General features: G+C 35.4%; 5 protein-coding genes across 18 annotated transcripts; 3 read left to right on the top strand and 2 right to left on the bottom strand.

Moving 5' to 3' along the window:
* Positions 1-7,156: 7,156 nt before the first annotated feature.
* LOC147410888 (L10-interacting MYB domain-containing protein-like) lies at positions 7,157-13,652 on the bottom strand. The gene is made up of 5 exons (XM_086441244.1): positions 13,355-13,652; positions 13,115-13,257; positions 8,047-8,405; positions 7,814-7,961; positions 7,157-7,726 (listed from the first exon to the last, which is right to left on the bottom strand). Exons 3-5 carry the CDS (start codon positions 8,248-8,250, stop codon positions 7,698-7,700), a joined length of 381 nt encoding a protein of 126 aa, XP_086297370.1. The 5' UTR covers positions 8,251-8,405; positions 13,115-13,257; positions 13,355-13,652; the 3' UTR covers positions 7,157-7,697.
* A 7,258-nt stretch (positions 13,653-20,910) lies between these two features.
* Positions 20,911-45,440, top strand: LOC147410889 (exocyst complex component EXO84C-like). The gene is given in 8 exon segments (XM_086441270.1): positions 20,911-21,072; positions 23,259-23,353; positions 28,350-29,062; positions 29,065-29,399; positions 32,094-32,612; positions 42,790-42,978; positions 44,272-44,408; positions 44,944-45,440. Coding segments are annotated over 8 exon segments (2,331 nt in total). The 5' UTR covers positions 20,911-20,976; the 3' UTR covers positions 45,191-45,440.
* A 3,736-nt stretch (positions 45,441-49,176) lies between these two features.
* Positions 49,177-58,257, top strand: HEMC (hydroxymethylbilane synthase). 2 transcript variants are annotated; one of them, XM_086441284.1, is made up of 5 exons: positions 49,177-49,451; positions 52,381-52,786; positions 56,376-56,579; positions 57,199-57,376; positions 57,907-58,257. In XM_086441284.1, the coding sequence occupies exons 1-5, from the start codon at positions 49,249-49,251 to the stop codon at positions 58,032-58,034; spliced, it is 1,119 nt and encodes a 372-aa protein (XP_086297410.1). In that variant the 5' UTR covers positions 49,177-49,248; the 3' UTR covers positions 58,035-58,257. The 2 variants fall into 2 exon arrangements, with proteins under 2 accessions (XP_086297410.1, XP_086297419.1); XM_086441293.1 differs by having other exon boundaries at positions 49,311-49,451; positions 52,376-52,786.
* Positions 58,258-64,388: 6,131 nt separating this feature from the next.
* Positions 64,389-75,920, top strand: LOC147410891 (ribonuclease H2 subunit C-like protein). Of its 2 annotated transcripts, none has more exons than XM_086441316.1 (4): positions 64,389-64,714; positions 64,808-64,900; positions 74,031-74,129; positions 75,676-75,920. In XM_086441316.1, the coding sequence occupies exons 1-4, from the start codon at positions 64,537-64,539 to the stop codon at positions 75,681-75,683; spliced, it is 378 nt and encodes a 125-aa protein (XP_086297442.1). In that variant the 5' UTR covers positions 64,389-64,536; the 3' UTR covers positions 75,684-75,920. The 2 variants fall into 2 exon arrangements, with proteins under 2 accessions (XP_086297442.1, XP_086297431.1); XM_086441305.1 differs by having other exon boundaries at positions 64,392-64,714; positions 74,031-74,215.
* Positions 75,921-81,854: 5,934 nt separating this feature from the next.
* On the bottom strand, positions 81,855-106,354 carry LOC147410892 (putative disease resistance protein At4g27220). 12 transcript variants are annotated; one of them, XM_086441402.1, is made up of 16 exons: positions 106,145-106,353; positions 104,397-104,579; positions 97,303-100,613; positions 97,127-97,221; positions 94,765-95,173; positions 94,464-94,540; positions 93,686-94,237; positions 93,390-93,570; positions 93,205-93,302; positions 92,905-93,101; positions 83,484-83,585; positions 83,136-83,372; positions 82,858-83,055; positions 82,687-82,780; positions 82,474-82,575; positions 81,855-82,351 (listed from the first exon to the last, which is right to left on the bottom strand). In XM_086441402.1, exons 3-4 carry the CDS (start codon positions 100,494-100,496, stop codon positions 97,188-97,190), a joined length of 3,228 nt encoding a protein of 1,075 aa, XP_086297528.1. In that variant the 5' UTR covers positions 100,497-100,613; positions 104,397-104,579; positions 106,145-106,353; the 3' UTR covers positions 81,855-82,351; positions 82,474-82,575; positions 82,687-82,780; positions 82,858-83,055; positions 83,136-83,372; positions 83,484-83,585; positions 92,905-93,101; positions 93,205-93,302; positions 93,390-93,570; positions 93,686-94,237; positions 94,464-94,540; positions 94,765-95,173; positions 97,127-97,187. The 12 variants fall into 12 exon arrangements, with proteins under 12 accessions (XP_086297528.1, XP_086297520.1, XP_086297503.1 ...); XM_086441394.1 differs by having other exon boundaries at positions 81,855-82,386; XM_086441377.1 differs by having other exon boundaries at positions 81,855-82,575.
* Positions 106,355-113,272: the final 6,918 nt, after the last annotated feature.

Below are 113,272 nucleotides of genomic sequence, written 5' to 3' on the forward strand. Positions count from 1 at the left end.
TTGCCCAATTTAGCTATCTGATTGTAAGACACTTATTTGCCAATATCTTATTTCTTTTCTTAAGATAGGTATGTAGCTTCTCTTCTCTATTAGGACTTTAGTTTATAAAAAGGACAGAAAAGATGTAATGGAGGTAGTTTTTGAATTGAATAAAAATGGAGAGCCTAACTCCTTGGTTTTGAAAAAAAAAAAAAAGGTAGGGATTCTATATACGTGGTTGTTGATAGGTTTTCTAAAATGGCACATTTCATTCCTTGTCATAAAACTGATGATGCATCACATATTGCTGATTTATTTTTTAAAGAGATTGTTAGATTGCATGGCATGCCTAAAACCATTGTTTCGGATAGAGATGCTAAGTTCTTAAGCTACTTTTGGAAGACTTTGTGGAGTAAATTAGGAACTAAACTTTTGTTTTCTACTATTTGTAATCCACAAACTGATGGTCAAACCGAAGTAGTTAATAGGACTTTATCTGCCTTGTTGCATACTATAATACAAAAGAACTTGAAATCATGGGAAGATTTTTTGCCGTGTGTAGAGTTTGCTTATAATAGGAATGTGCAATCTGCAACTCATTTCTCACCTTTTGAAATTGTATATGGTTTTAATCCGTTAACTTCTTTGGATTTTATTCCGTTACCTGTGAATGAGCATGTTAACATGGACGGGAAGAAAAAGGCAGATTTTGTTAAGCAAATCTATGAAAAGACTCGGCAAAACATCGAGAGGCGAACTGAACAATATGCCAACCAAGCTAATAAAGGGCACAAGAAAGTTGTGTTTGAACTCGGTGATTGGGTGTGGTTGCATATAAGGAAGGAACGGTTTCCAGTCCAGCGACGTTCTAAATTACTTCCTAGGGGAGATGGCCCATTTAAGTACTTGAAAGGATCAATGACAACGTCTACGAGTTAGATCTTCCAGGTGAGTATAATGTTAGTACAAGCTTCAACATTTTTGATTTATCTCCTTTTGATCTAGGTGACGATTTGAGAACAAATCCTTTTCAAGAGGGAGGGAATAATAAAAATAAGAAAGCTGTACCAAGGGATCCATTGCATGTTCTAGTTTGGCCAATAACAAGGGCAAGAACAAAAACATTCAAAAAAGCATTAAATGGACTGATTCAAGACACTTACGCTGATTCTGAAATGTTGAAGTTCAAAATGAGCCCACATGAAAACCGATGCTTAATTAATATCATTAAAGCAATTGAGTGGGCCGATTAAAAAAAGACTTGGGCGTATAACACAAGTTTGATTGTATGGAGGATATCCAATTTGAGTTTTTTCCTTTTTAGTTTTCAAAGAATAATTTTTAATTTGTTTCTCAATTATAAGGATGATTTACTTCCAAATGTTAGCCTTTCAAATAAGAAACAAATCAATTAGTTGCTTATTTTAGTTGTATTATTTTTTTTCCTTTTTTTAGTTTTCAAAGAATAATTGTTGATTTATTTCTCAATTATGAGACTGATTTACTTCCAAATGTTAGCCGTTCAAATAGGAAACAAATTAATTAGTTGCTTATTTTAGTTTTATTTTCTGTCCGTTGTAAGGCACATATTGCCCAATTTAGCTATCTGATTGTAAAGCACTTATTTGCTAATATCTTATTTCCTTTCTTGAGATAGGCATGTAGTTTCTCTTTTCTATTAAGACTTTAATTTATAAAAAGGACAGAAAAGATGTGTAACACCCCGGATTTTCAACTCATATCTCGAGAAAATTAAATGGTGAGATTTGGAGAAAAATATCGAATGAGAGACTTAGAGTAAAATACTCTAATATTGTTATGATTAATTTCGAGAAAAACCAACTTCGCCATTAGATTCAAAAGGATCGGAATATATACATTAGCCTGTAAGCAAGTTCGAATTCGAGTTCGGAGGAAAAAGTTAACAAATCCTCGAATTTCGCGTTAAATGGGATCCAAAATAGTAAAGTTTTGTTAGAGAGAGAATCAGAAAGATTTGATGACACCGTTAGGTCCGTAACGAAAAATTATTCGAAATGGTATACTCACTTGTCAATTTTCGAGTCCGAGTAGTTAAGTTACGATCGAAACTATAAATGATGGGAAAATTACAAGTATGCCATCAGCTTTGTTATAAAAGAAATCTGATTTTCTTTTATTTCATTTATTTCTCTTCTTCTCTAAAGAACCAAACGGCAGCCACTTCCCAATCAAAGGGTTTCAACCCATTTCCATCAAGTTTTAGCGTGAACGAAACCGAGTTGAACCTTGATGAAGAAGGTAATATTGTTGGCGTGGTCGAGCTCTACGTCCTCACCCCATCAAACCTCCATTTCCTTTTCTTTTCTCTTAGTCTCCCACAAAAACCAGCAAGTGGGTTTGTTTATAACCACTTGGAGCCTTATCCAAATCGTAGGAGAGTCGTTGTTTGTCATTAAAAAGGGGAAGAACACCTTCCAAGAAGGTTTCACGACCAACCACTCCGTTGGCACTCGAAGTCAACCACTTTCGGAACTTCGAGCCGTCAAACATTGATCCTTAATGTTGATTATTCACCATGGACAACCACAAACAAAGGTAGGGGACTTTCAATTCCTATTGGTAACTTTAGATTTCGAAATGTGTATTTAGGTTATTTTAACAAAACTTATTGTTTGTATTTAAATCGTAGAAATTGATGTTTGCTTTCAAATTCATGGTAGAAGTAGATGTTTTGATAATGTTTTATCAAGTTTTAACTACAAACTCGTGGGTGGGTTGAATGGTTCGAAGAATGGAAAAAAGAAATCGAAAAGGGGATCGAAAACTCGAAGGTTCGAGTGAGGTTTAGGCTGTAGGGGGAAAGGTCTGTGCCACCGACACCTGCCAAAGGCATTCTGTCGGTCCCACCGATAGAATGAGACTTCTGCCACCGACAAAATCAAGAATCGTGAGAAAATTGTTCTGTAGGCAAATGCCGTTGATCCCACCGACACCTGTTGATGAGTATTCTGTCGGTTTCACCGACATCATCCTGATTCTGCCACCGACAGAAACAATTCTCTTCATAACTGAGTTCTGACTTTTGCCTTGACCTCCCCACTTCCTATACTTGATTTTCAATCCTTTATTTCATTAAAGACATTTAAGTAAATTTTTATTTTTCATTTACTTGAAGTTCTGTAATGAAATTAAGGTTTTACCCCCCATTTCGGAACAATGGGAATGGTTTTGAGATCCGAATCTCAAAGGATCAAAATCCAAATTTTGGTTTAAAAAACAAAACGTAGTTTTCGACGTTTTCGGCACATTTTCAAAATGTAATAACTTTCGCATTACTTTGAATTAGATTTCAAAAACTATATAATGTCGAATCTCATAATCGAGACTTTCATTTTGAAAAATCTGTTTTCAATTTCGAGAATTTTGAAAAATTAAGTTTTCGACACTTAGCCAAATCTTCACCAACTTTCCTTATTTTTAACAGCTTTGGTCCCGTGCATCGCCGGGACCTTATTTTGAATAAACTTTGATGGTTTTTGGATGGAAAGACCAAATATGACTTTGAAAGATTAGAAATTGATGGTTTGATTTGAAAAGATGAAAAATGAGAATATCGAGTAAATGGGAAAATTGATTAATCGGTAAAATGTCAGAGTCACACCCAAGGGGTGACGTCTGCATTTTACATTGTATGTTGTATGTAGGTTGGTGAAAGGATATCCATGTTATTAATAAAAGGGTTGCATATTTATTTTCGATTATGTTAGCATGTGCGCTGAGTACTGTTATTTATTTTTAAGCCGGGTAGCCACAGTTGCATGGTAAGAACTGGATATCCACTCTCAAGCCTGTTCTGTTAATTTTCCTTTTGTTTTAAATGAAAATTCATATATATACGTAGCTATTTTGTGAGCTGTTAAAGGTTTGTGAATGCCTGAAGGGACAGTGCGTCACATCATCCGGAGAAATGCGCTATCCTAGGATATACGGTAGGGATCACCAAGCTCATACGTGGTATGGGACGCGTATGAGAATGAAGTCATAATTGGAATCCGAGTCCATTCCTTTCTTATCTTTACCAGTGAACCTGTATTGTAAAGGTGGTCGTATACGAGTGGAGTGTTATTTTGGGAATCACATTCACACCTGATAGGCATAGACGAAGATGATTGGTCAGTGATCACTAACACTCCAGTAGTAGTCGAACGTTCTAACACATCGAAAAGAGACCCATTGCTTACGGTCATGTCAAACGGCCAGCCTGAGCCGGATAAATGGTCTCACAAGCATGGTAGACATGACCAGCCACAAAATCAGGAACTAAAAGATAAATTTATGTAGTAACATCATGTCCCGACTGGGACTGATCCAGTCGTGAATCCCAACGCTCAAATTCCATTACTCCACCACTTGTATCATGTAACTGTTGTTATATTTCGAATTATAAATTGCAAAGCATGTCTATTATTTTAATGTTGTCAATTGTATTTGCATAAAAGGAGAAATGTATAATGAGTATGAATGATTGATGTTATGTGTAACTTTTAAACTATTTAGTTGCTTATCCCTGACCGTATTTACCAGTTAATCGTAATTTCAATTGTAAAACTTGTATGGTTTGAAACGATGCAGTATGATTATTCGATCACGTTAGGTGAGGTTATTAGTAGGAATTGTTTGTGGACCTACTGGGTAACCATTGTTACTCACCCTTTCCTTTTTATTTTATTTAGTTTCAGCACTTGCAGTTAAGGAGGCAAGCGCAGAGTCGGTAAGTAAGGAGTACCTGGTCGGTCAGATCAACGATCATAATTTGTTGTACGATGAGCACTAGGGCCACACCCCTTTTGTGTAGTCAGTTCGTCCAGGTGTATACATATTTTGAAGTTGAGTGTTAGGGTTGTGTTAGGGTGAGGTTAAATTTTTGTAATCATATATATCACTAAACTTCCGCACTCTGATCTATTTACATGTTAGATGTAATTAGTTTTCCGCTGTTATTTCCTGTATCTACATCTTTATATACAGATTTTATTATAACTTGGATTATCAGGTTTTGTGTTCTGTTGAATGCTAACATAAACAAATGAGACTATGATGAAATTTCGAGGTGCCACCTAGTGCCTCGAGGTGGCCTTGGGATTTGTGTTAGCGTTTGGCGGGACGCCACAAAATGTAACGAAGGTAGTTTTTGAATTGAATAAAAATGGAGAGCCTAACTCCTTGATTTTGAATTCTGACTTATCACTCACTTTCTTTTTTTCTTGAGTGTGGCATCTTCCAATTTTCTTGATACCGTTGGTTCTTATCTCATTATAGATGATGGGTCACGGTCCTACATCATTCTTGCTTACAAGCTTGAATTTAGAAAAACAATCTTTCATTACCATATATTGATTCTGAGTCTCATTACTCTTGGTGAGGTTCATATCAAATATCTTATATCGTGATAACGTTGTTAGGTTTACTAGTATCCCATGCTCTATTTTGTGTCTCTTCACCACATTCATCATCATCATTACCATCATTCAGAGATGGAGATTTACTAGTATTTCTCTTGGATTAGGTATCAATTTTCATATCCAACCAAGACAAGTCATTATTATCCATCAAATGATCTTCTATCTCTTTCAACTACTGGTCTAATACGTCATCATACTCAAATATGAAATTTAGATCAATAAGATTGTAATAACCATCTTCTAATCTATGGTCCATGATATTATGCGATCGTAATCTCATGTTATAATGTGCAAACACCAAGGGCCTGTGTAGATACACCTCTCTACGCAAGAGCAAAAAACCTCTCCGCGGAAGAACAGGTCCTTGGAATTTCTCAACAAAGAGCAAAAAACCTCTTCCCGCAATAACAAAAACCTCTTCGCGCAAAAGTAAAAATCTATCCAAACGTTTGCTAGTTCCCCGTAGGAGCAAAAGTATTTAAAAAGCTCTATCCAAACACAATGCAAGTTTTCTAATTTTTCCATTTTGAACTTTTACGAGGATGAGTATGTATTAGAGGAAAGGTACTCTAATTTCTTACACAACCTAAAGACGAGCAAGTCTGACTCATGACTTTAATTGTTATTTTTCTGATGTCGGATGCATCATGACCATAATTACACCACTAATAAACTGATAAGAAGAAAAAAAAATGTTAAATACTTTAGTATTTGTTATTGTATAAATTATTATTATTATTTATATATTACATAGTAAAAAAAATTTACTCATGTTTTTAGTTAGAGCATCACCGAACTCTCCCGTTGCGTCAATAAATAATTTAACCTATTTAAAATGTAAAAAATGATTCAAAAACGATAAAAAAAAAAAAGTTTATATACTATAATTAAATTATAAATATAAATTTTTTAAAATAATTCTAAATCATTTGTTCCTTAAAATGTCTAATACCCTCACTCATTATTTTATTACAATAATTATATTTTACTTTCCTTTTATTCCCCTCAAATGAAGTACCATGTAATCAATCAATGTCCTCTTTCCTATGCATCTTATAATTTATAATCAAATATATAAATCAAATATGTTGTAAAAATAATCAATATAAGTAAAGTGCAACAACATGATGCCATGTGCAATTAAAAATTAGAATTTCCAATATATTATTTACTATAATGATACCTTATTTAGAAAAATCATTTTTTAAATAAGAATTATCCATTATTATTGAAAAATCTTATTTCCTTTCAAAACAATTTCTCAAATAAAATATTCTTTTTAATTATCAAATTAAAATATAACTCAATTACACACTTCAAAGTATAATTTTTTTTAAAATTACAAAACTCAACAAATACCCTAAATCCTAAACCCTAACCCTAACCCATCTCACAAATCCATCTACTTCACCCATTATTTTCAAAGTTGAAATTCATTAAGGGTATGTTTGATTGCACATGGAAATTCATTTTCCATGGAATTTGAAATCCATGGAAAAATGGTATGGAATTTGAATTTCCATAGAGAAAATTTCTCTCTGTTTGATTGCACATGGGAAAATGCATTCATTTTCCAAATCTATTGTTTGATTGCAAGTTGGAAAATTTAAATATTTTCCAATTTCACTGTTTATTGTCATTTTAGTTATTAAATAAAATGGATCCTATACAATAAAAGTCTATCTAAAAAAACATATTTTTACTACAAAAATTACAATATATAACATTGATGTGGTATAAAATTTACAAGCATGATGAATTAGTCATACATCATGATTAATACAAAATAAGTATACCCAAAAAATATATGTAAGACATATCCCCCAAAAAATGCAACATATAACCATTGCAAATCAGTATGATTTTTTGTATTATAGTAAATACATCTCCCAAAAAAAATATGACATCTAACAGATCCTAAGTGTCATCTGACTTTCCTAAACGCCTAAATAACCAATCCCTCTTCATGTCACTTGCCAAGCCAAGGAATATGTGTGCTGCTTCTTGACGCTCACCCAAGTAATCAATCGCTTCTAACATGATTTCTCGAGAGATATCAGGAACTTCATTGAGTTCCTTTTGCAATTTGGCTATGTTAGGTCTCTCCATTGTCATTGCCATACGCATGGCTGCAGAGGCAAGTATGGAAATCGTTGCATCATTAGATTCTTCAGAATTACGCTTTCGCTTTCTCTTAGACGAAGAATTTTCACGAGAAAGCACCAATGAAGATCCTGTTTGTTGTGTAGGTACGTCACCTTATCCAATTGCTTCTTATACCTCATCGTCTATTTCATCAAGATCTAGTACAAAAAAAAATTAAAAAATACATTGAAAGATGAAGTATGCTATTTTCAAAATAATTGCATAAACCAAGGAAGAATTCTTACCTATTTCTTCAATTGGAAACATTTCAAGTTCAGTTTCTATTCCAGTTGTACATCGTTCTCCACTTGCTTGATCATTACCGACAATAATGGCAAGATTATCATAAAATGGGATGCACTTGTGATGATATTCTGCATTTTTTGGATGTTTCTAATAAGAAATACAAAAAAATAATCAGAATGATAAATGTATGAAGAAAAAAAATGTCTTTAAATTTAATATTTTGAAAACATACCTCTATATACTCTTTCCACGCCTCATCGTCTGCTGTCACTAATTGAGTATCCTTGTCCCATCCAAAACCACTTTGTGAAATCACCTCCTTTGCATTAAGATATCTCTTTCTAAGTGTCTTGAGCCTGTATCGTACATTTTGGGCATTTACTTCTTTTTGCAACTTGTTACGGAGGACAAAACAAACATTGTTTATGGCTTTCATATTCCATCCATTGTCAATTTTTTATCCTAAAGCATATTCCTCCAACAATACTTCAATTAAAATTTTATTCATAGGTAAGTCCCATGTCAAATATGGTTTATCTTTTAGTTGCTTCTCCTTTTGTTGCCTGCCTTTTTTAGAAGAAGATTCCATTCCTATGATAAGTAAATTCATACACATTCAATCACAAATAAATGTATTAAAATTTTAAAAATGAATAGAAGATTAGCTAAACCTGAAAGGCAAAGTAGATATGATAGAAAAACTATCAGTTATAAATATTAGTCATTTTTAAGCAATATTCAATTTTCAAAAAAGAGAACATTATTATAATTCTAATATTGTAAGAGACAAAATCCTACATATTATAAAAGGCAAGCTTAAAACCTCAAATCAGATTCATTACATGCAAATTTTCATCTTTATAATAAACATTCAAAAGAAAGACATTGAATTTGAAGGATTTACAACAACAAAAAAAATAAAACAAAAAATAAAATAAAAAAAAGAATAATAACTATGGATGACGTTGATCATATTCTGCCCACATGACTTTGGCTAATGCTTCTCTTTTTGCTGTCCATGCCGGAGTAGTAACAATAACTATTTGTTCTTCTTGTTCGGGCATGTCATCATGTTCTTCCTCCTCTAGTTCTATCTGATCACCCTCGCATATGTCCTCCGGGTCAAAATCTCTAATGTAATTATGGATAACACATGCAAAGATAACCCTAGTTTGTGTTTTGATGTCAAAAAATGGTGCAGATCTCAAGTATGCAAATCGTTTCTTTAAAAGACCAATTGTTCTCTCGATTACATTCCGTAATGAAGAATGACGATAATTATATAGTTCTTTTGCCTTCGACGGAAGGTGCCCACGATGATCATTTAAATGATATCGAGTACAACGAAAAGGCGTAAGAAAACCAGGAACATTTGCAAACCCAGCATCTGCAAGATAATATTTACTTATATTGCAAATTTATAAAATAAAGTTACACACTAATCATATTTACATATCATTATATTATGAAATAATATAATATAATAATTCAAATATTATACTCACCAAGTGGCACAATGAGTCTATCAATCCTAGGTCTAATTGCATCTCTTAATAAGCGACCATCATGTGCTGATCCTTCCCAACCAGCGAGCACATATGTGAATTTCATATCAAAAGTACATGCGACCAAAACATTCTGACGAATATCTCTTTTTCTATTACAGTACTTAGGTTGTTCATCCACAGGAATTGTTGCATGAATGTATGTACCGTCTATAGTTCCTATAGCATCCTATATTAAATCAAAATCTCATAATTATATCATATCATCGATACAAATTTATTTGTAAGCATGGTCAACTTTACAATTACCTCAAAGTAATGGTACCAATTTCTAACGTTGTTGTTGTCTCTAGGAGAATTTGTTTGTTTTGCTGCCTTGATGACCTCCTTGTACATACTAATCAATGCTTTCAAGACAACATGAAAATAACGACTAACTGTTTGAGAAGATCGTATAAAAGAAAAGTTTGTTCGTCGATTCCTCAAATCATGCCCAATTATTAATAGGAACATTGAGACTTGTTCTTCGACTTTTACTGATCGACGATCAACCAATCCATGCATCCTTAAACGGTTACACAATCTATGAAATGCAGCTCTATTCATTCAAAGTTGCTCATGACAATGCTTGTCACTTTCATTGTATAACCTATTCAAAATCTGTTTTCTCTCATGATCTCTATTTATTATAGGTGCTCTAGGTAGAGATTGCCTACGTCTAAGATGAATTAAGATCACATATGTACTGAATATCAATGTCATGACCGCAATCCTATTCTTTTCTTGTGCAGTCAACATCCTATCAATCAAGCATTTAAACAATAGACATAAGAAAGGCATAATCATATATGAATAAGAAATGACCAAGCTTTTATTGTCACCTCAACTTTTCTTATTACACCCCATTCACTTATTTTCTTTATTTTTAGTTGGGGTGTAATAAGTAAAAGTTGGAGTGCCAATAGTAGCTCTTTTATATATAACAACAAAAAGCATTATTCCATAGAGTGTGAACTTTGGTAGTGATAGCCATGTGTTTTTGAATTCCATTTTTTATAGCCATGTGTTCTTGAATTCCATTTTTGATTGCCATTTAGTTGCAAGAAAAATAAAAGAAAATAATCTTGCAGTGAAGAAAAGTATCATGATTATGTGGGAATAGTTTCCCCCTAGCTTTTTATCTCGATATGTAATCTAGTTCAAGTGAAAAAAAAATCCAAACTTGATTAGGTACAAATCACAAGATTGATGGCACCAAAACATTAAACTAAAGTAAGATTAATAAAAGAAGATCATCATGAATAATGAAGCTGCAATCACCATACTGGGTATGTGAGAGTAGGCGTGTCTTCACACTTCATATTCGTGTCAGAAATTGACACATGATCATGTCTCTAAAATGTAAGCACCTAAACTAGAATAGAAAATGACCACATATAAACATTTGTATCAGTCAACTATGCGAGTCACCAAAAAATCAAATCAACCACAATAAATAAAACATGCTTCTATTCCAACAAAATTTTAAAAATTCAGAGCAATAGCAATAATTCCGACAACCGATTTTCGTAAAGATCGTGTGTGAATTTCCTGTAAGAAACCAAGAAACTTTCACCTAATCACCTTCTAAATCCCAACTTTGGCATCAATTATAAATCCCACCCATGGCATGTCACCTGCAGAACTCATTTTGAACAGTTAAGGAATCTCGCTATAATCCTTGCCTACTCCATTCCAATTTTCAAGTACAACCCATCTATCTAATAGGGCAAAAATTAAAGATTGGTCCACATCTACCAGATTTAGAAGCCCACCATGCCAACTCAACACATTAACACCCTTACATATGTCTGACACCAATACATATGGTTTGGGACTTAGGATTATTAAGACACAAACATGGGCCGACTTCAAAACTTGATTAGTTGACTATATGGTCCATGCATGAGCCTTGGATCAGATCTGACCCTTATATTGGTAAGTAGCCCCTTTTGTAAAGTCATGTGAAGCTGACTCATATATGTGTTCATAGATCAGTTTGGTTCATGCCATATGGATCACAGGTTTGTTTGGGTTGAATAAGATCCAAAACCAGGTCTACCCATATCCAACTTATTCAAGTTTTAGAGAACAGTCATGACAAACAAATTGAATATTCATCTAAGGGTGGCGTTCAATGGCAAACTTTTTGGCAAAACATTTTTCAAAACATGAGTTAGAGGTTTTGGAATGAGCTGATTTTTGGTGAGGATGATCTCTACGGTGAGGAGATCATCCTCGCCAAAAATCAGCCCATTCCAAACTTCTAACCCATGTTTACAAGCTGAAAAATTGTGGACCGTCCATTTTTTGTAAATTGTTTTTGATGGGGTTAGAAGTTTTGGAATGGGCTGATTTTTGGTGATGATGATCTCTTCACCGTAGAGATCATCCTCACCAAAAATCAGCCCATTCCAAAACCTCTAACTCATGTTTTGAAAAATGTTTTGCCAAAAAGTTAGCCATTGAACGCCCCCCTTCATCTAATATTTCTTTGATGCATTAAATTGAATATCCAACTTATTTAAAAAGATTCTATATAGCAAAGAAAAAAAAACTATATATAACAACCATTAACATTGTAATTGGTATGCTAAAATAACGTTTGGAAAAAAATACCCATTATGATTCGTTGTTCTCACCTATTTTATTAATGTTAATTTCTCAAAAAAAAAATCATGAAAATATTTTCCCAACAAACCAACCGACACTAATAGATAAAAGAAAACAACATAAGTCATGAAGGCACACATATTTTACATGATTTATACACATTTGCTAGGATTAAAACCCATCAATCCCACGGTTAGGATTAAAAAAATAAAATAAAATTCTCTAAACAAAAGTCTTTTTTTTTTAGATAAGATGTTCAAACCATCAAATTTGGACTAACTTAGGTTCCAATAGAGTTTACAATCCACAAATTCCTTTATAGAAATCACTTTGGATGCTTCACTAAAATTGGTGCAATAAAATCACTATGAACAAAAGGGTGAAATACAACCAATTCCATAATAGAAATCAACAAGGATGCTTCACTAAAATTGGTGCAATAAAATTGCTATTAATAAATCTTACAACAAACACACACAATTCCAAACAAAAATTCAACCAAAAATATTCTACATAAATAAATCCTTCAAAGTTTCCCATAACTAACACTCTTCCAAATGTCAACTTCAACTAGGCATTTTCTCAAACATCTAACCTACATAAATGCTTCAAATTTTTTCACAAATGAACAAAGTAAACATTAATAAATCCTACAACAAACACATACAATTCCAAAAAAAAATTCAACAAAAAAATATCCTACATATTAAATCCTTCAAAGTTTCCCATAACACTCTTTCAAATGTCAACTTCAACTAGGCAATTTCTCAAACATCTAACCTACATAAATGCTTCAAATTTTTTCACAAATGAACAAAGTAAACATTAATAAATCCTACAACAAACACATACAATTCCAAACAAAAATTCAAAAAAAAAATATCCTACATATTAAATCCTTCAAAGTTTCCCATAACACTCTTCCAAATGTCAACTTCAACTAGGCAATTTCTCAAACATCTAACATACATAAATACTTCAAATTTTTTCACAAATGAACAAAGTAAACCTTTTCAAATTCGAATCCTAACCTTCCACAACTCAAATCAGATTTTGATATAATACCAAATAAATTTCTTTCATTCTAAAAATGGATTTGAGGTTCCATCAAAGAATCCAAAATATACATTAGAGAGAGCTTACCTTGTGATATGGAAGAGATTCTCTAGAGTTAGGGTTCTCTTCTAGATCCACTGAGAAGAACGATTAGAGGTTTCTCTTATGGTTGGATTGAAGAACCATGAACCGGGGCGAGAACACGAGAGTCACAAAACAGATCTAGAGAGCTTTTTAATTTTAAAAAAAAAAGAAACAAAGATTAGGTTACTTGGAGAGAGAGAGAGAGAGAGAGAGAGAAGAAGAAGAAGAAGAAGAAGAACAAACCTGTGACGAACTTATGGAAGTTGCATACGTTGGCGAAGAGGGTTTCGTTGGTGAAGAAGGTTTCGTTGGTGAAGAGGGTTGGGTAATCTAATTAAACAAAAAGTCCATCTTGGATGGAAACTCATTTTCCTTGGGGTGAAGGTGGGATTTTAAAATCCAGCAAATGGTGGATTTTTAATGGGGTTGGAAAATAGATTTCCATGGAAAATGTTACAATCAAACACTTGACATTCTAATTTTCCATGGAAATTCAAATCCATGCCATTTTCCAAGCCTAATCAAACAGACCCTAAGGGTATGTTTGATTGCATATGGAAAATAGGTGAAAAATTAATTTTAATGAAAAATGACGTTTTTTATGTGTTTGATTACATTTTTTCATGGAATTTGATTTTCCACCCCAATCAAAAAATCCACAAAAACATGGATTTTACTTTCCTATGTTTTTCATTCTCAAGAGATCATCTTCTTCTTCCGTACTCATATCTTCTTCCCTACCACCACCACCATCACACTAACTTCGTCGTTGTCATGAATGTCGTCATCATCACCATTTTTGACCACATTTTTTTTTTCTCTCTCTCTCCATTTTATTTTTCTTCTTCTCTTTTTCTTTCCCTCACCTCCATCGCCACTACCACGACGTTATCCCCTTTTCTTCCTTACTTACCTTCATCATCACTACCACTACATCATCCCCCTCCCTCTTGTCATTTCCCAAGCCTATTCTTCTCTGTCCCAAGTCGCTCCCTCTCTTTTTATCTTCTTTCTCCTCATCCTCTTCTCTTTTTCTTCTTCTTCATCTTCTTTAGATGGATTAAAAAATATTGAAAAATAACTTGAGAAGATTTGTGCTATCGATAGATTTATCACTCATCCCAAAGTCAAAGTAAATTTGAAGATGTGTGCTCAAGTCAAGATCACCTCCCTAAAAGTTTGTTATAGATTTAACGATAATATCAAATTTTACATATATAATACTTGATGTAACATTAAAAATAGAAGATATATTATTTTGTTATGCAAAAGTTGATTATGATTTCAAATGTGATCAAATTGAAATGGAATAGAATAATATGAGTCATATTATTAAATATTTTAAAAAAATTATAATGTTACACAAACATTTTTTGGAACTAGTCACTACTTTGATTTAGTTTGTAGTATTTATTTGTAGTTTATGGAATGGTGCAAAAGTGATCATTATTTCATTGAGTAGATGATAATAATAACAAAATAAAATTTTACTAGATATTGGAACATCACTAATTTAATTTTTATCATAGCTTCTATAATGGATCTTTGATAAAAAATGAAGTTACTTGTGTTATATTTTTGAAAAAAATGTATGAAAACGAATATAATAATAGGATAATAAAAATTTATTAAATTTTGAGAAATCTTTAAAATGAATATATAGCCCACTTGTCTATGACAAGTTAATTGTGTCTATGCAATGCTAACATTAATAAAAATGGAGTAGAAACTTATCAACGAGTGATGCTACTAAAATTATTAATATATCTTTTTGTCAAAGTTAAAGAGTTTTGAAATATATCTTGAAGAAAGTTAAAAAATTTCTTATTTTAAAGAAACTTTACCTGACAAAAAAATGAGAGATTTGGATAATGAGACGTTTGACATCTTAAGTTTATGGAAGTATAATGCACATAAACTTCCTATTATAGAAAAAATAACATACCATATTTTAACGATTCCTACATTAAGTATGCTTCAGAATCAACTTTTAATACAAGTGATAAAATAATTGATCGATATATGTCCCAGTATTGCTGGAGTATTGATATGTGCGAAAAATTGATAATGATTTTTTCAAAAATGTATTTTTAAAATTAAATTAGACTGTAAAAACTTGTGTGTTTGGTCCAATCCGGTTCAATCCAATTTTTAAAATATTACTAAATAGTGAGTAAAATTTTAATTAATTAATTTTAAACTTATATAAATAATATTTTTTTATTTTAAAATAAACTATAAAACATGACGCAATGACAATTCTAGTAGAATTGACAAATGAATATTTTTTTTGTATGATCAACATATTGTTCATGAAATGTATACAACCCCATCCATAAATTGTTACGACATGTACTATCAATTAACAAAATCAAATCCATATATTAATTCATTTTTCAAATCTAGTAATGTAAGACTCCCTTCCATATATCTACTAACAAATAGGTAATTGTCGCAATTGTAGCATTATCGTAACGATTGCAATGACATTTATATTATCATTTTCTTGTGGATTGTTTATCTATACTTTTGAAATTATATATTATGTAAGATACAACCTTTATAAATAAGAAAATTAAGATATAATCTCAGATAGAGTTAAATAGAAAAATGGTCTTCATGTTTCTAATCCAAGTATTTTGTATATCTATTTTCCAGGATATTGATTTTTATAATTTCTATATGGTTAGATTATGGATAATGTTTTTGAAATTCAACATGTACTTAACGACATATGCTCAATGATAGAACATGTACATTTCAATTGAATAATTTAAAAGAATATTCATATCATTAATCAAACTAAATAATTTTACAGAACATGGTATGACTTTGCTTAGCCAAGATTGTAACAATTCTAAATAAATAAATTGATTATAGATATAACATTCACATAAACTATATCTAATATTATTAGAATTGTAGTTGAATTAACGTGCAATAATTTTATCTTCAATATATATGTTATATATATAGTTTTTTTTCCTAATCATTAAGCTTATCTTTTATGAGTTTAGTAAAACGGTTTTAGTGGGATTTAAAAAAAAATTAAAATATAGTCCCAGATAAAGTTAAGTAGAAAAATGGTCTTCATGTTTCTAATACAAGTATTTTATATATCTATTTTCTAGTTTATTGATATTTATAATTTATATATGATTAGATTATAAATTATGTTTTTGAAATTCAACGTATACTTAGTGAAATATGCTAATATATGCTCAATGATGGAACACATACATTTCAATTGAATCATTTAAAAGAATATCCATAGCATTATCAAACTAGACAATTTTACATAACATGGTATAACTCTGCTTAGCAAAGATTGTAAAAATTCTAAATAAATAAACTGATTATAGATATAACATTCACATATGCTATATCTAACATTAGAATTGTTATTGAATTAATATGCAATAATTTTATCTTCAATATATATGCTATATATATATATTTTTTTTCCTGACCAATAAAATTATTTTTAATGAGTTTAATAACAAGGTACTAGTGGGATTTTAATTAATGTTCTCACCTAAAGACTTTGCCAATCAAACTAACTAAAATTGGCTTATATAGATATAAAAAAGTATTCACATAAATATTGACTAAGTCCGTGTTTGTCTATCTAGTTAGATTGTCCAATGTCTAGTGTAAAATATACTATCCTAGAAAATCTTGTTTGTTCCACAAACAAAAAATATTAAAAGTAGTTAGCAGAACTCAAACAAGTTTAACAGGAGTTAAAAACCAAGAAAGAGGAATCCCACTAAAAGACTGAGATTCATTTTCCTACTTCTAATAAACTTATATTTAAAGACCAAGAAAATCTATGCTCACTTGCTCTTTCTCTTAAGGTACAAATTCTCAATTCCCATGTTTTTGATTCACTTGTCCTTCATATACAAATAAATTCAGTAAAACTCCACAATCTTTGTTACTTTTTACTCCACCACTACATATCAACTTCAATTAGTTTTCGATTCTCTCATATATCTCAAATCACACATTCTCTCTCTTTCTCAATAATTGAAAGAAAATAGATATGAGAAAGAAAAACACTTTTCTTACAAACTTAGTAAAATCTTAAGTCTTACTAAGAGCTGTTTTGTTGAAATAAATTATCACATTGGCAATCCAACACTACACAACTCTATAGATTTCAAGGAAAAACTTAGATAAAAATAAATAAAATTAGGCTTGATCCAATGTTTGAAAATGGAAGGCTACTGAACTTCTACGGAATTCCCAAATTTAAAATTAAAATTAAACGGTAAAAACTAATTTTCATTTTGTTTTTGAAACTTCATAAAATTTTGTTCTTTACAAGCCTGTGGGATTGGATCATGTTTTTGTATGCCACAAGCTGAGGTCGGCAACCCTTAGTAAGAGTTGAAATCTTACTAAGTTAGTAAGGCTAGTCAGACTCAAAAGAGACATTGGTATAAGAGTCCGACTAACTTTACTAAGTAAGGATTTCACTCTTAATGAGGGCCCTTGGGCTCAACTTGTGGCATCCAAAAATATGATCTAATGTTTTAAGGTTGTAAAGGACAAAATTCTATGAACTTTGAAAAAAAAATCCCAAAAAAGAATTATTTTTCACTGTTTTCAATTTTAAGTTTGGGAGTTACATGGAAGTTCGGTAGCCATTCATTTTCAAAACCTTGGATCAAGTTCAAAATAAATCATTTTCTGATTTTTTTTTTTATCAAAGCAACTTAGAGAGCTGCAGTGTTGGATTGTTGAGGTGGTAATCCATTTGAACAAAATGACTCTTAGTAAATCTCAAATTCTTACTAAATTAGTTAGGAAAGTATTTCTCTTGCTATATTCATTTTTTTTGTTTGAGTAAGGCTAGTCTTACTAATTTAGTAAGATTTAAAATCTAAGGGTTGTTGAGCTCACTGATATAGAGGGCAACATTCTATGAATTAAAAAAAAAAAATAGTAGTTAAATTTTAATTAATTTGGGAGTTTGGTTGCGGTTTAAATTTTAATATTAATTATTTTTCACATGGATGTGAACTGATTTTAAAAAATTGTGATGATAAAATATTTCTTATTTTTAATTAGAATATTAGTTTTTGTTTTAAGATTTTATTTTGTGAAATTTATTTCAAGATTGATATTTAATATCAAACTTTGAATTTGAAATATTTACTACATCAAAACAGACTTACACAGGTGTCAGACAAACAATATGCAAACTTAACCCATATCAAGATCAAGGTTAGACAAACAACATGAAAGTTAATCTAGCGTTGGATTTACCACCATAGGGTGAAGAAAAATCCAATTCAGGATATATAAAAAAAATTTTGTCGCATCCAAACAGACCCTAAATGACTGTAAAATTATGAATGATCTAGACATCTGCCTCCACGTTTTGGTGAATATTTGAGATACCCTTGTATTTGCCATTTGACCCCAGTCTATTGTGATAGACCAATAAAAATGATTTAAATCCCTTTCAACTTGTAGCAAAAAAAAAATAAAAATTCATTGATTTTGAATTTCAAAATTAGTCATTTTAAACCTCTTCGGTGTGATTTTTAACTTCATCTTCGACCTCAAGTTCCTATCTACTTTATTAAATCTCAATACCAACTGTAGACACCCAAATTTGATCGGGCCCTCGACGCAAAATGCCCCAAAAATCGTAAAAATCGAAATGGGCTCCGAAGCCTAAACCTACAAAAATCCAATGACTTTTATCATTTATTTTTCAATAAATGGCCCAAGGCCTCTCATGTGGCCCACGGACTAAATCCCTTACTATCTTTCTAAACCCAACTCAACCCAAGTCCAAGCCTATTCAACTCAATCCAAACTAAACCCATCACCTAAGCCCATCTAAATTAACCCTACCCATCAAAATACCAAACCCCAACCTACAACCTAAAATCCAACAATTCTTTAATCCAACACATTACCCAAGCCCAACATCACAACCAAGCACCCAATATGACACATGTCATTACCCCCTTCCACCTCCCTCATCCAATCAACCAACCAATTTCATTACTTCCTTCCAAAAATTAATTCAACCCATAACCCTACCCTAACCTATCCTATCCATTCTCTCAAATCAAACATTTATAACCTATCACCCCCCCTAATCTACCCCCATCATTCCCTACAAAATCCATCTCTACAATCTACACCTACACCCATTCTCTCAAATCAAACACTCATCCTTTCCCATCAACTCATCTCCACCCTTCATTTCCACCTACTTTGACACATGTCATCATCTCTCTCACCCTCCCAAAATATCATCAACTACCCCATTAAATCCTCCATTCTCTTAAACCAAATACCATTTAATCATAACCACCATCTTAAACTCACATCACCAAACACTCAACCCAAATGGGTTGGGTTGGATCCAAACCATTTGGGTCAAAACTCACCCATTTAACTCCCCTTCCCTAAATACCCTCCAACCTCCTCTAAATTACACCCACTTCTTTCTCAAACTCATAACCATTCTATCATTTTTCTTCACTTCACCCCATTATACCCTTAAAATAACCCCACAATCTCTATAAAAATCCCATTACTCTCAACTCTCAATCGCTAATGAAAAATCCCACATCCAACCCTCCAAAAGATAAAAAAGAAATCACTCCTTCAACCTTTCTCTCTTAACCCATTCTACTACCTCTACTCTCAACTCACCTAAACTCAACCCTCAACTCTCTACTCTTACTCTACTCCATAACCACCATCAATTCTCAACTCTCAACCTTCTCTCAAATAAGTCAAGCAAAGAAAAAGAAAACTTATCAAAGAAAGTCAAAGGAAGTCAAGGAAGGAACAAGGTGGGTTTGGACAAAAGGAACACCCCCTTCAACTCCCCTCTTCTACTCTCCCTTTCTCTACACATTTGCACACACCACTATGGTCTAAATCACAAAAGGGCCCCTTCTTCATAAGGGTGCCCTCAATGATTTGAACCGATATCGAAAGCCCCTCACACTTGAGGGCACATATTTTTCGATTTTATTTTCTTTTTATTTAAAAAAATCGAATCCGAGGTTACCACATTACGTGGATGGAGTAGGGTGCCTAACACCTTCCCTACTCCATAAATGGACTCCCTTACCTGGAATCAAGGTTGGACCATGTACCTTATCCTACGAAAAGTCAACAAAAAATGTCGAAATGACATATTTTTCAAAAATACAACTTCGGGTGACCATTCACACCCATTTTCGAAAATGAATGGTGGCGACTCCAAAACACCCCAAAGTGGAGGGATGTTTCAAAAGGATGAAATTCCCATGTCCACACCAACATATGATTTTTGGATAGAATTTTGAGTAGAAAAATTAAGGATTTTCTATAAAGGGTTAAGTTGAGTTTGTAGACACCTCATTTTGCATTCACCTAAGTCGACAATTCGTAATTCAATTGCTATGGATTTCTAATGATGAGTTAAAAAGACAATACGAGAATTGAAAGTATAGATAAGGGTTGTGATATGGGTTGCAATTTTCTTTATTTTTGATCAAATTAAGCGTGATTATATTAAGTTTAAATTTTACTATATGAGAATTTGAGACCTCTCAACTTTTGGTGTCGAATCACATTTACTCCCCCGTTCTCTAATAGTAAATATGAGAAGACCGAGGTCAAGTGGATGCTAAAAGTTTGAAAACATAGGGGTACCATAAATATTCACAAAACGCGGAGGGGTACTTTAAAATCTCTCTAAAGTTATAATGAAACAGAAAAAAGAACCCCTTTCTCGTTCCCAAAGGAGGTTCACTTCCGATCTTCTCTCTCACTCTGTGTGACTTTGCTTATCAGTGAGAGAGAGAGAGAGAGAGAGAGAGAAGAGAGAGAGAGAGAGAGAGATGGAGAGCAGTGAAGAGGACGATGACTTCCCAACTCACGAATGGATCACCCCACAGTCCAAAATTAACTCCATTTATCAATCCAACACTGAAAAGGTTCTCTTACTTACTGCTCTCTTTGTTTCCCTGATTTTTTTTTTTTTCCCTTTTTAATTGTACCCATTTTCAAGCTTAATCCATGAAGAATTATTATTATTATTTTTAAATTTAAATTTAATAATTTTTCTGTAAACACCATGGTGTCATGTATATTTGATTTTTTGGGTTTCTATATTGACAACAAGTGAATATGAAATAAAAAAAAGAACCCCAAAATCTTATAGAATCTTAAATGAGGTTTTTCTCATGATTGGATCGAAAATAAAGGTTTTATGATCACGAATTATTATTTTAGTCTGTCTGACACTTAATTGTAGTTTATAATTGTCACTGTAGTGGTTTAAATAAACTATCTCACATTTCATAGGTCTACCTTTACACTTTTGGACCATTGTGAGTGGTGGCGATGGCAGTGCCGCCTTGTGCTCCTTTCATCTTAGAAGGCATCAATCCCTCTTCTGGATTGTCGGATGATAGATGCACAATTGTATTAGTTTATCACACACTTAGTTGATGAATAATGACTCTCAGAGTTCAAACAGATAATGTGACATGGACTTAGGCACTATAAATAATCATCAAATGTGAAAAGTAAGTACCCAAAAGTCCCAACTTGAAATGATTTCAGATATAATTTTGAAGCCCTGCGCCTTCGGGTTGGTTGACTGATCATCATCTATATCATTCATTTTAGGTCTAAGGTTTATGATGGACCCAAAATTCCTTCACCTGAGGTTTAAAACAGGCCTCTATTTCCCTATTAGGATCATCTTTAGCCTACCTGAACTGGCCAAGATTGGTGAAACCTTCCTTTTTTTAATTCATGCCATATGCACAATAAGTCCTTTTACTCAACTTTCTCGTTTTACCATCCAAAACCACCACTCCATCACAGGGGAGCTCTTCAATGTGCAAAGGAACAAATTTGGTCTAGCTAAGTTGGATGCTTGGTGTACCTCATTTTCTTTATATCTTGCTTCAAGTCATTCCTATTGTAGATCCCAACTCTTTTTTTTATTTTTCTTTTTTTCCCACTTGGCAAGCAAGTTTAGTGGTCAATAATTAGTAGATGAAGACGGTTTTTGAACCTAGATCGTGGTATCAACACTCGCAGTAGTTGTTAACCTAGCTTCTTTACAAATACCTATATATGGGGTGCACTCAACCTTTTTGCACAAATGTATCCTGGCCAAGCTGCTATAATTTCAGATAAATTGCCACATGTTTGAAGGAGTGCCCCAAAAAACTTGTGGTTTGTTCTATTCCATGCTAGGCCTATTCCCTCCATAAGGTCTCAACTCGTAGATGATAAGAGGGCCACATAACAGTGCAATGAACCTTAATTTAGAGATGTTTTGTCATCACCACACAATAATTGGCCACATCAGATCTGGTTACTCAAATCATCGAGCATCAATGAACTATGATTCTAGCTCTACCTATTCATCAACAGCTTATTCTAGTGAGACCAAACAAAATCATCGCCACACAATCAGTTTCTACAGATGTGACACCCAAAAAAGATGTGGAGGGGAGAGATGAGTTGGAGCATTGCTCAAGAGAGATCGAAGGGAGGGGAGAAGAGTTGTGAGGAGAACAAGATTCTTTTTTATTTTATTATCTCCTTCAGATTTACAGGAACCAGCTAGCTAGCTGATCACGTGTTTCCCCTAATTATTTTATTTCTGTTCTTAGACGATGGTCTTTATAACTGACGCTGAAATTTGTGGTTTCACTATCTCACCATGGCCTTTTTCATGTCATCCAAACAACAACAGATGTTCTCTTGGAGATGACTACGACTTGACTTTATTGTGTAATAGCATAATCTGCTCCAAAATAGCACACAAAAGTATGGTTCAAGACTTCAAGTCTCCATATAGGAATAAATACACTTCTTTAAGGGTCTATTCACGACTTGACTGTGCATTTGTTTGTGTGTTTGATACCATTATTGGGATGGATAACTGTTACAATTAGTATGGGAAGAATACATTGATGCTTTGTTTTCATGTTATTTTATTTCAAGAGTTTGTTTAGTGGTATGTAATTTATAGATCTTGTTTACAAGCTTAATCTTTTTCTTTGAAGTTTTGTTATTTTTTTTTTTTTTCTCTATTCTAGTTGCAGTGTTGTAATAATAAGTTGAGTATCTTTTTTTTTTTTCAAAATTTTTTATGAAGGGAATCAGAAAACTCTGTTGTGAGCTTTTGGACCTAAAGGATGCAGTGGAAAACTTATGTGGCAATATGCATTCGAAGTATCTTGCATTCCTAAGGTAATGAATTGTCATGCTTCTATTAATAAGAATAGGAGACATTGTTGGATAGGATTGTTATTTCTCTTAAGAATTTGGAATATATTAGCATGTACTGTGCATTGTTATCTTTTTAAATTTGTGTGTTAACTGGCACTTAATGATGTGACTTACACATTTCTTTGTTTTTCTCTTTTTCATGTGGAATTTTCTGAATACACCCCCCTCCCCCTTTTTCTTTTCCATAAATGTTAGATATAATTCATTATCATCTTACTACTCATCCCAAATATTGGGAGTCATCAACACGAATTATCTTTTGCCACTCATCTCTATCTTGAGACATATCCTCAGTGAAGGCACGTGTCCTCGTGTTCCATGTTACTGCAATTCCCATAATTTTCGACCTTCTCTTGGCCTTTTAGAGACTTCAACTTGCACCATAGCACCCATTCTCACTAGTGTTATTATTTATCTTTTTCATGCAGGCCTGAACTATCTCATTTTAACTATCCTTTATTTTTATCTCCTATTGGAGATATTCCTAAATTCCCTCAAGTATGCTCACTTCTGATTTTATTTTTTTTAATTTGAACAGTTATCCATTTCAACATCTTAATCTTTCCTAAATTCCCTCAAGTAGGCAATCTTTTTTTAATTGGTAAAAGATGAACTTATATAACACACTACAAAATAAAATCACGATGGAGATCGTGGAGTCCTGCCTAAGAATCAATGCAAAACTTCAAATAATGGCCATTTCAGATACAAAGTAAACTAATCATCCCCCCTTCCACAATGATATCCCATTTGTAGACAAAATCTTCCTTTAAAGGCTTATCTAACGAAAGATAAATGACTTGATGTCTAGTATGATTCTTGTATGTCTTCCTCTTAACCTTTGAACACCCATATATAATACTCTTTCCAAAGATTCCAACATGCTATGAACATGATAATCTTCCAATACACTACAAACATGATAATCTTCCAACACACTACAACACGATACAATCTCCATATGATTCAACATTTGAATGAGAAAGTGGTGTAGGAAGAAAAGACAGGGTATAAATAAGTCCATGATTCGACATTTGAATTGAAAGGGTATTGTACAACATGCTCCATATGAATAAAAATCAAAATTATCTTGAGCAAGAGCACAATGTAATAAAAGATGACTGTTGGATTCACCACTTGATTTGCACAAGTGGCATGTCTCCATTATTATTATTATTATTCTGCAGTTAACAAGATGATCAATTCTATTAGGGGTGGCAATCTTAACACGACACGAAATTAGTGGGTTTGGGTCAAGCCTAATTGGGTTTGGGTCATAATAGTATCAACCTGTCTAACATGAGTATTAAATGGGTTGAGTTCAGGTTAGGGGCGTCAACCCGCTTAACCTGTTTTGATACCTTTAGTTATTCTGTCATTAACGCGTAATATATCAATAATTGTTCAAGAATTTTTTAAAGGGAAGGGTTTGGAGGCCCTAAAGAGAGTCCAACATTGTGTTAAACATTTTTCAAAATAGGGTTAGAAGTTTCGGAATGGGCTGGTTTTTTGTGATGATGATCTCTATGGTGAAGAGATCATCCTTACGAAAAATCAGCTCATTCCAAAACTTCTAACCCTAGTTTAGAAGTTGAAGAATCGTGGACTGTTCGATTTTTGTAAACCACTTTTGATGGGATTAGAAGTTTCGGAATGGGCTGATTTTTGGTGAGGATGATCTCCTCATCACAAAGATCATCCTTTCAAAAATTCGGCCCATTCCGAAACTTCTAATCCATACATTGAAAAAATGTTTGGTTCTCTTTAGGGCCTCCAAACGCCACCCTTTTTTAAATTACCCATTTTTTGCTAGAATTTTCTAGAACTTTTGCATAATACATTTTTTTATCTTTCAAATTCTATAATAATATAGAGGGTGTTTGAAGGCATTTTTCAAATAATTATGGTTAAGCTTTTAGTTTGGGAAAGAGAAAACTATTACCTTACTAAGTTATTTATTTATTTATATTTCTAATTTTTAAATATGTTTTTTTTTATTATTGAAATCTAGAGGCATGTAGTATTTGATTCCTAATATGTGACCCATGTGGGCAAAATGACCCTTAGTAAGATTTAGTAAGGCTAGTATGTCTATGTGATAATAATAATAATAATGGAAAACACCTTCCTTGCTAAGTTAGTAAGGAACATTTTCTAACCAGACCACCATATGACATTCAAAAACATGATCTGATGCCTCATGGTTGTAAATGACAAAATTATATGAACTTTGAAAAAAATAAATCAAAAGAAAGTTACTTTTCACCATTGAACTTAGTTTATGGTTGTGTGACTTTAGTTTTTGTAATCGTCTTATATTTGGTGGTACAAATGCAACATATTTTTTCCAATAAAGATTAGTCTTTTATTAAACAGGATATATGGGTTGCGTCAGGTATACTTATTTATAAATGGGTTGGGTTTGGGTTTGGGTTTGGGTTTGGTAAATTTTCATAATACCCTTACCTCAACACGATATTCACATGGCACCCAAATCACGTTGCTAACACTAACAACACCACCTTTATTACGTGTTGCTCCACTCTTCTATTAAAACACACTGAATTTGCACCAACACTTTTTTTTTTCCATGCTTCACGACACACCAATGATATGACAACAAGGGAGGTCTAATCAGACTTAGGGTTGGAGCCCACAAGGAGAGACCCTACTAGGTGTCTTGCGTACCTTAGCATTCATCTAGTGGATGCTTAAGGGGAAAACAGATACATAGAACCTACCCACTTGCAACAAGTTACCTACCAAGGAACAATGACGACCGTCCTTAATTAACCACATGAACATGACTCAATACAATGGCATGTCCCCAATAGGGTATGCCATTGAGACTACCTACCCTGTTTAGATGGTTGGCCTTAACTAGTCAAGTTGTCTTGCCATCTCCCAAGTGCAGGGGCGCAAAAGATGTATAAAATATATAACCCTTCTTTGAGGTAATGAAATTTCAAAGGCCTAAGGCCAAAAGGGTAAAAAACTTCTAGAAGAATGTTACTTTTGAGGAGGGACTTCCCTATGATTTCAATAATCTATACTAGCCTCCTTACGCTATCCATGCCAAACCTCGACACAAGACGTGACTTGTTTCCAACTAACACCACTTGTTTCCACACTTTTTTGCTTGTTCTCCAAATCTTTTTCGTACTCCTTGGCAATAAGGACCAAAGAACCATTATCTTGGTCTAGGTGGTCCAACAGGTTCACCTCTCTTGCTCAAGAACTCTCATACTCCACTTAGTGTCTCATGCTAGCAAAGACCTTAATCAATTTTGTTTGCACAAATGAACTCTTTAGGGACTATCACATGATTTTGGTACATCAATAAGAATTTTTAAATTCATCATATATTCTCAAAGCTCTGACGACCACCATATTAACATACTAGGCTTTAATCAATAAAAAAATGATTTAGAGAAGAAAAGAAGTACATTGAAGAGATGAGCGAGAGGGGAAGATGATGGAAATGGAGGTGAACTATCTCCTATCACATTCTATTTATATTAAATGGATTGAAATCATAGGTTACAATCTATGTAGGCCCAAAGGACCAATAAACAATAAAATAAAAATAAAAATAAAAATACAATATAGAAAACACGTTCGATCGATAGGACCTCATAGCTGATCGATTGGTTATGAAATCCTGGTCGATCGATATGAAATATCCGATTGATCGGAACTCCTTACCCAATTGATCAAAACTCTATGATCAATCTGACTTAACTCCACCACTGGTGCAACATTCAATCAATGCCAAGTTCTTGCATACATGGTTTAAAATTCCGTCTTGTTTCGTACGAAACATTTCAAGATTTCAACTTGGTGAGATAAAACAACTTCCTAATCGAAAAAATCAAGGTTTCGACCATTTTCTTCTGAGTTTTGTTGATCTACAGATTTACAAGAGATCTAGAGAGAGAGAGAGAGAGAGAGATGTGGTTGCCGGATTCATGCTGTCGTCGGAGGTTTCTTCCCCCATCCTCGTTGTCCTTGTCCTCCTCTTCTTCTTCGTCTGGGTTTTCTAGTTTTTTTTTAATCTAAAAACTTAGGCTTGGTTTTGTTTTCTTCGAATGATATGACCTTTGTCTTCTTTGAAAGACTAAGATATTTAGATAACCACCTCATTTTTGAGATACCCGTGTTTGAAACAGATGATATACCCTTTGACCACAGTCTCATTTGAAAGATTTTTTTAAAACATTAGTTGAATGTATTGAATGTTTTGGGAAGGTTTCTGGATTGTTTCGGTATCGTTTCAAAAATCGAAACATTGGATTGAAACGAGATTTTAAACCAAGCTTGCATATACAGTTTTCCCTGTGTTAAGTTGGTGCAGTTCCCAACCCCACTTGTCTTATTAATCCACCTCTCGTTTTCTCCATTTATACTTTTATTTTCTCTTCATATGTATCTTTTTTGGATTGATCATGGGCATATTCTTATGTGTATACCATATTTGGGTATGATTTTTTTTATTTAAAACAGATCCCATACTGATGCTAATATCGCTCCCAAATATGCTGGGGGAGTTTAAAGGGAAGCAAGGTTTAAAATGTCGTATTGATTGAATGTTTTGGTTAATGGAAAAACTGGTAAGGTATCGGTGATACATTCGATACAAACCATATATTCTGATACATACCCGATACATTCCCGAAACATTCAATGTTTCGCATCAGTCTTGGCCGATACCGATACATATCAGCCAATACATTCTCATATTTTAAACCATGAGTCCGAGAAATATATTCAAAACCCTAATCTGAGCATATTGACTTTCCTATCCATAATATGCTTCCAAAACAATATTCATGTCATGAACTGTGAAAGTTTCTTGCGTAATTATTTTCCAATGATGGGTTATTCCATTTATATATTAACCTAAATGATTCAAAGTCATCTAATTTGATCAAATCACTAATGTACAAACTTCATGCAGGATATCGGAAGAGGTGGTTGAGATGGAACACGAATTGATTGAAATGCAAAAGCATGTGTCCGCTCAAGGTATTCTTGTGCAGGATTTGATGAGTGGTGTTTGTCGTGAATTGGAAGAATGGAACCAAGCTAACAGTATCACTACTGAAGCTGATGACAACCCTCAAAATTGTGAACTCGAGGATCCCTTGCCCAATGAAATAGATATTCATAAGATGACGTTTTTGGAGAATATTGATGTTCTCCTTGCCGAGCATAAAGTAGATGAAGCAATAGAGGCTCTAGACGCAGAAGAGAGAAGCTCTCCTGAGCTGAATGGCTCTGAAGATACTTCATCTAATGAAACCTCCTCATTTAAGTCCGCCTTTTTGAAAAGAAAGTTAATGCTGGAGGATCAACTTGTTGAGATCACCGAACAACCATCGGTGGGCATTAATGAACTTAAGAAAGCTTTATCTGGTTTACTAAAACTTGGGAAAGGTCCTTCAGCACATCAATTACTGCTGAATGCGTATGGGTCTCGTCTTCAGAAGAGCATTGAAGTATTTCTTCCTTCATGTTCAATATATCCGGAAACATACTCTGCTACTCTATCCAAGCTCGTCTTTTCTACAATCTTACTGACAGTAAAAGAATCCAGTTTGATATTTGGTGACACAGCTGTATATACCAACAGAATAGTACAATGGGCAGAATGGGAATTGGAATCCTTTATACGATTGTGAAGGAAAATGCACCCTCAGCTGACACGGTTTCTGCTCTACGTGCAGCTAGCATTTGTGTTCAAGCTAGTGTTAGTCACTGTTCAATGTTGGAATCACAAGGCTTGAAACTTTCTAAGTTACTTATGGTGCTTTTGCGTCCTTACATTGAAGATGTTGTTGAGATGAATTTCAAACGAGCTAGAAGAGTGATTCTTGATTTGGCAGGAAATGACGAGTCTGTGCCATTATCTCCTCAGTTCATGTCTCCAATATCTGCGGTTATATCATCGACATCGTCAGATGGTGTGCTTCCTGATTGTGGAACGAAATTCATGTTCATTGTTAAAGTAAGTTGATCTCTTTCTTATAATATGGGCATCGTAAAAGTTCATATTTGTAGCCATTCATACATTTGAGCTTGGTATTTTATTGTGCTATACGTATTCACAAATACTGCTGAGATTTGAAAAATCCCGTGAAAAGATTTTACTTTCTGAAAATTAGAATAAACTATGTATAGGGACTATTTGGTAACCATTTATAATTGATTCTGAAAGGTAAGAGTGTTGTTTTGTAATGTATTGTGTAGTAAATTATCTCAGAAAGTAAAATAGAAAAATGGGTTGTTTTAAAAAACAAATAAAAGTTGTTCACTGAATTAAAAACAATTTCGTGTTTTTTCATTTTTGTGGGAATTGAACGAAAGATTTGAGAGTTTTTCTTAACCTTTTTGTCTCCCTCTTTCCGCAAACAACCGTCTCCTTTGTTTTCGCTTTCTCATGTTCCTTCCATCTGATTTGAAAACTGGAACTCTGTCTCTGACTCACCATTGCCACCACAACCCTTCCCTTAGAAGCCCACCAACCTCGCCAAACATCATGTCATTGGATTCAAAAGGCTTTGTTTTGCAACTCTGTTGTCCTGTGTGGGGAAGTTGTTGTAATGAATCTGTGTAAAGAGAACCAAAAAACCAGAAGAAAACAGTGCCAGACAAAAACTCATGAGAAGAAGAAAACAATTTTTTTTTGCTGGTCCTCCCTATCAATGATTACTGTTAATGAGATGCAGATCTGAGTCATGCCAAGATTCCTCCTTGGCTCATTGCTTCTGAGGTCTTCTAATTGAAGAAACAAAGAAAAATAGAAAAAAGAAGAAAAATGGCCCCCAAATCATTGAAACCTAAGACTAAGAGAACCCCACATTGTGAAAAGAGCCTAATTGCATAGAATCATCAGCAAAATTGGGAACAGTCCTGAAATTGAGTTAACTTTGGAATCTTGTTGAAGAGTCTGAGAACTAAGCAGTGAAAAAAAGGGATTTACTTTTCTTCTCTATTTTCAATATCAAACCCAACAACCGAATTCTGAAATCTATATTCTTTTCTTATTTCTTTGTTTTCCAATGTCAAACCCTCTTTTATAGAACATCCGAAATCTTAGCATTATAATTGCAGAAGAAAGGGTTCTATACAACGTGTGATTGCAGTTGAAGTTTGCAAAAGGATTTCCTGGCAGCATTTTGTCTGGTTTCCTGTGCTTGAACAGGAAAATTAGATGGAAATCCGTGAAACCCTGATTTTGTGCCACAGTGGGATTTTTCTGTTTTCTGGTAGCCTTTTCCAATAGAGTTGATTTTGTTAGAATGATTTTTGGCAGAATCAGTTCTGTAACAGAATCCATTCTACTAAAATGGTCATCAAACAGAGCCAATATGTATCTGCCCTTGGTATAAATTTTTAGAACTTTCTTCTGGTGAAATGCAAAGCAAGAGCTGTTATAATCTCATATGATAGTATTAAATTTTGACATATTTGACGACTGTAGTTGGCAACCATCATTCTACATGGGTTAGAGGATACGGAATAGGATGATTTTTTGTGAGGATGATCTCTACTGGGTATAGATCATCCTCACCAAAAATCAGCCCATTCTAGAACTTCTAACCCCATCAAAAGTGATTCACAAGTTGAAGAATTATAGACCGCTAATTTTTAGCTTTGACTTGTAAATCACTTTTGATGGGGTTAGAAGTCTTACAATGGGCTGATTTTTTGTGAGGATAATCTATACCCAGTGGAGATCATCCTCACAAAAAAATCAGCCTATTCCATATCCTCTAACCCATGTAGAATGATGATTGTCAACTACAATTGTCACCTGATCCTGAACCACATAAATATATTTGACTAGTGCTGGAGTAACATTGAAATTGACATTGTTTGGGGCATTGGTGTGCACAAAACCATAGATGCTTCTCACTCGTATCTTGATGAAGAGCATCTATGGTTCTATAGACACATCCACGTCAGCAATGTCTGAAGTGATGTCAAATTCAATGTTACTTCAGCATTTTCCTATATATTTTGTAGGAAAACACGATGATTAGTGAATTTTGACTAGAATAATCAAATCTTAGGTATAAAATGCAGGATTTGGGTGAATATTTCTTTTTGAAAAAAAAAAAATATTTTTATACTTTGCTTGTTGAGAGGACTTGTAAATTAAACATAATAATATTCACTAAAAAAATTGCACATAGTATTATTCATTATTATAAATGAGTTACGATTCGTTAGGTATCTATATCATCATATTTTGATGTATTCTAAGCATATCAACACGTTCATATAAGCAATTGCACAATCATCCATGTTTTAATTAGTGGGATACATTTGTAATTTATTCATACATATTTAAAAAAAAAAAAAGATATAATAACACTTGAATGCAATAATTAGTAGTTTCTTCATTTGAGCAAGTGTTATACATATTATATAGTTTATATAACATTATTATTCTCATTTTCATAGAGTACTGTTTACATAATATTTTGATGACTTAATTGTTTTTTTAATGCCTATTTTTATCATTCCCACATTTTCTAAGAAAATTTCATCAATATTTTTGCATTTCCATGATCTCCAAAAATTATATTAATTTCAAATTGATAGAAAAATTTCGATTTCCAGGTTGATCAAAAGCGGAATTTAATACCTTGTTCATATCAACTTAGATTATTTACACGAGACAATTTTTTTCCAGGACATTGTGGCACAGCTAACGCCAGTGATCATTATTCATTTTGGAGGATCCATTTTAACCAGGATATCTCAACTGTTTGATAAGTACATCGATGATTTGATTAAAGCACTACCGGCACCCTCTGAAGACGATAACCTCACAGAGCATAAAGAGATACACTTTAGGGCTGAAACAGATGCCCAGCAGCTTGGACTTTTGGGAATTGCATTTACTGTTGCTGATGAACTATTACCGATGGCTGTAGCAAGGATTTGGAGTGGGCTGAGTGAAAGTAAGGAACCACGAAGTGGGCTTACTGAAAACATTGGGCCAACCTCGAGTACTGTCGAATTTAAAGATTGGAGACGCCATCTTCAACATTCTCTGGATAAGATTAGAGATCATTTCTGTCGGCAATATGTTTTGAATTTCATATATTCAAGAGAAGGCAAAACTCGGTTAGATGCACGGATTTATTTAAATGTGGAAGGAGAAGATATATTTTGGGATTCCCACCCACTGCCTTCATTGCCATTCCAGGTGTTGCATTTTCTCTAATTGTTTCTGTTCCTTCAAGATAAATTTAACTTGGATGGAGTGTATTAGGAAAAAAATATTATTAAGTACTTACTCCTTTTTTATTTCATATATACTGGGGGGGGGGGGGGGGGGGGGGGCGCTCAAGCCAAACATTTTGCCAACGTGTTTTGTTCTATATGGGTTAGAAGTTTCGGGAAAGGGCTTATTTTTTGTGAGGATGATCTCTATGGTGAGGAGATCATCCTCACAAAATACCAGCCCATTTTGAAACTTCTAACCCCAGTTTACAAGTTAAAAAATGTTTGGCACTTGAACGGTCCCCTATACAAATATATACCATGTATTTAATCTACCAATGATATTATATAATTTTAGTTGAAGGATTCTTGATTCATAATCTTTTAGTAAATGCTTATTATTTACTTGAAATTTGTTTCACTTTCTAATAAATTAGCATGTCTATATCTACATACACTGTAGTGTCTCTCCATGAAGGTTTTAGAGGGTGTAGAATGGTGCTGGTAAAGTCAGTTGTGTTGGAATCCAAAGTTTCACCATTGTTGAGCTTACTGGATCTTTCAAGTCTCTTCTTTCAAATCATAGAAAGTAGAATAAGATGGCAGGAGGATATCATTCTATAGTTGATTGAGTTTAGATTGTTGGTCGACTTTCTAGGAAAAAAAAGTTGGTAAGCGAGACCCTTACAAAGCTTTATGCAACAAGTTTTTCAAATGGCTAAATCAAGATTGCACAAATCCATAACAAAAGCTTCATACGATTCGTGGTGGGTCTAGCGAAAGGAAGAAATACGATCTTCATTTTTCAGGTTGGGAATAGAGAATCGGGATGGCCATTAATGAGTGTATCTCCATCTGAGTCACGAATGCTATGGTGAAAAAGTCCTAAAGGAGATCAGGGTCAAAACCAAGAGAACTGCAAGTACAATAACTTAGAAAAAAGTTATGTGGAGGTCATCAATCCATATTCAAAGATGAACTTTGAAGTGTGGAGAAAAGTGTATGTATTGTAGACAATTTGTCTCTAAATTGGGAAGATGTCATGTTAACCAACCAACTACTCCAAAAGACCTATTTGTTGGAGGGGGGACTATGAATATAAGAGGGTCACGGGGCTTAAATGGGGTGACACCCAAGAGTGGAGGAAAATATACACTCAACACTCCCCCTCAACCGTAAGGAGGAAAGAATCGAACTCATGACCTATATGAACCTAGCACTTTGATACCATGTTAACCAACCACTCCAAAAGACCGATCTGTTGGGGAGGGGAGGGGAGGGGTGGGGGACTATGAATATAAAAGGGTCAAAAGGTTTAAATGGGGTATGACACCTGAGAGTGGAGGAAAACATACACTCAACATATCCAAATGTCCTTGAAGCCATCATAGAGTCTTCATATGGTTTCCACTCCACGCCTTATGGTCCAAATGTTAAGTTGTTTTCCACTAAAAGTTTGAGAGTAGATAATTTACTTACCTCAACCCAGTTGATTGTTCAAAGCAAAGTATGGATTAAATGGTGGTGGTGTAGTTGGGATCATGGGAAAATGCATCTTATGTGAGTCATCTTGGATCAAGATGCGAGGAATCCCCTTCTCGTCTCAACACCTTTTCTAGTGAATTGGTAAAACCATAAGTGTTTTTAGAGGAGATTGAAGAAGATATTAAGATTTAGAAGAAACTTGATTAAGAAAAATTTGAGAAGAATGATTGTCAAGTTTTTTTGTTAGAGCTTGGCAAGAATTGATATTAATTAAAAGAGTCAAATTACAGAAAAGCCCTTACAAGTAAAAAATAAATAAAAGACCATCACTACTAAGTAATTATGACTAAAATAACAACTAACTAGATTATTCCAATACCCCCCTTAAGCTGGGGCGAATATATCAACTAAACCTAGTTTGACAAGGTGCGAATTAGTGATAGATAGACCAACAAACTTCGTAAGCATATCGGCAAGCTGATCTGAAGAAGAAACAAAAACTGTCTGAAGGTCACCAGATTGAACTTTCTCCTGAGAAAGTGAATATCAACCTCAATATGCTTAGTTTTTTCACGAAGAACGGAGTTAGAAGCAAGCATAATAACAGACTTGTTATCACGTAACAAAGTAGAAAAACTAGAAACTAGAAAACCCAACTCTGTCAGTAAAGATCGAAGCCAAATTAGTTTACATGTACCAAGGGCCATAGCACAATACTCAGCTTCAGTAGAAGAACGAGATACCATATTTTGTTTTTTATATTTTCACGAGATAAGATAATTATCATAAAATGTACAAAATCCAGAAGTAATCTCCTATCTGTAAGAGAGCCAGTATAATCAGCATTTGTAAGACAGGATAAATGCGGCTAAACAGTGGCAGAATGGAAAAGCCCAAGACTAGTACATGACTTCAAGTAGAAAAGAATGCGATAAATTGCATCAAGATGAGAAGTACGCGGAGTATGCATGAACTGACTGACTACAAAAGACAAGTCTGGTCTAGTGTTAGTTAGCTAAATCAGACGACTTACAAGTCTCTGATAAGACGAGGGGTCCGATGAAAGATCGTCAGAATCAACTTGAAGACGATGATTCTGATTCATAAGAAAGGAAGCAGGATGACAACCAAACATCCTAGTCTCCTGAAGATCCAATGTGTATGTACGCTTAGATAGCAATATATCACGGTGAGAGCGGGCTACTTCTATCCCCAAGAAGTACTTCAATGGACCCAAGTCCTTAACCTCAAAAATACGACCCAATAACGTCTTAACCCTGTCAATCCACTATGCATCATCTCCAGTCACAATGATGTCATCCACATAGACTAAAATAATGGTATAATAACCATCCATTCTTCGACGAACAAAACAAGTATGATTTGAGTGACATCTAGAAAACTTCATAGAAAGAATAACATCAGAAAATCGTTAAAACTAGGCTCGTGGGGACTGTTTCAGGTCATACAAAAATTTAAAAAGACGACATACCTTCCCAGAATACTCCCCGTGAAGATGAAACTCTAGAGGGTCCATATAAATAATCTCAATTAAATCACCATTCAGAAAGACATTCTTCACATTAAGTTGGTGAAATGGCTAGGAGTTACACGTAGGTAGGGAGATAAGAAGTCGAATAGTGGAGAGTTTGACGATAGGTGCAAATGTGGCACCAAAATCTTTCCCTAGGCGTGCCTTATACCGATCAACAATACTATCTATGAGATATTTCACAATGAAGACCCATTTACAACCAACGGTCCGCTCCCTAGATGGAAGAGTAACTATTTTTCAGGTATTATTGTTTTGCAAAGCATCCTTTTCAGTAGTCATAGCTTTAGTCCATTAAGAGTCTCACAAAGACTTTTATATAGACCGATGAACGTGAATAGAATCAGTGGCTGTAAGGTAGGTCTGATAATAACATGTATATGTGTGGAGGTAAAAGAAGGTATACTTGAATCCAAGAAGGGGGTTGGTAAGAGTGTAGAGGGGTGAGGGCGATGAGTGTAGACCTTAAGCGGCGGCGAAGATGAAGGAAAAATTGGAGAAGACAACACGATAGAAGACGGGTTCTGCAAAGTAGATGTAGCTTGAAAGTATGGAACATTTTCAAAGAAAGTAACATCAAGAGAGTGGATGACACAGTGAGAAATTTGATCATAACATCGATAACCCTTGAACATAGAGGAGTAACTCAAGAAAACGCATTGAATGAATTTGTCATCCAATTTTGTACGATTAGGTGTCTTGTCTTGAACAAAGCACATGTACCTAAAGACTCGAGGTGTAATAGGGAAGATAATGCTATCAAGTTGAAGGATATAAAGAGGCACCTGTCCTTCTAAGGTGCGACTCGGAACACGGTTAAGCAGAAAAGCTGTAGTGAGGACTATCATATTCCAATATGCCTTTGGAACATACATTCCGTGAAAAAGGCAGCGGACAATGTTCATGAGGTGGCGGTTCTTATGTTCCGTTACCCCGTTCTACTTAGAAGTATAAGAACAAGTCAACTGGTGAAGCATACCATTCTCATGAAGATGGGAGCGAATCTCATCAGATATATATTCCTCCCCCCTCTCATTGTCAGACCTAAGGGATTTAACAATGATATTGTACTGAGTCTGAATCATTTTAAAAAAATTAACAAAAATTGAGAGCACTTCAGAACGTGAACACATCAGATAAACACAAGTGTAATGAGAATAGTCATCAAGTCATCAATAAATGTAACATAATATCAATAACTATTAAAGGTAGTAATAGGGAAAAGTCCTTACATATCAGAATGAACTAGATCAAAAATTGCATTAAATCGATGCATAGGAGGAATATAAGAAGTACGTGTGTTTAGAAAGTTCACTCATAGAGCACTTAATTTATGCCCTCTACAGGTAGTTTTTAAAATAGGAAATAAAGAACATAAGTGTTGAAAATTGGCATATCCTAAGTGAGTATGCCATAAATCTAGAGTTTGTGATGAAAAAATGTGACTGCCAGATGATAAAAGCACAGAAATCAGAGCAGCAGTAGGCTGAGATCCAAACAAGTACAACCCATCCCTTTCATATCCCTTGCCAAAAATTATTCTCGAGGTCAGGTTTTGAAAAATATAGTGAGTAGGAAAAAAAAGGTAACTACACAATTATGAGATTTAGTAATATTATTGACATACAAAAGATTAAGAGATAGGTGAGGGATATGAAGCACAAAATCTAAAGAAATCCCAGAGGATAAAGGGATGATACCCTTACTGTGGATAGGTGTAACAGATCTGTCAGCAAGACGAACCTCCTTATGGGTGAAAAAATAGAAGAAGTAAAGTAGCTAGATTCACCAGTCATATGATCAGGGGCACTAGAATCAATAACCCATGTCAGAAGAGTAGAACCAGACCGAGTGACATTGAATGCAGATGATGTACTTGGAGGCGTAATACATGAGACCACAATCGAAGAGGTTTGAGTGAGCTTGAATTTGATCCTAGACAATATTGGCAATTTGAGTATGTAGCTGTTACAAGTCAATCGTGCCAAGTGAAGGAGGATCAGCGAGAGGACTAGATGAGGACTCCACTATAGCAACACGAGGAACAATCTGTCCCAAAGATGAAGTGGAGGAAGATTGTGGTATCAGATGAGGATAGAGCTGAAAGCAACGAGCCTTTTCATGACTAGTCTTAACACAATGACTTCAAGTAAGTTCACTCCCTTTACCACAATCGAGATTCCCTGATCCAGGGGTAGAAGAGTCGGAACAACTCAAGTTGGCAGGTAAGGCCATCTGATTTGTAGCTGGAATAGAAAAAATGCCAGGGACCTGAGTTTGAGGAAGAGAAATACGATGACGACACTCATCACTGTCAATGGTTGCAGATATCTCAAATAAATAAGGTAAATGGGTGGTGTTGAGGATTTGTGTTCAAAGTGCCTCAAACTCTGGACGTAGACCCATAAATAACTGGTAAGTCTGATGTCGAGCAATCCTCTTAACCACATAACCGGTTGCCTTTGAAGTCAACTCAGTCGTAGACTCATAATGAGAAAATTCCTCCCAACGTGACTGAAGGAATTCGAAGTAATTGGTTACACTATGAGAGTAGCCTGGGTAATATCTCAATAAAGCTCATAAATCTTCGAGTCATTCCTAGCATGTGCATATGTCTGAGTAAGTGCTGACCATAAAAATGAAACTGTCTCATGATATATGAACATGGTATAGATGCACTACTCCATGGAGTTAAATAACCACCTAAGGATAGTGCAGTTGTCGATCTCCCATGATTCAACTTTAGGATCAATAAGTGCTGGTTTGGTAATAGTCCTAGAGAGCCATCCAGATTTCCCTTTACTACCTAGATAAAGTCGCACAAATTGGGACCATGACTGAAAGTTCTGGCCATCAAGAAGGACAATGGTGATACGTTGGGCTGAAAAATTTGCCCCAAGAGCCGGATTAGAATCCTTAGACTCTGAATTTGTTGTCATTATTTGCTAGAAAAGAAGTAACTTTGGTTGAGGGGAGATCTCCCGTAGTATTGGCCCAAAGTGGAATAAATCACAGTCCACAGTCCACAAAGTAGTTTTTTTGTTGTCACAGGTCCCAAACACCAATCCTGTTGCTATCGCAAGTCTCCAAAGCAGCCCAAAGCAGCCAAACAACAAACCTGCTGCTATTGCAGGTCTCCACAACAACCCAAAACAGCCAAACCACAAACCGCAGGTCCAGGTGTCCACATCAGCCTAAACAACAGTTCTGTTGTTGTCACAACACCTAGAGGGTCCAACACATCTGTTGCAACATCCAGACAGCAGTCTTGTTGTTGTCGACAACCCACACAACAGTTATAAGTAGCTCAAAGAGTCATGCTGCTATCGCAGGTCTCCACAGGAAGATTAGAACCTAAATCGCAAACCCTCAAACATTCCAGAGACTGTTCTTACTACTGTCGCACATCTTAAATAGTCAAAAAACTGTTATCGTAGTGAATTTTTGCAAAAATCCTAACATAGGGTAGAAACACAGTGCACTACTGCAGCATGTGATAGAAAAATAAAGGTAAAAGACCCCTGAAGGGGAGAAGATTGAATGAGGTTGACTCTAAGTTAGGGTTTAGTGAATATAGAGAAGAAGGAGAGGAACCAAGGAGGAGAGAGGGGGGGGGGAATTCCTTGGCTCTGATACCAATAAGAATTTGAGAAGAATGATTGTCAAGTGTCTTTGTGAGAGCTTGCCAATAATTTATATTAATTAAGAGTCAAATTATAAAAAAAGCCCTTACAAGTAAGAAATAAATAAAAGACCATCACTACTAAGTAATTATGACTAAAATAACAACTAACTAGATTAGAGGAAATTTGATTACACCTTCATTCTTGTTATAGGGGGTTCAAAGACTTTCCAAGGTTGTGAAGATCATGGCATGGAAGGAGTCTTTCATGGAAACCGATGAGATGATAAATATGTTGTCGGAGGGTGAGAGGAATTAGCGTTAGCAAGAAATCTATACCCAGAGCAACATGGAGTTGGAACATTTTTGTATAATCTCCATTTTGATTGGATGATCAAAGTACTTGACCTGAAAAACATTTTAAGAAAGTAGAGGTTTGGGAAACCATTAGAGCGATGGATGGAGACAATAGCCCATGCCCATACAAGTTACGAATATCATTCTTTAAAATTTCTTGGGAGGTTGTCGAAGAGGATCTCATGCTAGTGGCAAAAAACTTCCACTCAAAGACATACATACCTAACTATTTTTATAATATCACCATTTTGGTATTTTGAAAGAGCATGGACTAGAGGACATATTAGATTTGTGAAGTAGGACAACCTAGATTTCATTGATTCTATGTTTGTTCTAACTTTAGGAAGAATGGGGAAAAGGCTAACTAGGTGGTGAAGAAGAAGAAGAAGAATGAAAAATTATATAAAGGGGTTATTGGCAACTTCAACTTAAATTGTTACCTCTTGACGTTGCTGCCTTTAGGAAAAGGTATATTCAAGATGGCCTATTGGACCTAGAAAACATCCATTAGTGAAACAATTCTTGTTCATTGATTCATCCACCACGTCTGATAAGATTTGAATGACCTTTCGAAAAACAATGTCAATCGTATCTTTACTACTATAATTAGAGAGGGCGGGGTAAAAATGATTCGGCACCAAATTTTGGTTCTCACAAATGCTCCCACATTTACATTTAAATTTAATATAATCAAAGGTCATTTTGGTCAAAAACCAAGAAAATTGCCACCCACGTCCCTCGAATCACGTGGGTTAGTTTCAAAATTACAAAAATATCCTTTTACTATGTAATATTCAAAACCCTTATAATCAATGTTTTAAATTACATATAAGCCCTTTTGACACACGCATAGTCACCAAAGTCTTTGACTTATTGAAAAAGTCGCTGTTAAATTGTGACTTTTTCTTACACGATTTACTTACAACTTTTTAATAAAACACGGCTTCTATGAACTTTGCGATTAAATTAGAAAAAAAAAATGAAATATGACATTGATGCACTAGTAAGAGAATATGACCTTGTTGAAGATGATGAAGACCATTTTACCAATAACACATGGGATAATAATGATGTAAGTGAGGATGACATTGATTTTGATGATTTTGACCAGTTGATGAATCCTAACTTGGACTTATGATTATTATCTTTTTTATATTTTGAACAAAATAAAACTTAACCATACTGTGGACATGTGGTTACTTGTTGTGCATGCACAAATGAAATCAATATGGGATTTGGTAATTGATTATTATAGTTCAATATGGTATTTAATGATATAACATGAGAATACCACTTAGTAGGAACAATTACACAATCCTAACTCCTAACACTAAGTGTGTCTTTGATAAATGAAAGTTCACTGAGAGAGTTGAACATTCAAGAGTTCGACTCTTGGATGTTTAGGGTGAGAGTTTATTACAGCTTTTGTGTTTGGTTATTCTAAGAGTTCAACTTACATCCTATGCTTCTTCCCCAAATTGCAAAATCAGATTTGAATTAGGGTTATCCTGAAAACCCATTAGCGTTAAAAGGGTAGAAGATCAGATCCCCAACTTACATTCTTTGCTTCTTCCCCAAATTGGAAAGAGATCTTACCTCCAATATCAATTGATATTCCATTATAATTTGGTCGACAGAACTCGCACATATCTTTCGATTCAACCAACTTTTGATGATTAGAGTAGTAATCTAGAAATCTCAGTGGCATGGTTTTCACAGAGAAGATCTTAATGGAATTATTCTTCTTTGAAGAATCAAAGATGTGATCAAGGCTTGAACACCATAAACAAGGTGGTTTAAGGCTGAAATATTCTGCAAATTTGATAATCATATAAGAGAATAAGGAGTTGAGGAGAAGAAGAATGATTAGAATCCATTCAAGAAGTGTGTTGATGAGGATTAAAGTGATTTTTATGGGTGTTTTTAGGTAACGTGGTTGTAAATTTGTTGGCAGCCATGGGTTCGCAAAATTCACCTACTGGGGTTGTTGACAACCATTTACCCCAAAAGACCGATCTGATTGGGAAGGCACAACTATGAATATAAGAGGGTCACGAGTCGAACTGGGGCACGATACGTAAGCACGTGACACCCATGAGCGGAGGTGGATAACACTACACTCAACACTCTTCCTCACCCATAAGGGTGGAGAATTCCCTCGAGGAGACTTGAACCTGTGACCTATACAAACCCGACGTTTTGATACCATGTTGACAACCATTTATCCCAAGAGACTGATCTGATGGGGAAGGCGCAACTATGAATATAAGAGGGTCATGGATCGAGCTAGGGCATGATACTTGAGCACGTGATACTTAGAAACGGAGGTGGGTAACACAACACTCAACACCCCCCTTACCCTAAGGGTGGAAAATTCCCTCAAGGAGACTTGAACCCGTGACCTATATGAACCTAGCGCTTTGATACCATGTTGACAAACTATGTACCCCCAAAAGACTGTTTTGATGGGGATGGCACAACTATGAATATAAGAGAGTCACAATTGGGGCACGATACGTGAGCACGTGACACTTGGGAGTGGAGGCGGATAACACATCACTCCCCCTCATCCATAAGGGTGGAAAATTCCCTCAAGGAGACTTGAACCCGTGACCTATACAAATCCGAAGCTTTGATGCCATGTTAAACTTGGGGGGTCCAAATCAAAACCAATTGGCAATGAGTGGAGAGGCCCAAGAGCTTATAAGGAGAGAGACAAGGCAATAAGAGTTCGATGTGGGACTAAACTCAACAAGGGTGGATGTTGAAACACCAAATAAATCGAGAGTTGGTGAGTTGATGACACACATCAGTTGGTCTACCAAACATGCGCAACTCATCAACATGCGCAAGTTGCCAACCGCCAAAGGTAACACTCGGTTATCAAACACGCCTAAATGGATTTTTTCCCAATGTTACCGAATTTTTTGGTTTTTTTGCTTGGAGACTTATTCCCAAACTCCGACTTGGTGACTCTTTTGCACATGCCACCTTCTAGCATACACTAATGTAGCATGAATCAGTGACTTTTCTTTATGGTCCTATTTGAGCATACTAGGTGCATTGGAAGGTAGTTAGTCCTTGTACCTGAGTTCTGATTTATGTGAAACTAACACTAACAAAAAGATTTCAACATGAATGCAGGCATTATTTGCAAAATTACAGCAGTTGGCCACAGTTGCTGGGGATGTGTTACTTGGGAGAGAGAAGATACAGAAAATTTTACTTGCCAGGTTAACAGAAACAGTTGTAATGTGGTTATCTGATGAGCAAGAGTTCTGGGATGTGTTCGAGGATGAGTCCTGCCCTCTTCAACCGATTGGGTTGCAACAGGTGTGTTTTCTCTTCAAAATATGTTTTTTCACTAGAATCTCTCCCCTGGAGTGACTAGTAAGTATTGTCCATGAATTTGTTTTTAGTTCTACCTTTTTTCAGGGACCAAGGATGGTGGGTCTTCTTTATATGTTCACTTTATTTATTTATTATTTACATTAGGCAGTTTGAAATCAAACCTATGCAGCTGAAGTTGCCCTCTCATATTCCATTTGTTAGAACGTTAGGCATGATAACTGTATGTGTTGACTTAGCCTCTTCTGTTGTACTTGGACTAGGTTGCAGCTGAAGTACCCATGATGATATTTACCTAATTCTCAGTTCCCGGAATGCACCGACCCTTCTTAATTAAGGGGTTTTAATTTTTATGGGTATGGGGTTTGTTACATTTAGGCTCAATTAGGTCTGGAGTAAATTATTTTCTGAAAAATGATTTTGTTCTCTTAAGAGGAAAGTAAATTTTGGGGGAGGCTTCTGTATGTGAATTAAGTTCAGATATGTGCACGTTTCTTTGACAGGGTCAAAGAAGCAAAAGTTTATTGGTCTTTTTCTCTTTTTCTTGGTTGGTTGTGTAATTGTTGGTTGAGAGAGAAGTTGATCTCTTGTCATCCTGTTTTTTTTTTCCCAATTTTCTTGGTTGGCCGTTTATTAGACAGTCAATGCCATTCAAATGAAGCATACCACGTTGGATGAAACAAGTGTAACCCTTGCTATTCACTAGGAAAGAAAAAGAGTTCACTGATCATATCTATATTATAAAACACTATGGTGGACCCCACTCCACTCCTTTGTCTCAAGATTTATACCCCCATAAACAATGTATCTCGAGGATGGTTGTCCTTCCGCCTTTGTCTTCTCTCTTCTTTCCTTTCCTAAGAATACCCCTAACTTTATTGTCTTTTCTCTTCTACCCCTTTCCAAGAACATCCCTACAATTTTCTATATTGTTTTTCCTCTACTATTACTTTTTAAGAATACCCTTCGAATTTTATTATATTTTCTCTTTTACCTCCTTTCTAAGAATATCCCTCCAACTTTATTGTCTTACCCCCCCCTTTATCTTTTCAATAATGAACTTCCAAATTTATTGTCTTTACTCTTCACTCATTTTTCAATAATACCTCTCCAACTTTATTATTTTTCATCTTTTGCCCTCTTAATCCCAAAGAGGATGACTGTGCTGTAGGAATAAGCAAACACTAGTTAGATTAATATGACGCATTTGATTGTTGTTTAATACTATGTTTCTTTTTCTTTGTTATAATTTGCTAACACACCCAATTTTTCTCCCAGTTAGTTCTTGATATGCACTTCATTGTTGAAATTGCTGTGTGTGGGGGCTACCCATCCCGGCACGTGCACCAGATTGCATCAGCCATAATTGCTCGAGCGATTAAAACTTTCTCTGCCAGAGGCATAGACCCTCAAAGGTATCTCCAATTCACCATTTTCTTCTTCTTTTTTATTTTTTTATTTTTTCTACCTCTTTTTATTTTATATATATATATATATATATATGGGAAATGTTCAGCACCCTAAGTTTTACCACACACTTTAACAAACGTTTTTTGTCCTACATGGGTTAGAAGTTTTGGAATGGGCTGATTTTTGGTGAGGATGATCTCTATGATTAGAAGATCATCCTCCCCAAAAATCAGCCCATTCCGAAATGTTTAACCCCATGTTTACACGTTGAAAAATCGTGGACCGTCCATTTTTTGTAAACCATTTTTGATGGGGTTAGAAGTTTTGGAATGAGCTGATTTTTGGTGAGGATGATCTCCTCACCATAGAGATCATCCTCACCAAAAATCAGCCAATTCCAAAACTTCTAACCCATGTAAGACAAAACACGTTTGTTAAAGTGTGTGGTAAAGCTTAGGGTGCTGAACGGGACCCTATATATATATATATATATATATTTCTACCTCTCTGTTTGCCTATTAAAATTGGTGTTTCTTATAGTGCGCTTCCTGAGGATGAGTGGTTTGTAGAAGCTGCAAAGGCTGCAATAAACAAGCTTATATCTGGGACATCAGGGTCTGAGGTTTCCGACCCTGACGAAGAGCACATGATTATGCATGATGAGATCATCTCTGATTCTGATGATACTGGTTCTCCTCCTTCATCAATAGAATCTTCTGATTCTTTTGCTTCGGCAAATATGGGCGAGAGTGAAAGCCCCATATACTTAACAGATCCTGAGGGTTGAGAATTATGGTTTTTCTTTCAGCATCCATGCAAATGACGTGTCTTGATGAGGAAAGTCTAGTTAAAAAGAGATCGGATTCAGACCCAATCATATTGTAGTGTTCGGGAGGTGGGCCTCTCTGATCAAGTTCATATTACATTACAGATGATGTTGTACATCACATATGTAGTCTTGTAGTCTTTATCCATAAATGTAACTGTTTTATGTAACTCAGGTTGCAGTTAAGGAAATAACAGCGAAGTTGATCTGAGGAATGTTTGTGGCACTTATTATGAGGTTAAGCCATAGTTTTTAACAGTACAAGATTTGTTCACCCAACCCAGATTTTGAGCTAAGGTTTTGATGATGTTGATCTTGATCATCAGATTTTTTTCCCCATTGATCTACGAAGGACCTTTTGCAGAAATCCATTCTTTCGATGGTTCAGATATGACAAGATGGGAGCGTTAGGGTATAAGATCTATCCACAAGTGGCCTAGAATCCGAAGGGGATGACCAATCGAACTTGTTCTCCTGGCTTTTTATGGCCCAGATCGATTGCCATGTGTATAGTGCATGTGTTTAAAAATATTTTATTTTTGTGTAGATATAGTCCTTATCCCTTGTTAACCTTGCAAGCCACAGTCAATTGGATAAACTCCTATCCTGGACTGGGAGGCTAAAATCCTACAACCAAAGCAAGCCTACTAAGCCATTATATTATTTATTTGGTAAATCAATTGAAGCTTAGAAGTCACACAAACTCTAGCAACAAAAAGGTTGAGTTTCATGATTGAACATTAGAGGTTGCTTCAATGCAAGGTTTTAAAAGGACGAGGAGATGAATAAGTCTGCCAACCTCTCACCTTAAGCCTCCTCTTTGACAATATTATAGTGTAAATGAAACATCTTTAAACATTGAGTTATAAGATTACTGAAGAAAACATCTTTAAAGTAAATTTAATACTATAATTATAGTGCATGACATGCGTGCGAACCTGTTATGAGTACAATGGGTTCATCCTGATCTTGGGCTGGACTTAGTCTGGAAGTTTTGGAGCTCATGACGAGCCTGACTAAGATTAGGCTTAGCTTGGTTTGTCGACTCAATCGACATGAATACTCTCGCAAATTATCACAAAGGATTAAATATGTACTAGTAACAGCATGTGCAAATGCACATGTATTACCAAAATCAGGATTTATGAAATTTTTGCAAGGGCCCTTTTATAATTTAAAATTTTAATGAAGGTAATTTTGAAGATAAAATCTTAAGAGGATATTTGTTTTGACCAAAATGGCCTTAATAAGATTAAAGTTAAATATAAATATGGGGGAATTTTTGGACTTGCAAATTCTGGTTTCTACCACTTTACTGCTACTCAGCCTTCTCTCATTATTTTGATGGGATTAGAATTTCAAATTTAGCTGATTTTTTGTGAGGATGATTTCCTTATCATAGATATCATTCTCACAAAAAATCACCCAAATCCAAAACTTTTATGCTATATAGGACAAATTTTATCTCTCAACATTGCCTGTCGAATGCTACCCTATCTACATAGGACCCCACACCTTTATCCCTCATATAAGTAGGGGCTGAGATTTAATGTCCAATGAATCTCGAGGACAAATTTTACTTTGTTCTCTTTACTCCTCTGTTATTTTACAAGATTACCCTTCCAATTTTATTACTTTCTACTCCTTTCTAAAAATATCCTTCCAACTTTACCATTTTTCAATACTAACCCTTCAAATATACCTTTCTTCTTCTACAAATTTTTTTAATAATATTACTCTCACCTTATTAATTTTCTCTTTTACCCCCTTAAACCCAAAGAGAGTGCCTATGCCGTAGGCATGGGTGAACTCTAATATATATTTTGTAACTACCTTTTGTAATGGGCTGCACTATTTGCATCCATTGAAACGTTATTTTCTAAATTACTTGTCACACCCACTTTTAAAAAGACTAATTTTTATTCAATAGAACTTTTTGTTTGATAAGAAGCTATTGAAATTTTTTATTGTGACTCGATAAGATCCTATCTAATCCACTTAAAAGGACTCAATAGCAACCTACCGATTAGTATAATGTAGGAACCTATTGAATCCTTTTAGGTAGATCTGGTAGGTTCCTACTGAGTCTTGGTTGGTGAATTTGGTATTAACTTACTGAATGAAATTTCATTTACTTTTTTATTGCTATAGAGATTTTTGAACAACCCTTAGATTAGGCGTAGTGGTTTTCACGATCATTTCTAATTTACTTTGCAAGTTGGTATCACAAAATCCTTGTTGAAACTTTTGTATATACAAAGGAGGAGGAGGAGAGAGAAGAAGAAGACGTGAATTTGGTTTGGATGGCGGGTGAAAGCAATAAAACTAAAATTATACCTTTCTCCCACTATTTAGGTGGGCGAGACAAGCAAAAATGCGGATACGAATAACACATACCTTTGTAATTTATAATCTTAATCTACGTGATTTTAAAAATAATATAATAAAGAATATTTTTGTAATTTAAGAAGATTAATTTTGTTAAAGGAGTCATGGGATTGTAAATGCTTTTCTCTGATTTAAAGTACTATGGACGGCATGTGGATTTTGCACATGTGTTAGAGGGGTTTATCTGTAATTTAAACATTGATTGATGGGTTTTTGAATATTATATAATAAAAAGAACATATTTGCAAGTTTAAAACTAACCAAGGTGCATCTAGTGCATTGCAATTTTCTTGGTGTTATTTTTATGAAAATGAAAGAATAATGATAAACTGACTTAAAAAAAGAAAAAAAAAAAAAAGAGAATACTTAAATATACTCAACCGGTGTGGAATGTGCACAAAATTATAGATTTTTTTATCTTCATGTGTTTTAAATCCAACCAAAACATACCATGTAGACTGCATTTCTACAAGAACGAGACACTGATCTAAATCGTGACTTTTTTTTAAGGAAAAATTATTTAAAGGACCCTATCGAATGTATTTCTTTTTAATTAGCCTTTAAGTTGTAGGACTTCTCTTAATAGTTCATTTAGTAAAAATTTTCTTTCTAATTAGTCTTTAAACATCACTTACCACATTTCTCAAGATTGAAAAGCCAAATCCATAATTGTTCAAATATATTATTTTCATATAAAAAATTTGAATTTTCGACATCCCATTTGAGTTTTGAGACTCCATTCTGATGTAAAAGATTTGAGAAGAAAAAAATAATTATTTTCAAGAATTTTGAAAATATATGTAAAAAATTAAGATTTTTTTCAAATCTTTTTTGTTTTTGTTTCATTTTTTGGATGAAAATAGATCAATGATGGTTCTTTTGGTTTGAAATTATTTAGTCAAGTCGTTATGTCAAGTTTTTAATCAATCTTTCCATATATTTTAGTCAGAAAAATTTGAAAAACGAAAATGGGTGGATTTTACTAATATCAAGTTTACCAATTTTTATTGTTGAGTTCGACATTTTTTTAAAGGTGAACTCCGATAATAAATAAAGAGCGGTAAGCTTGACAATAATAAGTGGTGTGAGACAACAAAAATGTTGATTTGGATAATAAATATTAAGTGGTGAGCTCGACGATAATAAGGACCCTTAAGATCTAAAAAGTGCACAAGATGGCTTATCATGCCAAGTTACCGCCCAAAATTAAAGGGTTATTTAAGAAAAAAATTCATTTTTTTCTGTTTTAAGATCATTTTATCACGATTCTAAAGTGGAGTGGGTTTTGAAAATGTAGGTAAATAAAATCGGATGTGATTGGTGGATTTTCTGACATTATCTGTTGAATAATGCTGAAGTGACCTAATCATTTTACCTCATATCGCACTTTCCAGACGTGGAAATGTGTATAAACCCTAGGTACTTTCATCGAGATACGTTTGAAAAACATGTACAGTACCATGCGAACCTCCATGTCAGGAAAGTGCGATATGAAGTAGAGCTAGAAGTCAATCTAACCCGACACTTATCTGTTTCCCATTCAAAACCCAATCCATCTCCATCCCAAAACAACAAAATAAAAATCCCAAACCCACAACTCCCTTCCTTCTCCTCCTCCTTCTGGTGCTGCAATGGAGAATGTTGCTCTAAAGCAGCCTCTCTTCTCTGCTAACATGCGCTCTGGGTCTATTTCAGCCCTTGGGTTTCCTCCACCATACCTTAAAACGCAACTTCCCAATCATGCAAGAAGGTTTATGGTGACAAAAGCAGCTATTGCTGTAGAGCAGAAGACAAATACAAAGGTCTCCCTTATAAAAATTGGCACAAGGGGGAGGTATTGTGTTCTCCTTGATTTTAATCTCTGTGGGTTTTGTTTATATTTTGACATTGTAGCATTTAGTGCCCATTTGCATCTTTTTATTTTTTTAAATTATAATTTCTCTGTTTAACTTCTCATGGTTTGGCTGTTCAGGTTAGTAGATTTGGTCTTTATGGTTTTTTTTAGGATGGTGATGATCTGGGTATCGCTTATTTTCAAGTATTTTTTTTTTTTTGCGCTGTTTGATGTGGGTTTTGCTTCATATTTCTAATTTTTGAGGTCTTTGAATTTATGGTCTTGTGTGTTGTTTCATGGTTGAGTTTCTATGTCTTGGATCTCATTGGGGATGAAGGAAGTGTGTGGGAATTGATTTTGATACATTTATTTTTTGGGATCTTATTATATGGGTTCTATAGTTTTAACTTCGGGTCTGGTTGTACTTGATTTTGAACCATTTCATGCTTATTCCTAGTGGTCTATGACCCTAATTGTCTATGTCCATCTTCAAGCCAGTGAGTCAATTTCTCCTCTCCTTGTAGGCCAGAAATTTCAATTCTATCAATTATCCGAACAACTAGATTGGAGTTTACTTGGAAGTGGGAACAATGTACTAGACTTTTACTTTACCCTAAAATTCTCATAATTCATTTGTGGAAGTTTAATTCAAAATAGAGAAGTTTTGGAAGAACTCAATAATTTAGAGAAATGTGGAGAATCGCAGCCAAAAAATTGGGAAAATACATTGATATTATAAGAAATGATAGAACAAACAAGCTAACAACAATCACAACTCTTCATATTAAAAAAAAAACAACTATTGGAAGTAACATATGCCACATGAATAGTTCTCCACTCATATACACATGAGTATATGAAAGATTGAGAATTTGGAATACTTTCGAACATTGAAAATAATATCATTTAAGTGGATAAATTTCAATTATATATAACAGGGTTTTTTGATAGCATAATTTACTTACAACCATAAATGCAGTTGTTCAAGGTGAGAAGGGAATTTTCCCCAACTTTTGGTATTCTTATGATAGAATTACAAAAGATAGCAAATAAATCTCTTGTAAATGGATCATAACCCCGTTGATCTGTTACATTTACATGTTTGTAATGCCAATGTATAAGCAAGATGTGAATTGCAAAGAAGGTGTTTTACCAAGAACAACTTTTTCGTTTTTGAAGGTAATCTGGACTTGAACCCATAACCTCAAAATTGCATTAAAATATGTCAAGCAATTGAGCTATGGGTCAAAGCCCAAGAACAACATTAAAATATGCAACTTGAGAAGTGCTTCCTGTTGATTTTGTTGAGTGTTGTGTTATCTACCTCTACTCCCTAGTGTCACGTGCTCACGTATCGTGTCCCAGTTTGACCCGTGACCCTCTTATATTCATAGTTGTGCCTTCTCCATCAGATATGTCTTTTGGGGTAAATGGTTGTTAACATGGTATTAGAGTGCTAGGTGCATATTGGTCACGGGTTTGAGTCTCCTTGAGGTAATTTTCCACCCTTGTGGTGAGGGGGAGTGTTGAGTGTTGTGTTATCTGTCTCCGCTCTCGAACATAGTCACCAAGTCGGGGTTCGGGAAAAAGTTGGCAAGAGAAAAAGTAAAAAAAAATGAAAAAAATCGAGAGAAATCGAAATAGTGTTAAGACAATATATATTTTTTCTACTAAGAGATGTTATCATTTATATCATCAAATCCTATTTTAAACTTAAGAATAAATGGTCTTTGAAAAAACCCTTTTAAAATAGCTTGCTCAGCTAAAAAAAAAAAAAAAAAAACTACATTTTTTTTGTGTGGTTAAATCGCGACTTTTTCAAAAGTCGTGATTTAATCGCCACCGTTTAAAATGGCGATTTAAACGCAATTGTTTGAAGAAGTTGACGACTTTGGTGACTATGCTCCCGGGTGTCACGTGCTCACATATCGTGCCCTAGTTCGACCTGTGCTCTTATATTCATAGTTGCGCCTTCCCCATCAGATCGGTCCTTTGGGGGAAATGGTTGTCAACATATTTCAACCATATAAGTTTTTGATTTCAAATTCCTCATTGGATATATTGTTTTTCACTTGAATTCCATCTAAGAGCAACAAATTTGGAAAAATAAGAATGAAAAGGTTTTGAAGCAGTTCTTATCTATCGTAGACTCTTTTTTTGTTCTTGATAAGTATAAAGATTTTATAAATCTCAAAAGGAGAGTACAAAGAGCTTGATGAAATTATAAGTTTTTCAAGATTTGACAAATCGTAGTACCATCGACTAGGTGTGTGTGTCACTAAATTGAGATAGGAAAGCTCACATTGACATCACCTTTGTGATGATGCAAAACTAAAATTTTGTTACTAGAACATGTATTAGCAACCACCAAAACCAAGAGATATCACTTAATATGATACACATCAACTACATACTTCAAAAAAATGTGAATTTTCTGCTTAAAAAATTACAAGAATTAGAAAAATGATTGGGATCCATAGAAAATAGGAATAAATAATAAATGCATTTCTTTAACATACACACCTTTTGTTTATAATAAGAAAGTATATGCCTTGTCAACATGAAAGACTATGTTTTCACAGATATAATTTCCTGATAATTTATCATATTTTTTATCCTCATAAAGAGAAATCTCTATGAGTATTAATGATCTTGAAATTTGAATCCTAATCCCTACAATCCTATTTGATTGTAACAACATTAGTTTTATATGGGTTAAATTCTATAATCTATGTCCTAGAGTAATGCATCATTCACCTGCCATCTTCCTCCATACCCCATCAATGCAATTCCTTAAGAAACTGAATTTCCTCATTGATGTCAATTGCTGCTCCCCCATTTCTTAAATTATTTGTAATTCATATATCATCCTTTTTGATTCGTTGATCCCCAACTGGATGACATTCTGTCTGATCCTTATGTAGGACAGCCCACTAGCACTTGCTCAAGCATATGAGACGCGAGAAAAACTTATGGCCTCACATTCAGAATTGGTCGAAGAAGGGGCTATTGAAATTGTAATTATAAAAACAACTGGAGATATAGTACTTGATCAACCGTTAGCAGATATAGGTGGCAAAGGCCTGTTTACAAAAGAGATTGATGAGGCACTCTTGAATGGTGAGATTGATATTGCCGTCCACTCCATGAAAGATGTACCTACATATTTACCAGATGGGACGATTTTACCGTGTAACCTTCCACGAGAGGATGTTCGAGATGCATTTATTTCCTTGAGTGCATCTTCTCTAGCTGAACTTCCAGCTGGAAGTGTCGTTGGTAGTGCTTCCCTTAGAAGACAATCACAAATACTCTACAGATATCCGTCGCTCAAAGTAAGTGATTGGCTCACATATCTTCCTTTTGGTTAGTTGTTCATGCTTATGGATACCTATGGATTGATGCTATAAGTCTATTGGTTAAACAAGTTTTGGATGGGTGCACATATTGGTCTATTTAAAAATCCTAAATGCACAATTGACTGTTTTTTTTTCCCTTTCTCACTGTTAAAGCAAGTGTTTTGTAGTAATGCCATATTTTCTAAAGCAAACACTTAACAGTCTATCAATATGAAATTTTGGGCTCAGTCACTTCTTAGTGGAGGCTCATCAGTTTAATTGTTTGGATTTAATGCATTCCTATGGTGTTATATCCTCATTATTGGCATATGAGATTAAACTAAGGGATCTTACAGCCTACCCTTCTTGTCCATCTACAAGATTTGGAATCATTCAAGAATTTTTTTTTTGTTCTCTTTATCGTTTTCTGATCATTTCTCAAGAATTTAAGCATCATTTTCTTTTTTTCCTTCCTCTATATGTCCCTTGTTTGCCTGAGTGAAGCTTCTTGTTATGTTGACACAAGATAAAATAAGGACTATTTAATATGAAATAGAATGTTGTAGCAAGAGTTAACACAATTAATGTAGTCATCATCATAGCCTTATCCCAGAAATTTGGGATTGGCTGAGCAATTGCATTTCAAACATGCTTTTTTTTTTTTTTTAAGTCAACTTTATAGCCACCGTGAAACATGTAGATGTGATCCAAACTAACTGATAAGAAAAGTGAAACAAATGAATTGCGGCTTCTATATTTATTATCTTGTAATAGAGATCAAATATCTTATATGGGTCTAAAAGCAGTTACATCCATAAGAGGTTACTTCTCTCCATTTCATTGTGGAAGCAATCTCTCTCTCTCTCTGAGTGAATGCCCCTCTCTCTGAGCGGCTAAGGCATCCTCCCAACAAGGCAAAGAAAGGAAAGACATAACAACCAAAAGGAAAATCAGGAGCAACAAATGAGGCCCCATGAGAAGATCGGAAGCATTTTGATAGAAGAACCTCATGTAAAGGATGAGCCTAATGTTAAAAAATCCTATTGTTCCATACCAATCAGATTCCTCAACAAATGGCAAAGGGGATTGGAGACCATTGAATTCTTCTTTTATGGGACTTCAGATTGACATTCCAGCTTTGGAATAAATCCAGTAATGAGGCTCGTATTCCCCTACAATTGACATTTAGAGTACTAACTCTTGATTCTTGGAGCTATTCAACAAGAGGGAATATGCTTAGCAATTGCGTGCAACGATGGACTTAGTTAAGTACATAATGAGTTCTATTTGTAGATTGCTTGAAATATGCAGGAGGGTTTATTTGCGATGAGGAATATCTTTATGCTTGGTTTTTGAGATATAACATATGACTTTAAAATTGTCAATTAGACGTCGAATTCAAAAGATATCGTGCCAAATTTTTTGTTGTTGGGATGGCAGGTAATTCTAGGATAGAGATGAATAATGCTCCTGAAATGAAGTGTAAGAAACTAGAATCAGCAGTGTTAAAGCTTAATTTGATGGGTGTTCTTTCAGCAATCTTGGTGTTTTGGGATTTAGTTGGTCTCTAGAGAATACCAGGGAGGGATGCGGAAGATTTGTTCGAGGCTGATGGGGAACAAAGGATCTAATGAATCATAAACTTGGCCTTATAGGAGGGTTAACGAATTTATTGGGGCTCCTCGTGATTGCAGGAAAACTGTAACATTCTCATTTTACTGTCAAGCAAAGTTGGGGGGACCCTGGAGATTGGCAAGTGATACAGATTGTTTTGGTGAAATTGAAGAGAACCATATTTTTTTTTTAATTCTTTACACCACTGGATTTCGCCCTGCCAATGAGAAGGTGGACTCACTGGCAAAACTGTATGCCCTAGGTGTCTAGGACTGATTTATATTTAGATAATGGCATTCCCTAGTTTCTTCTCTTTCTTTTTCATTTTTGAGATTCCATCTCAGGTTGGGGACACAGCTATTGAGTTGCATCCTTTTACTTGTGTCCTCATACTGATTGTTAGGAGGCTTTAGTTCTTCTAATGAAAGAGGATGAATAAAGATTGTCAATGACATTCCTTACATGAGTCATATATGGAAACCATGGTTCAAAGTTTTGTTCTATTTCTGAATGTTTTGGCAGAATATTCTGGTTTCTCCTGAGACTGGAACAAAACATTGACCCAAAATCATTTAATGTTACACATTGTCTTGGAATGTTTTGGTTGAGATTGTCTTGTTTTTTCTTCTGACCGAAGCATTACCTTGAGAAAAGTTAATAAACCGTGCTTACACCTGCTTCATTATGCTATACTTTGCTAAGTCGGGCATACACGTGTTTAGTAGTTTCTTGACCATTCTTAGGAACTCCTGATTGGGATGTCTTGACTCTTTATAGTACCACTTTTCTTGATACTCATGAGTGTCATAGTTAGGGTCAGTGGTGCTTGCACATTCTTAGGCAGCCTTCTTTTGTGCTAATTTGCAGCACCCTTGATTGATGAGATCAAGGCTTAATCAATTCTATTTGAGGTTAAAGCATAATAGCACCATGAATGCCATTATTCTCCGAACCTGGCCTCCATGGACCGTAATCAGACTTGGTCATTTCTGTGTATGCCTTCTTTTGATTCCAGCCAGCTACCCAATTACTATCTATTATAACTGCAACCTGTATGGACTACTTCATCATTTCTAGAGAAAAGTTTGCAAGAGATGATACAATGGACTAATGGTGGGTAATGCATAGTTTCAAAAGATTTATTTTATTAGCTACTCTTAGATGGGAAAATGGAATGGAAAGTGGGAATTTCAGGTGTTTGTGAGGGAAATTGGTTATCTTGCTAACTATGAGCTATTTTCATCATCCGATGCCCATCTCAATCTGTCCACCTACTCCAGAATGATTGGTTTGCAACTTAAAGAGGACCCATGCTTGAGGATTCTCTCTTCTTGATGGGATCATAATTGTGCAGTCTAAGGAAAACAAATCTTATCATCTGTACTTGAAACCACTGAAATTGTCTAATTTAGAGACCATTAAGTAAACAATGGGGTTCCCAGTCCATCCAAGTCCAAGGTTTGGTACCTCCTCGTTTCCAAATCTCTACCATGTGTAACTAGCATGCCACCTCTTGTGATTGTATGGTCTTTTTCAGCCACACATTTTCCTAAAAGGACTTTATAGCCTCAATTAAAAAGTTGTGAAGATTTCTACACAACTGAGGGTAGTTCTGTAATTTCAGGTTGGCATGTACTATTATATCAAGAGGAAACCTCAGATGTTGGTCACAGTTACCTGTCTGACTGTCTCATATGAACATGCTCCTTCTGCCCATTGACCCCCACCCATTGGTTGACCTTCATACCACAAATCAGCTTGATGATTTCTAGGCTTCTAGCCATTTGGATTTGAGGGCAATTACTACTTACGCATAAAGTTTGATGTGCAGTACTCTACAAATTCCTTCGCTTTCAATTACCCATATTTTTTTTGTGTGTAGGTGCTTCTTAAGATTATTATTTCCTTTTCTTCCAGTATATTTGATGCATTTTTTGTAGTTTTATTTTTTTGGTTGCTTCTCGCATTGCAGGTGGAAAACTTCAGAGGCAATGTTCAAACAAGATTGAGAAAACTTAGTGAAGGGAAGGTCCAAGCAACTTTGTTGGCCTTGGCTGGTCTCAAACGTCTAGATATGACGAACAATGTTACTGCCATTTTATCTATCGACGAGATGCTACCAGCTATTGCTCAAGGAGCCATTGGAATTGCTTGTCGAACCAATGATGAGAAGATGGTATGTATTATGTAATGAAAAAATTATCTCGTTCTCCATATTAACTGCATAGTCTAAAAAACTATTCTGAATTGTGGTCTTTAGTTCTAGAACTAACATAATAAGTTTACCAATCCTTCATTTTTTTTTTCATTTCTCAACCAAGAATTTCATAATTTTTTGTTATAGTTATGAACTTTTGTTGTGGCTGATACATACTCTGATACAAGTTTTTAGCCTCTAGTTAGACACCTTGGACAAAAATGTTACTTTTTCTCGATTGTAAGTTAATTGCATTGCTTCATTGATATTTTTTTCCCCATTCTCTAACTACAAACTCTCATTTATTGCCGATACTTCTCATCTTTTGTGGTGGGTGGTGATATATCTTCTGATTCAATGTTTCAGTCTCTAATTACATATCCTTTGACAATATTTTTTCTTCTTGCTTGTAAACTAATTACATTGCTTCATTGATCAAAATATATATATTTTTTTCTTCGTTCTCAGTTGAAAAATTCAAATTTATTCTTGATATATATCCACTTTTGCGGTTGTGGGGACATCTTCTGATACAACGTTTTAGTCTTGAATTAGATATCTTTGACAAATATACTAATTTTCTTTTTCTTGCTTGTAGGCTAATTACATTGCTTCGTTGAATCACGAGGAAACCAGATTAGCTGTTTCATGTGAGAGGGCATTCCTTGAGACCTTAGATGGCTCTTGTAGGACCCCAATTGCAGGCTATGCTTGTAGAGACCAGGACGGATATTGTGTGTTCAAAGGGTTGGTGGCTTCCCCTGATGGAACCCGAGGTAAAGGCTCTTGGACTCGAGGAAACTGTCAGTTTTATTTATTTATTTTTTTTGATAGATAAACAAATTTTATTAACCTAAAAACTTTCCTTACTAACTTGGTAAGATTTCAAGTCTTACTATAGGTCGATTTGCTCAGATTCATAGAGGAATTTTTTTTTTCTTTTTTGGGGGGTGTGCTTCATCTAAGGTTTTGAAAATGAACTACAATCCTGTGGCATCGGATCATGTTTTTGGATGCCACAAGGTGAGGTCAACGATCCTTGGTAAGTGTTGAAATCTTACAAAGTAAGACTAGTCAGACTCTTTTATTTAAGAAAAAAAAGGGAGGTCTGAAAGAGCTACCTAAGACAATCAAAAATCAGACTCCCTTCCCCACCAAAAAAAATTTCCATCTAAACAAAGATTCTCAAAAGACATCCCTTTGAACTCCTAAAATTCTTTGCACCGAATAAAAACAATCACCCAAAAATGCAATTTCGCTTCTTTTATTCCTTAATGTTAATCGATAAACTGTTTTTTGATTTCAGTACTCGAAACTTCAAGGAGAGGTCCATATGCTATTGAAGACATGATTCTAATGGGGAAAGATGCTGGTGAGGAATTGAAGTCACGTGCAGGTCCGGATTTCTTCGATTTGATAAAAACTCTAAAATAGAAAATTGGCGGAAAAAAAATTTAATGTGGAGAGAAATCTTTGTGGCCGCTTTTTACTTGTGGATTCTTCCAAAGGGGTAAAGTCATACTCCTGAGTTGTTTGTAACTGTAATGGGTATAGTTGTACGATTAGTTGATGATTGAAAGAGCATGTTTTGATCAATTTAAAAGCTTGGGGGAACAATGCAGATTGTTTATTTATCTTTTCTTAGGACTTCTATTGACATGCCAAGTTTTACTCACTACACATCACCCTCTTTGGAATCAAAGAGTTGGTGAATGAACGTTCGGAGCTCACGTAAGCTTCTATGATGTGTGTGCATGGAACGTCCAATTTCATAAAGCTTTTACTCAAATTCTTCAGAATTCTATTTTTATTTTTATTTTTATTTTTTTAAGGAGTTGGAACTATTTTCCTATGTGTAGAGAATTATAATTTCTTATTGAGAGTTCACAACTCACTCATGAGCCTATTATAAGAAAATGGAGGTTAGTGATGATGATAGAAACATGGTTTTAAATCTCGTCCAATAGATGACTCACCCAAGTCGTCTCGGTTTCGTTCAGCAACGATATGGATATACACTTGTCTCAACATATTTGCATCATCTCGAGAGATTAAATAGATGTCTCAGATGATATTTTGAAAATCCCAGTTGAGTTAACCCGGATTTTAAGAATAATTAATTTTTTTTAGAATTGATATATTTATTATATAAGTAAAATATGATTTAATGACTAAACATTTTCTAATCTACTTTGTTTTATGAAAAACTTATAATTATTATTTTAATTCAAGTATATGTAAACCATTCATTATAAGCTGAGTCAAATTTTGTCTTGTGCAAGACGAGTTGACTCGTTTGTTTTGAAATCATGGATAAAAACCCGAACTTCTGGCAATGTCTTTTATTTCCTAAAAAATAAGTAGAGCAATCATATTGAAGGATCTATCTTGTCCAGCCCAAGGATAATCTAAATCTATGTTGCCTATTCACTTGGTTTGAATTTGGATTTGTGATTCGCCACTCTAGAAGGAGCTTGGTTCATGTAAATGTAGAAATTCGCTCGACCTTGTGATCCTCGTTGATACTTCCTATGCTCGGGGGAGGGCCTGTAACAAAACCACTATGACGCTCAAGTTAAAATGTTTAATGCCGATCTAATAGAGTTCTCAGGGAGAAAATTTTCATACCTTATGGGTCTACTACCACCACGTATTTATAAGGTTCTCTGTCCGTAGATCTCCTTGAATTTTCTCCATGATTCTCGTTGGAGTGGTTGCACCTGCTCAGTGATTTACCTTGATTTCCGTGGGAGCAGTTACACCTAATCTCTCAGTCGTGAGAGAAGTTATGCCTAACATCCCAGGTTTTACGGAATTTGCCCCGACCTTCATTCCAACGTAATTTGGGAGGTCGGTCTTTAATATTGGTCAGTTGATCGGTTGACTCACTACACAATTTGGTGAATCGATTATGACTCTTCGAGATTGCCACGTGTCACTTGTCCAAGAAATACCCTCCACAGTTCACAAAGGTAGTTCATAGAGGGCAATTAGTTCATTTACCCTAGTCATAAGAAGACCCAAGTCAAGGAGGCATGTCATCGATAATATTGACCCAAATCTCAACAGGAGCAAGTCATCAGTAATTTCAGGAATACAACATGTTGGTACCTGTTATCACTATGGTTAGATAAACGATTGGTCACCGGATCCAAAAATAATCTTGCGAGCAATAAATGAAAACAAAAAATTTGAAGATGCAAATTTAAACGTGTACCTACGAAAACAACTCATATATTTTTTATTCTCATTTGCATATTATTAATATTATTAATTTCAAAAGTAACATAATTTACAACTACTTCATTTCCTATAATCTTTTCAAATTATATCTTGGCTATAGTTAAAACAATTATTATTTGTAAATTGAAAATGATGGTTTGACCTTCAAAGAAGCTGTTAATATTTGAATAAACAAAGAACTAATTTGTATGAAATATAGATTGTAGCATAATAAGGGAAACGAGTGTATCTTATATACTGGCTATTTCAATACTTAAAAGTTTATTGCTATTTACATTAAATAATTAAAGCAATAAAAAATAATTAATTTAAGTACTTAACGAATGCTCTCCATATATAGCACATCATAATCTAGAATTGCTTACGATAACAACAACAATAATAATAAAAATACTCTTCTCCAAACGATTTTTGATTACATAAACAAATCATATTCCTCAATTCTACTTTGTTCGACCATTACTTATATCTTTCTAACATTTGAAACAAGTGATGAAAGAAAATAATAATTAAAAAGTCTCGTAAGTGCTAAGTCATCCGACTAGGAAGCACTTGGTGGATAGTTACGTAGAAGATATGGCACAAAATCAATTTTAGATTCGGTCCAAGTGTGTTTGGGTTGGGTTTGTACCTTATGTAAGTGACCCACTTTTTAATGCTTTTAAAGAGGGTTTGTTTTCTTTTTAGTAATGGTCTATTCTGTTAGTATTAAGAAGAGAGTAGAGTAAGAAAATTTTAGAGAGGAGAGATTGAGAGGTTTGGAAAGATTGAGATTTAGAAAAATAATATGAAATTACGTGATAGATGTGATCTCTTGTTTCGATTTGCTTATTTTTCTTCATAGTGAAATCGAGATACAATACTCATATCTTCGTGGACATAGCCTTCAAAGTGACCACGTAAATTTATTGTCTTGCATTATGCTTTTTCTTACTCCTTTGTGTGATCTTGAAGGTCTATCATAAGAGGTGTTTGATCAAATTACCAAATTAGCTTCACTAAGGTATTAAAGCCTAGGTTATCTAGGGGGTTTGTAATGGTGGGAAATGGTATAACAGTAATCGAAAGCTTTAGTGGGGTAAAGTTTGAGGTGAAGCATTTTGAATGGAAGTTGATCTTCAAGTTGTAGCAAAGGAGTATGAAGAATATTTTTATCCAACAATCGTTTCATAATTGCATTCAAAACCTTGAAGAAGCTAGGAAGCATATCCAATGAGACATGAGAGGAGTTGGATTTGAAAATCATTAGCTTTATTGAGTTGCATGTATCTGATGAAGTCGTGTATAATATCATAGAAGAAAGGACCGCAAAGTTAAAATTGAATAAGCTTGAAAAGTTTCACATGGGGAAAACCCTGTTTAATAAACTAATTTTTAAGGACTAAATCTATGTCTTAAAGATGGAGGAAGAACAAGACATCATAGAACATTTATAGATGTTCAATAAGTGTTTTAGTGATTTGTTGAAGGTAGAAGTTTAATTTAAAGAACATAAAGTATTACTCTTGTTAAGATTACTTTTGAATTCTTTCAAATACTTTTGGGCTATTCTTATGTTTGACAATAATATCTTTAAGTTTGAAGAGGTGGTTTAGAATCTTATTTCTCACGTGACCATAAACAAATTAAGTGAGAAATATGCTTAAGGGGAATGACTCATTGCAAATGATTTAAGTGAGCAAGGACAAATAAAAGAGAAAGACAAATCCAAAAGAAAGAATTTTAAATACAAATATAGAAATAAGAAAGAAATAGAAAAATACCATTGTGAGAATTTTACCTTCTAAGCCTTTTTGTGGATCTCTAATAAAACTAAATTAGTACATTTTTAAAAAATTGTCGGTTCATGTGTATGAATATTGGATGTAAAGAAACCCATTTTAATAAAAATAAATCTAATAATAAAATATAATGTTCCTCTTCCTAATATTTATCCTTTTATAAGTTAAGGTAGTGATTTAATCTTTCCATGAATCTCGAGGACACTCTCATTTTGCCCTTCCCAACAATGCTTTCTAACTTTTAATTACTTTCCTCTTCTACCCTCCTTTTCAAGAATACTTTTTCATCTTTATTATCTTTGCGTTCTTCCCCCTTAACCTCAAAGAGGATGCCCTTACTGCTAGGCACAACACACTCTACTAGAGTAATAAGATATTCGTGGCAAAATAATAATTTTTTGGTAAATACCCATATAAAATTCGAGAGCTTCTATTGCCACACCAACTTTTGCTAATACCACCCCAAAGCTAAATCTTTGGTGATTTACACATGAATTGGTGTGGCAAGAGAATCTCAAGGTCCGTGTGGATATATGAGTCAAAAGTACTAAAATATATGTACTCTCATAAGTACTTTTTGAAGTATTGTCTGGAATAGGTGGATAACTGTTATGCGTTTGGATGCAAATTCTAAGAAGTACTGTCAGAAATACTTTTAATAGAGTTTTGTGTTTATGAACTATTCTAGATTCTATTAAAATGATCAGAATGCCCTTATAAGTATCAGTTACTATTTGTAACATTATAACTCAACAAATTATACTCCAAAAGAAATTAAAGTAGTTACCGTTTTTATCCATGAAAATTTATATGAACGACAAACAATTATAAACAAATGGAAGATATTGTGAACAAATATATATAACCACTAAAAATATGAAGAACCTTTCAACACATCAATGGATAGTAATCGTTTACATCAATCTTACAAGAAGAAACTTTCAACCATGATTGGATCCCTCATAGATAAATCATTGAGTAAACCATGCATTTTTTAGGATATGCTTGTAATTTTCAAAATTTATGAGGGGTATACTTATCCCAAATACTACACCAAAATGCTATCACTATATCAATAGATAATAATATAATATTGTTACAATTGGATTTTTGAGGATAAGCTTGTAATTTTCAAAATTTATGAGGGGAATACTTATCACAATCTCATCATTTTGACGGTATTTTATGACTCCGCATAAGAGTAGTTTCAAGGAGTAGCACCATTGATACTTCGTAAAAAAGCATCAAAATGACTCCAAAGTAAAATAGTTCTTTTCATTAGTTATTTATCCAAGGGAGCGGTTCAAGGGACGTGTTAGAAACCATCTGAGAAACCCATGTTTCTTAGACGTTGGATTAAAGGAAACCGACGACTGAGAACGCGTCAGACATCAATTCCAAAGAATTTATGTAATTTTATAAAAGTCCCTCATTTTTTTTTAATTAAATCCAATAGAGAGAAATTGTTTAAGGAAATAACTTTGTTTCCCTCTCACTCTCAATGAACCCTTCATTTCCTTTGAACACTCCAGCTCTCTCTTTTCTCTCGTTTGATCTATAGAAGACTCAAGGAAGCCGATCTCTCTCTCTATTGACCCATCCTTGATGGGAAATTTTCCAGTTACGGAGGTATCGAACGTCCTCCAAATTGGGTTTTTATGCATACAGGCGTCGATTTCATTAAGGCCAGATATGGTTGAAGTGCTGCAAATGTTAATCGATAAAGATTGCAAGATTCCTTTGCCAATGCAACCTCCATTTCTAAATGCTAGCGTAATGAACCCAAATACCAGCACCATGTCTTTTGTTACGGCTTCATCAGCATCAAACGAACCTATAGACACCTCCACCAAGTCTTACAGTTTTTCTAGTTCAGCATCAAATAGTTCGTTGAAGCATCCATACCAAGATAAAATATAGATCAAATACTCAAACAACCCATTACTTAATTTATCGTTGTAAGTATACATAATTTTCATATTCAAATATAGGATTGCATCTCTCTAGTTGAAGCGATCAATGGGTCTATAAGGATCTAGTGGACCTTGTTGTATTTATCATCAACTTTTCACCTTCAACCTTGTAAGTTACAATCAGTTTGGAGTTTCTATAGAAGCTAGTGAAAATGAGGTGGGGACAGTGGCACATAAACGGTAAAAGATAGATTTTTTTTTTTTTTTTTGGGTAGTGGTGGTGGTGGGTTGGTGTTGTTATATTCTCCTTCTTAGATATATAATTACATGGTGCCCTGTTTTGTTCTCTTTGTCTCTGATTTTTTCTTTCGAATCCTATATAAATCTACTGCTTATTGATTTGAGTGGGTGGTTGAGAAAGAGAGCTTGATACTTGTTTGATCAAGGTCGATCGATCAAGAGACAGATCGAGAGAGAGTTCAGGTTCCTTGAGTCTTCTACAGATCGAGAGAGATGGAAGAGAGAGCTGGAATGTTCGAAGGAAACGAAGGATTCGTTGAGAGTGAAAGGAAAACAGAGTTATTTTCTTTAGTTAAAATAAAAAATAAAAAATGAGGGACTTTTATAAAAATACATAAACTCTTTGGAATTGACGTCTAACACGTTCTTAGCCGTCAGTTTCTCTTAATCCAACGTCTGAGAAACATGGGTTTCTCAGACGATTTCTAACACGTCCCTCGAACCGTCACCTTTATCCAAATACCCTTAACTTGCTTTTGGCTCCCACAAGAGTCACAAGCGTTTAAAAAAGTCAATCCACACCATCCCTCACTTTATTTTATTTTATTTTCCATAAAAGCCGGAGAGTACGACATTGGCCATTGGAATGATATGGAGCTCCCAATAACGGATGTCTCATAAACTAAAAAGGGCGGGAAAAATAGTGGCCCAACGGACTCACAAAATCAAATTTGGGTTAGGGTTTTGGACGTCTGATCTATGGAGGAAGACAGAGATTCGAGCGACAATCCGAAAAACGGAATCACTGGAAGCATCGATCTTCGCTCAAATGGTGAAATCTTCATCGATCTCACTGGTCAGATTCATCAGCTCCCCTGCTGCATCAAACACAATGGCCCTTGTTCTGTCTCTCACTACTTCAAACCCAAAAAGACTGGTAGATTTCTTCTTTCGTTCTTCTATTTTGATCTTCAATTTGAGTTCTCAATGATTCATTTAGCCTCACCAAAATCTTATCTTTCTCAAATAGGCATCGAAATCGACGGTTTAGATGTGGAAGAAGCTTGCTTTAGAGGAAGAAAGTTGCAGGGGACGGAGATTTCCCTTCCGGAAGGGTATGGTGGTATGTTCTTTGCTTCTCTTTCTCTGAGGTTAATTATGTTTAAAATGAGTAGCATTGAAGGTCAAAGTGTAGAAGATAATAGAATATTGCAGAAAGGGTGGTGGAAATTGGTCTATGGTCTACCATTCATATTATTCCTTTCTTTGGCTTGAATTGTGTACTCTTAAGCTGATTCCAATGTTTGAGCTGTTGGAACGATGGATTGGTTCTACTTTCTAATTAAAGGACTGTGACAATAAATCATAATTGGGGACATAGAAAAAAATGATACAATTATTACCCTGAAATGTATGCTGATCCCACCCACGCCGTAAACGGATGCCCTACCTGATCAATTGCATTTCCTGCCACCAGCCGAGCTTGAATCCTCGTAACCTGCCGCAACTCATTGAACTCCGAAACCGTCGAATGGTATGGTAGGATTTTATCGACTCGAACCCCCTTTACCAGATAAGGCCAGTCAGGAGCATTTTGCATATAATCTGCTCCGATTCGTTTTTATCCTTGATTTTCCCCCTCGCGGGCAAGATCAAGCTCCAATTCTCTAAAGGAATAATGATTCCTGCCCCTCCAGCATATGATATGGTTCCCAAATTGTTCGAAATGCGCTATTATGGACATTTTATTCACGAACAACAAATAAGTAAATTCACCTATCTATCTATCTACCGATCCAAATTTTGGTCCTTTCCTAAGTCGGGCAGTGAAACGGCTGTATAGATGATGACGGCCGGTTGCAAGCAAGCTCATTCATTCTCCCGACCTAAGAAAAAGGTTATTCCCGAACAACAAGGCAGGCGTTTCCGCTTCAGAGGCAGGTGAGCCGGGGTGGAGCATTTTGCAACCAGTAATTTACGAATCGCTTCCCCAGTTGTGTATGGAGTGCGGCAGTGCGGCTCCCTTAGGCACATCTCTCTTTCTTAGTTTCACGCTGGCCCCACATAAGAAAGTCAGTATTTTAGTAAGCGTATATAAGCTGCTGTTTAGTGTATAAGCAATTCTTTAGTGGCCGCACCGAAAAGTAGTACGGTGGACAGTTCAGAACCAGTCTTGAAGTGAATGAATTAGAAGGAACGAAGAAGTAAGGAAATGAGACGACTCTTTTTTCTTGAACTATTTCATAAACAGATCTTCCCCTCCACACCAATCACGAGTTTTTATCCATTCCTCTCGTATATCGTCGTAACGCCCTTAATGATAGGTTTTGAAAAACACTTTTCATGTCATTCCCATTTAGGTCCGATTCGGATCCCTCCGTTGTTTCCTTTTCCTCCCGAACCTTTTCCTCGAAATGAGAAAGAAGATGGTACACTCGAATTGTATTATTTAAGTGCTTATTGCTTGCCAAAGATCCTACTTCTACAATTGGTAGGTCACCGGGTTATTCAAATAAGTCGTGTTTTCCGTGGTTTTCCCATGTTACAACTTCCGTACCAATTCGATCGATCCGGAATGGATCGGTTAAACATTCCATTAGGGAGCCCGGTCTTGACTCTTCTGTGTGGTATTCATTCTCGTTCGGCTCTTGGAATCACATCCAGCAGTGGTTGGAACAGCTCGCAAAATCCAACCACTTCACCTACCTCATTGCCCCTAACCATTTTCCGTACCTCTATTGAAACAGAATGGTTTCATGTTCCTTTATCGATTGGTTATTCCTCTCCGTTCGTATCTCCTTCTCCAATTTCGGTCTCGATTATTTCACAAGATTGAATGGCCAAGTCATATTACATTGACCCTCGATTCGATTGTTTTCCAAGAATGTTGAGCCGGGTATGTAAGCCATGTATCTGGGAGGAACTTCAAAGAAGGGCTTTCGGTTTTTTGCACCGGTCTTGCAGCTTTTTTCTTTTTTTATTTTTTTGAATCCAAATTAAAATCATCCTCTTCTTGTTTGAATAATTGGACGTTGAACCCATTTCATATGATGGGAGTTGCTTGCCTCCTGGGCGCTGCTCCGCTATGCGCTATTCATGGTGCTACTGTAGAGAAGACTGAATTCGAAGATGGTTACATTCCGTGCTTTTGCTTTTCACCGCTGAAGAGACCTATGGGTCACTGCTAACCGCTTCTGGTCCCAAATCTTCGGGCTTGCTATTTCCGTTGGTTACATCTCTTAATATTTTGAGTGCCAGTGACCGGTTTATGGATGAGTGCTCTTGGAGTAGCTTTTTTAGTGCTAGCTCTGAACCAGCAAACGGAGGCTGAAAAGCCGGAGCTTGCTACTAGCGCACTACGGCTTTTCAGCCTACTCCTTTATAGTGGAGTGTAGTCATGTTCTGGCCTACGTGCGCAGGAGCGCACTTACGTTTTCGGAGCTGACTCAACCACAAATCTGTTGAATGAAGGTAGCTTGCTTACTCTCAGCCACTAGTTAGAAGGAAATCCCTTGACTTATTACTAACTTCCAATGCAAGCACTGGGGTTAGCAACCTCCAATATCATGTTTTTTTTCTTCATAAAATCCCGTAAAAAGTTATCATTTTATGTTTTGTAGTGACAAGGAGACAAGTGCTTTATTGTCATAGTGCAATGACGACATTTTGAAAACTAAGCCTCACAAAGTCATTTATAAAATTTCATTGCTCATGACAATAAAGTCCCTACCTTTGTCATTAGGGGATAGATGATTGATTTTTAGGGGCTTTTATGAAAAAAGGCATGGTATTAGAGGTTGCTAATGTCTAGCATTCCCCTAATATAAGGCGACCAATGGAGATGTCCATTTTTCTGCCTTGTAGGCTAATCTTTGTTTTACTTCTTTTAAAAAGTGGAAATTTGTGATGACTAAAGAAAATAAGGGACGCGGAAGATAGGAAATCATTTTGTTGAAGGCTATTGCCAAGTGCCTCCTTAGGCATCTTAGCCGCCAACCACTATATGGAGATCTGATGACAGGGAGCTTAGGTGACCATAAGCGAGATGCTCACTTGGTATGTTATCTTTGGTTCATTTCTTTGTTGTTCAAATTTCTAAATTCACGAGCTATGGAGGTGTAATAGTAATGTGGATGTCAACATGCGGCTATATGGTCATCAATCCAAACAACCACATATAAGAACATTGCTGGGAATAGATGCAAACTGAATGATTTTGTTTTGGATGATCATAATTTATTTGAGTGTGCATTTTCCCCTTGTTAGTTGTGCACTGTTGCTTTAATTCCTTTTTGTCTGCCCAATAGGATGTTCTTTTTTGCACTGTGAGGACCATTTGGAACTGTGCAAAATAGTTGTTGCCAATCCAAGGGATGTCCTTTCAATGTACACATGAGTAATGCCAAAATTTTCATGATCCTATTGTGCGAATCTAGAAAAGAATTGGGTTGGAGTACTTCTCTAAAGGACCCCCCTTAATAAATTGTAGTTTGTAGTAGTTCAAAAACAGAGAGAAGATTAAGATTATAATTAATTAGCCCTAATTAGGCTATATAAGAATTACATAAGATAAACAGAAAAGGGAAAAGACTAAAATAACCCTAAGGACTTATTTAACACTCTCCCTCAAGTTGGTGCGTGGATATCAACAATGCCCAACTTGGACAAGACATCTTCAAAGGAAGTTTTACTAACACCTTTAGTAAGAACATCAACAAGTTGTTGAGAGGTAGGAACAAAGGGAGTACAAATTTGTCCAGAAACTATCTTTTCTCTAATGAAATGACGATCAACTTCTATGTGTTTTGTTCTGTCATGCTGAACCGGATTTGCAGCTATGTTAATAACTGATTTATTATCGCAATATAGTAAGAAGGGGACCGGCACAGGAAGACATAAATCAGCTAGTAAGATTTTGAGTCACAACAACTCGCATACTCCAAGTGCCATAGCTCTGTATTCTGATTCAGCACTCGACCGAGAAACCACATCCTGCTTCTTACTACGCCAAGTTACCAAGTTACCACTAACTTTAGTACAATACCAGAAGTAGACCTTCTATCAGTCACTGAACCAGCATAATCTGCATCTGTCCATGCCTCAATGCGAAGATGACCATGATTGTTGAATAAAATACCTCGACTAGGACATCCCTTAAGATATCTAAGATACGATAAACAACAGCAAGATGAGATGTTCGAGGCGAATGCATAAACTGACTTACAACACTAACAACATAGGCAATGTCAGGGCGAGTCATAGACAAGTAGATCAACTTTCCCACAAGACGTTGATATTGGCCAATATCTGACACACACTCCCCCTCAGAATCAGTCAACCTGTGATTCTGCTCAATAGGAGTATCAGCTGGACGAGATCCAAGCTGACCAAAGGCATTGAGTAAATCAAGAGCATACTTACGCTGAGAAATAAATATACCAGACTTAGACCAGGCAACCTCAATACCCAGAAAATAGCGAAGATGGCCAAGGTCCTTAATATCAAATTGACGTCCTAAGTAAGTTTTGACATCGGTAAGGCCATCGGCATCATCTCCAGTAAGAACAATATCATCCACATACACAATCAGAGCAACAGTTTTGCCTTGGGAGTGACGCAAGAACAAGGTGTGATCAGTAGAACTCTGATGGAAACCAAACTGATGCATGGCCTTAGTGAAGCGCTCAGACCAAGCACGAGGAGACTGCTTCAGACCATAAAGGGACCGGCGAAGATGACAAACATGTGCAGGAGAAGCAGAAGGAAGAAACCCAGGAGGTTGGACCATATAGACTTCTTCCTGAAGATCACCATTGAGAAAAACATTCTTGACATCTAACTGAAAGAGAGGCCATCCTCGGATAGCAGTAACAGAAAGGAGAATACGAATGGTGGTCATTGTGGCAACCGGAGCAAAAGTTTCCTGATAATCAATCCCATAAGTCTGAGCATAACCTTTGGCGACCAGATGGGCCTTATAACGAGCAATGGAACTGTCCGGATTATGCTTAAGCGTGAAGACCCAACGACAACCCACAGCTTTCCGTCCAGGCGGAAGAGGAACAATGTCCCAAGTTTGAGTCTTGTCAAGAGCAGTCAACTCATCAATCATAGCTGCGCGCCACTCAGGATGAGCAATAGCATTTGCAACAGTAGTAGGAAGAGAAACAGCGGAAACAGAAGCAAGAAAACTCCGATAGGAGGGTGATAGTGCAGAATCAGATATATAATTTGAAATGGGATAAGTACAAGTACGCTTACCCTTACGAATGGCAATAGGACAATTATCACAGGGAACAGACGGAGGCGGAGCTGGAGGCGAGGAGGCGAGCTGATCGGACATAGAAGTGATGGTAGTATCGCGGGGACGTCGAGAGTAAACCTGCAATGGAGGAGAAGACGAACTGACGGGGGGTGGAGATGGAGGAAGTGGTAGAAACACTGTGTGCAGATGCAAAGGTACCTGAGTGAGCGAAGGTAGAAACTGGCTGAGATGAGGTCTCTATCTGATTGAAGAATTTTCTGAACTTGTCAAGCTCGGCTTGGGACAGAGATACCGAATCCGACGAGGAGGTAGTAGCTGAAGGAGGTGCTAAATCATTCGTTTGCTGAGAAACTACATGAACTGAAGACCATCGAGATTGTTGACGATGCTGGTTAGGACGACCATGAAGTGCATAACAGCGAGCCTTCACATGACCCAATTTTTCACAATGAAAACACTTATGTTGCTGACGGGTAGGCAGAGACCCACTGGGGGACTGTGAAGAAGGTAGACGAGCAAGCATAGCGGAGTGATCTCCCGAAGAAAGGGGTATGACAGCTGCGTGACAACTCTCATTAGTCAAGACATAGGAATACGCAGTCTGTAGGGAAGGAAAATGATCCATTCCCAATAAATGAACTCTCGCATACTCAAACTCATCCCGGAGACTAGCTCGAAATTGAAAAACCCGATTCTTGTCCAGAATTGACGCATATAATGTCTCATCAAGAGGGTCCTTCCAAGAGTAATACGAAGAATAAAATATCAACTCTTCCCACCGAGCACGTAGTTGTGATATATAGGTAGTAACAGAAGAGTCACCCTGTGAGAGTCGAGAAATCTCACGCTCTAGGTTAAAAATTCAGATATTGTTTTGACGTTGCGAGTAAATACTCTTTGCGGAATCCCATATCTACTTTGTTGTCGAGGAGAACATAAAACCGGCTACAATGTGTGGTTGCATCGATGAAACCAGCCAAGAATGGACCATAGAATCATTAGCAAACCACTGGGAGTAAGAACTGTCGGTCTGTGTAGGTTGTTTGTCCGCCCCTGTGAGATAACCGATCTTCCCTTTTCCACCAATGAACATTTCAACCGATCGTGCCCACAGAAGATAGTTAGGACCATCTAATTTCACGGTAGTGATTTGAATGCTGGGAAAGTCGGTTGAATGAGATGGAAAACCACTCGGCCCATTACTAGTACCAATGATCGAGGAAGAGGATGACTCAGAGGTCATCAAATAATCCGAGTACTTTGGTTTGAAGAGAGTTCAAGAAGATGAGAGCATAACTCCCTAGGATAAAGTGATCGCAGCACCCTAAAGGTGACAATGCACTATCAAAAAAGCTATAAGGGCTGATTAAATACTGTTGTGGGTGATCCAATTAATCATTACCGCAAGTATAGGTAATCAATGAGCAAGATAGGTGGGAGAACAGCCTCAAACAGCACTCTAATGTGATCGAAAAAACTTCATAGGTGTTCGAAACACTGCCGGCACCCTCTTATAACCACTACGTGAGTTAAACAATTAAAAACACAACCAACTGATGAGTCGTACAGGTCAGAACAGCAACTTGTTGTGTTGAAAAAACTTAAACAAACCACCTGCTGTGTTTCAGATGTCCAGGCTACTCCGATAGGTGTCGCACGACCTCAATACAGCCACCAAAGGCGTCGCACGACTTCAATACAGTCACCAGAGGCGTCGTACGACTTCACTAGAGTCACCAGAGGCGTCGTACGACTTCACTAGAGCCACCAGAGGCGTCGCACGATTTCACTACAGCCACCAACGGCGTCGCACGACTTCACTACAGCCACTAGAGGCGTCGCACGACTTCACTACAGCCATTAGAGGTGTCACACGACTTAAACAGCATCGTTGCTGTGAGTATAGCCTGATCGCAGCCTTTGAATCAAGTTGACTCCCTATCGCATGGGCTTTTCAGCAACAAATAACCCCCGTAGGGGTGATATAGGTTGAAGACGAGTGATGTAGGGTTTTTGTTTCCAAGGAAGAATGAGTCGATTGAGTTTGTAGAGGAAGAAGGAGTTCAAGTTCGATTAAGGTCGCAGGCTCTGATACCAAGTTCAAAAATAGAGAGAAGATTAAGATTATAATTAATTAGCCCTAATTAGGCTATATTAGAATTACATAAGATAAACAGCAAAGGGAAAAGACTAAAATAACCCTAAGGACTTATTTAACAGTAGTTGTAGGATGAGGTATGTAAAGATGAAGGAACTTAAATTGGATTTTTATCAAGAGACTCGACTCATTGTATGTTTGGTATCAAGTTCAAAACTGGCAATCTATTTTGAAATAGATGGCTACAGGTAAGACAAGTCTTGTAGATGGTTCACAGTTAGTAAGTTTATAAGTGCCTTGTTATCCATAAGAGTCTTTTAATTGTCTTTATATGTTGGATGAAATAGGAAGGAAAGAAAGAGAAGGGGATGTGTGATTTGCGGGAAATAATTTGGGATGCCTAACATTTTGGACGGGTGGCATTACTCTTCTCCATCTGTTTTTTTCTTCTTTTTAATCTTCCTCGTTAGGTCATCTTGACCTCTTGGGTAGCTTCTTTTGATATTACTTTTGCTATTATAATTATATTACCTATGCTTAAAAGTAAAAAATCTCCATAATGCATAGTTGGTCTTATTGCCTTCCTGTAAAATTTTCTCTTTGTTTGATTGGGGTTCATTGGTCACTTAACAATTTAGAAGCATCCATCCTTACTGACACACAAATTGTTAGTCACATCAATCTTTAAGATCCTCTTTTACAAAAGTAGGAAAACGTGGATAGAGGTAGTAAAGTAGATACTAACACACTTGCAATATAACAAACGACGTGGTTCTTGACAAAACTGAATGAAAGAACAAGGTTCATTGAACCCATCCCAAATTTTTGGGATAAGGATTCGGTGATGATGGCCCTTGGTAGGCCAAGTGTTATTGATGGTTTGTAGTGTCTTAAGTTAAGATGAACCTTAACCCCAAGCGGTTGGCCTAGTAGCAAGCCGAGCCTTGATAAACTCCTCAGGAAGAATGGGTCAAGTGTTCAAACCCCACGAAGCAATGAATTCCTTGGGGCCACCATCCAGGGTCTGGTTGACCCTTGACTCAACCAGTTACACGTAAGACTTTCCGAGGGGGCGGTGCGTGTGACCGTGGGAGTAGTCTCACCAGAAGGGTGGGGATACCCATGATAAGCAAAAAAAAAAAAAAAAAAAAAAAAGGTTAAGATGAACCTTGTGATCCGTAAGAGTCTTCTAATTCTATTTGCATATTGGGTGAAATAGGGAGTATTGTTGCAAAGCTTTCTTGATAGCTGAGGGAATCCATGTAATCAATAAACGGGATTGCATCATCATCTATGCCTTATCCTTACTATGTTGGGTGCAATAAGAAACAATAGAACACTTCTACTTAGTTTGACTTACAAACAGCCACACAACAATCCAACAAACCAAATAACAGTTTGAGGTACACAATACCAAATAACACTTCCAAAGGCCTCTCATGCTTAAAAACCACAAATCAATCAATAGATGAAAAAGGTGCATGGTGGATGAGTGACCAAATTTATGATGAGGAGCCAACCCTGAGGTTGAGGCACTAGAATATGATAGAAAAATTGGGACTAGACCTAAGTTGATATTTGGTTATGCTTACTAACATCTGAGAGCGGTACATTAATGTTTTTTTTTTTCTTGGTTCTTCCTAATCATACCCTGGAATATTTTTGTAAATGGTTCTGGTCATCTGTCTAGAGCTTGACTATTAAAACACAAGTTCTGGGATTAACTGGTGTAATGGGACCCTCAAACATACATGCTCCTCTTCAACATAGTTTGTCTTTTTGACTTCTTGTGTAACATATATGCATCAAACTGCAAAATTTGGACGTCTTATTGCTGGTTACATCACATACTGATTTTTCTATAACTTCTTTTTTCGTGCCGCTTGTCAGGTTTTGTCTTGGGAAAGAAGAAAAATCCTGGGAAAAGAAAAGCCACCAAGATCTCTGAAGAGAATTTCAACTGTTGGGAGAAGCGCGCAAGATTTCAAAGTATAACATATTGGAATCATGACAATCTCCCTTCACACAATGATCCTTTCTTGCGTTGTTTTCACTGGTTTTCAGTAGCAAGTGCAGTAAGTTTACGCTGAACGCACAAGAGTTTTTTTTTTCTGTGTGCATGTGTGGGAGGGTGGTGTGTGTGTGTGGGTTGTGTAAGTACACGTGCATTTGCGTCTGTCTTTTATATGTAGCAGAGGGCAGTAGAACCCTCTCGCTGAGCTATACAACGCTAGGTTGGCCCATCTCTCGGGGTTTCCACAGTAGTCCCAGTGAAGGGCCAATTGCAATATATCACATGGGCTGTACACTGATTTTAGGTTATAACGCCCTGTGCTTCCCTGCCCTAAGGCGGGTGGGTGGACGGATGGGCCTGCACACGTATGTTTGTGTGTGGTAAGCAGTTTTATTTGCATGTTTAGTACATTAAAAAATACATACTAAGGCAGGTGGGTGTGTAGGGATGGGTGTTTGCATGTGTGAAATGCATGAGCATATCATGCATCATGTGCCTCTAGTCAATCTCATTACCTGGTTGTGTTGTGCCTCTCTCTCTCTCTCTCTCTCTCTCTCTCTATATATATATATATATATATATATCATGTGCCTCTAGTCAATCTCATTACCTGGTTGTGTTGTGCCTTTCTCTCTCTCTCTCTCTCTCTCTCTCTCTCTCTCTCTCTCTCTCTCTATATATATATATATATATATATATACGCATATAGGGTTGAGATCCGTTGACTCCTAAGAATGACTCATGAAAAAAACACATGATCCCAACCCTTTAAACACAAAATCCCAAGGTTGAGATTTATGAGTATCTTGATAATACAAATCTCGGAGATACTTATCCCAAGGATAAATCTCAACCATTGGATTTTGCATTTAAAGGGTTGGGATCATGTGTCTTTTTTTTCAAGAGTCATTCTTAGGAGTCAAGGGATCCTGACCCTTGTATATATTACTTGTTTTCCATAGATTTTTGCATTAGCAAATATTATTAGCCAAATTATGTGCTTAACGTATCTAATCTTTTGAAATGCTTTTAACTTGGTCATATCTCCTAGGCATTTTAGTTCGACACGTAGATATTAATGGATCAGAGTACACGTGCATAAATATATTGGGTTGGTTTACATATACATGCATGGGGAGAAATCAACACACATGACAATCTCTACGACAATCCTTGGTTCCTGTCCTAAGTGTTTTTGTATCTATTCCAATTCCTGTTTTCTTCTTTCCTAATCAACACCACCACCACCACCACCACCACCACCAACAAAGCCTTACACCAAAGTTTTTTAGTTGGCTAAACAAATCCTAGTCCTCCATTCCACTCTTTGCAAAGCAGTCTTTTTATTTAGAGAGAGAGTTCACATCTGCCCTGACTATCTCCATCCACGATCCATCGTAATTCCTTTGTAGGTAAAAACAAGAATAGAACACTAGTGAGCATTCCATTCTAGATTTCTAATGAGAAACATTGGTGGATACCAAATGCCATATTTATATGGTTTTCTCTGTATGATTGCAGTTACATAGGCCCGTCAGTGCTGATGATTTGGCTGCTTCATCTACTTCTACGGGGAGATGATGATGGACCCAACTGAGAGGAAAAAAGGTTATACAGTTTGAGTTAAATCTCTAGAAGTATGCCTTCGGTGGAAACTCAAAAAATTGGATTCAAGTTTTATGCTTATGATAGTAATATTTATCTAACTGCTTTTGTTTCTTCGTTAGTCATCATTGATTTTATGTAAGATTTATACCAAAGAATGGCAAGAACTTCAATATGATCATCCACTACTACAATTGTGATTATTTGCATCTTTCTTTAGTTTTAACATACAGTTGTGCGTGGGTGAAGCTACATTAACTTGATTATTGCAATAACACTATGATCTTATGAGAAAGGGATTCTTGTTTTGATGTGCAAGTAAATAAACCGAACATTGATGATGGCCCCCTTGATCACTATCTTCGGCAAAATAAACAAAAATTACACTCCAGTTATGAATTAATTTCTTCTGAATAGGGTTCAACATATAAGTCAGTTAATTGGGAATAATGAAGCAATGGGAAAATCCCTAACACAGTATAAATCTTGAGAAACATGTGTTGATGAACATTGTAAGGAAGTTCAGATTCTGAGGGTTCAATTCAGTTATTCAAATGAATTTGGAAATTTTTGGTTAAAAAATAAAATTTGGAAAAATTAGGGAATATAAAATGAGAATTCTGGGGGTTTCTTACCAAAATCAATCATTGTCAACTTCTTAATCTTGAGATTTGAGTGTTGAAAATAAAATCTTGAGGGTTAAAGGTAAAAATGTTACCATATTCAGAGATTAATTCACTGATTTCATCGGCTAGTCCCTTATTTCGAGAATTTTATGAGTTTTTCGAAAAGATTCTGAGAATTTTGTGATTAGATAGCAAGGAGACTACCAACTTCTTTTGCTAGGCCATCAAACCCATAAAACAATCTCTCTCTCTCTCATATTCAAAAAAAGAAAAAAAAGCTTTGAAGCGGAAAATTGTTACCGAAAGTAACAATAGTTCATTCGATTCAGTCATGTTTTTTTTACCAGTCCTAGGGATTCTTTATAGGTAATTGACATAAAAAACATACTAACAAAAGATATGAATTTTGACACAAAGAAACATACGGACCAACATGGGGTACATTTTTCTCTCTTTTTTGTTTTTGTTTTTTTTTTTTTATTGGGGATCTTTACTCTCGTATTGCCATAGTGGAAGATTTATGGTCCATAACCTCACTCTCCGGGCTTCCTTGCGCCTGAATTTATCTCGATCTATGATGTCTTATGCCTTAGTAGACAATTTTTGAGCAATATTTACTCTGTCAATGTTGAAATTATAACATTTCACGTAAGCGGGGAAAAAAAGTACTATTTTATAGAATAGTAAATAATTTTTAGTAAATCATTAAATGAAAAAATCTGGTTTATAAAATAGTACAATTTCCCCTACATATGCAAAATATTATAATTTCAAAATGGTAGATTTATTGTTTTCAGAAAATAAACAATGCCTGAAATAGGAATTTTACAATTTTCAGCACATGTTCCCAATGAATCACATAAAATGAGGTCTACTTTTGTTCCTAATGTTTGATTTTATAATTATATTCACAGTTATAATGAACTTGTTGAAGTGGCTGAGCTCTACAACGTGTGTTGGCTCGAGGTGCAAGGAAGGTTCAATGTGTCGAACCTCTCTCCGAGAACAATGTACATCGTATTTATGGTAAAGTTGAGAGGTTCCGATTAACCTTAGACTCGAACTCCCAAATGGTAAAAACTAGAACGGAAGGAGACTCTTTGGGTCAAGCCTCAAACACAATGGATGAGCTTCAAGTAGGAGAATTTGAAACATCTCCTAACGAAATGGGAGAAATGAAGTTCTCTTTGGTTGAATACGAAGAAGGGCAATGGAAATGAGGGCTCATCATCAAAGGCGTTGTTGTTCGGCCCAAGAGCTAATTCTATATATACCAGTGGGTCCTGCACATGTAAGTTGTATGGTTTTATATCACTCGCTTGCACAAGCAATTATATGTGATTTGAGAAAACTACTGCAAGAGAAACAAAGACTTTGATGAGGTGCTCTTCGAGGATTTTATCTTTAATTGGGACTGTGCTTAATTGCATCCCAGTCTTGTGGGGTGGTTCTTTGTGTAGCCTTTTTTATTTTTTTGCTTTTGTCTTTTTCTTCCTTTTTAGTTTGTATTCTTGGAGGACTTCTCATCCTCCTCTCTTTTTATTTAATAAGATCTTGCACTTAAAAAAAAAAAAAAAAAAAAAAACAGAGAAAACTACTGCAAAAAATAATGGTATTTGTCAAAACTTCATTGAGAATATGATATATTTGGTAATTTTTTTATTATACAATAATTATGAATTGTATGAAGTTATTACAACGATACACGTAATGAACATATGTTCAAGAGAAGCATAACATAAATGAGAGAAGTCGGGAATAGCTATCTGCAAATGCAATTACATGATCATTAACTTGTTATACAAATCTATTCTCATATAAATTTCCACATACTACAAACATAGGCTAAATCCACATACTACACAACACTATAGTTTGTGTGTAATGTCATCTAGACTGAAATACTGAATTACCTTGGTTTGTCCCTAGTTTGTAACAGATTGATGCCACAAGAATTGCTTCCTATCATATTTATTACCTGATATAGAAACCTGCAAATTAATCAATATAAGTAATCTACTACAAATCCATCCCTGTTAGAAAGCTTTCAAAATATGAAGTTATCAATAAAAAAATGTGAAAAAATGGGTCGAGGCAGTAATTGCAGACCTCCTCTGGGGGTATCACTAAATCAAACATCTACATCTTGTATTATAAATAAATGCCCCTTAGTAGTTAGTAGTACAAAAGATGGTTAAACAAAAAGCAGTATTTCTCTATGTTAGTAGCCAAATGCAGGAAATGAAACTGAGGGCTATCAGTGGACCGGATCAGACTCGAAACCTGATGGGAGTGCTCTTTTTTGAATTAGAACTAGCTATCTAACTAAGGAAACTATTGGAAAATTATGCTTGCATTCATATCCAGGAAGGTTACAATTTATAGGCTGAAGCTAACAACTTGATTAACTAATCTCCTAGAAAGCAGAAGCAGACTAATAAACTAACAAATTCTGAAAAGTAGGAAATGAATAAAAATTAAATATGGAATCAGAGAAATATCAAGACTGTTATTGGACTTAGAAAACACTAATTGACTCTCTAGATGCTAACATCACACTGGATGATGGTGAGGATCATAACCATACATCCCAACTGAAAAAATGACTTGTCCTCAAGTCTCAAAGTCTAGAAAACGTGCCACAAAGTCATCATATAATTCCCATGTAGCATCATCTTCAGTTTGACTTTCCTACTAATCTTAGTAACTGCCTTATACGGCCTTTTGAAAATACATTGGTTCAGAATTTTTATAGGACGCTAAGTTTGAGCTTTTAAATGGGCAATTGGTGGTTGGATTGGGCTTGTGGTAACAAAATCACCAATTTCCTTTTTTTTTTTTTTTTTCTAGTAAGGACACTAGAAAAATTGGGTGAATCCCTGATTCTTCCGGTAGTGCAAGCTTATATGCCACTGATCCCAAGCCAGCTAGAACTTGATATGGGCCATAGAAGCGTGGAGCCAATTTATGGCTCCCCTTTTGTCCATTGAGTTTTGACGATAGGGCTGAAGTTTAAGGAAGATCCAATCACCAACGTTAAATGTTTTTTTCAGTGTGATGATGATTGCTTTTCATCTTTATCCAATTTTGAGCCGCATGGAGGTTATCCTTTAGAAACTTAAGAAGCTGATCACGATCGTGTAGTGCCTTGTCCACTATATGGACACTAGTTGAACCAGGAATATAAGTATTTATACGTGGTGGTAGACACCCATATACGACTTGAAAAGGGGGATATCTTGATGGAGCTGTGGAATGAACTGTTGTAACAAAATTCAGCCCAAGGAAGTCACTTCGTCCATTGGTGTGGGTGATGCCCAGCAAAACATTGTAGATACTATTCCAAGGTTCTACTGACAACTTCCGTTTGGCTGTCTGATTGGGGATGGTAAGTTGTGCTCTTGCATAACTTAGTGCCTTGTAGAGTAAAGTAAGCTTCCCAAAAGTGGCCGATGTAGACGAGATCTCTGTCACTAACGATAGATCTTGGCATACCATGCAGTTTCACAACATCTCGTACAAATATTTTTGCTACAACCGAGACTATGTAAGGATGGGCCAAGGGGCTGAAATGGGCGTATGCTGAAATGATCGACAACAACCATGATTGAACTCTTATGACTTGAATTAGCCCATCGATGAAATCCATTGACATATCTGTCCATACTTCCCAGCTGGGACTGGTAAAGGTTGTAGTAGACCTTGTGGAGCGATAGTTTCATATTTACTACGTTGGCAGACCTCACATTCAGCCACATACTTTTTTGTAGTCCTTTTAATACCCTTCCAATAAAAGTTCGTGGATATTCTTTTGTTGGTTGGCAAAAATTCAGGATGGCCCCCAATTGGTGAGGCATGGAATTCGTCCAAAATCTTTTGGCACTATGGTGAGGTGGATGGGAGAACTACCCGCCCTCTGTACCTTAGAACCCCATTGTTTACAAAATAGAGTGGGATTGATAATGGGCCTTCTTTCAGTCGTTGGATCATGGTGTTGACTTTTGCATCTTGAAAATTATCCTTGATGATATCTTCCATGGCTGAAAATATAGGAGTAGAGATATAGTGCACATGTGGTTCCTCATGGAGATGAGATAGAGCATCATCTGCAACATTTTCTTTCCCTCAATGGTAGACTATTTGTAGTCATATCCAAGGAGCTTTGTAAGCCATTTTTGTTGCTCCGTTGTGATTATCTTGAATATTTTTACTTATACTTGACAGATAACAAAAAGAGGTTTCCTTGAATCTCGTCGAAGGTTTGTTAAAACTTTGGATACAACCAAAGAATAGATAACCTACTTTAATTGCCTTTCCTTTAAGGTTGTGAAGAAACTTAAACAAAGTCAAGTGCAATGAAAAACTGTAGACATGCAGAGCATCAGCACATTCCTTGACCAACTTTTTGGCACCACTTGATGGCACCATGCATTTTTAAACTTTCCCTAAGATTACAGCAAGCCATGAAGGTTTGAAGCAGAAAAAAAAGGAAGGACAAGAAATTCATGTCATAATGACAACAAACATCATGGAGTAATCTTACAATTTAGAACATCTTTGCCTAAAGTGGTTTCAATATAATTGATTTTCTAAAATTAAAATTAAAGCTAAATTGAAAACATTAACAAGAACAAGAGGTCCAACAAAACAGAATCAAGTAGTAATCTTCTTTCTCAAGTGGAAATGATGGGTAAAAACACTATTGCCTAAAAGACTACCATTTGCTCTTGGGACAGGTCAAAATATTCTCTTGGACCTGGACACTCCTAAAAATATTTTAGCAAAACAGATCCAAAACTCTTTTGTCATTTTTTTAACTACAGAACCCAATAATATTTCTGTATATTCAGAATATCAAATGTCTCATAAACATCAAAATCTCATCAATCCATAAGTATCAGAAAATCAGAAATCTATTTACAGTTAATAATACATGTAAGTCACTAAAATCCAATCACAGTGAACATGGTGAAGAGATGATCTATGCCAACTTTGAGTTCCACGCCCAAATTCTTCTAAGAATTGAAAAATGCAAATCCAACAGTCAACTTCAGATCAATGTATGAAAATTTAGCAAATTAAACAAAATAAGTGAGGAAATCAGACCTTCTATTCGACACATTGATAGAACTGTTTCAAAAGAATATGCGTGGCTCAGTTCGATATTACTGCCAAGAGACCATCAAGTTGTTAGCGAAATAAAAGAATCATGCCTTGACTCCATAAGAATCATGCCTCGACTCCATAAGAATCATGCATGCACAATAACTTATATGAATGATAAAATAGAAGCATGTCATGTTAAAAGAAAATTACCTTATTTAGAAATAAACAATATCTTATCTTTTCCCTCCTCCTTTATCCGGGCTTGGGACCGGCAATGTAAAATATTTAATTTTACATTGGCGGAGTTAAAAGGGGTTAGTTACCAAAAAAAAAAAAAAAAAAACAGTTATTAGTTAAACAATATAAGAAAAAAGTAAAAGTCTAAGGTAGTGAATTAAATGTACCAAAAATAAAATGTATCTAGATGTTTTTCAAAGTGCTTGACTGGGAGGATGATGATTAGGAAACATGGTACGGAAGTATAGGCTATATACTCTTGGACTTGACTTTGCACTTGGCTATGGATCTCTTTTTGCATCTGCATCTACATCTGCAATTGCATCTCCATGTCCATTTGTAGCTCAACAAACTTCTCCTCATATTGTCGATCACGTTCCACTTGTGAGTTTTGCAACTCAGCAATCATCTTCTCATATTGTCGATTACGTTCCACTAGCGTGTTTTGCATCTCATTCAATTGGGACCGCATCTCGGCATAAGTACAACTACTAGATGAGCTAGAAGTAGATGTAAAGACCGAACTCGGCGTCAGGCCTAGGCTATAGGTACGTACTCTACCACGTTGCTTTGGTCCCATCTCATCAGAAAATATCATCTCGCTTATGGGTGTAGAATCAGATCTATCACTATCATTATGTATTTTTATCATATTATTCTACATAAAAAAATGAATTAGTAATTATCTTACAATGAATAATTTGCAATATAATAAATTTTATCCTACAATTGACTTCTTACGTACAACAAACTCAGCCGATTTAAGATCATTGTAAAACCCATTTTTCCTAGTATGGGTTTTCTTGAAGATTTCAGCTCAGGTAGGTAAACTACCCTCTTCTTTACCCTTGCCCGATAATTACAGGGAAAAAAAAAAACAAATTAGTATATATCATAGGTCACTTTAAATATTAAAAGACAATGATATAATTGAAATGATCTATTAACATATACGCACGATCTCCGACCGGTACTATGCATAACTCTTTGTCCCCACCGTATGTTTGATTACTTGTTTTTTTCTTATTCTTGATATTCCTCTCTGAGATAACCTACACAAATTTAATAATATCACAAACATTTTATTCTTTGAAAAATCGTTAATTAAGAAGTTTGTAATAATTTATACCTAAGCCTCAGGGTAACTCCAGTAATGGACAAGCCAAGTCCAATCAGTCTTTAAGATGACAGTAGGAATATGTAGCAATCTCTCCTCATCTATCTCATATTTTCAATAAACCTTCTTCAAACCATTCTTCCAATCTCTGTCCCTTGTCGACATACGTTGCATCACCCACTTCTTTGAATCATCAATTTCGACCTTATTCTACAAAAGTACACAATTTAAGAAATATGTAAAAAAATGATATTATTAGAAAAATGACAAACATATTAATTTATATTTACCTGATCTCTAGCAATAGTGTGTCGTTTGAATGCTTTGGAATGGCAGCCCATTTCTTGCATTGCCAAGGGGCATGGACAAAACACCTAAAATAGTCCCCAATAAATGTGAAAAATGACCAGCATTCTCCTTTATCGCCTAATCATATTTATTCCAATTTAATGACATCTTCTGGCATATCTTCTGGCTAAAATTGCCCACGCCTCACGTAGGGCCTCTCCTCTTCGTTCTCGTAGAAGCTGGAGAGATGAAAACATAACAAAACAAAAAATATATCAATGATAAATTATCTAGACGCACATGTCATTAAAGATAGTGTATGATATTCAAAATAACTTAACACCACATACCATACGTGTATTACCAACATTGTCTCCAACATCCACAAATGGTCCAGCAATGGATGTCAGTTGTATTGGTTTTCTAGAAGATTCTCCACGAAACATATCTAACTAAGCAATTCATAACAATTAAAATCAATATATTCGCCAATTAGATAAACTATTATGATACCAACTTGAACAAAATAAATATAAAGACATATGAGGACCAACATTATAAGCTATTATCTAACATAAGTAAATAAAAAAACATGCAAGATACTTGTGAAGTAAACCTCATTATGGAAAAAGGAAAAAAGAGAACCCAAACAACTTGAAGTGGAATCCAGTTTTTAATCGCACCAAGATAATTCCTAAGGTGTATGGATCATGTTGGTTGGACTCCAGAAACAATTCTCTTCCTATTATTACAAATAGGGTAATTAGCCTTTAGCATTGTAGTTTGTCAACCAAGCTATGGGTCCAAACAACATAGCAAGTATTCTTAATGATGATGTATAGGTGTTCATATTTTATTTATCAATTATGCGTCAACACACTGATCAATAAACAAATTCATAGCTATGTTGATGGAATTTGTTAGTATAATTGATGGGTATTTCTGTAATTTTAGGAACACCATGGGCATTGATTTTTTTACATACACCCCACCAAAAGCTATAGATGTCCATTGTGTCACGGGACTCCTTGGTTTTGCAAATTAGAATAAATTGATGAATCGATATGATAATACTTGTGATAGTATAATAAAATGACTTCACAATCTGATGGTTAAATCATTGGTATGATATTTGGAACCAAATATCATCTTATTTTTCCACCAATTAAAAAAATATTTAATAGAAAGAAAGATAACCAAGGAAGAAAAATCAACATCAGAGACTATATGTCTCATACATTCTTAATCACTAGAGGACCCAAACAAGATTCTTGACAAGTTCAACACTCTTAATTAACAAAAAAAGAATCATTCCAATACTAAAACTATAACTATACAACAATGTTGATCCTAGTATAACTATATATATATATGGGAAGCATTCAAAGGCCCTAAAGAGAGCTCAACATTGTGCCAAACATTTTTAAAAATAGGGGTTAGAAGTTTCAAAATGGGCTGATTTTTTTGTGAGGATGATCTCTATGGTGAAGAGATCATCCTCACCAAAAATCATCTCATTCCGAAACTTCTAATCCTAGTTTACAAGTTGAAGAATCGTGGACTGTCTGATTTTTATAAACCACTTTTGATGAGGTTAGAAGCTTCAGAATGGACTGATTTTTGGTGAGGATGATCTCCTCATCCTAGAGATCATCCTCACAAAAAATCAGCCCATTTTGAAACCTCTAACCCATACATTGAAAAAATGTTTGGCACAATGTTTGGCTCTCTCTAGGGCCTCCAAATGCCACCCTATATATAACAAGAAACCAAACAGGGCTTAAGTTATGGTTCAATTAACAACCCATTAATTTTAAATTTTGTTTGGGTATTTTTTTCTTCTTCTTAGAAAGAAAACTATTATTTAAGAACAATAATTTGGATTCCAAACAGACCCTTAATTTTAGAAATAATAAGATCAAATAAAGCTATATGTAGCATTCTCATTGCAAAACTATAACAAGTACAATTCAAAAACTGCCCAAACAATGAGCCCATCTCTTAGTCCAGGATCAACATCATCTTCCTATCTCAACTGTATTCAACTTGGACATGACTAATAACTGATTTACACAAAAATAAATAAATAAATAAAAATAAAATAAAATAAAATAGTTAGAGGCCACCGACAAGAACCCAAACCGCAATCTTGGAATCTCTAATTGTTGGGTTTTACTAGTCTTCTTTACTTCTACAACTTTCATCTCAGACAAGAAGAAGACGACTAATTTTCTTATTAATTGTAAATGTTTTCACTCGAGTTAGGAGATAACTATATTGTTGAAGAGTCAACACCGATCTTTCGAGTTGGTGGTTATGGATGATTCTTAAAACTTCTAGAAAGGTCCAGAGAGTTCTAGAAAAATGTAGAATATTCTGGAATAATCTAAAAGCTTCTTGAAACTTCGAGAAAAGTTCGGAGAGTTCTAGAATAGTGTGGAATATTCTAGAAGGATCTAGAAGCTTCTTGAAGTGTTCCATGACTACACATAGTAAGAAACTTCTGGAGTGTGTCTAGATGTTTCTTTGGAAAGTTCTAGATTTAGAAAGATTCTAGATAATTCTTGTAACATCCTTCCAAATCCATAAATAGAGAAAAAGAGCTCATTTATAATAAGTCCTATGAATGGAATGAGATAGAAATAAGATTTCTTATAAAGAGTTTAGTGTTTCTCTTTAAGAAGTTTTATGAGGACTTGTGTTACTTGCTTGTAAGGTGATAGTGCTAGAGTGCAAAGGTGCTATCAAAGTTCCTGTTGGAATTTGTACGAAAAGAAGACAGGAAGGAGACGAATCATTATAGAGTCATATTCAAAGTTTCCGCTGTGTAACTCAACAATTAGTATCAGAGCTTCAACAAAAGGTATTAGAACTCTAACAATTGGTATCAGAGTTCTTACATTTGGTATCAGAGCCAAACGGCTCATTGGAAGAAAGTACTCAGCATGATTGCGCAACAATCTTTATTAAAAGATGACCATTGACTTGGGTTTCCCATTTTCGCGAAAGTTGCATAACTCCAACTATGATTTATGGAAATCATGTATGGAGTCGTATATGATGGGTCATAAGTATTGGGACGTGACGTGTGGAGACAACACAATACCACCAGAAGACCTTGCGATGAAGACAAAGTGGAATGCCAAGGTTGGTCGAGCTCTTTACGCACTAAAACAATCCGTAGATAACGACATGTTGGTTCGTATCTCGGATGCGAAGACACCAAAAGAGGCATGGGACATATTTACTGGTCTATTCTCAAAAAAGAATATGCATTGTCTTCAACTTTTAGAAAAGGAGATCAGAAGCCTTGAACAAAGAAAACTCTTTGTGGTAGAGTATTTCCTTTGCGTGAAGACAATGTGCAGGGATTTGTCCCTATTGAATCCAGAGAATAAAATCTTGGATGTCAAGATGAGGAGACTCTTGATCAACGATCTATGACCAGAGTACGTAACGTGTGTGGCAGCTATTGCTGGGTGGGCAACACAACCTTTTGTGGATGAGTTAGAAAATCCGCACGTTAGCCACGAGATGGTGCTCGTCAAAATTGGTACCTTGAAAATTGAAGACAAGGAAGAAGCCATGTTTTCCAAAGACTCTAAAGGGAAATAGCGAGACAAATTCAAATCGAAATACGGCAAAGATGGATCAAAGAGTAGGGGAATACCTACGTTAAAAAGACGTAAGTTGAGAGGACTAAGAAGTCATGTTATTGTGGAAAGCCAGGCCACATTGCACGTAATTGCAGGGTAAAATTAGTTCCTGTAGAAAGTAACTTAGCCACTGAAGATTTGCGACATGCAGAAGCTAGCAAGCGAGAGGGAGTCAGTAATGAGGAAAACTGGGATCCACAAGCAAACTATGTATCAACCACTGAGATGATTGATGGGCATGCATTCACAATTGTAGTAGAAGATCAACATGATGAAGTTAATGCAACTTAAAAAAAAGTGGTTAGCTAACAAGAGTGTGTTGAGGCCATCAAGGATATGAAGGCCGATGCAAGGGCCGCTGTGGAAGTACTACGAGCCGAAATACATGAGGCGATCCAAAATCTTGTGCAGAGTTTCCACGAGAAGATGGGTGGATTTTTCGAAGGAATGACAACTCAACTAGAAGAAGTCAAGACCATGGTGGTGGTCTTTGAAAGGGTTATGGCCAACAGGTCGATGGCAATGAGGGATGTTGTCTGAGTGAGAATCTCGGAACCCATGCCATATGGAGGTGCTCAGGATGCCAAGGAGTTGGAGAACTGTCTTTGGCAAGTTGATAACTATTTGAAAGCAATTAGGCTCATGGACGAAGAAAAACGAGTGCATGCGGCAATCATATATCTCATAGATGATGCAATGTTATGGTCGTGATGAAGGTCAACTGATGTCAAGAGAGGTCTTTGCATCATTCGAACATAAGAGGACCTCACAGGTGAGATTATGAGGCAATTCTTGCCAGAGAATGTGGAGTACCTGACAAGGAAGAACTTGAAGAGATTGAGGTCCACGAGATCGATACATGAGTATGTGAAGCAATTCACTAAATTGTTGCCTGACATAATCGACATGAGTAAAAAAAGACAAGTTTTTCTTCTTCATTGATTGGCTTCAATCATGGGTAGAACAAGAGTTACATAAGAAAGAGGTCATAAATTTGACTTCAACTATTGCGACAGCCAAACATTTACTTGGTCAAGGAAACAAGAGTGAATCTTGGGAGAGACCTGTGGGAACTTCAGGAAAGGATGAGGCCAAAGGTGGGGGAGCCCACAAGGCCAATGATGGGCAGATGGCCCAAGAAAAGAAAACACACCAAGGTAGTCCGAGACACTATAAAGTACCAGGGATGCTTCATTTGTGGTAGAGAGCACAAGGCGTTGAAGTGCTCACACCAAAAAGATATGAACTCTGTGAGGGTAGAGGAGACCACAAAGAAAGATGGAAATGTAAGGGTATAGACCCTACAACTTATCAATATAATCCATGGGCTTTTAGGAGTGAAATCCATGAGGGTATTAATGTATGTGAATATGGTCATCAATGCGAAGGCAACACATGCATTGGTGGACAAAAGGGTTTGACATAACTTTGTGTCCAGGGAAGATGTAGAACCAAAGTCTTGGAGATCTTCGTGTATAAGAAGACCTAACCCAAAATACGCAGATAGTGCTTTTGCAAAAATCATTAGAAGGGAGAAAACAAAGTTCAGAAAACAACTTGGAATGATGAGCAAAGAGTCGGCGGTGAGGGGGAGTGTTGAAGAATCAACACTGATCTTTCGAGTTGGTGGTTATGGATGATTCTTGAAACTTCTAGAAAGGTCCGGAGAGTTCAAGAAAAGTGTAGAATATTCTGGAATAATCTAGAAGTTCTTTGAAACTTCTAGAAAGGTTCGGAGAGTTCTAGAATAATGTGTAATATTCTAGAAGAATCTAGAAGTTTCTTGAAGTGTTCCATGTTTACACATGGTTAGAAACTTCTGGAGCGTGTCTAGATGTTTCTTTGGAAAGTTCTAGATTTAGGAAGATTCTAGAAAATTCTTGTAACATCCTTCTGAGTCTATAAATAGAGAAAAAAAGCTCATTTATAATAAGTCCTATGAATGGAATGAGATAGAAATAAGATTTCTTATATAGAGTTTAGTGTTTCTCTTTAAGAAGTCTTCATAAGAGTTTAGTGTTATTTGCTTGTAAGGTGATAGTGCCAGAGTGCAAAGGTGCTACCAATGTTCTTGTTGGAATTTGTACGAAAAGAAGACAGGAAGGAGACGAATCATCGTAGAGTCACATTCAAAGTTTCCGTTGCGTGACTCAACATGTACCTTTTATCAGTGGCTTCTGTTATGAAAATTTCATGCCCATTCTTAAAGGATGCTTTCAAAAACAACCCAAATGTGGAGAAGGTTGCTTTGATGATGATGAACATTTGACTTACTATTGATCCTTTTAATAATGGTCATGATTTAGATACTCGTGTATGCTATGTAGAGACTACCTTTTGGTTCACCATCACTTTTATTGAATTAGTTGTTGTATATAGTTGGGTTTTAAAGTATTCGACAAACATAGTTGAGAAAGCAATGAAGACATTAATAACATATGCCAATGTATAAATCTCATCATCAAATTTTATGAATTTAGTAAAGAAGTTGGAATTTAGTTGGGCCTTAATTAATTCAAAATCAATGTCAATTTTGAGAAACTCAGCTTGGCAATCACAATTTACCTGGTCAAAGAAATAAATGAAAATGAGATCACCTGTGATTTAGATATATAAATCTAGAAAAGATTAGTAGGCCCGGATTATCATCATTATCTACATCTTTTAAACTGAAATTAAACCATAAACTCGCTTGAAATCTGATTTTGTCCCAAACGTGGTTGAAATCAGAGCTGAAGTATCATAATCTCAACAAATTTTGTACACCAACCTAGACAATCAGTAATTTAGGTTTTGTGAATTTCACAAATATGGAAAAGAACACTAAAATTGGGTGCTAAGAAGACTTCAAATTGTAGAGAACTCTAAAGAGGATGGATTAGGGAAAAAGAAAAACATAAATCGAAGCAAAGCAAAATTAAAGAAATCAAACCCTCTCCTTCCCTATAGATACCTTAAAAAACTTGTTTGTCGGTGTAAGAAGCTCAACTGAGACGATCTCCTCTTGATATTAAACCAATATCACTGAATGAGATCGATGGCTCAAACGCTAGAACAGATTGAGAGCTCGAAAAAAAAAAAAAACATGTGATGAACTTTTAGCTTGAACATATCGAGAGAGAGCGTGATTTTGAGAAAGAAGGAGAGAGAGCTCTCTGGCAGATGGAAGTGAGAGAAACGAAGCACGTCGTGCGGGAAGGAAGAGAGAGAGAGAGAGTAGATCGAAGTGAGAGAAATAGAATAGATCGCTCGGGAAGAGAGAGAGAGAGAGAATCGCGAATTTTTTGTGTGCAAAGCAACCTACTGTGACAGTCACAACAAAGGCAGTCGGTTCACCTCATGCTTAAAACCCACTTTTTTTATTAAAAATAATAATTACGAAAATAACCTATAGAGACAATTTACGAGGTGGCTGTCACTAAATCTCGTCATAATAAATTACTGTTCTTGTAGCATTACCTTATCTTTGATCGTTTTAAGTTAAGAGTTTTGAATCAGCGTTGTCTCTGTGGATCGACCCTTGCTTGCCAAAGTTATTTTATTTGTTTAATATCATTTTATGTGATAATATGCAATAAACACACCCCATTAAAAATAAAGGGAAACTAATCATTAGATTGGAGTATAAAAACCTTACCCAAAACCAAGAACAGAAAAATGTAAGACATAGGCATCTGTAGGGAGAAGGATTTGTAACATGAAGATACCTTCAAATTTTTGCATGGAAAATGATAAATGGAGCTTTTCCCAAAAACTCTAGGCTGAGAAACATAAAATTATTGGGGACGGTGTATGGAAATGTAGCAAAAATGTATTAACATGGACTTAACTTAGTAGACCATCATCTAGCACATAAACTTGTAAATGTTATATTAATTAACCAAGAACACAAAAAAATAAAAAATAGAAAAGGGCATATCATCATCAAGTACATGACATAGAAAATTAGTAAATTTATTTGCACACAAATACAAACCATGGAAAGGGTGGTCATCCAAACAAATAGCATTTCAGTAATTCTTTACATTCCAAATATTCAGAGGAATTATTTACACTGGGCACTCATAAAATATCTTCCACTATACGGATGCAAAAGAAAGTGCATGCATCGACAAAAACATTGGGAGCTAATCCAAAGTAGGGAAAATGAGATTCCTTGGAAGAGAGTGGTTTGGAATAACGTGGGTGCTCCTAGGCATTCATTTATAGCATGGATGGCAGTGCATAGAAGCCTTCTAAGAGCTGAAAATCTGAGGAAAAGAAGTATATATGCTATCTCTCAACATATTCTTTGCCGCAGAGAGTGTGAAGGTAACCATAGCTTATTTTTCGGTTGTGAATTCAGTAAAAGAGTTTGGTAGGAGGTGCATAGTAGATGTGGATTAGTTAAAACCACAGTGAATTCCACAGTTCTTGAAAGCAACTCTTCTTGCTGAGAATAGACATATTTCTAAAGGAATGAAAAACATTCTTTTTGCTCTTTCTTCTTCTACAATTTATAATCTTTGGCGGTAAAGGAATCACAGATTTTTTGAAGACCTAGAAAGGGATCCTGATCAGATTCTTATTATAATTCAAAGGGAATTTCGAGCTCTCTTTGAAGGATAGGAGGTTGATCATAGTACTGAAGAAGATGTTTTGAGGCAATGGGGCTGTAGCACTCATGGAAAATGTCTAATCCCTAGGCCGACAATAAAGTGGGAAGTTCCTCGGATGGGATATCTCAAATTGAATTCCGATTGCTCCTTATCAAACTTAGGGAGTTGGTATGGATTTATTGGCAGAGACCATTTTGGGAGATTTCAACTTGGAGGTATGGGAAACTCTTCTCACTCAGATGTACGCCAAGCAATTCTTGAATGCTAAAATTCTCAGCTCATCAAGGATGGTCAAAGGTGATCGTTAATGTCGACTCCTCCTATGCAATAGAGTGTATTAATAAGAAGATCAAGCCTTCGTGGAAACACATCCCAATTCTTCGCAACATTGATGAGATCAAATCGACATTTTCCTATCTAATGTTCAAATTTGTTTGGAGAGAAGCTAACAGTGCTGCAGTTCGGATGGCAACGGAAGGAGGGGAAAATCCTTTTCCTTTATAGATGATAATGTAAGTGTTCCCCATGCTTTATCTCTTATTCTGTTGGCAGAGATGACTTGTAATTACCTTCAGCTTTAGCCTCCTTAATTAACCAGGGTGGGGCCCTAAATAGCCCCTACTTACCGATCAAAAAAAAAAAACTTAGTATTCGCTTGTAGTGATAAGAGTGTTGAAGGAGTAAAGGAGTCAGCTTCAAACCCAATTAGCTGGGCAAGCAAAAGGAATCACTGTGAGCTTGTAGGGTGGGGCAATGGGCAAAGTATGCTAGGCAAGGACTTCAATTCAATGGGTTGATTCGGAAAATACTTTTGGAGACTCACCCCATTGAATATAACTAAGGTCCTGAATGAAATCTAATGAATGGTTTCTTTAACACGAAATTTCTACTGTCTAGGTGGGTGGGTCACAAATGCCAAAACAGCATAACCTTCCTTTTTGGTTACAAGAGGTCCCTACAAAAAAACAATTTTCTTTGTAAAGCCTTGTTGGAAGCCACGTCATTTTATTCTTTTGAAAGAAAATTCCCTCCAAAAGAGTCATCCAAGAGTGACTACACAGGACACTGTGCTTGACACTAAGATAACACAGATCTGAACAAAATCGGAAATGCTTTTCACTTGTATATCAAGGAAAAGCATCTATGGCACCTATACGTCAGCTCAGTGTCTAACACACTAACGCAGTGCCCTGTGCAGTCACTTCAGAATTTTCCTAAAATCTATGTTTCCACCAATTAAAAATGGCATTTTTGTTCTTTTGTATAGGTGTGCCTGCAATTAACAAGAACAAAATTTGTGGAAAGTAAGACATGAAGAAAAGCGTTCGTCACCACATCAGCGCTCACTACATAAATAATTATGCATATGATATAATTTTACCTGAAAGAAACCAAGCCGAAATTTGTCCGCCTCAAATTAGTTCCTTAAGCGACATCATTATAAATCTTGGATTTGTAAAGTAGAGAATGTATGTGTTTGTGTGTGTGTATGAGAGAGGGGGAGAAAGAGAGAGTACCTGGATTGAAGTTTTGATCTAATTCTCTAATCAGCCAACTCTAACCCTTAGAACCATTGTTTCAGCAGTAGAATTGTCTCAAGTTGGGTGTGATGAGGGCCTAATGGGAGCCTTTTCAGCTTTGGGAATGTTCCAATTTCTTTCAATGCTTTCCAAATAATGAAAATCAAAAAGCCTGTTCAATTGTGGGTATAGCGCTAGTAGACGCCATAACAAAAAAAAAAAATGGTCGATTGAGTGAAGAAGATGCAGCAAGAGCACCAATAACAAATAGCAGAATTTGGTACTTGTGTCACTCACCATGGACACGATGTTGTAGTGTCACGCCTTTTTTCAGAATTTCATGATACCATTATGGGTCTTGAATTCTCTATGCAATTAACAACTCTCTTCATTATCTGGTCATCAAAGTTTGTACTAGAATGCCTCAAACAATAGAAACTACATAATTTAAAGAAGTACAGACGGAAAGAAAATTGACTTACATTGACTAGTGCATTCTATGCTTTCTCACTGACCTTAACAACCAAATAAGTGAGTTCAAATATGTTTGCCCTCACTTGGGCACATCCCCAATTGGAGCAATATCTGCTTAATCCACTCATCAAGCATCCAGTTAGCACCTTAAATAATGGCAACATTCACCACTTTGGCAGCTCCTTGAATCTACATAGTTTAAAAGCATGCATGAATAAGATGAGAAAGGATAGCAAATCAACAAAGCAATGTTAAAAAAAAAAAAAACACAGATGAGTAATTCAAAAGCTTTGGAGGTGTCTACTTTGCAAATTCTGTTTATATGTTGTCAAGATTAGCTTTGTTGGGTATCTCCAAGAAGCCTCCTCCAAGGTGTAGATTGGTTTCTATTCATTGGCGGTGGTGTAAACTTAATATTGATGGTGCCTCCAAACACAACCCAGGTCTCTCGGGGGGTGAGGCAATTCTTCGTGATAACAGGGTCACCCTTGTTGAAGCCGGCAGGTGGTTTTTTGAAGTCTCGACCAATAAAATAGCAGAAATAAGTGCTTTGGTGGCTGCTCTTGAATGTTTTGTGCTGATAAGGAAGAAGATTATTGTTGAGATGGACTCCACGCTCATTGTCAATGGTCTTAAAGGACGTAGAGTGCCATGGAGCCTTGAACCGTGGATATTTAAAGCAAGGATGCTGTTGTCCAAGCTTGAAGTTTCAGTGCAACACGTCTCGAGGGAGGCTAAATCCACATCAGATGCTCTTGCCACAGCTGCAGTTAATTGTGCCTCATCTGAGCACTTTAAAGATGTTTCTTGCTTGCCTCAGTTAGCTAGAAATTGTCTTTGTGGAGATGAACTTGATCTAGCACAAATAAGAGTTGAAAATAATTAGGGAAATATTAATACAATTCACTTGCTTGCTTAGCCAAAAAAAAAAAAAAAAATACAAACAATAGCATATCAGTATTTTTTTTTTTTTTTTGCATTCCAAATATATTAACAAAGGAATTGTTTAAAGATGGTTCATAGAGCATCTTCCAATCTACGGAAGCAAAAGAAAGTACATGCACTGAAATCACTGTGCTAACCTCCTAGTATTCTCTTGAAGTGATAGGAGTGTTGAAGACTTGAAGGAAAAAAAGAGCCGAACTTCAAATCTAATTAGCTGGGTAAGCAAAAGAAATCACTGTGAGCTTGTACTGTGGGACAATGCACAGAATATGTTAGGCAAAGACTTCAATTCAATGTATGGGATGATTCTAAAAATACTTCTGGAGATGCATCCCAATGAAATACATGGTATTATGCATAATAGGATGTTACCCAGAAGAAACCAAACTGAAATTGGAGAATGCAAGTGTGTGAGTATGAGAGAGAGAGCGAGAGTACCTTGATTGCAGTCTTGATCCGATGCACTCGTAATCCAATCCTAAAGCTTGGAACCATTCTTGTGAGCACTTGAATTGTCTCAAGTTGGGTGTGCTCTCAAGGCCTAAGTGGAGCCTCTTCAGTTTTGGGCGGTTTCTAATTTCAATGATTTCCAAAGATGTGAAAATCAAAAGCTTGTTCCCCGGGTGGAAGCATGTTAGTTCTGGTAGATCCCATAAGCTCAGTTTCCTCAACCAAAGGAACACACTCTTACGCATCTCCAACTCTTCTTCTTCTCCTTCTTTCATCCTTGCATTCATACACTTCTAAAGAATCAAGTTGTTGGAAGCCTCTTGCAAAACTCATTGTGAAGACATTCTTCATTCTTCAACCTGTATCACCTTCCTACAATAACCTCTCAATTGGCATGCTGCCCCACAATTACCTCTCAATTAGTACAGAATCCCAAGGTTGTGTGGATTATGCTGTAATAGTACAAAGTAGACTGATCCAATCACCTCAAAAAGCAAAAGAAATAGCTATAGTTTTGTAGTAAGGGACAATGCAAAGAATGGTAGGTAGAAATTTCTATTATTTTCGCAAGATGGATTCCAAATGCCAAAATAGTAGAAGGTTATTGAATTGAATCGTGATTTTCTGACTCCCCCTCTGACATAGTCCCCCTCTACTCTCCTTACGTGACATGTGCATAGAATCATAGATTTTTGTCCTCGGGATACATAACTGCACATTTTATGGGGATGTGCAGTTGTGTATCCTTAGGAAAAATATATGGTTCTATGCACATGCTATGTTAGGAGAGTAGGGGGAGTCAGTTTATCATTATTCTATTGAATTAAGAAGAAATCACTTTTTTTGAGTAGGTTCTGTTTTATTTAGTTTATCACACTCTTTAGCCAAAGAGTCGGGTTCATATGAATCCCCCACGTGGCATACTCAGTCGACTCCCTGACTTGGGGTGTGCTAGAACCATAGACTTTATGCCTCAGGATACACAACTGCACATATTTATGGGGATGTGCGGTTGTGTATCCTGAGGCATAAAGTCTATGGTTTTGGCACACCCCACGTCAGGGAGTTGATTGAGTATGCCATGTAGGGGAGTCATATTATCACCACTCTTAGCCAAATAGTAAAATCTTCTTTACTAGGACATCTTTAGAATAATCTAAGTTACACTTAATAGAATTTATCTTTTAATATAATAATTATTTGGAATATTTCCACTAAAACTTTGTTTTATGCAACCATGCAAGGCCTAAAATATATATTCTTCATTGAATACAAATTATAGCAGTGAGAAAATAAAAGAAAAAAAAAATCAAACTCTATAATGGGAGCTTAGATTTCATAATGTTCGATTAAGAGACCATCAAGGAGAAAATGTTTTAAAGAGTGGAAATGGTAAGAAAACTGAAATTACAATGATTGGAGCCTCCTCAACCTAATCCACTGATAGAGCATCCAGTTCCCACCAGGGGCGGATTTAGAGTGGGGGCAACCCCACAAGAATTTTCAAAGTCTATGAATTAGTGAGTTATTGCAACAGATTTTAGCGACGGATAAAAAAATTTGCCACTATTGCCCCCACAATTTTTTTTCCAATCTTAGTTGCCTCCACAACTATTTTTTTTTCAATCTTAGTTGTCCCCATGCAAAAATTTCTACCCTTGGTTGCCCCCACATGGGCAAAATCCTGTCTCCGCCCCTGGTTCCCACCTTAAACAATGTCAACATGTACCAAACAACAACCAAAAAATTTAAATAAATAACATTGAAATGTTTTTTTTAAGCTTACATATAGATCCTAGACTCCATAGTATTAGAACATTTATTTTTCCGAGAAAATTTTTGCATGAAAATTTTCATTTTTTTATGTTGTAGAAGGTTACTGACTTAAGATGAAATAAAATTTCTTGATCCACCCTTATGGAAAAGATTTTTTAGTGGAAAATTCTTTTGGATAAAATCTAGTTTATCACAAATCAAATGAAATAATTTTTAAAACAATAATATTAGAAATTTTGCTAATTAAAAAATATTTTTTTGAAATATTTGTTTCCTAAATATACATTCTTCAAAAACCTCAAATGGCAGAAATTAAGAAGGAAAATTAAAACCCAGACAAAATGATAGGAGCTTAGACTTTTGGATCAAGTAAGAGACTTTGTTAAGGAGAAAATGGGAGATCGATGATAACAAAACTTAATTTACCTGTGACTTTTTTCTATTTTTTCTATTCAAGAAACATATCAACCAAAAAAAGTTAAAAATAAAAACAATTTATCCAAAGTAAGATCACATTGGCGCTCACTACATGAAATAATAATAGAAGGAATTATAATGCGTGTTAGGATGGTACCTGAAAGAAACCAAGCTCAAATTGATCTTCTTTCTTTGGGTCCTTAAACCATTCTCTCAACTCAACTCCACTCCTCCAATTTATATTCCACAAACCTACTTGATTTTAAATCTTGGGTTAGTAGTTTGTGTGTGTGTGTGTGTGTGTGTGTGTGAGAGAGAGAGAGAGAGAGGCACCTGGATTGGAGTTTTGATCTGATGGTCTCATCATCCAATTCTAACCCTTGGAACCATTCTATTGATGAGCAGTAGAATTGTCTCAAGTTGGGAGCACTATGAGGGCCTAAGTGGAGCCTCTTCAGTTTTGGGCAGTTTAAAATTCTAATGACTTCCAAGGAAGAAAAATCAAAAAGCAAGTTTCTTGGGTAGAAGCATGTTAGTTCTGGTAGACTCCATAATATAAGTTCCCTCAACCGAAAAAATACTTGTTGTTTCACCACTTTCTCATCCTCTGCCATTGTTATTATGAGCTCCTTCATGCCCATGCAATCATCCACTTGTAAAGAATGAAGTTGTTGGAGGCCACCAAGTGCAAAATTTCTCAACGTGAACACATTCTTCAACCTATTGCACTTTCTTACAATTACATCCTTAAGGTTATGGAGACTCCCAATTGGTAATATATTTATCAATCCAGGTAGGTTAATCAACCACAATTTCCTCAATTTGGGAAGGATGAGTCCTTGATCACACAGCCCTTCTTCTTTATCGTGATTATCATTATCGTCATAGTGAAAAACATTCTCCAATTCGTAACAATGCCGCACTTCCAATTCTTCAAGATTTTGCATTCTTCCCAGTAGAAGATTATATGAGAATAAGGCTTTGCCCAATTTGTCACAACGGTACACTTGTAAAACTCTTAGGTTTCCGAAACCCAATTGAGATGGAAAAGGTCCATGGCATAATTTCTCCAACTTTGGTAACCTCGATAGGTACAATTCCTTGAGGTTAGAAAATGCATGTTCTAATACTTTTTTCTCAAAATTAATGAGACATTCCATTTGGTCACAATCTTCAAGTTCAAGAAATTCAAGGCAATTGAGATCTAATAAACCATCCAATTCTTCAATACTATTAACATCATCACATCCTCTTAATGATAATACCTCTGCTCTTTTCAATAACACCGTAATCCAACTCGCAAAATTTTGGCTTGGCATATAAAGGGATATATTCCCAAGGACATTAGATGTTTCATGATAACGGCGAAAATAGGATGACACATCGCCCATTGCAATGTAAAATGTATTTAATTTTTCCCAGTGCCCGTCTGACATATTCTGATATAAACATTCAACATCTGAAAAATTCACTTGTAGAGTTGTAAGCCGATGTAATGATGCTAGTTCAGTAAATTTAGCTAATGCTCCACGCCCAACATTTTCTTCAGCACCCCATCTAGAAAAGCTATCTCGCATATCCAATACTTCTAAACAAGTTAACTTTGATATCAACCCGGATGGTATCCTATGTAGATGATTTGTATATGTCAGGTCCAATAGCTTCAAATTGGTGAGCCCAAATAGTTCATTCGGCAGCTCACAGATATTGCAGTGATTTAGGCAAAGTATTTCGAGTTTTCCCAACCCTCCAAGTAGAGATACATCTTGTAAATTACAACACCCTTGCAAACATAGTGTCTTCAGGTTTGTTAGGCACGACAGTGATGGGGGCAATAATCTAATGCCAGTGTAGCTCAGATCCAAAACTAGAAGAGAAGGCATCCATTTGAAGAAATTGTCTGGAATATTTTTCAAATTTTTATTGTGCTGTAATAGTAGAGTCCGGAGATTGGGACACTTTGGCTCTGCAGGGACCATCCTAATGTTATTGTTCATCAGTGAAATCCTTTTATATCCTTCCATGCTTTCACACTCTATCCACTCTTCTAATCCTACTCCAGCCTTTACAAGAAATCCATGCGCCTCATCCATTGAAATTTTTATGGCCACATCTCGTATGACATCATGCCTTTTCACTTCCTTATTTTCATAACCATCCAACAACAACCCACAATCCTTTAATCTATGGACAAAAACATGTACTTCTTCTAATAATGCATCTTCCAAATTTCCGTCCACCTTCAAAAAATCTTCCCCAACGCCATACCAAAATAGATACTTCCAATTAATGCTTCTGTCTTCAGGGAATAGACAGCAAAACAAGAAGCATAACTTGATATCTGCACCTTTTAGAAAGTCATAACTTAATTGGAAAGATGAAAGAATGCTGTCTTCTTGTTCATTTGAAATAGATCTTCGTAATTTCCTTAGTGCATTTCTCCATATGATAGCATCCCTATTCATTCTCAAAGACAATCCCACAGTTACAATTGACAATGGCAAACCTTTGCACTCACTCATAACCAGTTTCGCAATAGGTTGCAATGTAGGAAAATCAACTACATCTCCAGCCTTTGCCTTGAAGAGGATCCATGATTCATTGTCAGACAATAATTCCAATTTAATGTTCCTTTCTGTACCCATTTGGAGGCAAACACTCTCCATTCGAGATGTCAACACGATTTTGCAACCCTTATGGTCAGTTCCACTAGGGATCCCTACATCAAGTAAATCTAGCCTCTTCCACAGATCATCCAATATAATAAGAACTGTTTTCTCCTGCTTCAATCTCATGGACAACTTGTTAACCCTTGAAAGTAGAGAAAACTTCTTACCAAACTTCAAGTCCAGCCTCTCAGCCATATCATTCTGAATTCTTTCTAAGTTAGGGTTGCTAGAAACAGTCACGAATATAACCTTCTCGAAGAGTTGATTTCCTTGGAGTTCATTGTTTAATCTCTTCAGCAAAGTAGTCTTCCCCACACCCCCCATCCCATGCACCCCTATTGCTCGAATAGTCTTGTCATGTAAGGCCTCCATGAGTTGATCCATTGCATGCATCATGGGTTCAAGGCCCTCGACATAGTCACTAGGTATTGGTATGACACTTGGACGAGGCAAAACACGTGACACCTCGCTAAAGTTTCCTTTTTCTTGGTGTTCCTTGACAATCATTGCGTTGTTTGCTGCTGCTTTACTGGCCCTATAACGAGAGCTCCAATCAGGACACAATCCCTTAAGCCACCTCCCATTTTCGTTCTCTTCTCTTTCCACATTTCTTGCAGTAGCTTCAATTTCATTTGCTTTTTCGAGCCACCAGTGTACCTCTTCAGTGGGTTCTTGTAATTTTCGATGAGCTTCTTCAACCTTACTTTGTATGTCTTTCTTTCTTGTGTCCAAATTTGTCACTTGATTTCTAAGATTTTCGATGTTGGTCTTGTAATTGACCAAATAGTTGATTCGGCGTACAGTGCAAGCCCCTAAACATCTTACCACTTCAGTTACAATTGAAGCCAAAAATTCCATGGCTTTATATATCCTAAAGATTGTCTACCTCTTCTTCCTTGACCCAATGGTTTCTGGTTTAACTATTGATTGCCATTGTTCAAAGATGAATTCAAATGGAGAAAACTTGAAAAGTACCTGTGGCCAAGCAAGTAATAAGAAACACATAAATAAAATGGTATAGCAAATGACTTAGAACACACATCAATTGTAATCTAAATTGTTTTCTAGATAACCATTACATTAAAAAAAATGGTTTTTCTATTACAATTCTAAGAAAACTATAAGAAAAATTAATATTTTTAAATCTTATACAAATATTTATAATTATAGTGTTTTATTTAAACAATTTTGACAAGACTTTCTAAATTACTTTTATTGCAAATCATCTTGCATGTTGAATGTTATCATATTTTTAAAAATCCAAACAAATTTTTTGTAAAAGAGAGGGTAAAAGTTGGGCAAATACATGGTTGTCAATGGATTGGATCAAAATCTGGACCCATTTTGTTTAATGATCTTAGGATTCAGATCGAGGATTTGGGAACAAAGGGTGGGTGTGATCCGAGAAGGATTCAATTTGATACTTTATTGGATTTGTTTTATAGAGTGAATTCAATTTAGATCCAAATAACTGTGATCCAATAAGGATCTAACCTGTGTGCGCGATCTCTATAGCACTTTCAATTTTAAGATGAATTAAGTAAGAAAATAATCACAAAACACAAGATTGACATGGTTTGGCAACATTGCCTACGTCCACGGGCGATTATGAAATCTTTTCCCTATTTCCTTGAAAAATAGGGTTACAATCTCACTTCCCATCAGAAAATTAAAAAATCTCCCAAGAAGAAAAGCTAAACAAGTTAGTTATTAATATATAATCTGTAGAAAAGGATGACTGATCTTTTGCTCACAGAATTTCTCGTCACAGTGCTCACAGACTCTCTAGCGCGTCAGTGCGTGCCACATCAAGCCTAACGAGGGTAATTTTGTAAACTAGAGATGCCATTCAGTAGACGCGGGCTCATGTGGTTGGTAGATCCCGGATTCTGTGAGTAAAAATTCTGTGAGAGTAAAATTTTTCTTCATAAAAGAATGAAAGTACCCCTAATTAAGGGTAATTTTAAAAATCAATGCATAAAAGTGACCTACAACTTCACTTTGGATGCTAGTTCCCTACAACTTATATTGCAATACTAGTGTCGTCCTCCTTTTCTTTCTTTCATGATTGGATGTTGTCTTGTCTTTGAAAAAAGAGAAAAAATCAACTGCTAAATTCCGGGGGATGTTACTAAAATAACTATGTATTTTTGTCAAAATTATTGAACAAACTATATGTTTAATACTTATGAAAATGATCGTATATCTAATATATATAAATATTTTTTTTTTGATAAGTAAATATATCTAATTTCATAAGTACATTTTATTGAAAATGATTATCTAATGTTGTTCATACAATTTGATGAATTTACCTTTGTGTCATTGAGTTGGGGAAAAGCTAGGTTTGCATATGGAAATGCTCTATATTGGAGCCATACCTCCCCCTACGCACCAGAATTTAGACGAGTGAGCAGAATCGTTGAACCAAAGAAATGAGTACTCTAATGCCTGCCGCATGAGAAGGATTGGTTGCTTAGATGATCATGCCAGGCCAAAGCAATAAGCAGTTGCTTTTGTAGGGGGCTGCTCCTTTTTCTTAGTGGGAAGTGCGGGTCTTGTTTTAGAGTATCAAGGTCTTGAGTCACCCCTTTTTTTGTTAGGAGGTCCTTGTGGAGCCTAGTTATGTTTGATCCAATCGACGACCCAACCGGACCTCAATAATGTTGTATGGTTTTTCTATGAGAGATTTTTTGAGGGCCCAAGCCGGAGCGCTCATGGACAAGCCTCTTGGGGGTCCAGGGGGTAATGCCCCCGAGAAATTTTTTTTTTGCCCGTTTTGTAACCCATTTTGAATCGATTCTATGCACAATATATAGAAACTGTTTTGGTGATTAGGGTTTTTTTTAAGTCTTGGTTATCGTTTTTGAGACTGTAGCCGCACTTTATATTTTCTTCTTGATAATAGTGAAATATCTGCAACTCTATAGACGTAGGCAAATTGCTGAACCACATAAATACTGTCTTGTGTGTGTGATTGTTTTCTTTTACGACGTGTGTTTTTCTCTATTTTTGTTTCTCACAGGTTGGGAATTTCGGGTTAAATTCCTTACAGCCTTAGCGAATGTCCAGATTAGTGGAGTTGGGGCCCGAACTCTCCCATTGAAACATGATAGAGATCTTAAGGATGAAGGGAAAATTATCGAAAAAGGATAAATTTTTTTAACTTATTATTTAAAAAGTATTCATTTTCAAGAAATTACCAAAAATGATTTAACACGCTGAACTGTCCAGTGTGTTAGGATTCTTTCATATTTGAGTCTGGAAAAGGGAAGCTAGCCTAACTAAGTAAGATTTGAAAACTTACTAAGGGTCGTTAAACTCATCATGTGGCATCCAAAAATATGATCAGTGCCTCAAGGATATAGAGGAAAAAATTCTATGAACTTTCAATTATATATATGGGAATGGATCATGGGACATATGTAAAAACAATGTAATAATAATAATTTTTCAAAATATGGGTTAGAAGTTTTTTATTAAACTGATTTTTTGTGAGGAGGATCAATATGATGAGAAGATCATCCTAAAAAAAAAATCAGTCTAATCTGAAACTTCTAACCCCATCAAAAGTGATTTAGATTGTAGGACCGTCGATTTTTTACCAATAATTTGTAAACCACTTTTGATAGACTTAGAAGTTTCAGATTGAGCTGATTTTTTGTGCTCATCATAGAGACTATCCTCACAAAAAAAGATAACTCAATCTGAAACTTCTAACCCATATTTTGAAAAACCATGATTTTTACATATGTCCCATGTTCCACCCCCTATATATACAGTGGGGGCACTTACCACCACAAGATTTTTCAAAGTGCATAAGGATTTATGAGTTATTTCAACAGATAACAATGGCAAATAAAAAATCGGTCGCTATTGTCCATACAAAAAAATCTCCACCCCTATTGATTTGCAAATATATTAAACAGGACCACACTCTCAAAACTTCAACTAACACCCATGAAATGAAATTAAAGAAGTAATAAAATTAACCCATTGAGTAAACTTGAAAAGATCTTTCACCAGACTCTCATATCCGGGTCATGTTCGGCAGCCAACGTGTTTTGTCCTACATGGGTTCTAAGTTTCAGAATGAGCTGATTTTTGGTGACGATGGTCATCCTCACCAAGAGATCATCTTCACCAAAAACCAGCTCATTTTGAAACTTCCAACCAATGTAGGACAAAACACGTTGGCCAAATAGTTGGCCCTTGTACACATTGCCCCTCATATACATTCTCAAATAGTTGTATGCTGGTGGGTAAATGATTTGTTTGTGATATGATATATAAAAAAAAAACTGTAATACTATGTACTATTGGTGTAACATAAATATAAGTGGGGGACAATCACCGAAGAAGACGAACCTTGGTTTGAACAGGATTTTAAAAAAATATTGATCCGATTCACTTCAAACCACTAAAAGTCCTTTTTATTAGGATTTTAAAGAAAAGAAGTTGAAAACCTTTGTAAAACTTCGATCCAACCATTTGGGCCAGATTGGTTTGATCTTGGTCCAATTTTTAAAATAATATTGGTTTGGTGTTTTGAATTATTAATATTGTTGGTTTACTAACCTATTGGAAATGGGATTTGGACCACCAGAATGAAGATCCATTACCACTCAATTACCCGTCAGATTAAAACCAATTGAGATTGTATTAATCTTCAAACTATCATAATGTCTACTTACATAGTTAATTCTATTATCGGAACAAAATGGAAATGAAGAGAGATGTAGATTGAGGTCCTCTTACCAGTTACCAGTAGTAATTCTTCCATCACCACTCAGTGAGAGAAAGTGAGGAAAAAAGAAGAGATGAGTTGCTTTCAACCACAGCAGAAGGTGGGACAGTGGTGAAAGAATTGAGTAAACTAGAAATGGTGATTGATTGGCCAATAAGAAGAATTACAACATGGACTGCCACCATTGAAGGCATCTGCATTTAAAAAGTGATTATTAATCAATGGAGGGGATATAAATCTAAATCAGACTTTTTTTTTTTTTTTTTGAATTCTTGATTCAAGAAACATAATAAAGGTAGAATCAAGTTATGGAAAGTTAACATATGGAGATGACCTGTTAGACAAAATGCTTAAAAGATTGGATTTGACAAGAGACAAACGAATGATCGAACAGGTTTTAGTCTGACAACGACAATACTAGTGTCGTCACCAGAAAGAAGCAAAAGCTAGATCAAAGTTGTTCTCAAAAGAGCAAACGCTCTGATACCATGATAGGTTTTGATAAAACTGAAACTCCCGGATTGATAGCTATCAGGGGCAGAGCTTGTCAGGAGCTGGTGGGGGCAATTTCCCCCACAGAACTTTGAGACACCCCTATATTTTCAACTAATTACATGCCCCATTTGCCCCACTCCCTCACCTCCCTCCAATTCCTTCTCCTTGATTACTGATGACATTGCCTCTTGACCGGGTCTTCTCATATACTAATTGAAAATAACTTAAATATCCTTTTCTTCAACTTCTAACCAAAAACCTTTGAATTTCTTATTAAAACCATTCATCTTCAAGTTCTTCAACTATACAACTTCATCTAATCTAATGAGTAGACATGATTCAATGCATCTATATACTTAAAATACAATACATTCTACTGATTCTCTAACAAACCATAATTTTAAAATTCCAATACTCTCATTCAACCTAGATGTTCATTGATTCAATGCATAATATGATATGAGTTCTAATTAGAAAGTCTTCACTCGGTCAATACCCGGCTAACATGTTACGGAACCATTGATTTGTTTCCTCAGGATACACAGATGTAAATCTCCATAAAAGATGTGCATTTGTGTATCCCGAGGAAGCAGATCTATGGTTCTGTGTCCATAACACGTCAGCTGAGCATCCACCGTGTGAAGACTTCCTAATTAGAAAATCATTATTCATATAATGTATGTAAAAGAGAAATTTACCAATTTATAGACGAGAGATTTGAAAATTACCTCACAATGGTCCAAAATATTTATCAAATATATTTTTTTTTACTGTTGTGATAATTATTTATTTTTACACTCTAAGATAGCAGGGTAAAATGGGTATATCACCATATTAATATACTATGCAGTCAGAGTGCTGATTTTCTAATTCAATCTGACAAAATAACTCAAAAACTCGTTGACGTGGCATATGCAAGTATTTTTCCCTCAGGATACACACTTGCAAATAAGATGATTTAAGGGCATGTTTTCGTAATTCTCCCTAGAAAAGAGAGAGAGAGAGAGGAAGAAGAAGAAGAAGAATTATTTTCTGATTTTTGGCGATCTATTCATCTCAATTGTATCTTCTTTTGTAGTTTTTGATCATTTGGGTTGAGCTTAAGGGAAGTAGCTATATAAGGTTTGAGTTTGAAGAAAGTGGCTCTAAATTGTATGGGATTTTGCAGATTTTTGTTTCAGGGTTTGGTTTTAATTTGCAGATCTTTGTTTAAAGAAAGGACTTCTAAATTTAGGTGGTTGTAGGCTTTTGTTTTTTTACTTACTTGAAGGCTGTGAAGTGTGGCGGAAAGTTTCTCCCATGATAGCTTGGATGAACATCTCTTCAAATCTGGAATTTTTTTTTTTTATACTCCATTTAGATGCCTAAAAGTTTGATGCTTTAGTTGAAGGTGGGATGGATGGGCTTTTTAAGCTTTTGCTAGAAACCAAGTAGAACAAAGAAGAAACTAAGGATTTCAGATACAAAAAGAGGTAGAAATCCATCCTCAGCGTTTAAATAGGGGTGCAACTTCGTTCGGTTTGTGGTCAAATCGGAACTGAACCAACATAGGTCGTTTGCACTAAATAATAATCAGAACCGAACCAAATTCCATTGAACCAAATCAGCGCAAATCGAATTAAAGTCGATTTGGTTCGGTTTTTTATTCAACGGATTGCAATATTCTATAAATTATAAGTAATATTTTTTAATAAAAATACAAACATAAAATTTTATACAATAAATTACAAATCTACCCATAAAAAATCATTAGTTTACTCATAAAAGATCACTAATTTATATCCTCATTCCAAAAATAGTTTATAATAATTATTATATACATGTATATTTATTTATTGCATAGGAATTCGATTCCCAGTTTAGTACAATTCTATACAATTTTATTTAAGAATCGAATCAAATTGATCAATTCTTCATTTTTGTAACCCAGAATTAAACCGTAATTTATTCCAAATCGAACCAAACCAACCCAAAGCTATCTATTTGATTTGGTTCAATTCTCAGTTTGAACCGGACCAACTTGCACCCCTATTAGCGATGACTTGATTAAACTATCGAGTGGACCCCACAAGTGGAAAGAGAGGCATCTTGAACAAATCAAAGAAATCTCTTGTAATTACAGTCAATAGATTGGAAATAGGGTGGGCCCTGTAATCCCACCTTATCATTACCAAAAAAACAAAAAAATAAAAAAAACTTTTATTAATGATTACGTACTAAGAGGTGTCAAGGTTGGTTCCTAAGAAAATTAAAATCATAACCACTATATTTATTTGGGTTTTGATTCTTGTCAATTTTAAGTCTTATTTCAAAATAAATGCAAATTGAAATCTGAACCACTAATAAACAGGGGTATCAATTGGTTCCAATTCTCAAGAATAGAATGAGAAAAAAAAATATTTTCAATCATTATAAAACTTGTTTTCTTTAAAAAAAAAAAATTAACATATTAACTACACAATTATTAATTTAGTTATAATTTGTTATATTAAAAATACAAATTAATGATTTTTTTTCAAAAATAAAATTTTTTCTTAGTTAAAAGTAATAAATTTTTAGAAGATATAGTTCATTTTAAGCTCAATTGATAATTTATATGAAAAATTGAAGAATTTTATATAACATGCATCAATTTTGACAAAATAAATCACTTCTGAAAAGAAATAACTAAATAAACCATCTATAGTATGAAAAGAAATGACAAAATAAATTGGTTCTGAGTACCCACAAGTACCCATTGGATAGAACTTAATAATTTCAATTCCTATTGGCTCGATTCCATTTTAGACCCGGCTCTAATTGACTCCAATAAAAAGGGAATCGGCTCTATGATTAGCTTATTAATTAAAGTTACTAGAATTTTATTCTCTACAACCTTGCGAGACTTTGACATTGGATCACACTTTTGAAAGCGGATGTGGTTAGAAAATTTTCGTGCTAACTTACTAAAGTAAGTGTTTTTCTTTTATTAACATGAATTGTTTCAATAAAAAAAATTATAAACACGAAAATCAATAATAAAACAAATGAGACCACATAAATTTTGTCAATAAATTATTTCATGGTGTGACGAGGTTTTTATTAACATGACTTTTTACAAAGAGTAAGATTAGCATAACTAAATCTTATTAAGGATGAATGGCCCACGTGAACTACCTAGTCGGCCTTCAAGAATTCATGTTATACATCATATGCTAGATTTTTTTATTTTTTTTAATTATCTTTTTAGGCTTGATCTAAGGTCATGAAAATGGATTAGCCATTGATATCATAAATTTCAATTTTTTATTAAAATACAATAATGAAAATAACTTTCTTTTTCTTAAAATTCCTTAACTTTTTAAGGTATGCATCCCTGTGACATCAATCATGTTTTTGGATAGAATAATGACAGATTGACTCTGTCTCAAATATACTCAAGTGGCGTGGAATGCATGTGCACAAAATCATAGATTTTTCTTGTGTATCTCGAGGAAAAGATCTATGATTTTGTACACATGGCACGTCAATTGTGTATCTTTGAGTATATTTTTCAGTCATTTTATCATGACTCTTTTGGATATTATAACTTACAAGGGGGAGTGGTCAGGAAAGTGTTTTTATTACATAAAATTAAGTTTTTTATCATTAATACATCTCTTCCCGATTTTATAAATCACTTAAATTTTATCATAGAGATTTCACTTTTAAACTTGATTTTTTACCCAACTTGTCTTGACTATTAAGTTTAAAATATGCAAAGGTGAGGACATTTGTCATATCCAAATTTTGGTGTCGAATCACTCTATTCCGCCTACTCTCACTATCATAATAAAAAAAGAAGAAATAATTCATTATACTCAATGCATTAATATAAGAGCAAATAAATAAATTTCAAGTAATGTTATATATCAATTTGGTCCCATAGGCCTAGATTACTTTGTTTCTAGGAAATCAAACATCATTTTGGTTATTCAGGGCTACATGAGCAATTATCAGAGTTTGAGCATTCAAAGGATGTCAAAGTTGAAAAAGAAGGAAAATAAATTCAGTTTGATAAACCACATTGACAGAAGAAAAAAGAGATTTGATCATTGAAGTTCATTTGCATAAAAAAGGAGATTCCTAAACACTCTTTCTACACAAAAGTACATCTGTCAATACTTAATAGAGATGATTCTCAAACACCCTTTCAACACAAAAGTACTTCCCCAGCTCCTTCACAGAGCACTCCTGCTCTTTGGCAAAGTATTTCTGCTTTTGGTATCCACACAGGCTTTTTATTTTTCAAATTTTCATTTATTTTTAATTGTAAAGGGCCCCTTTATGCTTCTATAAATAGAGGGGGGATGGCCTATTTTGATTTGAGGATGTCAAGTTTGAGAATTCTTGAGGAAATTAAAACTCTGTCAATTTCACTCTAGAGCATTGTTTGAAGGAAGAGTCAAGAAATTTTATGCAAATTTACTTTATCCAAACATTTGACTTCAGATCTAACTTGGTAAGTCTCTGGTTTTCAATCAATTTATTTTATTTAAACTTAGAAATTGTAAAGGTCAATTTTGTGATAAATCAACCTTGATCACAATTTCATCATTAAATTATAAAATAATAAAAAAATATATGAAAAAGAGAGAACACAAAGGTTTTTTCCGGGTTTGGCAAATATGCCTACATCCACGAGCTCGATGAGTCATTTCATTATAAATCTGAGTTTTTTACATGACTTCCTCACCTTGGTCTCCCCCCTTTCTCTTCTCCTCCCTCCTCCTTCTTCTTTTTACAATGGCCTCAAGGCCTTTAAATAGAAAAATCCTAAAAATAATCCTAATCCTATTTAAATTACAATTGACACTATTATCCATTATCCAAATTAGTAGTTACATAAAAAGGGAAGAATCCTCTTAAATTGAGATTCTTCCTTAATAAGATAGAGTCATCTTCAAATGATGCTACGTGTCCACCTTAGGATGTGTATTAATGATGCGAATGAATGATTCACATGGAAGACGATTTTATCCTTCCACATAGCTCCCTTTTGAAGGTGGAGATTGATGTACTAAGATCTATCTCAAGAACTTTGTAGTTTCTGACAAATTTTCTTGAATAAGCACCATCCCTCATTTTCGAACTAGTGTGATTTTTGAGTTTTCGGGCTTATCTTCTTCCTTGTAAATTAGATTTATATCCAAAAATGATCCAATATTTTTCATCTAATAAACTGACCAACTTAGGGATCAAGTTTGGTTCTATGGGAGGAATCGAATCTTTTTATGTGTTTACTGACCAACAAAGAAATCAGATTTTATGTTATGTATGACTGGCCAACCAATAACTAGGTCAGATTCTCTCGATGAACCAAGCTTAAATCTTCTTGAACCTACTCAACCTCAAGAGTAGGGTTCAATTTCCTCCTTGAATCGAATTGCTTTACTTATCCATTCTAGTTTTATTTTTTCATCAAAACATGATTATGTTCCCTCATTGAGCCAAGCCACATTTCTTAACCATTTTAACTATGTTCAACTAACAAAATATTTTTCTCGATGAATTGAACTTAAAGACTTAAATCTACGTGAACCTACTCAACCTTAAAATTAGAGCCTGGTTCCTTCAATGAAATAAGTCTTAATCTTCTTGAACATACAGAACCTCATATTAGTAGGGTTCGATTCCTTCAATGAATCGAGACTTAACATTCTTGAATTTATTCAACCTTATATGAGTAGGACTCAATTCCCTCAATTTCCTCCTTGAATCGAGTTGTTTTACTTATCCATTATAGTTTTGTTTTTTCATTAGAATATGACTATGTTCTCTCATTGAGCCAAGCCATTTTACTTAACCATTTTAATTATGTTCAACCAACAAAATATTTTTCTTGATGAATCAAACTTAAAGACTTAAACCTTCTTGAACCTACTCAACCTCGAGAATAGAGCTCGGTTTCCTTAATGACCCGAGTCTTAACCTTCTTGAACCTACTCAACATTAAAAGTAGGGTTCGGTTCCCTTAATGAATCGAGTTTTAAGTTTCTTGAACCTACCCAACCTCATATGAGTAGGGCTCAGTCCCCTCAATGAACCGAGACTTAACATTCTTGAACCTACTCAACCTCATATGAGTAGGGTTCGATTTTCTCAATGAATCGAGACTTAACCTTCTTGAACCTACTCAACCTCATATGAGTAGGGCTCGGTTCCCTCAATGAACTGAGTTACTTTGCCTTTTTAATCATGTTCAACCTAAAATACTAGGGTTTGGTTCCCCCAATGAATCGAACTACCTTTCGATAGTATGAAATAAATCAAAAGATAATCATCTTTATTGTTAACATAAGCCCAATTAAAAATATTTAAATCAGAATCCCTATGCCTAATGAAATCTGATAACATAATATAGATCTTCTACTAACAATTAAAATAAATCCTTCTACTTATAGTACCTTTTTAAGTAATACCTGAGTCCATATCTCCACTGGTTGTACTCAGATTCAACCCCCAATCAGTAATTAGCCATTTTGTTATGGGCTAAAGTTAAATTGAACCCCAAAATAGAATTTTACAACTTTACCTCAGAACCGGACCTACATCGACCCCCCCCCCCCAAGTGCGTTTCTTAACTCAATAAATTAGATTTTCCCAATGTGCACCGACCTACCAACAATGAGGTCAGAATTCCTTCTTTTTTTTTTATGTTCCTAACAATAAGGTCAAGGTTCTTGACTAATTATACTCGGATCGAGGCCCCACGTGTAAATTAATCATTTTACCTTATTGATGGAACTTACATTGAGCCCCCAAGTGTACCACTTAACTCAATGCATTTCCTAAGTTAAACTCACTCGACTTGTTTAATCGAGGTCAGTGAATCAGGGTCGGATACCCATTAACAAATTTAGTCCTCCAAATTAGACCCCTACTTATACCATATGACTTGACCCCTGCTTATACTAATTGATTGAGTCAAAAATTGAATAATATATTGTACCACTTAACTTAATGGAGTCTGTAGATTTGGTTGAGTTGGGCATGAGATTAGCCTCATGTCACTTTTATGCCGAGTTAACTCACGTAATAATTGGTCACATGGGTTCCTTAATTATGGGTATGACCTGAGCCCCCAAGCAACACAATCGTTCAACCCAAGTTGGGGGGAATTAAGGATGCCAATGAATTAAATCAAACCCATGTCCTTTATACTTTTAATTTCTTTATAAAACAATATGAATTTTAATATATACCAATTATTGATATGCAACTCAAGCCTCGATTTTCAATTCCTTTCAGTGTTACTAATTACTTGAACTTAAACAAAAAAAGGGTCTCATACACAAGATTGATGTATATGCCATGTATCCAAGCTAATTATTTTACCCCTCTTCTTTTTTATCTACAGATTTGGGGTTTATGTACAACATACTTGATGTCCATAGATACAGGAATCAATTCCCACATTTTTCATGTACACCAAAATTGATGCACATTCAACCTTTTTTCCCTTATTGCTATCAACTTTTAAAGAAAAGTTAAGGTTAAAAGGTAACTGACATTGGTTGGTTTTATCAATGCATTAAAATCTTTTTGTCCATGGTTGTTGAGGATTCCTTAGATTCAAGAAAAATCAAAGCCTTGTTGGGTTCCTCCTTCAGATATTTATTTATTTTTTATTGTTCTGTGAGACTCGCCTCAACATTATTTGTTGCAATTCACATGCCTCCACATACGTGTAAACTTTGCCTTTCTACACGTGTAAACTCTTCACTCAACACCTTTACATATGCTTACATTACATCCCTCACACATGCGCTAGTTATAAACCTTCTTCAACACGTTTGCTCCACTCATGTGCAAATTACGCGCAACCTACACACATGGATCTTCCTTTTTCGCAAAGAAATAAGGGATTCACCATCCTCTGTTGTTGCTTCTCATCCTCCTATCTTTGTCACATCAGCGTCCTTTGCAAATCCCTTGAAGAATCTCAACCTTTAAAACATTGACAATGTATTACACAGATCTCTCGATTCCAATTTATCCATCTCCTCTCCTTTTGATTTTCAACCATAGCAGCAACTAGACACACATCCTTTCACCCTTTCCTTTATCTCTTTCTCTGACTTTTAGCCATAGATGACCTCACCACAATCTCCTTCTATAGCATTAAAAGCGCCCTTGCTCCCCGTGTACGGATTCAATTTTTTTTTATAGAGTCGCACCTAGTTCTATGGTCTAGGAACCAAATATGACTCTAAACAAATAAAGAACACTAATCTACAAATATATTATGGGTATGGGAATCAGGTTACAAGATTGGAAGGTGTTAGGCACCAATCTCGCCCAACGAAAGCTGATCTTTACTCCTCTCAAATATTTATATTATAAAAATAATTTAAATTTAAAATAAAAATAA

The sequence above is a fragment of the Akebia trifoliata genome, chromosome 1 (assembly GCF_017979445.1).
Source record: "Akebia trifoliata isolate Shusen 1 chromosome 1, ASM1797944v1, whole genome shotgun sequence".
NCBI lineage: Eukaryota > Viridiplantae > Streptophyta > Magnoliopsida > Ranunculales > Lardizabalaceae > Akebia > Akebia trifoliata.

Excerpts from the sequence above, each read along its gene's own strand:
- LOC147410888 (XM_086441244.1), bottom strand. The coding sequence starts at position 8,250 with ATGAAAGCCATAAACAATGTTTGTTTTGTCCTCCGTAACAAGTTGCAA. Across the intron at positions 7,962-8,046 it reads CGTGGAAAGAGTATATAGAG|AAACATCCAAAAAATGCAGA; the intron begins GTATGTTTTCAA and ends ATTTCTTATTAG. Across the intron at positions 7,727-7,813 it reads GTTTCCAATTGAAGAAATAG|ATCTTGATGAAATAGACGAT; the intron begins GTAAGAATTCTT and ends TTTTTGTACTAG.
- HEMC (XM_086441284.1), top strand. The coding sequence starts at position 49,249 with ATGGAGAATGTTGCTCTAAAGCAGCCTCTCTTCTCTGCTAACATGCGC. Across the intron at positions 56,580-57,198 it reads GAACCAATGATGAGAAGATG|GCTAATTACATTGCTTCGTT; the intron begins GTATGTATTATG and ends TCTTGCTTGTAG. Across the intron at positions 57,377-57,906 it reads TTCCCCTGATGGAACCCGAG|TACTCGAAACTTCAAGGAGA; the intron begins GTAAAGGCTCTT and ends TTTTGATTTCAG.
- LOC147410892 (XM_086441343.1), bottom strand. The coding sequence starts at position 100,496 with ATGGAATTTTTGGCTTCAATTGTAACTGAAGTGGTAAGATGTTTAGGG. Across the intron at positions 97,222-97,302 it reads AGATCAAAACTCCAATCCAG|GTTTGTGGAATATAAATTGG; the intron begins GTGCCTCTCTCT and ends AAAATCAAGTAG.
- LOC147410891 (XM_086441305.1), top strand. The coding sequence starts at position 64,537 with ATGGAGGAAGACAGAGATTCGAGCGACAATCCGAAAAACGGAATCACT. Across the intron at positions 64,901-74,030 it reads CCTTCCGGAAGGGTATGGTG|GTTTTGTCTTGGGAAAGAAG; the intron begins GTATGTTCTTTG and ends GCCGCTTGTCAG. Across the intron at positions 74,216-75,675 it reads GGTTTTCAGTAGCAAGTGCA|TTACATAGGCCCGTCAGTGC; the intron begins GTAAGTTTACGC and ends GTATGATTGCAG.